Source organism: Lycium barbarum, chromosome 8, assembly GCF_019175385.1.
Source record: "Lycium barbarum isolate Lr01 chromosome 8, ASM1917538v2, whole genome shotgun sequence".
NCBI classification, from domain to species: Eukaryota; Viridiplantae; Streptophyta; class Magnoliopsida; order Solanales; family Solanaceae; genus Lycium; species Lycium barbarum.
Window position 1 is genome coordinate 127,638,961 of NC_083344.1, and position 144,179 is coordinate 127,783,139.

At 34.2% G+C, this 144,179-nt stretch overlaps 14 protein-coding genes and 1 long non-coding RNA gene across 17 annotated transcripts; 4 read left to right on the forward strand and 11 right to left on the reverse strand.

Annotated features, from left to right (window-relative positions):
* Positions 1-25,124: 25,124 nt before the first annotated feature.
* LOC132607280 (probable arabinosyltransferase ARAD1) lies at positions 25,125-29,452 on the forward strand. The gene is made up of 2 exons (XM_060321186.1): positions 25,125-26,753; positions 28,718-29,452. Exons 1-2 carry the CDS (start codon positions 25,875-25,877, stop codon positions 29,267-29,269), a joined length of 1,431 nt encoding a protein of 476 aa, XP_060177169.1. The 5' UTR covers positions 25,125-25,874; the 3' UTR covers positions 29,270-29,452.
* A 5,292-nt stretch (positions 29,453-34,744) lies between these two features.
* Positions 34,745-39,696, forward strand: LOC132607281 (probable inactive leucine-rich repeat receptor-like protein kinase At3g03770). Its single transcript, XM_060321187.1, has 8 exons — positions 34,745-34,900; positions 35,410-36,835; positions 36,961-37,097; positions 37,364-37,604; positions 37,705-37,907; positions 38,021-38,070; positions 38,274-38,385; positions 38,967-39,696. Exons 2-8 carry the CDS (start codon positions 35,509-35,511, stop codon positions 39,261-39,263), a joined length of 2,367 nt encoding a protein of 788 aa, XP_060177170.1. The 5' UTR covers positions 34,745-34,900; positions 35,410-35,508; the 3' UTR covers positions 39,264-39,696.
* Positions 39,697-39,964: 268 nt separating this feature from the next.
* On the reverse strand, positions 39,965-45,674 carry LOC132607282 (protein PLANT CADMIUM RESISTANCE 10). Of its 2 annotated transcripts, none has more exons than XM_060321188.1 (4): positions 45,521-45,674; positions 44,268-44,457; positions 41,842-42,068; positions 39,965-40,440 (listed from the first exon to the last, which is right to left on the reverse strand). In XM_060321188.1, the coding sequence occupies exons 2-4, from the start codon at positions 44,431-44,433 to the stop codon at positions 40,255-40,257; spliced, it is 579 nt and encodes a 192-aa protein (XP_060177171.1). In that variant the 5' UTR covers positions 44,434-44,457; positions 45,521-45,674; the 3' UTR covers positions 39,965-40,254. The 2 variants fall into 2 exon arrangements, with proteins under 2 accessions (XP_060177171.1, XP_060177172.1); XM_060321189.1 differs by lacking the exon at positions 45,521-45,674 and adding an exon at positions 44,541-44,750.
* A 6,478-nt stretch (positions 45,675-52,152) lies between these two features.
* LOC132607285 (uncharacterized) lies at positions 52,153-55,184 on the forward strand. The gene is made up of 3 exons (XM_060321191.1): positions 52,153-52,408; positions 54,348-54,609; positions 54,726-55,184. Exons 1-3 carry the CDS (start codon positions 52,265-52,267, stop codon positions 54,782-54,784), a joined length of 465 nt encoding a protein of 154 aa, XP_060177174.1. The 5' UTR covers positions 52,153-52,264; the 3' UTR covers positions 54,785-55,184.
* A 294-nt stretch (positions 55,185-55,478) lies between these two features.
* LOC132607283 (putative F-box protein At1g32420) lies at positions 55,479-56,786 on the reverse strand. Its single transcript, XM_060321190.1, has one exon. The coding sequence runs from the start codon at positions 56,708-56,710 to the stop codon at positions 55,583-55,585; it is 1,128 nt and encodes a 375-aa protein (XP_060177173.1). The 5' UTR covers positions 56,711-56,786; the 3' UTR covers positions 55,479-55,582.
* A 2,574-nt stretch (positions 56,787-59,360) lies between these two features.
* LOC132605467 (putative F-box protein At1g19160) lies at positions 59,361-60,864 on the reverse strand. The gene has a single exon (XM_060318610.1). The coding sequence runs from the start codon at positions 60,595-60,597 to the stop codon at positions 59,482-59,484; it is 1,116 nt and encodes a 371-aa protein (XP_060174593.1). The 5' UTR covers positions 60,598-60,864; the 3' UTR covers positions 59,361-59,481.
* A 5,598-nt stretch (positions 60,865-66,462) lies between these two features.
* Positions 66,463-68,792, reverse strand: LOC132608324 (nudix hydrolase 20, chloroplastic-like). The gene is made up of 6 exons (XM_060322360.1): positions 68,764-68,792; positions 68,048-68,209; positions 67,875-67,968; positions 67,121-67,246; positions 66,742-66,821; positions 66,463-66,622 (listed from the first exon to the last, which is right to left on the reverse strand). The coding sequence occupies exons 1-6, from the start codon at positions 68,790-68,792 to the stop codon at positions 66,463-66,465; spliced, it is 651 nt and encodes a 216-aa protein (XP_060178343.1).
* Positions 68,793-68,805: 13 nt separating this feature from the next.
* LOC132605468 (uncharacterized) lies at positions 68,806-71,936 on the reverse strand. Its single transcript, XR_009569193.1, has 3 exons — positions 71,731-71,936; positions 70,736-70,786; positions 68,806-69,246 (listed from the first exon to the last, which is right to left on the reverse strand). It is a non-coding gene; the product is annotated as an uncharacterized LOC132605468 (long non-coding RNA).
* Positions 71,937-73,556: 1,620 nt separating this feature from the next.
* On the reverse strand, positions 73,557-74,399 carry LOC132608325 (F-box protein At5g62510-like). Its single transcript, XM_060322361.1, has one exon. The coding sequence runs from the start codon at positions 74,397-74,399 to the stop codon at positions 73,557-73,559; it is 843 nt and encodes a 280-aa protein (XP_060178344.1).
* Positions 74,400-78,452: 4,053 nt separating this feature from the next.
* On the reverse strand, positions 78,453-83,940 carry LOC132607286 (nudix hydrolase 20, chloroplastic-like). The gene is made up of 9 exons (XM_060321192.1): positions 83,580-83,940; positions 83,440-83,504; positions 81,140-81,323; positions 80,953-81,033; positions 80,253-80,378; positions 79,887-79,966; positions 79,646-79,761; positions 79,410-79,530; positions 78,453-78,861 (listed from the first exon to the last, which is right to left on the reverse strand). The coding sequence occupies exons 1-9, from the start codon at positions 83,838-83,840 to the stop codon at positions 78,792-78,794; spliced, it is 1,104 nt and encodes a 367-aa protein (XP_060177175.1). The 5' UTR covers positions 83,841-83,940; the 3' UTR covers positions 78,453-78,791.
* Positions 83,941-94,500: 10,560 nt separating this feature from the next.
* LOC132607287 (probable small nuclear ribonucleoprotein F) lies at positions 94,501-97,980 on the reverse strand. Its single transcript, XM_060321193.1, has 5 exons — positions 97,835-97,980; positions 96,463-96,550; positions 96,304-96,341; positions 95,597-95,661; positions 94,501-94,788 (listed from the first exon to the last, which is right to left on the reverse strand). The coding sequence occupies exons 1-5, from the start codon at positions 97,838-97,840 to the stop codon at positions 94,719-94,721; spliced, it is 267 nt and encodes an 88-aa protein (XP_060177176.1). The 5' UTR covers positions 97,841-97,980; the 3' UTR covers positions 94,501-94,718.
* Positions 97,981-99,189: 1,209 nt separating this feature from the next.
* LOC132607289 (co-chaperone protein p23-2) lies at positions 99,190-104,893 on the forward strand. 2 transcript variants are annotated; one of them, XM_060321197.1, is made up of 6 exons: positions 99,190-99,330; positions 99,430-99,613; positions 102,193-102,349; positions 103,005-103,030; positions 103,125-103,170; positions 104,693-104,893. In XM_060321197.1, the coding sequence occupies exons 1-6, from the start codon at positions 99,326-99,328 to the stop codon at positions 104,725-104,727; spliced, it is 453 nt and encodes a 150-aa protein (XP_060177180.1). In that variant the 5' UTR covers positions 99,190-99,325; the 3' UTR covers positions 104,728-104,893. The 2 variants fall into 2 exon arrangements, with proteins under 2 accessions (XP_060177180.1, XP_060177179.1); XM_060321196.1 differs by having other exon boundaries at positions 99,195-99,330; positions 99,404-99,613.
* A 1,058-nt stretch (positions 104,894-105,951) lies between these two features.
* LOC132607288 (ABSCISIC ACID-INSENSITIVE 5-like protein 2) lies at positions 105,952-112,295 on the reverse strand. Its single transcript, XM_060321195.1, has 3 exons — positions 110,919-112,295; positions 110,758-110,829; positions 105,952-106,402 (listed from the first exon to the last, which is right to left on the reverse strand). The coding sequence occupies exons 1-3, from the start codon at positions 111,771-111,773 to the stop codon at positions 106,322-106,324; spliced, it is 1,008 nt and encodes a 335-aa protein (XP_060177178.1). The 5' UTR covers positions 111,774-112,295; the 3' UTR covers positions 105,952-106,321.
* A 12,950-nt stretch (positions 112,296-125,245) lies between these two features.
* LOC132607290 (protein PHYTOCHROME KINASE SUBSTRATE 4) lies at positions 125,246-127,339 on the reverse strand. Its single transcript, XM_060321198.1, has one exon. It carries the CDS (start codon positions 127,096-127,098, stop codon positions 125,524-125,526), a length of 1,575 nt encoding a protein of 524 aa, XP_060177181.1. The 5' UTR covers positions 127,099-127,339; the 3' UTR covers positions 125,246-125,523.
* Positions 127,340-135,769: 8,430 nt separating this feature from the next.
* On the reverse strand, positions 135,770-136,141 carry LOC132608326 (uncharacterized mitochondrial protein AtMg00810-like). The gene is made up of 2 exons (XM_060322362.1): positions 135,980-136,141; positions 135,770-135,907 (listed from the first exon to the last, which is right to left on the reverse strand). The coding sequence occupies exons 1-2, from the start codon at positions 136,139-136,141 to the stop codon at positions 135,770-135,772; spliced, it is 300 nt and encodes a 99-aa protein (XP_060178345.1).
* Between the last annotated feature and the right edge of the window lie 8,038 nt (positions 136,142-144,179).

The window sequence follows — 144,179 nt, forward strand, 5'->3', positions numbered from 1 at the left end:
TTAATTTCGCTAACTTCACTACGGTTCATCTAATCTAGTAAGACGAAATAAAACGTTAGTCATACAAGGCAAATAAAATACACAACAATAAAAATAAGGAATAGAGTAAAGAGTGAATGGGCTAGGCCCATTTTCTCGGACTGCTGCTGCAGTCTGTTTTGCTATTGGACTTTGACCCATTTATTAAGACCCGAATGCTGCGAACTGTTCATGCTATTGGGCTTCAGCCCAGCAACCTAAACATATTGCTGCAGGTGGCTGATGAGGCTGACTCGAGAAGAGAAATTACGTTGGGCTTTTAGCCCAACATCGAACGTGGAGGAGGACGAGTCCCTTGGACTCGTATGCGAGGTTCATGCAAAAAAAAATGAAAAGAACGGATTAGTAAAGTGAAGATATACCAGAAAATAATACCGGATACAGGCGATATACACTGAAATATATAAACACATGTACATCCACCTATATATAGTTTATTCACAGTAGCTTAACGCAGCCAAGGGGACAGAAAACAGTAATGAACATAATGTACGCCATGTTAAGCATGTATCAAGCTACACATAGATTTTGCTTGATTCCTATTGAATTCATAACATGATGACGTCAACAGATAATCATCATGAATGTGCATTTCATAATTCTGAGTCAAATAAACAATGCTTTGTTCTAAAATAAGAGCAAATAGAGGACACACACAGGGGAATAATTCGGAAAAAAAAAGGACATGAGTAAGTGAAGGGAACCTGGATTTAAGCAAACATATAAACAAGACTAAAAAAATTATATCAAAACCAATGTTTCATCTCACATTGTTTTGGACTAATTCAGACAGATCCCTAAACAGGGAAGTAATATGCTAATACCCAGGGAACTATCAAAAGCGAAGCTTACACATAGTCACAGAATTCGGATTCGTAACCTCACTATCACACTTAGACAGAATAGGTAACTTAAGAGATGACACACAACTATGGAAGACGATAATTAGACAACAATGTCAAAAAAAATGGACAGAGCATGTAGAAACTAGAACAACCAGGGGAAGTACCAGAACAATGGCATTGCATAGGCATAAGGAGAGCAAACTGAGATTATAGGATATGTAGCGAGGCATCACACAACAATATAAAATATGTGTGGTATATAGAGGAAGCCAGCTCGCCTTAGATATGGGCAGAAAACATCTGGACGCGATGTGGTATTTCGAATAAAAAATATAAATGCCATGCTTTGAATTTGAAAACGACATTGAAACCATGACACCAAAAACAGTCCGATACAGCATATGTATTATTGAGATTTCAAGTCACAGTCCGGTTTTCAAAGACATAGTACGGGGATTCCAATTATATAAGAATTAACACAAAGACTGGCCCAAGAAGAAGCTGCCCACACAACGACAGTCTATCACGGAACCCATCTAACAACCAAATAGGTCGCTATGGCCCTCATAGTACATTCAATTTTGCGGAGACACCACACAACATAAGTTCGACTTTCAGGTGGTCAATGAGCTAGTCCTAGCCGGGTTAATATTATGGGATTCCCAAATCATCATGAATAATAACTAAACAACGATAACTGTGTAAATAGCAAACTAACAAGATTAACACTTTATCATATTTAACTAAACAACTCATGATAACTATTCAAATAAGCAGCAAACCAGCAACATTAGCACTCGTCATATTCCAACCCAACAACTTACCACAACTATCTACGAAAGCAGTAAACGAAAAAAAAAGTTGACACTAATCACATTTTAAACAAACAGGTTACCACAGCTATTTGAATAGACGGCAAACTAAACAGGGTTAAGAACAAGATAAGAATTTACCTTTTCTTACACAAATTAAGCTATCAAACTAAAGCACATATTATAACCCAATGAAAGCCACTAATTATTCTAAATATCAACTAAAATAGACTGAATCCTAAATTATTTTCAGATTCTGTTGGTCCTATTTAGACTCATTTTTTACCCTTACTTTATTGGAACTGGAAGCTAACTGATTTTTTTTTTTTTTAACTTGGTTTTGAAATAAGAAGGGGAGGCAAGTAGGCCAGACCGGAACAAATCTTGACAAGAACAAAATCTCTAAATTTGCTAAAGGGGCAGATTCATACAGATTCAGATTTCCAGGAAAACATAAGCTTTTACAACAATGATTGAGAGAAGAGAAAAAGTTAGCTTCCAGTTCTAGTTTCATTTCATTTATTTTTATTCACCTATTCGCTTCAATATTCCTTATCCCATCAAAATATCCTAGTTTCATGGATCATAATTCACAATCACAAAGGCGACAACAATGACTACTTCTTTCAATGCTCTTCCCATATCTCATTTTCCTTCAGCATTGATAACTCAAATGATTACCCAAAACTAATACTAAAGTAGTAATCTTTTGGCTGATGACATTTCGAGACAAGAAAGCATTTCAAACACGACAAAAACAGCTTTATGGTGAGGCTTCAAAATACAAAACACGCACAGCCCTAAGCTCGTTTAATGGTAAGGGTATATATCAAGCAAAAGCAACAGAGCACTAAAATGCTTCAATTTTCAGCACTGGAGAACTCTAATGCTTACCCGAAACTAAAACCAAAGTAGTCGTTTAGCCGCTAACTTTTTAAGGGAAAACACAAGAAACCATTTCAAAACGAAGGAAAAGAACACTATCATGGGCTTCAAAATCCTCAAATAACACACACATATACATACATGCCTGCTTGATTATAGGGATGTAAATATGGTTCAGCAGTGATCATTTTGGAACTTAAATCACCTAGCCCTTGGCTATATTCATATGAACACACTTATCCAAACTAGAGCTTTTACATTCTAATAGCTTTACTAAACCAATACGTAAGCTTAAAACTGTACCTTAATCTCTATCCTTGAGTTACTTGACACTATACCATCTTAAACTAAACTTGTTCAAACTGAACAAACAGCAGCAGACTTGATATATGAGGGTAAAGTAAATTAATTATTTAACTCTAATAAGATTTACAACTAAACATTCCACACAGATTGAGAAAACAGAGTTATAGTGATAAACATAACGTTAAGTCAAGGAAGAGAATCACACACCACAAATCACAAACTTAACATTAAACCTAACTAAATTAATCTAACCAAGTAAAATTAAGACGAAAGGGAAATTACCTTCTTCAGGTGCAGCGAAGTGGGGTGCGGAGGTTTTAGATCTACACTCGAAAACTACTAAATCTGAGCTTGCGATGCTCGGATTCACAGCAACACAAAGCAGATGAAAAGCAGAAAACAAATGTTCTAGTATTTTGACTCGATATTTTGAATTATCACAACCACTGAAAACTAATCTTTTAGGGAATTTTAGGTGGCTCAAGACTTGCATTTTTCAGGGGATTTCGGGTTCAAGATCTATTCCAAGGGATTTCTCATTCCCCGAAAACCTCTCCTTTAACCCGTTTCCCCTCCAACCATTTATAGGTTTTTTTTTTTATGTGTAGAAGAAAGAGAGAGGGGAGCGGGAAAGGAAGAGAGAGAGGAGCGGGGGAAAAGGAAGAGGAGCGGGGGAAAACGGCGGTAATGGTAGAGAGTGAAAGAGATGATGATGAAGAAAGAGGAGGGAGTGGGGGAAAGGGAACGGCGTGGTGGGGAAAAAATGATGAAAAGGGAAAGAAAAGAGGGGGGGAAGATGAGCGGCGGTGGTGGGGGTGAGTGCGGCGTGGTGGGGTGAAGCGAGATGAAGGAGAGGAGAGAAAGAGGAAAGAGAAAGGGGCGGTGAGGGTGAAAATGAAGGAAAAAAAGTGAAGATTAGGTTTTAGGAAAAGGTTTGGGCCAGTCGGGTCGGGTAGTGTATTGGGCTGGACCGGGTATTGGTGTGGGCTGGAGCATTAAAATATGGATTGGATATAAAATGGGCTAGTGAATTAAAATGTGGCCAGGTAAATTAAAACGCGGACTGATTTGTGAATTGGTCCGAAAATAGCATGAGTTGATTGGGCTATTACATTTAAATAAAAGACCTGTTTAAATAACTTGTGTTAAAATATTGCTCAATATGAAATATGCAATTATTAGTGTTTAGATAAAAAAATGGCGTTGTAATAGCCGTGCAATAGTATTTCGAAAATTCACAGTAAATAAACGCTATCATTTAATTATGCAAAGATAAATGCGATGCGTGTGCATAAGCTGGTAAAATGCCGAAAAAATTGTGAATTATAATAATAATAATAATAATAATAATAATAATAATAATAATAATAATAATAATAATAATAATAATAATAATAATAATAGTAATAGTAATAATAATAATAATAATAATAATAATAATAATAGTAACTGTAATAGAATAATGAAACGTGGATATTAATAAGAGGATAATAATTATAGTAAAATATAAATATATATATTTTAATTTTTTTCGAAATATTAGAAGCGTAACTAGGTATTTCGGAGGAGAGGCGGGACAAAATTGGGTGTCAACAATTACCAATGAATCATTGTGCGGTTGAATGATGCCTTCTGCGTCCTCGTTGCTGAAAGAGATGGAACCCTAGGGTATATAATCCCGGCCGCGCTTTTCACGCACAGCAGAAACCTTGGTTCGTTTCATCTCCGGCCCTCATGGGGTATCGGTGCTCCTGATTATTATGTTGATTATATGCTGGGGTTCTACTTGCTCGGCCCTTTTATGAGTCTCCCTTTCCTTGTAGTAACCTTTGGCTCGTTCACTCAGCAATTCTCGGAGATGGCCATTCTTCAGTAACCAGGCTACCTCCTCTCTTAGCTGGTGCCAATCCTCAGTTCTGTGTCCATGGGTTCCATGATATTCACACATCATTTTTGGGTCCCGTTGGCCCGGATCCGACCTTAGAGGTCTCGGCCATCTTACATCCGGGATACGGCCAATAGCCGAGACGAGGTCCGAGGTGTTGACGTTGAAGTTGTACTCCGATATCCTCGGCAAGTCTTTGTTGCCGGCAGAGCTTCCGGCATCGCTCCTGAATGAGAGACCTCGACTGTTCGACGGGTGCTCGACCCGTTTATCACCCCGACCGGAGAAATGGCTCGGGCCAACCCTGGATTTCTCCGACCTGAAGCTTGGTTTTTCTGAATGAGAATATGGCTGATACCTTTCCCTCGATGATCTGGCCTCCGGTTCATAATTTTTCCTTGGTCTCTCAAAACTTTTGTTCATATTTACTGGCCCCAGGGGAAGCTCGAGTTGGTCATCCTCCACCCGAATCTTTGACTCATATCGGTTATGGACATCTGCCTATGTCACAGCCTCGTATTCCAGCAAGATTTCCTTTAATTTGAACGAAGCCGTCGAGCTCCGAACATTGAGTCCCTTTGTGAAAGCTTGTGCAGCCCATTCCTCCGGAACCGGGGGGAGCTCCATTCGGTCCCTTTGGAATCGGTTGACAAATTCACGTAGTAACTCATCGTCTCTTTGGGCTATACGGAAAATATCCGCCTTCCGGGCCTGCACCTTCTTGTCTCCGGCGTGTGCTTTTACGAACGCATCAACGAGCATTTCGAAAGAAGTGATTGAATGCTCGGACAGATGGTCGTACCAAGTCAATGCTCCTTTTGACAGAGTTTCCCCGAACTTTTTCAGCAACACGAATTCGATTTCATCTTCTTCCATATCATTGCCTTTTATAGCGCAGGTGTATGAGGTCACGTGTTCGTGAGGGTCCGTTGTGCCGTCATATTTCTAGATATCCGGTATTTTGAACCTCTTCGGGATCAATTTCGGAGCCACACTCGGAGGAAAAGGCCTTTGGATATACCTCTTCGAATCCGGCTCTTTCAAAATAGGCGGAGCCCCCGGGATTTGATCCACCCGAGAGTTGTATGTTTCCACCCTCTTTTCGGTCGAGTCTACCCGCTTCGCCAATCTTTCGAGCATTCTCAGAACCTCGGTGGATGAACCAGCTCCGGACCCATTGGTTTCAACCATCCGTGCCTCATCTCTTCTGGGTTCAGCAACACCCTTCGCCTTCTCCAGGGTCGTTTTATCTCTTCTGTTTTGCAACTGGGCTATTGCGATTCCTTGTTCGGCAATCGCTGCTCTCTGTTCCTGCAACAATTCAAAAATTAAACGTAAGTCAATATTATCATTCCGGGTATCCAGTTCTTTCCGGCCCTGTGTCCGGGACAAAGTAATTGGATTGTGAGTATTTAAAGGATCGGTGGCCGGCTGGGCGGCATTCTCCTGGTTCACGGTGTTTTGCCGGTTGAGGCCCTCCCTCGAATTAACGGGGTTCGGGTCAGCAGGATTTGGTAATCCTCATGGTCCACTGTCTTCATTTTCGGCCACGATTTCATTGTTGTTGACGTGACCAGATTGTCCACTGTTAGCCATTTGGTTCGTTTTCACAGAGAACGAATTTTTTCGATTCTGACGGGTAAGAGATGAGTAAAGATCAAAGACCACTATTATCCTAGCCCCACGGTGGACGCCAAACTGTTTACCGCAAATTTGGATAATCAATTAAATTTATGAGTGAGGTATAGGATATGTGGTTGAACTTTAATTTATTCTTGATTGAGAGAAAATGGTTTAAGATGAGCTATGAGTAATCTGAATAGTGATTGATGGTCTACGCTAAATGTATATGCTAATATGTTTGATTGAACAAATCTAAGAAGAACACAATAAATCCGTACCAAAATCAGATAATAAGTAGGAGAATGTTGTATATTTTGCTATTACAATATGTTCTAGATCTGAGAAGCCAACCCCTAAAAGTAGGATAATGACCCTTATTTATAGTTTTGCCTCATGGGCTTCATACAACATAAGACCCTAAAGAATAAAGAAAAACCCTAAAATGGATAAGGTTGGTCGTACAGTCTGACACCCGTACGATTAGCAGTACAATGTGGCAGAACGGTATTGACGCGCGGCAATTGTGTAACGGACAACCCGGACCAACGGCCACGATCAAACGGACCAACGACCACAACCAACTCGGCTATGGAGAAGCCGGACCAAATGATGCCCTTCCTTTTCTTCGATTCAAGCACTCCTCCGATCCAGAAAGAAAGTCTTCGTGCACGTGCTTGTCCCTTTCTTCCCTCGGTCTCCGGTATTACCGATTTAACATATATCCGATTTTTACCGTATATAAGTTTCACTGGCAGTTTTGGCAGCAGTGATCAACTTGGCACCGACAGTACCTACCAAGCTGAAAGTGGTGATCTTAATAGCCCTGTTGGTGCAGGTGAAGATTACAGAGATGACAATGGGGAGCCCAATGATTATGCCAACAGAGCCTAAAGGTTGTCTTCAAAACCTTCGCTTCCCGATGCTATTGATAAAGGAGAAGAAATCGATGGAAGATGACCTCTCTTCCTTCGATTGTTTAGCAGTTCATCTCTAGCTATATTTCTGACTTCCGTTTTTGTCATGGACTTGAGAATTTTATTCGCATTTTGCTTTTATTTTACCTCGATTTGGATGGTTCATTTTGACAGTATAAGAGCCAAACATTGTGTTAACTAATTTGAAGTATTCCACGCCTTTAGGTGCTGAAACTAATTTATAAACAAGTAGTAGTTATATGTTTAGATAGAAGTGTTGAAACTAATTAACTATCGGTTGGCGTGTTTCGTCAGAAGTGTTGAAGCACTTTTTTGGGGGTAAAATCATTGAAATGCCCTTAAAAGGGAATGCAATTAACTGGAGTCCGGAGCCTAAAGGGTATAAAAATACACGGTTTTTACCAAAAGGGAATGTTAAAAATTTATTATACCAAAACGGGTATATCGTGGGCTGATCCACGATATACCCCAATTTTTTTTTTTTAAATTGTCAGAAAACGAAAACGAAAAAAAAAAAATTACAAGTATAACGTGGACTGATCCACGTTATACAATATAAATTGTATAACGTGGATCCGTCCACGTTATACAATTATAACTTGTATAACGTGGATCAGTCCACGTTATACTTGTAAATATTTTTTTTTTTCGTTTTCGTTTTAACGTTGTCTAGATTTAAATCATATTCGGTTATGTTATCAATAAAAAAAAATTATTGATTTTTTAAATTTTTAAAGCATGATTAACTCAAATAAATATTTTAACACATGCAAATAATTAAATGTGTTATATATGCGAACAGAAATAAAAAATTAAATATAAGTTAAATAAACGTCACACATTAACTAAATGGTAAATGTTAAATTACATACTAACTATTAAACTGCACAAGACATGTTATATATTCTTGAAAGAGTACATAAAGAAACAACAATTGTGCAAGTTAAGAAAAAACATAAAAACCAACAAGCAACAACAACTACTGATTTCTATCGGGGCAGCGATTCTTGTTATGACCTGTTTGCTTGCACGTACTACACTTTCTAGCCATGCGAGCAGGAGCTATATCCATTTCATTCCTCCTTCTAGTTGTACTCCGCGCTCCTGAAGTTCGCTCGTATTCAGTGTTTGCAATTAAACTGAATGGAGAAGGTGGCCAATATGCCTCATCACCCAACGGTGAAAAATTTCCACTGTACGTTTGCAAAATTTCCACTGTACGTTTGCTTATAAAACCTGCAACTGTAGTACTTGCTAACATAGGTCTTTGGTTGAATTCCGCGAATATCACAAAATTTAATTGCATGTGAAAATGGCATATGGTAGTTTCTCCACTTTCCACACGAACATTTTTTCCCTTCGGCAGAGACTTTATGTATATTTCCGCCCTTACCTTCGTGTGCAAATGTTAGAATCTCAAAGACCCCTTCAGTTGCATTGTATTGCTGCATGTCAGTATGCTTTAGGGACCTCTCCCAGTATTCATCAAACTTCTTTTCAACAGCGCGCGGCCAAAAATTTTTATCCGCAATCAACAAATCAGCAAGGGTGCTTCTCTCAACAAACCGATCAACAAGATTTTTAAACGTATAACGGACCATGGCAGTAACTGGCAATCCACGAGCTTTCTTCAATAAACCGTTATAAGATTCGGAGACATTCGTTGTCATAGCCCCCCACCTATGACCGTTGTCCTTATGCAATGTTCATTTTTCCTCCGGAAGAGCTTTTAACCACAAATACGCTGGAGATGACATTGTTTTGATTTGTTTCATCCTCATTTTATACTTCTTCTTCTGGTGCTCTGTAGCCGCCAACCACATTAGCTTCTCAAGGTCACTACTGAGGAACTTTTTATTTAAGTTGCTTTTCAAATGCCGAACGCAAAACCTATGGTGTGTGGATGGTGGTTGTAACCAATCATGTGTTTGGACACATTGCAAGATTCCTTGATGACGGTCAGAAGTAAGTCCAATTCCTTGTCTCTCACGAACAATATGTCTCCACAACAACACAAGGAACCACGTCCAGGACTCAAAGCTCTCACGTGCAACAATAGCATATGCAAGTGGAAAAATGTTATTGTTTGCATCAATTCCAACAGCAATTAGCAGTTTCATCTCATACTTACCGTACAGATGAGTACCGTCTATTGAGATGACAGGCCTGCAACTTTTGAATCCATCGATGCTTGGTTTATAAGCCCAGAACAGAAACTTGAAGATGTGTTCACCTTGCATTGTAGTTGATTGGTGCTCCCACTCAACAACGGTCCCCGGATTGAAATATTTTAAGGCAGCTCCCACTCAGGGAGTCTGTTGATGATGGCCTCTGAATAAGGCTGCCACACAAACTACGATAGAAAGAACATAAATTACACATAAGCATAACTATTCTATCAAAACGCCATTAACAACCATAATTATGATAAAATACCTGGCCATCTATTAGGTTTTCCAATACATCCCTACATATGGGTAAAACATCACGTGCCTCATTTTCGTGGGATTTACGATGAGTCCACCTTCGTGCAAGAGCCGTGTGTGGCGGAAGAGCCCTGCATGGTGGCTGCATCGGTATAATGCGCTCCCAAGCCCAAACCTATATTAAAAAATAAAAATAAATACATAAAAACCTTATAACTATCAAATAGGACAATCAAATAAAATTATATAATTTTAAAGGTCACGTACCTGCAATAAGGAAATGAATCCACACACATCCTTCGCTTTCCTCAACGAAGCACGGCATAAACAAGTATACAAATATGACAATGCAGCCGCTCCCCAAGCTTGTTCATTCATTGCTCTAAGGTCACGCATGTCAAGCAAATAATCTAAATTCAGTAAGTCACCGGACTTATCCGGAAATATCGTGCCGCCACAAAGCCATAGCAAGTACAACCTAACCCGCTATTGCACATCAATTTCTGGGGTCTGATCTGTAATATCATCTAAGCCTCTAATATATTCAATTAATTTATGTACTTCTAACCTACTAACACCATTAAAACAATCCAGACCGGGTGCCCAACCAGTAAGCTCATGGATCAATTGTTGCCACCCACCAATATCGATATATCTAGCATTAAGATTATTCAAGGGATAACCATCAACAACCAAGCCAAACATGACCTCGATATCTTGTAATGTGATGGTCGCCTCACCTGTACGCAGATGAAAGGTGTGCGTCTCAGGACGCCATCTCTCTATAAGTGCAGTGATGACTGCCCAATCATATGATACACATCCTACCTCTATTACTCCCCTAAATCCACACAGGCCAAAGTAGTCAAGGATGCGAGGATGAAAAGGATTACGCCTCACATGCTTCCAAAATTCAGTATCCGCGCGGCGAGGAAACAGACATCCGGTCGGTCCTCTCAAGGAACCATCCCACACAGCCTCTGATCGATGCTTCTCCTGGAGTGTTAACACATCGTACACTTCTGGCCCCGGATGTACGCATACCCGTGGAAACTCCATACCTTATACAAAAAAAAAATGAAGTCCAGATCAAGTTATTTGGAGTAACTCGCTATTAAAAAAATATATTATATAAAAATCCATAACAAAATATATTGTATAACAATCCATAACAAAATATATTGTATAAAAATCCATAACAAAATATATTGAAGAAATTACAGGTTCTGCAGTCATAAATTACTATGGTAATGCATAAATACATCAAACAAAGCAACATTCACAAAAAGGGAGGAAAAAATTCGATTCTTTGACACATTTCACAATTCCTTTTTCCTGTACCGAAAATGTCATCATCGGTCTATTATTGGCAATATCCAGTTCCACAATGTTTCAACTTGTAAAACGTGGATTGATCCACGTTATACAATATATTTTGTATAACGTGGATCAGTCCACGTTTTACAAACATCCACAACACTAACAAAAATAACAGCAACATAATAATTCCTAACAAAATATATTATTTAGTTATTCAGATCTTTTATATAACAATCCACAAAAATAACAGTAACATAACAACAAATTTCTTCAAAAGTGCTACTAAACAAATCGGACCTTTTATATAATAATGCTTCTAACAATCATATTTTAAGTTCAAATTAAAATAACATAAACGTATTAAATAACACAAATAAAAAATAACAATTAAGATATATAAGACAAACAGATCTATATCTATTATAAATATACAATATTATATGAGTTAGAAAAAATACCTCAATTTAAATAGCAATAATAGATAAAGCTGAAGAAGCTACTTCAAAAATTAGATTGTTTTGCAGGGTTTGAAAAAAAATAGAGGAGAAGGAAAAGTAGAAGAAGATAGAGCTTCTGTAAGTAATGGAGGAGAATGGAAGATTTTAGGGAAGACAACGAAGGGAATGAAGAAGCGGCGGAAGATTTTAGGGAAGGGAACGAAGGTAAATATTTTAGGGCAAAAGGATCAGTCCAAATATACAATATAACTTGTAAACGTGGACTGATCCACGTTATACAATATAAATTGTATAACGTGGATCAGTCCACATTATACAAGTTTTAATTGTATAACGTGGACTGATCCACGTTATACAATTTATATTGTATAACGTGGATCAGTCCACGTTATACTTGTAATTTATTTATTTTTCGTTTTCGTTTTCTGACAATTTAAAAAAAAATAAAATTGGGGTATATCGTGGATCAGCCCACGATATACCCGTTTTGGTATAATAAATTTTTAACGTTCCCTTTTGGTAAAACCCGTGTATTTTTATACCCTTTAGGCTCCGGACCCCAATTAACTGCATGTCATATAGAGACAAGTATTCGATTTTTCTACTGTAGCAAAAAAAAACCAGTCGAGATTCAGAATATCTATTTACTGGTGTTAACCAAGGACACCATTAATGTAGTCAAATGGTCATTTAAGTGAACAAGTCAGATCACAGATGTATTTGTTCAGAATGTTAGTCAGAAAGCGTCTTCTTATTTCATTTGTTATTCTTATTTTATTGTGTTTCACCCTTAATCTTTCCAGGAGAAAGTTCTCAAGTCATCCTTAAATATTACACTTGTCTTACATTTGTCCCATTTTATCGATAATCAGTCCATGAAAGCCCTATCATTATTTTCTGTTTCCATATGCCCTCTCTAAGGGGGGTAGCAGGTAGTCCAGTTGGCTCTAACATTTGTCAATTGCCACGGTAGAACTCTGTAGACAAACAAAAGATTCAATTTATCCCTAAATTATCAAACTGGTTTATAATAATTTGGGGTATGCTCCTGAATAATTTTAAAAGGTTCACATCGACTCTTAAACAATTGAAAAGGTCCAGATGTATCCCTGCATGGCATCAACTATTTTAGACCAATCGGATCAATTCTTCCACGATTAAAAACTGTTAGTAGGAAGGAGTAAGGACATATTTGAGATAAAATATAAGGTGAGGAGGACATATTTGAAATAAAATATAAGGTGAGGACTTTTTATAAACCGACAGGTAAAAGGAGGACAAATGCAAAATAAATCACAGACGTTGGGGGTACATTTGACATTTCTCCATCTTTTTATTATATTCAACTAAACATAGGGTCTAGGGAGAGTCATTATACCTATTAAAAAGTTGATGGTTAATACAACTGCTGATTATAGTGAGTAGAGACTTCGGTTAGGTGTAGCTTTATGATTAATGTTGTAATAATTATGCGCTTGTAAAGCCCATATTAGTATAAAATATAAAATGTTTTAGGCAAGCTGGAAGAGGCAAAATGTGGTGTCTAATATCTTACTATGAAGTCACAATTTCAAAATTTCTATGGCATAGAACCCTCCTTGGATGGAAAATAGCAACGTACTCAAGACTTGTTAGTTTTTCTTCACCAATTAGTCAGATTTACTAATTCTTTTTAGAAGAAAATTATTTCCGACTTAATAGATTTTCTTCACCAATCAGTCACGCTTATTAGTTCTTAAAAAAATTATTTCAGACTTTTTTTGGCATCTTTATTTATTTAAAAAATCTATAGAAATCAAATAAAAGCTTAAAATGTACATGTTTGATAAGATAGAGGCAACATCTTAAGGAACCACCATCGAGATTGTGGTGGGATGGATAAACTCCCTCTGCCCTTAATTTGAGGTCTCGAACTCAAGCCTGAAAATGAAAAAACTCAAGATGACTTCGCCTTTATAAACCCGCAGTGCGAATCTTGATTAGTCGAATCAGTAGTTTCGGATACCATATGATTATACAAAAAAAAAAAATCTTAAGGAACCATCATGAAGTGGTGTGGTCAGATGGATGAGATCGCTTCATCCTTACCCAGTGGTCTCGTGTTCGAACCGAACACTGGAGTGAAAAAACTCTTGTAGAGACAGTTTCGTTTATGTACCCTATGCAACACAAATCTCTATTAATCAGATCAATAAGTTTCGGATACCAAAATAATTATACCAAAGAAACCTACCAATCAACAAAATTAAATTCTATGGGTTTTCATGATGGAAATTTGGTAGATGCTTTATTGACCCTTTGGTCTTGGCCTCCAATTTGGACCAAGAACTAAATAATGTTAGTGTCATACCCCATTTTAACCGGGTTATGGTTTGGGTACAACATATTGGTGATTCCTGTTTGTTTTATTTTAAGGAGTCGCCACCTAATTAATTTAACGGTGAATTAGGACACCTAGAGGTTAACTAAGGCAAAGTTAAAACTAAACCTCAATCAATAGTCTGCTTAACCAGGGTGATTCTAGGTAAGGGCTCTATATTATCCTAAAGGAAAGGGGTTAGGCATCCTTTAGAATCCGTTAACTTACGGTTATCCGGCCAACTTAGGTTAACTAATTAAGAGTAAAATATAATGTTTAAATTTTAAAATGGTTCACAAATGTTGCTAAAATTTTAAAAGGAAAATAATATTAGTGAAAATAAGATTTACAGAAAATATAATATAAAGGAAAACTTAAAATGCCATTTTTTTAAAAAAAAATAGGACTTATAAATATCGCTAAGACTTTAAATGAAAGTAATAATGATGTCGTTTGAAATAATACTTGTAGAAAATATGATGTATTGCATAAAAGAAGATTTTAAAGGCTATTTAAAATAAAACTTGGACATGCTAAAACCTTGAATGAAAATGTAATAATGTTCTTGAAAATAAGACTTGCAAAAGTATAACAACTCGCTATAGCAAAATGTGAACTTCAGACAAAATTTTGTATTATATCAATATGGTGATGTAAAAATACCTAAACTTATTTTCTTTAAAATGTGATGGATAGGGTATGAGTTTTCGTTCTTTTATATTAACTATACTTGGCTAAAAGGAGTATATTATTGGATTAACTTAAAAGATGTTTACAAAATATTCTTTAGTGACGTTTTTAAAATTCCCCAGATCGTAAATAGGATTCCTTTGACTCAAAAAAATATGAATTTACTCTATTGAAAATCAATTATTCTAAAAGTATATATTATAAATACTATATTTAAATTTAACGTAAAAGAAGAAAAATAAAACTTATGGAACTAATTAATAGTTTTCCTTAAATTAGACACCCATTACTAAAACCAAACCCTGCTAATTTACTAGAATTCATCTAGAATAACAAAATGAGATGAGATGTTAGTCACACAAAGCAAAAATACACAACACTCAAATGGATCTGGCCCATTAAGGTCCAACTGCTGCGATACTATTCATGCTATTGGGCTTTGGCCCAAAATTCGTTTCTTTCTTTTGTGTATATGCTGCCATATATTCTGCCATTTGGGCCTCGGCCCAACAGCATTTTTTTTTCTTTTCCTGCAGGCTGCGGATTGGAACTGGACAGAGAGAGGTCATGTTGGGCTTTTAGCCCAACGCCAAATGTGGAAGAAAAACGAGTCCCTCGGACTCGTATGACTCGTATGCGATGGTCATGCATAAAAACGAAAGAAAAAGAATTAGTATATAATAACGGATTGAGACATAAATAAAGAAACTAAGTACGCAAATTGAATTAGCACATAACGCAATAATAAGACAATTAGAGAAAATGTGCAAGCTCAAATAAGACAATGATAAAGAAAAACAACTGAAGCCCATATGATTTGTTTCACATTACTGAATAACTTAAGCCCAGCAAAGTCATATTCCACATTTTGAACAGAGGTCCATCGAATAGAGAAAGGAATTCCAACATCCTCAATACTTAATGGTAGAATTGACTGTCTAGGATGATACTTTCAATATACATTAGACATACTATCATACACATGTCAGGATAGGTGTACAGAGTTGAATATACTTTGTATATGTGAACATATACTCCCTACAAACTATAGCCATTCAGTCATATAAAGAAGAAATAAGAAAGAGCAATCGTGTCAAGTCATTTGACACGTAAAGAATCCTATATAGGCATTGTCAAAGGATAAAAAAAATGAAAACACACCAACTACCAGATCAGTATACAACAAATAAACTATATCAGCATACTCTTTGATATTCTTTTTTAGTCATACCAGTGAGACCTAATGACCTTAACCTTCACAGGACCAAGACAGAGTATCATGCGAGATTACATAACCTTCTAACTCATACAATGTCCTTGAATGCACAAGCAAATTTAGGTTCAACAAGAATGATCATGTGGCATAAAACTTATTATTTTATTAGGCAAAGCATATCAGATAGCTTTCCAGATTTAGCAGAACATCGACGAGAGTTTAAAAATACTGAAACTAGACTTTCTGGGACTTTCTGATCATTTGAACTAACAGTGAACCAGATGGCAGGAGTTTCATACTTAGGAAAACAAGGCATGCAGGGAGCATACAAAATCTCAAACACTTTGAATCAATTAATATGTCTCTTAGTTTCAAACAGGCAGTTTTAGGCTTAATAAAGATAGCGATCTTATCAACAATACCTCTTTTGGAAATAAACAACATTCTGCCGAAACCACACATATCATTTAAAAACTAGTCCAAATTGTTAGACAAGATCCACAATATACATACTGTACATAGTCAATCAGGTGGAAAGGAAAAGAAAGCATTATGAAGTTAATCCTACACAGTTATGACATGATGATCCTTTAACCATTTAAAACAGAAAGTATACTTACTCAGAGATATTACACATCCACAGGGAATTAGACTAGGTTTATTTCTTTATCAACCTCCATTTAGACTTATCTAGGAAACTATTTGAAGATTACTTCACTAAATGGACAAAGGCTGGCGTTTTAAGCATAAATAAATGAGATCCAAAATATGGGTTTATGACCTAGTCCACCATGTTAAACTCATCTCTTAATTTCCAGCTGACCTTAACAAACATGTTCCAATCAAAAATCAGGAGAGTGATTGCCATATTTTAAGTTAGATTACCATGACACAAATGACAAACAAGGCTCAAGTCAAACTGAGACCAACAAACTAAAGAAGCACAAAAAGGCAAATATGCTTATGCTAAGCCAATATGAAAGAGGCATCAAACTGAAACATCATTCACATTTTATTGAACTATTAAACATCTGAGTAAACATGATTATGTCAACAGGATTTCTGCTAAACTAGTATAGGGAATAATAATAAACCCAAACTAAACTGTGTCCAATCATTATTGAGCGTGCAAACTATACTTAAACTGCTATAAGTTGAATACATATGGCTAATCGAAACAAAAACATAGAATGAATCATACGGAACAAACTGAAGGTAAGCACATGCACATCATTAGCAAGCTACAAACTAATATACGGAACCAATCAAATGAAGACCAAATAAGCAATGTGGACCGAATAAACACATGATTAATCCAAATTGGTACCTAACATAGAACTGGACAATTACAGAATTAGGCACAGGATTAAATTAAGCTCAAACATGCATAATACAACTAAAGCGAACACAAATAGGAACATAAATCATAACTGATCCAACGAATCACATAAGTAGTTTAAGCATTCGAACATTTACTAAAGAATAACTAATAGAGGGTGTATTACCTTCTTCGGGTGCAGCGAAATGAGGCTCGAATCTCCGATATACCTCGAATTCGAAAGATACTAGGACCCTTTTTTAGTGCGATTTTCGTCTACAACAGAGTCGAACTTTCGTTTCTAAAGCCTCGACTCACTCAAACAGAACGGAACAGAAAAGAAATTTAAGATCCGCAAAAGACAGACTAGGCTCAATAGAAATTTTATGGCTAAAAACTTCTTGTTTTCGGGGACTCGATGGTTGAGACTTCTCTTATCGAATTTCTAGCTATCCAAAAAAGCTCCCTCAAAATGGAACTTGAAGCGAGTATTTATAGGAAACAGTTAGGGTTTGCTAAGGAGAAAACGAGTGAGGAGAGAGAGAGCAGCGGGGGGACAAGGGGAAATGGAGGACCAGAGGAGTGGGGTGGCAGTGAGCGTGGGGAACAGGGCATGGTGGAGTGGCAGAGGCGGGGGGGGGGGGGGGGGGGGGGAGATGGGAGACGAAGGGAGAGAAAGAGGGAGGCGCGGCGGAAAATAAAAATGAAAGGAAACCCTAGGGTTTCCTTCGTTAAATGAAAAGGGGGGCGGGTCGGATCCGGAAATTCGTGGGCTGGGTCAATTTCTTTTGGACTGGGTATTAAATGAATGGCCTAGATTTTATTTTGAGTGATAATGGGCTAGTCCGAAAAATAATATTGTTGATTGGGCTTTGACTTGGGGCCAAATGAATTAAAATATGGGCTGAGTGAAAGAAATAGTTTGGCTTCTAAATTTAAACAAAAGACCCATTTTAATTATATGCTAAGTGTGCTAAAAATATAAAATATGTAATTATTAGTGCTCAGGTAAAAAATGGCGTTGTAAATAGCCGTGCAATAATATTTCGAAAAATTCACAGTAAATAAACACTATTATTTAATTATGCAAAGATAAATGCGATGCGTGTGCGTGAGCTGGTAAAATGCCGAAATGATAAAATTTGTGAATTATAATAATAATAATAATAATAATAATAATAATAATAATAATAATAATGGCTAGTAACTGTAATAGAATAATGAAACGTCGGTATTGATAAGAGGCTAGTAATTATAGTAAGATATAATATATATATATATATATATATATTAATTTTCCAAAAATATTAGAAGCGTAAATAGGTATTTCGGAGGAGAGGCGGGATAAAATTGGGTGTCAACAGTTAGTACATAGATTGAGAGATTGACGGGTTAATTAATTTGATAGTAAAATACACGTTAAAGAAAATGAGACCATCAATTTGGAAAGAACCACAAAGTATATTTATATCAAACTTGCCTGTCAACCGGTCCGGTTTAATCGGTTCAAACCGGTAACCGGACCGGTAAAATCGGAACCGGAACTGGAACCGGTAGAACAGGTTAACCGGTTCCGGTTAACCGTCTATTTCTTACCGGTCCGGTTTCGATTTTTTTGAAATCGGAACCGGACCGGTTAAACCAGTTAAACCGGTGAAATTAAAAAAAAAAATTAATATAGCCGTTGCTGGGCTCAGCTGTCCGTTACTGGACCGTTGGCAACGGTCCATTTGCAAAAATGGCCGTTGCCAAACGGCCATTTTTTGCCCCCCCCCCCCCCCCCCCCCCCTAACCCCCCAAACTTTTTTTTTAACACTTTAACCCGTTCCCCACCCCTATATAAACCCTTCTTCATTTTCATTTTAATCCACACCAATTCACTCTTCTCTTTCTCTCAAATCTCAATCTCTCAATTATAGTTACTTTGCAATAATTAGCCACTTTAAATTTCTCTCAAATAAATATTATAAAGTCTTATTATAGTTTCAATTATTAATTTTGCAATTATAATATTGTTGGTCGAGTTGGTGATTTTGCAACAATCCGAAGTAGCTTTGGTGGATTTGCAATTCTAGCCGCCTGCACTTTGTTGGAAATTAATCCGGCAATTTGGTACCTTCGTTCCAACTCTATCTTTATTTTTCGCAATTTAATTCTAGCAATTTAATTTGTTGCAATTTATTTGATTGTGATTTAAATTAATTCTATTTAATAATGGCAAAGAGATTTAGACGTGGTGCCGGTAGTAGTAGTGGTATTGTTAGGGGTGACTTAATGAGGAAACATTTGTGGAAGAAACACCTAATTTAGGTATTGATGTTGGTGGAAATAATCCACTTTTAGGTCATGAGGCAATGCAACAACATTTTACCGACACTTTTAATGAAATTGATGATGATGATGATGAAACACAACCCCCCGAAAATCCCATAGGAGATACATGTCCTGCACAATCACATACACAAGACAAACCGCCTAGAACTCGTAAGTCAACCGCTAAAATTTGGAAATTTATGACTAAGGATAGAGAAAACCAATCAGTTACATGTACCCTATGTGAACAAGTATTTGCTTTTAGGCAAGGAACTAGTAAGGATGGTGGAACGGGTACACTAAATGGTCATATGAAAAAAAAAACATATGGATGTTTGGGGAGAGCAAACGGTTTCAAATGTGGGGGGTATTCAAATGACGATAGACCCACGAACCGGTAGAAGTTTTAAGTATGACAAGAAAAAAGAGCGTGTAGAAATAGCTAAAATGGTAGCTATGATTGTTTACCATTTTCCTATCCCTCGGGTTTTGGGTTTGTTACTTACATTCAACGTTATTATAACTCGTTATTTGAGGGTATTTCTAGAAGTACTTGTAGAGCGGATGTTATAGATTTGTATAAAAAATATAGATTTTATTTGCGTCATGTATTTAATTCTTTAAATTATAATGTTTCTCTTACCGCTGATTTGGGTCTTAGTCTTAACAAGTTAGATTTTTTTTTTAATTACATGTCATTGGGTTGATGACAATTGGGTTATGCAAAAAAGAATTATAGCTTTTTTATATGATGAAGGAACAGGTCGTCACGATGGAAATTTTTTAGCGGATTCAATGTCTACTATTATGAGATTTTTTAATATTTATAGAAAAACACTTTGTATTGCTTTAGATAATGCTTCTAATAATACAAAGGCGATTGGTCTTTTAAAAAGAGAAATAAACCCTCCGCTAAGAAATATTTTTCATGTAAGATGTAGTTGTCACATTTTAAATTTAATTGTTAAAGATGGTCTTGTGTGTTTTGACGATTCTATTCAAAAAGTTAGAGATGCGGTTGCGTTTCTTTTTTGTAATGCTAATAGGGGAAGACTTAGAGATTTTAAGAATGCTTGTGTGGAAAATAACCTTAGACCTAGGAAAATTCAAGTAGAAATTGAGACTAGGTGGAACTACACTTACATTATGCTACAACAAGCATATGAGTATAGGATTCCCATACAACAAGTTTACAACAAATATAATATTAATAGTGATGATTGGTTAAATTTTACGTATTGCGAAGATGTTAAAGAATGTGTTGAACTCTTAGAAATTTTTTATAATGCAACTCTTGCTTTTTCTAGACAATTCTATCCCACGATAACCAGAATTTTAGCCTACTTAGCGGAAATAGCTAGAGTTTTTACAAGAGTATAAATATAAACCCGGTTATCAAGCGGCTATTTTTGAAATGATAATCAAATTTAAGAAGTATTTTTTTCTCATCCCTACTTTATTTATTTTGGGTTCTCTTTTAAATCCTTGTTTAAAAGTGTCTTATACTAAAGCATTGGCTGGTCAAATTTATACATTTTTATAAATTGAACAGAGAGTTCAACCATCTTTAGCTGAAGCCGAACTCGCTATTGATGACGAGTTTAGAATTTTTTTTACTCATTATTCTAATTTGGAAGAACGTGCTACACCCGTTGCTCCACGGCCTACTACTTCTCAAAGTAGCAAAAAGGGCTTGTCGGGTTTGTCGCATTTAAAAGTTTTACATTCATAGCCAACTTCTTCTTATAATGCAAACTTTGATGAATATAACTTTTATTTGATGCAGCCAAATGTGGATATCAAGGAACTGGATGAATTAGACGTCTTAGCATGGTGGAAGAAGTACAAGGCAAGTCATCCGATACTCTCAAGAATGGCTCGAGATATCCTTACAGTTCAAGTATCAACCGTGGCTTCGGAGAGCGCATTTAGCCAAGGAAGACAGCAAATTGGAGACCATAGACATTCATTATCCAGCTTTAGCTTGCAAGTGCTAGTGTGCATTCGCGATTGGATTAGATCGGAGTGATGCAACCAAAACTTAGAAGCGGAGGAAGGCGAAGAGGAAGAAATTGAAGATTTGATAGCAAGTGGACCAGACCAAATGGAAGACTTTGAAGATATCTCCATGGCCGAATATGATATGGGGGAAATTAAGGAAATGATTCAGAATTGGTGAATTTATTATTTTACTATTTCTTTACAACTCATGTATTATTTGCAAGTTAAAAAAAATCCTGCAACTTGCAAATAAATATTATCCAAGAATGAATAAAATATATGGCTCATTGAGCTTTCTTCTATTTACTTGTGTTCATATTTTTACTTATATTAAATTAGGAATATACCTAAAATATACTAAGAATATACTTATGATATACATCTACTTAAATTAAAAACTAGAAAGTTATATACTTGAAAAATAACTAAAATATACTTATAATATATAGTATACATATAACTTAAACATATATATATATATATATATATATATATATATATATATATATATATATATATATATTAAGTTATACATGTATATAAGTTATATATAACTTAAACATTTTTATATATATTAAGTTATATAACCTAAGTATATTGATATATATATAAGTATATTCTTACTATATTTTAGGTATATGTACATATACATATACGTATATACAAATTTATAAACTTAGAAAAAAATTAAGCTATAAATAACTTAAGTTATAATATATAAGTATATATATAAGTTATAAGTATATATAGTATACATATAACTTAAACACATATATATTAATATATATATAACTTAAACATATATCTATATATATATATAAATATATTCTTACTATATTTTAGGTATATGTAGTATAACACTATAACTTAAGCATATAACTAACTGATGCTTTCAAATCATAAACAGTAATATAACGTAGTGCTTAGGGTACTTATTCTTTTCCTTTTTGCAAGCACCCAAAATAAAAGTGATGGAATCGTTTTAAATACGTCTGAATAATTTGGTTGAAGTTTGAAAAAATGGTATTCAAGTTAAAATTGATAATTACTATTTAGAAGATGAAAGCGTATTTGACTATATATTTGATATGAAAAAGAGTTGAAGATCTAAGGGGAAAAAGTGACTACATTTTACTTGAAATACTTTTCTAACAGTTTTTTTAATTTACTTGTATTTTGACTTTTAAGATATATAAATAGGAGAACATGTACAAGTAAATAGAGGTAAATTCAAGATTTTTAAGCTATGGTCTCTGTATATAATTTTCTATTTATCAAATTCTGAATTTAATATAAACTTAGGATTTGAGGTGAAATAATTAAGTTCTTGACAAACCAATAACTATATCGGTGAATTATTTGAGCAGTTTATGACATACTGCAATAGTTATCTATATCTATAAATAATATCTTAAAATATAGTAAATTATTTTTCCTTTTTTTTGAAGGGCAGAAGGGCTCTTTAGAAGTTAACTGACGTGACAAAAGCTAATAATTGGTCCTTCTTGGTAACACATAGCAAATTTTGTTTTCACTACGAACCAATTATAGTCATACTCATTTCTTGTACTGACAATCTAATGATCATTTCCTCTTAAATCCATAAAAGAACAGATAATTTTTTTTATAAAGTATTCTTTCTATCCTATTATTAGTTTCAGGTATATGTAAAAGAAAATTCAAACCGTTGAGAAATTCGATTTCTACATTATGCCTTTAATCTTTGCAATATAAATAATATGTCCTTTATAAAATTTATTTAATTTTATGATTTTTTTATAAGAGATTTTCATTTTTTACACATAAGAGATTTGAAAAAGCCATTTTCTTCTATTCAAATTATAAGAGGGCAAGAGATCCTATTTTCACAATATAATATGTCTTTTTAAAGCCTTTGGGAGAAATGAATTTTTGGTCATTTACAAACTTTTTTAGTTTTATGACCTTTTTACAAGAGATCTTCATTGTTTACACATAAGAGATCTGAAAAAAAAAAACACATAAGAGATCTGAAAAATATATTTTCTTCTATTTAAATTGTCAGAGGCCAAGAGATCCTATTTCCTCCTTTTTAAACCATCGAGGTGACATAGTTTTATCCATATTAAGATGAACAAAGTTCAAATGAAGTAAAATTAATTATTAAAATTGTATACATATTCATTTCGTTTAGAATTGAGTCTTGAGTCTTGATTGTATTTTATTTAATTTTCACTTTAAGCATTCTTTGGTCAAGATTCACTGATTCAATTAATTTAAATTTGCATTGATAATGACTATGCTTATTATCGGACATACACTCGAGATTCCTTTAAGTGACGATATGCAATTGTTATTGAAATAATACAACACCTTTTTATTAGGATTAACCATCCGATATTGTTTTATCAGCATCCTAAGAAAAAAAAATAGGTCCACACACGTGCAATGCACGTGCGAGGAAAAAAAAAAGGGCATACTAAGATAATAAATTGCTCTTTATTTACAAATTTTCCAAACTTTTGAAAAATTTCGTCTGTACTTGGATTATATGTCTGTTAAATTGAGTTTCAGGGAATTAAAGCGACTCTAAACCGTGTTTACAAATTTGAATAACATCTCAATCCTTGAGTAGAAATGTCCCCTCTGCTGTTTTTGGTGACTGGTCTTCGCTCATTTCAAAATGCACTATGTAACATTTGAGTTGATTGCAGTGTTGTTTTCCTTTTAAGTTCAACTCATGAGAGAAGTTCAGCTCTTCAGAGTGATGTGTGATAAATGCTGACGGGTGATGGGTGTGTGTTGAGTCCTTCAAAAATAGTACATTTTTTGAGGATTGACAAGTATTTTCAGATAGTCCAAGCAACATAGCACTGACCTCTTAAATTCAGACAACTGATCAATCTGTGCCTAGAGTTACTCCACCCCCCCCCCCACCCCCAAACCCACCCTGTCCTCTGTTAGAATACAAATTATTTTCAATTGATAACGATTGGTCAAATTTTGTGCGAGCGCTGAGTAATTCACGGATATTTGCTTCCTTCACTAGCACAAATATCGGATGACTCTATCCGCTAGGTTTTGACGGATGGGGAGAAAAAATCTCCTGACGTTTTTTTGTCCGGGAATTTGAATCTTAGTTACCTATTGTTAATTCCAACTCCGTTGATCTTTAAACGCTGGCTAGAACATAATAAATCCTTAATGGAATCCATGGAATAATATACAGCAAAACCCAATAAAGAAGATTTGGACCTTCATTAACCTTGGTAAAATATTTTTTTTTTTTTTTTTTTTTTTTGATGAAATGATGCACATTAAGTTGGGTTATAAGAAAATGGTTTGATTTGGACATAGTAACTTTTATTACGTATCTGACATATATGATAAGTTTTTGTTTTAAAATAAAGATTCATTTATGAAGTCCTGATTTATTTTATGGATCTTAAATTAACCAGATCCAGATTTTGAGATCTGCTACATGAGCCTTACATCAACTTTAACCTTATTAACCGTTTAAATTAATTAATACACTCTTATATCCACCAATAAACATTAATAAATGTGACCCTCGAGATATAAAATACCTAAAGCAGATAGTACAAATACTAAACCACATAGTACAAACTCATAAGGCATGCCTGTTGGACTTAGGTTGAAACTATTTTCAAATATAAAAGAGGAAATAGTTGTCAGCAAAAGACTGATTAGCCCGCTTCTTTAGAGATTCCACATTTAGCTATTTCTTCGCTGCTTACACAGTATCTTTTTGTTTTTTATATATATACATTTTTTTTTAACAAAACAAATTGAAATTTGTTCATATGAAATAACCCTTTTTGTATTTGGTGTAACTACTCTATCCTCCATTTTTGTCTTTTTCTTCCATTTTAACACCTTTTCTTTCTTGTTTTTAACCATTTTTTTTTTTCATTTTCATATTTTTTTTCTATATTTGGGGTATCAAATTAATGTTATTCTGATATGGGTTTTCAATTTCTTGATCTGGGGTTGTGATTTCTGGAACTTTTTTTTTTTTTTTTTTTCAGTTCCATAGACAAATTTTCTTGTTGGTATTATAAAAACCCATTTCTTGTTTTGTTTTTTGTTTTCTTGTTTTTTTAACAACCCTGTTCTTTTTTAACAAAAGGGTCTTCAATGCTATCATTTTCTTGAATTATTTTTTGTTTCATAGTGTGATAAATGCTTAGGGAATGATAAAGATATGATTTTTGGTGTGAGCTAATGTTAGGAGTTTTGTGTAGTTTTGTTTAGAATGAAATGATTATATAGTTCTTGGCTATATAATGTGATCTGTTTTATGGTCTAATATTGCAAAACAAAAAAAAACCCACCATTTTGATGGTAGTTAATGGCTTTGATAAATCCTAAGTTTTGGAGCAAAAAAAATGGTAGCTTATAGCACATATTAGTTGTGACTTGTTACTGATTTAGAGAATTGAAATGGCAGAGAGAAATGTACATTCTGTTAGGGGATTTTTCGGTCGAAAATCCTTATTTAGTATGTTTTCAATTACTTCAATCTTGTTCATGTTATCTTTGTTATTTGTCTTGCGTTCAACTGGTCGGCGTAACTTTCTTTACCTCAATATATTACCTAAGTCCAAGATTCTTGCTTTGTCTGATGAAGGTTATTCACATTCCAGTAGTCAAACATTGAAAAAATACAATTTGTTTAACTGTAGTTCTAGTAAAAAAGTCCTTAAAGTTTTTATGTATGACTTGCCCCCACAATTTCATTTTGAACTATTGGGATGGAAAGCTGAGGGAAAGATTGTTTGGCCCGATATAAGAAAAATGGTTCCTAATTATCCCGGTGGACTAAACTTGCAACATAGTATAGAGTATTGGTTGACATTGGATCTTTTGTTGTCTGAATTTGCTGATGATTTGAATGGTCGAAGTGCTATAAGAGTACATAATTCAAGTGAAGCTGATGTTATATTCGTTCCTTTCTTTTCATCGGTTTGCTATAACCGGTTTTCAAAGCTTAAGCCAAATCAGAAGAAAAGCACGAACGTCTTGTTACAGGAAAAATTGGTTGCCTTTTTGACAGCGCAAGAGGAATGGAAAAGATCAGGGGGAAAAGACCATATAATTATCGCGCACCATCCAAATAGTCTTTTGGATGCAAGAACGAAACTGTGGCCTGCGATATTTATACTTTCGGATTTTGGAAGGTATCCTCCGACAGTAGCTAATGTTGAAAAAGATGTGATTGCACCTTACAAGCATGTAATCAGCAACTATGACAATGATACTTCTGATTTTTATAGTCGGCCAATTTTGCTCTACTTCCAGGGAGCTATATACAGAAAAGATGTAAGTTATTTCTGTTCATTAAGTCTTCTATTACTATTTCTCTCTGATTTAAGCGGTTATAGTAAGGTAGTAAAGCAAAAGAAATAAAATTACTTGAGATGCATTTGTGAATTTCAGATAATATGTTTATGTTGTTAGTGCACAATGTCATTTGCTTATAGAAACTGTAGGAATAGCTGTCAATACTCTAGTAATTTCCTCTGCTATATGTTGTGTGCTCCCTCAGTTTTAATTTGTTTGTTTTAGTTTGACTAGGCATGAAGTTTGAGAAAGTAAAGAAGACCTTTGAATCTTGTGGTCTTAAACTGAAGATACGTATAATGTACCAAAATGTCCTTTAATCTTGTGTTCTTAAACATTCCATGTGGGATGTTGAAATTAAAGAATTGTCAAATTAGGAAAGAGGCATTCCTTTTGAGACGGACTAAAAAGGAAAGTAAGACGAACAAATTGAAACAGAGGGAGGAGTTGGATCAATATAGAATGAGAAGGCCTCCGGGTTGGAGTTGGGTGAATTGGATGATGATGTGATGCAAGATAATTTGTGATGGAATGGGGGTAAAATAGGGATGTACTTTAGGAATAGAGCAAGGCGATATGTCACAGTATGGCCATGGCTTTTACATTGTTCTGAACTGCTTGTCCATGTGCCGAGGGTCTACGGGAAACAGCCTCTCTACCTCCCAAGGTAGGGGTAAGGTCTGCGTACATTCTACCCTTCCCAGACCCCATTGTGTGGGATTTCACTGGGTATGTTGTTGTTGTTGTAGATATGTCACAGTATGAGCAGCACAGCGTTTTCAGGTGAGAATTTGAAGAATCATATTGGGACTCAGCTCTCAGCATCTTGAACCCGCCAAAGCTTTATAGGAGGTTCAAGAATAAATATTGTTAATAAAATACAATCAGGAATTACTTTGTCTTTAGCTTTTGTAAATGTACCTTGCTTGCAAAGATGCTTTTAGTTTGTGCATTTCTAAAGATCAGGCACTTCATTTGTTCAGAGCATTTGTGTTAACTGTTAGGATTACAAAAAGAGTCCATGTAGTGCATATTGTTGATTAGTGAAATAACATACTATTACATTGTAGCTATAACTAAACAAATTTAGTGGAATGATTAGGCAGATTACGGTAATTTGGTGTGACATGTTGTTAATGTAGATTATTTTAACAAAGCTATATGGTATCTTTTGGCACGTTTTTTTATGCTACGCGTCAATCTGCACTCATGGATTGAACATTGTGAATCTAGTTAGTTTGACATCTTCATGTTGCAAGTTCAAGAATCTGGATTAGATTACTAGAATGTTACCCCGATTTTCTTTTACTATTTATACAAAGATCTACTAGACTACCTCTCAATTAAAATTGTGGATGCGTATGTGAGATCCTCAAATCCCCATATTCCTTGTGAAAGGAACTTGAATTTTGAACTTAAACAAGATTGTCAAAGTTTTACCTCGTTTTTACTCCCTCCGTCCCAACTTATGTGATTGTTTGATTGGACACAGAGTTTTTTTTTTTTTTTTTTTAAAAAGAAAGATTTTTGAAACTTGTATTCCAAAACAAGTCATTGATATTTGTGTGGCCGTAAATAATCTCATTAAGGGTAAAATGGATATTTTAAAATTAAATTGCTACTGAGGTATCATTCTTTTTCTGACTGGCTACAATGGGAAGAATGTCACATAAATTGAGATGGAAGGAGTAAGTCTTTTCTTTTTCAGTTCTTTTATTTCATCGTCAGTGGCGGAGCCACATGTGGTGACACCCCTAAGTCGGAAAATTACACTGTGTAGCTAGGTAAATTTTTTATTTTTATGTATATATATTACATATTGACACTCCTTGGCTTTTTCGTGAATTTACTTCTTTATATTTTGACACCCCTTAGTGAAAATTCTGGCTCCGTCACTGTTGATCATTCTTCGTTGCTAAGTCTTACGTGCTTTTTATCCTCAGGGCGGGTCTATTCGGCAAGAGTTATTCTATATGCTAAAAGATGAGAAAGATGTTCACTTCTCCTTTGGGAGTATATTAAAGGGTGGAGTAAAACAAGCTACAGAGGGTATGCACTCGTCCAAATTCTGTCTCAACATCGCGGGTGACACTCCCTCATCGAACCGTCTCTTTGATGCTATTGCAAGTCACTGCGTACCGGTCATCATTAGTGATGAAATCGAGCTTCCTTATGAAGATGTTCTCGACTATTCAGAGTTCAGCATATTCGTCCGCACATCAGATGCTCTCAAAGAAAATTTCCTTATAAACTTCATCAGGAGCATCACGGAAGAAGAGTGGACTAGAATGTGGGCAAGGTTAAAAGAGATTGAAAATATGTTTGAGTATCGGTATCCTTCCAAGGACAACGATGCTGTTCAAATGATCTGGCAAGCTATCGCTCGTAAAGTTCCAGTTATCAATTTGAAGCTGCATAAATATTCGAGATATTCTCGAACCCCTGTTTCGAAGGGAGGGATGAAGTCATTTCCCTTGCCAAAGAATATTTTGTAAGCAACTGAACATTCAGTAGGATTTTGAATATTTTGTCAACAGCAGAATTCTTACATAGTTTTGGAACATAACCAATGTTTGCAAACAATAGTTTATAGAAACATAGAAAAAGAAATTTGTAATTTTAAAATCTCTGCTTGTTGAATCAGTTAAAAAGATCATTGAGCAATTTGTTCATTCATTTATTTTTTATCTGCTTAACTTCCTCTATATGAACTTTACAATCCAGTGGTGAAACCAGGACTTTTGCCAAGGATGTCCAAAATTTATATATATGTATATAAAGTAACTTTTGACTTATACACTTGGTATAATTGTCTATATACGCAGTGTAAATTCTCGATGAAGGGTGTTCAATTGACCACCCTTCGTATTATGTACCTATGTCACTGCTTCACATAGCAAATACTACATCTAGATAAAGGAGGGTTGTGGTAGATTAACAATCAACAAAGAGTAGTCTACTTCATACTATTATCATCAGCCTTCTAAACATTAACTGTCGAAACAAATATAGACGCTTCATATGGTCATTACTAATTAGTTTTGAACGTGTGATTTTAACGGTACAATGAATTCAATGTTAAGAATCTTAAAGTTCGAACTCGTCTTAAGTTAAAATCTTGAATTAGCCTCTGCTTGAATAGGAGACAGCATTGCACATCCTGGGTGCATAGCCAATGTTTTTAAACTGGATCAACTTGACCTTGTTGTTTATTTCGTGAGATGATCGGACCAGTGGCGGAACCAGAATTTTCATCCAGGGAGTTCAAAAATTCTAAAAGGTAAATATACGAAGAAGTCAGGGGGTTCAACATCTATTATATATACATAATAAAATAATTTTAACTTTGAAAATACACTGTAATTTTTCGCCGAGGGGGAACCCCCTGGACATACGCTAGCTCCGCCCCTGGATCGGACCACTTTGAAGATAGTACTAAGGTATTATTTCTAAAGTGAAATTTTAATTAAGTAAGCTTTCCTTATTAAGATGCTCTAAATTTGGTTATTCAAGAATTTTATGTTTTCTTTTCTTTAATAAGTAACAATTATAGCGACATAAATAATCAAGGCCCTATGTAAGAGATCTAGGCTTCGCATTGATCATTCACCCGATCCAATGCAAAAACCATTTCCAAGAACATTCAGACTTGAGTCTCATGAAGTGACTTTCACCTTTAATTTTTGGATTTAAAAATCCATCGATTTTCCATGAATTTTTAACTTAGTGGTGTTTACTGTTTTGCCAAGCATCGAGACTGTAGAAATGACTGTGCATTGACTATTTTGCGAAGAAAATTGGACTCGAATGGGATTAGAATTTCAACTTTTTAAGAAGAAAGTTTGTTTAACCAATTGAAAGAAGTAGAATTTAAGTAACTTAAAAGTTTCAACGAGGAAATTGAATTTCTAACTAACATTGTGAGATTGTGTAAGGTTAATAGGTAGTTGAGCGGTGTTCCACTTATTCTTTCATACTGGTAGTTGTAGTAGCGTTCTTGTACTTTCTTGTTATTTGGTTTCTGCTATTATCTGCTGTTGCTTGCACTTCGATATCTTATTTATCTGTGGTAACTACTGTTTTTTTTTTAAACTGCTTTATCATAGCTTATTCGCTTTCGTTATTCTTTTTTCATACTGCTTTGAATTGCTTATATATCCTTATGTCGAGGGTTCATCCGAAGCAACCTCTCTATCTCCCTAGACCCCACCTTGTGAGATCTCACTTGGTATATTGTTGTTGTTTATTGTAAGAGTGTGTAAGGTAACTACTTATTCGCAATAGGCCTAATTAAGCTTTAAAATTATCCATAATTAAGTACAATAAATTTGCGATTGAAAGATACTCTTTCCGGATAAAAAAAAGAGTTCACTTAGCCATTTGCGCACACCTTAAGAAACTACCCATTCCAAGAAAAATATATGTTAATTGACTAAACTAATCCTAATTAAATAGGCATTGGGATTTGATTGCATAACACTTAATAGGGGCAAATCTGGAAAGATAAGGTTAATTGTTTCTTGATTTAATAAGTGGACACTTTTTTTTTTTTTTATCCGGAGGGAGTATTAGTTAAATGTTTAATTCTGAACAGTTGTGTTGTCCCACTTTCTTTTTCATTTGTTGGTACTTGGTTCTATTGGAAGTGAAAGCTGAAAAGGAAAAGGAATGAAAGGTGTATATCGAACACCGACTAACAACCATTATTTTTTGTTGGATAAAAGTGTCTCAAGAATATGCAATGGTCTTTAATACACGATACTAATAATTCAATTTCCTTACCTTAATAATTGGACGTTGAAGGCTAATAAGGTCGATTGGACACTTCTAGGTTGGTGGAGCGCTTTTATGGCCAGTGAAATTTTTGTTCGTATTTAATGTTTGCATCAACTGAAATGAATGCTAGATATATATGCATTTTATATACGAACTTCGAATGCAAATAAATACTTTCTTGTATGGAATTATCTACTTCTTACAATTTATTCAAATTTGATTTGAGTGCATACACCTTGACCTATTTTCGATACAATGTGTTACCTAAGGACGAAAATATACATTTCAAAATATTCAAGTGAATTACTAAATTTGATACCAACTAGGGATCAAGCAATCAAAACTTAGGGAGGAATAATTATAAAGATATTTTTTAAACTTCTGATTGTGATCCTTCTTGTAAAGATATATTAAGCAAACCTAAATTTGCAACTTTGATTAATATCAATTGACTGCTAACTATTGGTTTGTTAATCACACCGACAATGAAATATTTTGGCATTAATTTAATTATTATGGTCCATTCTTAAAGCAACCTTGACAAAGTCTACGTTAATAGCCGCAGTCACCTTTGTAGGAGGAATAATTATATCGAGAAAGTCATTTATTAGTTAGAAGGACGTAAGTGTGATATGAGATGGAAAAAAATGGAAGTTACAGCTAATTAGTATCCCGGTTTTTTCATAAAGGGAGTCAAGATTTTATCTAAGAATAATATTCGAAAACATATGAAACGTAGAGTTATAAACTTAAACTCGAGGGAGGATCCTAGTTAGCTAAAAATAGAAAATATAAAACATCTAACTTATATAAAATGCCATAATTGAGTTTCAAAAGTTTTATACACACAAATATTATGATATATTTAACTTCATAAGTTTTAAAAATCTCATTTCTTTTTCAAATTCTGTGATTTATCAAATTACACCATATAAGTTGAAACGGATGTTAAGTTAAAAAATCTTCATTTTTATTTTCAAACTTTATGTCCAATTAAATTTTGTCATATAAATTGAAATGAAAGGGGGTAATTAAGTTTAGGGCTTGTGGTACAACATCCTAGTAGCCCAAGGAAGACCTAAGCTTTGTGTTGCAACTCCACAATTTCAAAAATTCACAAATTGCTTTCAAAACAAATCAGAAACACATGCAAGAAAAAGAAAAAGAAAAGAGAAAATAGAAAGTGCCAAAGGCAAAGTGGCTATTTAAAGTGGGCCAAAGCTAGATGGGAATATATGTTTAGCCAAAAAAAATCCCATGAGGCCTGACTCATAAAGCGAAAGCTGACAGCCCATTACACCAAATTCACTTGATAAGATTTTACTCATATTTTGATTGATGAAAAAATATCAGACAAATATTGGAGCTTATTATAAAAAGAAGATAAAACAAAGGCAAACATAATAAAAACCTTAGACAAAGTTTTCTATAAAACTGGAGTTCAAATTTAATTTTGCCATAAATTTGAGGTCCTTTGCACAAGTTGATAAGTTGAAGGTTTAAGTTACATGAAGAATAAGCGTGAACATTGTTAAATTGAAGATTATTTTACGTCATTAAAGTACAAAGTGAAAAAAAATGAAAGGAGTGGGGGAAATGGGGTTTAGGGCCCTTACTTTTTGTGGCAAAAGTATAAAAATTGTACATATGGTTCTCTATGCATTGTTTTATGTTGTTCAAACTTGTAAAAATGTCGTCAGATGCGTGTCGATCCTTTAAAAGTAACACATTTTTTGAATATTTGACCGGACTGACAAGCCTTGCTTGGAATTGAAGGAAATGAAAGGGAAATAAGTTGAAGGAAATTGACAGGCTCTTTGGTTGAAGAGGAACTTAATAGTGAAAATTGAAAGTGAGCCTAATTGGAAATACATCTTTCGTAGTATTTCTTTTTAATTCTTTTATGCAAAACAAATACTCCTAAGTCCTAACTGAGGATAATTTCCACTCATCCTTCATTTTCTTTTCCTTTCCATTTCTTTTACAAATTACCAAACAGTAAATATGCCTAGCTTAAAGTCTAATGCTAGAATCTTTCTTTTTCTTTTCTATGCTGACTTGGCAATCTCTTTGGTCTTGAAAAGCCAAAGGTATAATATATAAAAACATGCTTTATTATACCCCAAAGCAAGAGCAACAGCAGAGGACAATTTTTTTGGACCAATTTGAATGTTTTTATTCTATATGCTACACACAAATTTAATTACTTCTACAGAAGCAACTGCATAGGAATTAGTTTGTTTCTTGAAATTAAAATCTAAAGCCATGAAGATTTAATAGAAAATGTTATGAGTTATATAAATTTGTATTTATAGCGGGTATCTACTCCCACCTTCCCATTTTAATTGTCGCTTTAACACTTTTATCGCTCATTAAGAAAATAATAAATACAAGGTGTAATTTACTAAATTAATCTTATTAAATAAAAGTAGATTGATTCTTCCTCTTAAATAAGATGCATACTCTTTAATATTAAAGGAATAGTTGGAATAATTATCCGTTTTAGTCTTGAATTCATACAATGACAATTATTATGGGATCTTTTTTTAAAAAAAAAACACTAAAGTAACTGTTATTTTGGGATGGAGAAAATACTCCTAGAGCTCATTTGGCTTAGCTTACACGTTGCTGAAAATAACTTTTTTTAAGTGTTTGACTGATCAGCTTAAAAATTATTTTATGCTTAAAATAAATTTTAAAAAATAAATTAAAATAATCCAACTTATTTTTTTTAATTTATAAACTGCTATTTTTAAACTAAGTCAAACGGGCCGCAGTAACTTAATTCTACGTGTAGTCAAGTTACTACGCAGAAAAAGAAGTTTCTTCAATCAAATTGAGTGACAAATGTAGTGGGGTCTCTCTGCACACTTATTTATTCTCGTGTTTATGAACTGTCACTTCCTTGCAGCTTTAGTGTGTCAGTCAAGATTCAGATTTCGCTCTCTTCATAAAGATCACAAATATTACACCTAAAAGCAACATTTCACTTTTACTTATCACTTTTAATGTATTAAAAGAAGATAATTTTTTATTTTACTTATAATATTAATTATTCACTTTAAATTATTTTTAAATTTAATAAAAATATGTATCAATTAATATGAGTATAATAATGATATATACTTTATTTGTTATTTTTTAAACAGCATAAAAAATTTTAAGTGGACAATATTTCATATTAATGTACTCTTGAAAAATATTAAAAAATAAAAAATAAACATAATTATTTAAAGTTTGTCTCTGTAAAAACAAAAGAGCATTTGGTGTTTTACTTCATTTGGAGGTCTCCATGTTTTTTTCCTTCCTTCTGTTTACTTGAAGTTCCTCCAACTTCGTTTGCAAAACAGGTACTTTCCAAGACTACAAGATTTTCATGTTTATTATTGCATTCTTTTTTAAATGCAGAGATGTCTGCATTATTACTTCATGAAGCTTTTTTCTAACCAATAACAGCTATGGTGGAGCTGTAAATACTTTTTCAGCTTTAACTAGAGGCTTCGGGTTAGGGAGTGCTTTACCCCTATGTGGGACTTTCTGGCGCAAATCCGTAGCTTTTTTCTGATTATGCTACTAATAGTTTTTTAGTGCTTTTGTTTAAAATTTAGAGGTGATTATCTTATTATGAAGGATAAGGATGGTGATACATTGCACTTATGTGTTCTGTATTTTCTCAAGATTACATCTTTTCTTGGATTGTATTTGGTTTTGGGGGGGGGGGGGGGGGGGGGGGGGGGGAGAGGGGCTCTTGTTGCTTGTATCCAAATATCTGAGCTGAAGACATAAAATTATGAATTTTATCTGATTGAGTTTAAATTTTAGACTTTTCTTTATTTTTATTTAAATTCTATCTATGCAGAGTGCTGACTAAATTTGAGCTGAAATAGGGAGAAGCTTCCTAATTTCTGATGCAAAATACTCAGTTCTTTTAGTGATCAAAGAGTTATAGATTTCAGTGATGGAAAAAGACTTTGGACTTAAAGTTCTTCTAGTTGTGCAATTTGTATTGCTCTCAATCAGCTTATCACATCAACTCCAATCTTCACAAGCAAATACTCTATTGAGGATTCAAGATCTTCTGAACTATCCAAATGCTTTGAGTAGTTGGAAAAATGACACTGATTTCTGTAACACTGAGCCAAGTTCAACTGTTACTGTTATCTGCTATGAGGAAAGCATAACTCAGCTTCATATAATAGGGGAAAATGGGGCTTCAAAGTTACCAAAAAACTTCTCGATCGATTCGTTTGTCACTACTATTGTTAAGCTTCCAAGTTTGAAAGTTCTAAGATTAGTTTCTCTTGGTTTATGGGGGCCATTGCCTAATAAACTTTCTAGACTTTCATCATTGGAGATACTAGACCTTAGTTCAAATTTCTTTCATAGTAAGATACCTCAAGAAATTTCATCGTTAACGAGCCTCCAAACTTTAATCCTAGATGGAAATAAGTTCACTGGAAGACTTCCAAATGGACTTGGTTCACTTGTTGTTTTGGCGGTTTTGAGTGTGAAGAACAATTCTTTACAAGGACATTTACCCGATACGTTGGGAGATTTGCATAATCTTCGCGTACTTGTACTTTCGAGGAATAATTTTACTGGTGATGTGCCGGACTTTAGTAATCTAGAAAACCTTCAAGAACTAGACTTGGAAGATAATTTTCTTGGACCGAAATTTCCACAAGTTAGCAGCAAAATTGGAAGCATTATACTAAGGAAAAATAAGTTCACTGCAGGAATTCCGGAGAAAGCTCAATCCTATCATCACCTTGAACATATGGATATTTCTTCAAACAGATTTATGGGTCCGTTTCCTCCGTATTTGCTGTCCTTGCCATCGATCACTTATCTTAACGTTGCTGAAAACAAGTTAACGGGGATGCTTTTTGAAGATAATCAATGCAATGCCGGATTAGATTTTGTGGATTTATCGACTAATCTATTGAGTGGAAAATTACCTAATTGCCTTTTTTCTGGTTCTAAGCAAAGGATCGTGCGTTTCTCTAACAACTGTTTAGCAACAACTGGAGACAGAACTCAACATCCGTTTTCTTTCTGTCAGAATGAGGCGTTGGCTGTTGGTATCTTACCTCATCATCATAAACATAAAGTGGTTCTTGCTTTGATCATTTGTGGTAGCATTATTGGTGGAATCGTTCTAGTTTGCGTGACTATTATAGTAGTCAGAAAGTTTCTTGCAAAGATAGCTGCACCGAAGAAAACAACAAGATCAATAGTAGAAAATGCATCATCTACCTATACATCAGAATTATTCACAGCTGCAAGTAAGATTCCTCTCTTTCTGTATCCTGTGTCACAATAGGAAAGCGAATAAAGCCTAAATATACGAAGTTTCCTTTGATTCCTAACTGCCAACTAATTTTCGACCTCGGATTTTTTCTCCATGTAGAAGGATATGTTACTCGAGCAACAAAGATGGGATCACTTAGCCTTCCATCTTATCGGACCTTTTCACCGCAAGAGCTTAAGGTGGCAACAAACAACTTTGATGCAGCAACTTTTATAGGCAACAATTCTGACGACCAGGTGAATTTCAAGAATCACCATGTACCTTACTTTTCTTTCTTAATGTCATATTGAGATCCTTAAATGTTTTCTTGGGAATGTTTCATAGTATTATCGTCCTTCATTGTTTTGACACCAACAAATGAGTCAGAATCTTGTAGCCTATCACACAAATCTTGGTTGTTATACTGAAATGTTGTTATAAAGGATGACTGTATATGACTAAATTAATGAAGTATGAAAGGACAAAGGCTCATAAACTTGCTGTTTTTTTTTTTGGGATTCAGATATACAGAGGTCAGCTGAAAGATGGTTCATACATTGCCATTAGATGCCTGAAAACGAAACGAAACACCAGTAGTCAAAATTTTATGCATCATATAGAATTGATGCCAAAACTTAGACATCATCATCTGGTCAGCACTCTTGGACACTGCTTTGAGTGTTATTTGGATGATTCGAGCGTTAGCAGAATATTTCTCGTCTTTGAGTATGTAACAAATGGGACATTAAGGAGCTGGATCTCTGGTAATTATTTAATAAGCATATATACTATATGAAAATAATGTGCTTAGCTGATCAATATAAGGAATTTGATGTTCTCTTTTACGTGCTATCCCTTTTGCAGATAAACATGCTAAACGAAGGCTAACGTGGACACAACGTGTAGCAGCTGCTATAGGAGTAGCAAGGGGAATACAGTTTTTGCATACTGGAATTGTACCTGGTATATTTTCAAATAATTTGAAGATAACAGATATATTGTTGGATCAGGACCTTGTTGCCAAAATTTGCAGCTATAATTTGCCTATTCTGGCTGAGAATGTAAAGGTGGGATAATGTACTTCATAAAGTTGGATATTTCAGTAATCTGTGACTCCGCAAAAAAAAAAAAAGTTTGTCCGGCAAAATTGGCTGACACTGTTATCTGTGCAAATTTGCAGGAAAACTTTCAAAATTTATCTAGTGGTTCTAAGGAGCTGAAGAGTGCAAGGTATGCATAACTAGTCCATAGTAGCTTGTTAAGTTATATCTTCAAAGAGAAGTACTTATCAAATATAAGCTGTTTATGTTGCTCTATATTTTGCTAACATATGATTAACTAACATATTAGCTCTATATTTTTGCTAATCCACTTATCTGTTCCACTTTGAGAATACACATAGCTCAATCTATATCTCTGCTGCTAATTGACAGGGCTAATTATGAAGAGAAGGTGGATGTATTTGACTTTGGAGTGATATTATTGGAGATAATTAGTGGGAGGCAGATAAATACCAAGAATGAAGTGAGAGTTACACAAAATCAGGTATGACTTCCTTTTCACTCTTCTTCATTCAAAAACTTTATCTTGAGCTACGAAAGAATCAAACTAGGAAAGATTCTCTTGATAAATTTTAGAAATTTGCATCTTATTCTTTTCCTTTTTGGTGCCAAACAACCATAACTAGAATGATGTGGCTTGATACCCTTATAATAGGAACCTTCACATAGTTCGTTCACTCTTGCTCCCAAGGTTGTATTTCAGGTCAATGAAATCAGTAACAATACATTAGAAATTCTGCCGCAGACAAAAACCTGATATCTAAGTAGAGAAGGATAGTTGGGTCTGGGCATTATCCACCGAGTTTCAAACTGTGCACCACATGGAGGATTCTTCGGATATAATAAGAATCATCAGAAACCAAGGTTCTAATCCCCAAAATGTTAGGTGATTTCCTCACGTCAACCTAACCAATGCTTGTAAGAAGTAGCAATTACCCAATAGAATAATCAAGGTGCATGCAAGCTCGCTCGGAAAGGCCCGAAGTCCCAACACAACTACGACAGCAACAGTGTATCAACTATATGAATCCTCACTGACTCTTTTACTCTTCTTACCATGTGCAGTTGCAAGAGAGCATAATGGCTAATGTAGTGTCAAGAAAGAATGTGATTGATCCGGCAATTAGAGATTCATGCTCAGACGAATCATTGAAGACAATGATAGAGATTTGCTGCAGGTGTTTGGTACAAGATACAGAAGATAGGCCCTCAGTTGAAGATGTAATATGGTATTTGCAGTTTGCTGCTCAAGTTGAGGATACATGGAGAAGGGACTCCTCAAGTAGTGATGCCTCTCCAATTTCCCATCTCTACAACCTTAAACCCAACTTGTCACGCAATAGCAATAGCCTGCCTGTGTGAGTTTGCTCACATTCCCGGTCCAATGACGCATAAAGGAGGGTTATAGTAGGCCAGCTAGCGTAAAACTTGTCAATTCATGATAATGACGTGAATTGAGCTTAAATGGAGAAGATTCATACAACCGACTTTGTTTGAAGGTGGTGAATTCACCTGCTGCTAAAAGCATACAACGGCCTGTCGCTGCCTGCTCTCGGAGATCTCTAAGCCACGAAAAAGTGAAAAGGAATAATTTTCTGTATAGATAAACTTGACAATACTTTAAGTTTTCATAGAGTTTCAATCAAGTTTTTGAACTAGTTTCGAACTCATATTCGCCATTGAATTATCGAAATGGCTCAACAACCCTTAAATCCGTATACGTTGAACAGGAATGGAAGGCTGTGATACTATTTCCAACATGGATTTAAGTTATATACCGTGTAAAGACTTTTTATATCGTCAGTGTCTAACCTTTGATAGCAAATTGCATACAATATGTGTGTTACTTAAATATTTGCACCGTTACACAATCAGTGCATAAAACTTGAAGAAATCACATTCAAGTCATAACACTTGATTTTCTCAACATGAGTCAATACACATTTGATATTCACCCCTACAAGTATATGAGCATTCACTCACATAACTCACATCCTTTGGTATCACGATTATCACAAAACATTAACCCCACAATTCCTTACTGATACTATTAACACCAAATAGGAAAAGATAATATACGTAATAATTTTCTTTCCAGAAATTTTTACAGAAGTTACTTTTCCTAAAACCTTCTTTCCTACCAAACAGATGACATAGCAATTTCCTTGTGTATATACCAACTCAACAAGAAAGCATACAGAGTCAGCAGTGAACTAGTACCCACCTTCATAACATCAAGATATTACAAGAGAATTAATGCAGAAACCTATATTAGACGTGGACGATAAAAACCAAAAATAAAAGAATGCAAAGATGGACTAAGTACTGGAAAAGGCAGCATTGCGAAATGATTTTAATGGGATATTTTTTCATTTGCAGGAGTTGTTTCCATCTTCTGAACTTGAGGGGCTGTCACTGCCACTAAGCTAAGATCAGACGAGTTTGAGTCTCCAGATCTTTCACGGATCTCTCGGTACTCCTGGCATATGGCACACAAGTGGCAGAAAAAGTGTGTCGCAAAATCTCCACATGGGGCTTCCTGCAGGACATAATATTGTTAAATGCAGAAATACCACTGTAAGCAGTTGGGGATCTTATCAGCTCAGTTCGTTGGCTACCTGAACTTTCACCTTGTTGGTGAGGGCTCGATTCCCCACCTTGTAATCACCCTCCCCATTCCCCCTTCCCCTACTCCCAGTGTAATTAAAAAGAAACCAATTTAAGCAGTTCACATCTTTCTGTTATAAGGTAAAAGTTATCCTCCTTCAGGCATTGAACCATATCATATTATTGTAGAACAGAGGAAGGGGGCAGGTAAGAGAACTAAGGAAAAAAGGAAGGTGAAGAATTCACAGTAAAGAAAGAAAATGCAGTGGGGGTTAACTGGTTTTAAACTAATTCAACTCATTCAGTAACAAACTCAATACTAAAATTTCCAACTTGGACAACTTCTCAATGTAAATCAAACAGAATAGGGAACTACTGTCAGCTCTTTTTCTACATGGAGTCCTTTTTTTTTTTCTTTTTTTTTTTTTGATGACATGGGAACCCCCAGCCGCTACCCTTCGGGTGCGCACAGGGTAAACCCAGCTCCTGTGCAATAGCTCGCAAACCACACGGGAGAGGTAACCCGCACTAGGCAAGCCCGTGCGACGAGCTCGACCCAGAAGGCAAATCCCCAGAGGTTGTAGATGGGGTTTCGAACCTGAGACCTCCATTCTGAAAGCCCCATGCTCAACCAACTGAGCCACCCTTGCGGGTTTTTTTACATGGAGTCCTAATTTTCCTGATTTCAAGTTGTTGATGGTTTATCTAAGTCGAAGCCAACATTACTTGTTCAAATAGTGTGTAATAGATCTTCTCTTCCCTGGAGTTAATTAAAAATTATAATTTTTTGAACTTTTGTAGCTTCTATGGATAACATCCAATCCGAAAGAATGTATGGGGAATTCTAAGACAATTCCGCCTAATTTTTCCTTCTAATGAAACAGTTAACTTCAAACTCCCATCAAAAAGTATTTGTGTAGACATCAATACTAATATAATTTACACCATAATGGGAGTCCAAAATTTTCTTTTCTTGGGAACACAACCTTTTTCTTTCTTTTGGTTAGGGTCATCTTATTATTATAAGTGCATTCCTATGTCCTCTTTGCAACATTAAGAGACTTATGCATCAAGAAACATCCTCAAAAGGTGTGCAAATCAGATTAACCTCCCATGCATATGCACATGCTAGGGTGTAATTTACTTTGCAAAATAGGGGATACAACTATGAAAATATGAAATGTTAGATTGAAGGTAAATTTTCAAGCAATCTAACTTCACTCATTTTTTCCAAATATGTCTTTTCTGTTGAATCAATAGAGCTATTGATGATATGTTAAACCATATTCTCATCCATGAGCACTACAAATAGAAAAACCGCAGAGATGGCTACCTGAAGATTGTACTTTGATCTCAGTGTCTTTCGATAGCCACAGGCATAACATGCAACAAAGCATCCAGGCAAACCGAGAAGAATGCCTTCAGTTAAGAAGCAGCAAATTGAGTTGAAAAGTGCCCACAAAATAAAGTGAGTCGTACATGATCCCATCAAGGTTCCTGATCCCAAGAACTGTGCGTTTTTTCCAAACAGAAAGCAAGGGCAAAGAAGTCCAATAAAACCTGCGCACAGAATTTTGCAATTAGCACCAACTCAAGGTCATCAACCATCTAGTGCAATTCATCAGGCACGACAGAAGCCATTGCTTAGAAACATGTGTTTGAAATTTTATATCCGAAGATTAACCCTCATAAGAGAAGTTTCACAACACACTTCCATCTTATCATATATTCCAAAAGGAACGATTGATTTAGGCCCATTGGCACTGCTGAAAACCAGTTTCTACAAATTCTGGCTGTTGTACTATTACTTCGCGGGAATGAAAAACAGTGAGACCAAAGGGGTCCGGAATAGCAAATAATCTGGAGACACATTTTTTTTCAGTTTCAAAAAGAATAATCTGGAAACAGAATGGAAGCAATGCTGAGAAAAGAAATGCATGAGTGTCGTCCAGAATTCATGAAATATATCAATCAGCTGCTTCTTTTTTTCAATTTTAAGTTTTTGATAAGGAATGTATCAATCAAGTACACCTCAATGTGTAGGACTAGGGCAACTCTAAAGGATGTAGTAATTCATGTCGTACACTAACACACAAGCATAAATGCACATATATCAAGCATAAGACTTCCAATATTTTCTAATGTTGAGTGCAGGCCTCTGGCAGAGTCCAAATGTGCATCTTCAGGTCCATGGTAAACACCTAGCGGGAAATGACTATGGCTATCCGACTGCAGCTTTTGTCTACCCTTCCGATGCTTGCTAGCAAGGTAAAATCTAATTGCTCGGGTGCATCTAGGAGATATAGTGACCATCTCAAAGGACCTCAAGAATGCAGTTAAAAAGAACTAATATGAGCAAAAAAGGTGTTGTTTGTACTTATTGATAGACTACGCTGGATATTACTACGATGCATACAACTTTTATATCTGGTAGTGATCTATTGAATGAAAAGAAATACTCCATAACTACCTTACACGGACTCGGGTATTAGTATTACTAATCTGACAGAGGAAGAAATCAGATTCTTCATCACCTAAATCTTACATTCAAGGATACGGAATGTACAAGTATAATATACATGCCATTTAATGACTTAGGACTGTAAAAATACAATGTCAGTAAAAACGGCGGTTAAAATTCATCGTTATTTGAAATTGATGGACCATGATTATTGAGCATCTGTGATTTGGTTATGTGAGGAAGATTACGAAAACATGTAAGTGTAATTAAAGAACCAAATTAAGGCTAACTTCACAACTGAAAATACTTGAGCTGTTTCATATCGAACAACACTGAAAGTCCAAGAAATTTGTCTGTGTGTGTTTGCTCAACTAGTCGTTCTCAAACCCGAATTAAAGACAAGGGCCGAAGTAGGTTAATGGCCAGAAAAATCTACTCAATAATGCATTCTCAACAAAAAAATCCACTCAATAATGATGAATGCTCATAGTACTGAGTACATTAGGACGTGCTCACCCAGACATGCATCCCAATTATTGATATTGGAATATAATGACTCTAGATGGAGCGAAATGGATAGTCAGTATTCACATAGCCAAACCCAACTAGCTTGGAATTGAGGCGTAATAGTTGCCGTTGTATTTAAGTCCAACGAGTAAACCAAATTAAGGCTGCCTCACCATTGAAAAAGATACAGATTAGGTAAGAACATATATATCCTTTTGGTATACCTTTGTCCCAGCAAAAGAGTGCAGTATATGTACAATATACAACAAGATACCGAGTGAAATCCCACATAGTGGGGTCTGGATATGTACAATATACAAAAACTCAAATTCCCCTTTATAAATGCAGGACACTGAGGAACTCTAGCAAGGCATCTAAGTCATATACACTTAAGCATGTTACACCAAAAATAAAATAAAAAAAGTACAAGCACTTCTAAGTGCTATCTAAGTCTATGAATAGGTTTAGTTTTGCGAATTTGGTAAGAGTATTAATTTCTAAGGCCACACCGATTTCAAGTTAAATTTTCAAGAAAGAAGCATATAAGCAGACTAAATACTTCATTCAACTATAGAGTTTTATCATATTTTCGACCTAATAAGATAAAGAGGATAATTAATCATGAATCTTATTTTACTACTTCATTCAACTATAGAGTTTTATCATATTTTCGACCTAATAAGATAAAGAGGATAATTAATCATGAATCTTATTTTACTACCCAAAAATGCACCTTTCATTCACTTTTTTCCTTCTCATAAAGCAAGATCACAGGGCAGAGAGTAGCGTACAGCTCTGTGGATCATCAAAACAAGCACAGATTCCAGAACTCCACTGAGCATGGTCATCATTTTTGCCCTGTTGGTTTTGTTCTGTAGTAGAAACTTGTAGTGCTTCTGCATCTGACTGATCCAAAGGAATATAAGGTGGAGGTGAATAACTCTTGTTCCCTCCCATTATTCGTCACGTGTAAACGGCAACCTGCAGCACAAATCCAAGAGTAAGCAAAAACATCAATTAGGAACAAGCTACACAGAAATATATCCAATCAGTTCTCTGATTACATCAAGCCATCAAGGACCGTTACTTCCCAATGATGCTATAAATCACATTACTTTCGAATGAAGCTATAAATCATCTGGAGCCGAATTAAAAGAAACACACACACACACACTAGATATTGACAGGAAGGACAAAAATAAGAAATGCTTAAGGGTGTGTTTGGTATGACGGAAAATGTGTTGTGTTCCACAAAATAGGAGAAAATGTTTTCCAGGAGAAATATTTGCCGGATCAATAAAAACACACCAACTCATCCCCAACCCACCCCCACCTGCCTACCCCACACCCTAACCCAGGCCTGCCACCCCGCCTACCCCCCAACCCACTCCCACCACCAAAATTGCACCCTGAATTCAAAAACCTCATAGTGTTTTGCTTTGAATATATACAAATGCTCTTAAAATGATATTTTTCAACTTGCGTACCTAAGCACAAGAAAATGAGTAGGAAAATCACTTATTTTTCGAGAAAACACTTTCCGTCATACCAAACACACCCCAAAGTTATGAAATCAATTCTAATTTTTCAACCAACAAAATCTAGCCCTGTAAAGATTGATCACATTGCAGGCTGGCTCCACTAGGGCTAACAGCTATTTTATCATGTATTAATGTTTTTAAATTGATCACAAATCGAAATGTGTTGTATGGATAATTACAAGGATTTGGTAAATAATTTGAAATTCATGAGAATATGTTTTGGTTTTCCTATTAACCTATTTTTTTCTTCTTAAAATAAATCAATAATAATATTCCACGACAATTATTACTATGATCGCAACTAATCAAACCATGAAAAATAACGATGTGCGTGCTATCAAAATTAAAGCTTTATTCATGCAGTGGAAACGGATATAAAGCATTAAATCCAAATATGAAATTCACTTTCTCTAATTTTTACCATTAAAATTCATTTTGGAAAAGGGATAAAGTTAAAAGGGTAAAATCTGGAGAGAGAGAGAGAGAGAGAAAGAGGAACTTACAGCTCGATAAATTTGCAGATCAACGAGAAATTGGCCCGACAGTTATTCTCGTGCAATGAACAAATCAAAGGAGTAGTTGCCAAATTAAGGACAAAATGTGGCGTTTCTTTCAAAATACAGGGGGTTTAAAAAATATAGTAGTATATTATTTTAAGTTTCTAGAAAAAGTGACAAACTTCGATAAATGTGAAAGATATTTGGTTGAATAAAGTATTTCGAATTTCCTTTTTTTTTTTGGAAAAATGCAGAATTTTTTTTCACCATTTTTACATATTCTACATAATATATTTCATATATACTCAATGAATAATGGTTTTTACATAAATTTTGTCATGTAAGATATTTTTTTAATCTCCTTTTAGAATTTTAATATATCTTCTGTATTGCACTTCCATTTTTAATTTCAATATGTATTTTTTTTTATTGTCCCTCTTTAAATTTACTTAGTGTGAGATAAAAAAAATAAAAAAAATCAAACGCTTAAAAACACTTGTTTATCCTAGTTAAATGAAATACGAGTTTACATTATACACGCCACGGTGTATCCAGTTTTAGTGAGATGAAACCAACCAATCAAGGACAAATGCAAATAAATCTAGTAATTATTACTCCATCCGTCCCAATTTATGTGACATCATTTGACTTGGCACAAAATTTAAGAAATAAATAAATACTTTTGAAATTTATTGTCCAAAACAAGTCTTAGATATTTGTGTAGTTATAAATCATTTCATAAAGTTAAATTGTTTCTAAATATAGAAAGGTGATATTTTTTGGAAAAGACTAAATAGGAAAGTATGTCACATAAATTGGGACAGATTGAATATATGTTGTATTATGATCGGTGTAGTGTAATTCGTTTTTAACTTGTATATGAATCAAGTGATCCCTAAATCGATGGTCGAATATTTCATGCGTTTTCATCTAACTTATTCTTAACTTGTCCAAATCTGATCCCACTCGCCTATTTGTCGGGCTTAATTGTAACCCTTGCTAAAAAGCGAGGAAGGAAGAAGTGAGACCTCTTGCCCTCTTATAATTTAAATAGAAAAAATGAGCCTTTCAGATCTCGTATGTGTTATTTTTCAAATTTGTGAAAATTTCTCGTAAAAAAAGCCGTAAAACTAAAATAATTTATAAGTGACCTACAAAACCACTTCTCCCGAAGTGAACTGACATTAAACCAAATATATAGATGCACTTGCTTAAACAAACAAATAGCTTGATTCATCTGTTTTCTCCAAATGATGAAATAAAAGTTGTTGGCTGTGAACATTTTAAGCATTAAATTGCTTCTTCTTTTTTTTGGTTAAAGTGGTCGTGGATTTCAATTTGCAGGATTCACTCAAATGTTATAGTCACCTACTCACCTGTTTCCTCCAACCTTTACTTCTTTATCTTTATTTTATTGTTTAATGTTTAATTGTATTCAGAATAAAATTAAGAGGCTATTATCCAATTAAAGATTCATGTGATCCATTGTTACTTTTTACCCGCTTTGGCTATTGTGCAACATCACCAATAATTTATATCGCATAACCTTTACTATTATCAATCATCTCCGGCCAACAATCACCATCAGACACCACAACACAACAATTATCGTCGATAACTATCGTGCAATTACCATTAGTCATCACTGTATAACTGTCACCACCCAAAGGTGATTGACTTTATTGATTAAACAGAAAAAAAAAAAAAAAAAAAATTTGAGGGCGACTAGACCAAAACTTCAACTAGAAATGACATTTGCGAAGAAAAATGCATATACTCAAACTCTATATATGCTATACATAAACTTGCAAAACGCGACTCGTTAAAATAATTCGGAAAAATCACATTAAGAGAGTCATAACATGATACAAATTAAAGAAAACTGGACCAACACCTCTATAATTGAAATCTTTATTACATGCAATGAAAGAGAGATAAACAATGAAAAGACAAGAGACAACAAGTAATTAATTTAATTTAATTCAAGGTCTATTTGGATTATGCTGGTTGTTTGCTCCAGGACTACCATAGTCTAACACCAAATCCATCCTCCTTGCTACTGATGCTTCTCCAATAAAGACTTCTGCATCATCCACTGCTATGTCCATTGCATCCTATATACACAAGAGAGAAGAGCACTGATTAAAATATATGAAAAATCTCTTTGAAGCATAGTAATATAATTAATTAAAAAATATTTTCTTTAACAACTTAAGTTTCTAGAAAAGATAGTCTATACCATAAGAAAAAAAAAAAGCATTGGATTTAATTAAATTTCACCACCACGAAAAAAAAACCTTTGCGTTACATTTTTATTAGTGACGTGTTTAGCCTAAGGAAAAAAATAAGGCACATGACACGTGAGGCAAAACTTATCCTCACCGGTGTTTACACCAACCTCACAAATACATGATGTCTTTAAATACGCTTTTATCAATAAATCTTAGTTTGTTAATGTACATTCTCACCTTAACTATAGCTTAACCGTGGTAAATTAGTGCGATATAGTACTGTAAATATCAGACATGGATAAATTTTACTCATGTGTGAAAAAGCATGTTGAGATATAAAATAATTAATTAATCTAAACTGCGTGTGTTAAGACACAATATAATTAAGTAATCAATTATTTTATTACAATTTAAACTTGTAGATGAGATGATAACGCTACAAGAAATCCAAAGTCTCTTTGAAATATATAGAAAATTGGAGCTTCTCTAAAAATCAGGTCCATATATACGATGGGGAGTGGATTATGATTTATTTCCTTAATTTTTCCTTTTCTATCTCGACTCGAAATAATATCCCTCAACAAAATTAATCTTTTTAAAAATAATGCATGGCTAGCACCTACTCTGCTTCAATATTTCTATTTTTTTCATTTTACTGTAATCTTCTTTAATTAAACATAAACATCCCAAGATTAATTTGAGAAAATTAAGATTCAAATTATTTGTTTTTCAAGATAGAGAGAGAGGGGACAAGAACCTGGGCCGGTAAATCGTAGGCAGAGATTTCATCAGTGGACGCCTTGAGAGTTCCTGTCGGTGCATAAAATCAAAAGACATTTTTCAGATTAATTTAGGTGTAAAATGCATAAGAACGTGCGGAAATTCTTGATTGGAAATATGTGAATTCTGGCATTCTTTCTATATATTTGACTCTTTAAACTCAACCATCCTTGCAATGTAGGAGTATAACATTACCAGAAAATAAATAATACTCCTATCTTATGGACGTTGGATCGGAATTTGACTCGTCGATAAAGAAAATCTGTCGAAAATATTTTCGAACGGCTAAGTTCCGTTGGAAGTTCGTTATTTTATGGTAGTGTAACACAGGTACAAACTAGGGAGTCAAGATAAAAATCACTCATCCACCCTTCTTTACATGCATGCAGAGACAAATCTAGAACGACTTGATCTAATTCAACTGAATCCATAAAGTATTTGGCTTGAATTACGTAAACATACATAAAATAAGTAATAAAGATAAATACATGTAATAAGATAACACTTGTTATGAATTTTGACAACTCTAAATCTTAGATCGGTATATGCAAGAATATGTTTAAAACTATTGACAATCATTCAAGTTCAAATTTAGTGCAGACAAACACACTAGGTGATTCTTTTCATTTGTCCAAGTCTTGGTGAACAGAGTTATCCAGTATCCGTGCTGATAGAAGATAGCATGTACCCATATAATTAGTCTAAGATAATTGCAAACCCAAACACCACAATTATCAACAAAAAAACAAGACGTGTTTTTGACAAAAAATATAGCTGCTATATGAATTAACTTGATGAAAACTTACTTGATGATGAGGCTGTTGAAATGATAGTAGCAAAGATGAACAGAAGAAGAAGCTGGAAAGCAACTTTATGCACCATCTTTTGATCAATTAATTTAGCAGAATGAGACAAGTCTTCAGAAGATTTGAGTTGGGTGATTTAACTATATAGAAGTCATAAGCATAATTTAATACAAAAAGTCAACTTCTAGTTCCTTTCATTAGATAAGAAATCACCTCTCAACAACCACAAGATGCTACATAACTAAATTTAAAATTTGAGTAGACTTTTTTCCCACTTGCCTAAATTTAATTTCTGTCTGATAGTTATGACATTTTCGAATTTTCAGGCAGCTTCCTCCACAAACCGGAACCACTAACATGTTGTTAATTATTGATTTATACTCCGCAAGACAAGTAATCCTACAATGAAGGCAAGAAGAATAAAAACGAAAGAATAAAGTTGTTGAAATGTAATGTTATTAAAAAAAAATGTAAGAATTTCTACACAGAAAAAATAGAAGAAAAAAAAAGGAAAAAAAATTGTTCCTTTGATTGAACTACTGAAATTTATGTTGTTACGAATTTGGATTTGTAGACCAGTAGAGAAAAACCAATACCAAGAATTTTGGTAGAAATAGCGAGTACTGGCCATTTTTAGGCTTGTAATTGAAAAATAGTCACTTCAAATTTTACGTGTGAAGATCCATGACAATATTCTAGAGTGTCACTTATTGTGAAATTATAAACGCTATAACAAAATTTATTTTTCAATTACAAAAGCTGAAAAGTGCTTTGTAAATTTTGCGTAGAAAAATGTCTACTGTAGCGAGGGAAAGCAAATAAATTGCAGGAAAGTTATATTTAAACAATATTTGAATTCAATAAATTGACAATATAAATTTTTTGTTCACCGTTATATGGGATTTTTTTTTTATATAACTTCGTGCATACAACTTAAATTAAAATTGTGGAATCATTGGGATGCAGGAGTACTTGAAGGCACATCCCAATTAAACATAAAAAATAACCTTGTTCCTTTTGACATTCTTTTTTTCTTTTTAGAATATTGTTGCTGGGAAGAACAAAAACGCCATTTATAATACATTTTTTTTAAAGAACAATTTCATCAGATTTATTTTTATTTGAAAATGACCGGATTGTCTTTTTCAACTTGATTATCCTTTCTAAAATTTTCATCAGTTTAATTAACTATCGTATCTCTTTGTACTCTATTTGCTCCAACCTTATCTTTATCCCAAACAAGTTGTCGTAATCTAACTTTTGTACCTTTTTGTGGTGTTAGACTTAGACCAAGTACATTCTTCAAATTTTTACATTTTTTTTTCAAGAGAACTGGAAATTAAATTGAGATTATAATCTCACTTTATCCCAAAATTATCTTATTAGTATTTTTTTAATAACTAATTCAAGTCAACGCCAAACACAAAAGAACTACAAATGCAAGATACATACTTCACTATATCAAGTTCAGCTTCAAATAATTTTGATCAAATAAATCTTTATTAAATTCGGTCCATTATTTCAACTTTAAACTTTAAATAGAGAATTTAAAAGACAAATTTGAGGAGTATTTTATAAGTTAAACAATAAGTTTCACTCATAAAACTTTAATTTTCTATTTAAGTGAAATTCATTTTCAAACACGATTTTAAATATCATTTTTTAACTTTAACTTCGGATAGTCATTTTTCCCCCTAACCTCAATCAAACATTGTCTAAACGCCTACTAAAACTTGGGCCTATTTCAGAAGCTTGTTTCATCTACAAAATTATCTCTGTCCCTTTGAAGAGGCGAGTTCACCGATAGCATATGCAAGATTTTGTGAAACAGTATTGGCCTGTTACCTTTCTTCCTGACTAAACTTTTATTATTATTATTTTTAAGTAATGTTGCCACGTGATCAGGAAGTCACGGGTGTGAGCCATGACAACATTGTCTTGCAGAATGCAGGGTTGCGTACAATAGACCCTTGTGGTTCAGTCTTTTCTCGGGCTTCACGCATAGCGGTAGCTTAGTACACTGAGTTGCCTTTTCCTCCCAATTGTGTATTACTGTTTGTTGTTTCATTTGCTCTATCTTATAATTATCTTGCCATGTTTTTCTTGATATCATGCTTTAAATTCTTTTTTTCTTTTCTTTCGGGCAATCTAATTTGAACGGCTCGCTGCCTATTTAGTTACATTTTTTGTTTTGATTCCAGTATAGAAGTATAGAACTAGAGATCCTGGCTCGAAAACAATATCTCTACTTCATAAAAGTAGGAGTAAGATCTGCATACACCCAATCCTCCCAGACTCTACTTGTGAGACTACATTGGGTATGTTATTGTATATTATTTTTTTAAAAATAACTTTATTTTTGTTTATATTTAATTAAATTCTTTTGGCAGCAATATCTATGCTGACACCCTCAATTCAATAGTAATAGCTCAAATTAGCCACTTTTCAGCCTTGTAAATAAAGAATAGTTATTGTTCTGGAATTTCAACTTCTACAAGTCACGCTCAAGACACTTTTGTAGAAATTGATATTCCAGAACAACGAAACTTTTCAATTACAATGGTTAAAAAGTGGCTATTGGTAAATGGTATTCCCTAAATTTTTGGGAAGAAATCACTTATGTCTAGCGGGACCTAAATTCTTTAAAAGCGCGGGACATAACTCATCGGATATTATGATGCAAAAATATATATTTACGTACGGCCGAAAGTGTAAATGACCCTGGTCCATACTCTCAGTGGGCCAATCGAGTTGGATCAGTCCACTTGCCAAAATTATCCATAGCGGGCCAATTCTCTCTCGACTTTGAGTTCGTTAAGTACAAGATGGGAGACGAAAACTACATGAATATCATCGAAAAAGTGAAGATGAAAATAGAAATACTACCAAAGCTTTAAACTTATTATCAGGGTCTAAAGTTTCTTTGTGAAAAAATGGATTGTACACTAAAGATATCATCTTTGTCAGTTAGTTTCCCCAAATTTTCACCAATATATCGCACAGGCTTGTTTTCTGCAAAACCCAATTTGACAAATTTCCAGAAAAATGCCATTTTTGGATCTCCCTCACCACCACGAGTAAGTCTTTATTTAATTTGCTTACAACTTTATATTATATGTTTGATGTTTTTTTTTTTTTTTTTAAATCTTGAATTTACTTGTTGTTTATTCACTCCAATCCCATTAGAATTTCGAAGTTAAGCGTGCTTGATTTCAAGCTTCAAGATTGAATAATTGAGGAAAATAATACCTAAATAGAGGGGAGTTAGGATTATGAGTTCTGAATTCTAGAAAAGATAAATTACTGGGTTCTGGATAAACATTTATATATATTAAGTGAATTTTATAACATGTGGGGGGGTGCGGTAGGATTTTGACTTTTCTAGAAAATGCAACTTCTTGGGCTGTGGATAATTTATTTATACGTGAATTTTTTTTTAACACAAATAGGGTCTGTGCCAAAGCTACTAGGTTCTAGCAGAACTGTAGCTCCGTCCCCCGAGGAGGACATAAGGATAAATAGAGGTGGTCACGTGCTTATAAGTGCTTAGTGTTGAATTTAAAGGACAAATATACAATGGTGAGCAGGCGGAGCTAGGAATTTATACAAGGGATTCAAAAGTAGCACTTTTAGAACCTCATTTGACACTACTAGAATTTTCTCTTATGTGAAGGGGAGTCAAATTACTTTTATATAGTCATAAAAAATGGCTTTAGCCCTATGTGTATACTGTATAGTATAATTTTTCAACCAAGGGGATTCTATTCTTTAACCTATCTCCGCCATTGTGGAATAGAGACTGGTGCTAGGTAGCAGATTAATCCAAGGGCAAATATTCTATGGTTATAGTTTGTGTCTACAAAAAGAGCCAATTGAATGAGCAGTTCTAACTTCTAATCAAGCAATATCAGCTTGTGTACACCTCTATATAAGTATATATAAGAGCTTCAAGATTAGAATGGGTTGGAAATAGCTTCTTGAAACAGTGGACAGATTGTGTAAAGAGTTTCAAAGGAAAAATAAGCCATCACGAGTTCTTTACTTAAGAGCAGGGGCGAATTTTTGTAGTAAAAATAGGTCACGCGAACCCATGGTCACCCGACTAAACTCGGTATATTATGTATATAATTCTTAAAATATATCTAATATTATCTGAAAGAACACATGGTCAAACGAGACAGAGTGGAGCACTGGTTAAGTGCTGGGTTTAATTCCTTAAGGTCGCGGGATCGAACCCTACTAAATGCATGTTTGTGTCTTTTTTTTTTCTTTTCTACTAAATGCAAGTTTGTGTCTTTTTTTTTTAATTTCTAAAATAGTGAACTCATCCTCTTGAAATCCTGGATTCGCCTCTGCTTAGGAGTAACCCGAGTGACCCTTTAATCACTACGTACCATGCCCGTCTCATGCAGGGGAAACTTTGTCTAGTAGTAGATAACATGCGTTACATAGTTAGACTTGTCTACAGATGTAACATACTAGTATATGTATTAGTGTCCCTAACTAAAAAGTATTACATTTGTCTTCGCATATGCTTCCAACTTCATTTCACACATAGAGGCAAATCATAGGCATTGCAGCATACAGAACATTGACAAAGCATTAAGCTCCAAAAACTAAAGGGAAGAATTGCAAGGCCACCAGTTTCAAAATGTTTTATTTTAGGACCTCGTCGTTGATGCTCCTACATTCATAGCATGAGTAGCTATAGCAAGTGAATGATTTGAAATTCGAGTTATAACACTCGTATTTATTGAACTTGTAATGGTATCCTCAATTCAAAAGTCTCTCTATGGCTGAAGAATGAGCGTGTTCTTGGGCCATCATAGAAACATACATAGGAGCTCAATATATACGAGCTCATTCTTCAGCCATAGAGAGACTTTTGAAACTGGAGCCATCATAGAAACTTTTGTGGTCATAGCTACAACAACCTCAGATTATGCGACCTACAAATTTTGTGGCTCCCATATGGCTGAAGAGTAAGACCTACGAGTATGTGCCTCTACTTTGCAGGCAATGCCAAATGCTTTAGGCGATGCTCACAGAAAAATAAGCAGTCTTGAATCTCTGTTTTGCTATGATAAATCTGTACCCGAGGAAAGAATTGAGAAGCCAACTGGATTGTCCTTGGCCAAGAAGAATACTGGAGATAATCCTCATTGTCCCGAGTGTGAAGCAAAAGGTGCTGTCCTTTGTGCTACCTGCTCGGGTTCGGGCCTATATGTTGATTCTATAATGGAAAGCCAGGGGATAATTGTCAAAGTTAGATGCTTAGGTAAGTTCTTTTCTTCTCTCTTTCCCTTCCATTTGGATTTCCTTCAATCTTTGTCAATGTGTGCTGACAAAGATCTGGAAACGGCAAGATATTTTACTTTGACTTTGACCTTGCAGGTTGTGGAGGTTCTGGTAACATAATGTGCTTAGAATGTGGAGGACGAGGTCATCTCTGACTTTCTTGATCCTACTGGTTTGATCTTGTGCCTGTTTGTCATGATATAGGCTTTGGCTTTGTCAGGTAGCGTGAAAACGCAGAGTTAGTTGCACACATTTAAGAACAGCTGATTCAAAGTTAGCTTTGTGTATCATTTAATTGCTTTTTCTGTCCTTGGAAAAATAATGTTATCATTTAAATACAACTAGATTTCCTTTTTAGCATATCAGTTTTAGTTCTTGATTCTTATCAAGTAGACCACTGAGGCATGTAGGATATCTGAATGGAGTTTTCAAGGGAATAGTTTGCCCCGAATGAAACATATTTATATCCATGCAGTTTCTTTTTCAGTTTAGGAATGATATTATGTCTCAGGCTTTACAGCTATATATCTTACTTTTCGTGTGGTTTCTGTGACATTTGGCGATTCGATATTACTGGATTGACAATTCTGAGCATTTTGTTGGGTAGAGGTACTTTGCCATTATAGTTAATTTATAGAACAATGAAAAAACTTTCAGGTTCATTGTTTTCCAGATCAGATGAATATTATGAATGTCCTCTCTGCATAGTGATGTATGTTATTGGCGATCGCTATATCCCATAGCTCTGTAGCTGTTGAATGTAAACTACGATAATGGTATCGAAAGGCTTTTTGGACTTTCTAGTTCTACATAAGCAACACTGCTTTCTGTAAAATGGAATTAGAATGAAAGATGATTTCTAGAAGGAGAACTAGAACTTTCAAACCTGAAAATGCACTTCTCTATATACTGAAAAAACAAGAAAAGAATAATGAAAAGGAGCACCACACCTATTACCTTGCATTCACTAAACATTTTTCCAATGGGTAGAGGTTTTCTACACATCTATAAATGCCTTTAATCGAATATTCTCTTTGAGATCCTTGGACTTCGCATTTTCTCCAACTTTTTGTTGTGATATCATAAGAGAAGTAAGTGAATTTATCGCCCTCCACTTCAGCGACGAATATAATCTCCCCATCATATGTATGGGAACAAAAATTCATTCTAGGTAACCCTGGAGAACTAGTAATGGTATCCCTCTCCCATATTTGAAGTTGACCATTTCCTAAAATCCACAAATTAAAATTTTCATCCGTCATATTTTCAAGGACGGATAATTTCCCTTTCACTTCTATTAGGTGACAAGAATCCACCCCATGAGGGTGATAAGAATCCACCCCATCAGGTAAAGCACAAGGTAATGTAATAGTTCTGAAACTTTCGGCTTTCACATCGAAAGCAACTATTCTTTTTCTCTGATAAAAAGAATCAAGCATATAGATAACTCCATTAATGCAAACTCCCTCGTTCAATCGAGGAAACAGGAAAAAGCTTTCAATCTCCCTCCAAGATTTGTCCATGCCTAAAGTGAAAATCCAGTTTCTTGCGTGTGACTCGAAAGCTTCGAATCTCGTATAAAGAACTTTATAAATCTTTTCTTCTGGTTCATAACCTAATGAACAGTAACAATAGCGATTCACATCTATTTTAGGAAGAAATCGTATTTCTCTTGTACTGGGATTGATAATTATAGCAGGTTGGTGCCACGTCGAGAAGCAAAATAGACCATTAACACACTCGAAAAGGTTTCTCGAACCAATATAGTCGTCGAGTACATCAAGATACTCAATATGAAGAAGGGAGGCTTCACCATCTTCGTTTTGTTCTATAGTGTAAAAACCTTCTCTTTCGCGCGCAAGCAATTTGATTCCCCCAATACGAGTCATAGAGCGGGATTGATGAATAGACACGAAATCTGTCTCAGACACAAGAGAGTTGTAAACTTTTGAAATGCACCTGAAACGCATTAAAGACTTGACGGGAAGCAATGAAAATATTTCAAAGATTATTTCTTGGGGAATTGATGTTACTTTTCTGGATGACTTCATATTCATCTTGTAGAAGGCGGCTGTAGTCATAGCCGTGCTTTACTAATGCTTGGCAAACCCTTTTTCCAGTTTAAATAGAGCAATTTGTTTGCCTTTCGACTTTTCCTTTTCCTACTAAAACTCGTACAATAATTTGTTTGGTTCAATTCTTTTCTTAAAAATCCAACCAACCGATTATATATATATATATATATATATATTTATATATTAGTATTTTGTAGTTTATAATTTTTATTTTATTTTAATAGAGATCATTTATACGTCATGTACGTTTTGCCACAAAAAAGTTGTATAAACATATTAATGTTCGCTTGGTTGAGTTTTTTGCTCTTCTAAGAAGTTACTTAGAGGTGATTTATTTATATTTTAGTCATTAAGTTAAGTAATCTTTTATGCACCCTTAGAATTTTAATGAAAAAAAATGACACTATAAAAACCTCTTCTATTTCATTCATGAACTGGAAAAAAAAAATCAGGGAAAAGGTGCAAATATATCCCTCAACTTTACAATTTAGAGTAGATACACTTCTCGTTAAAAGATGGTGCATATATATCCCTCCCGTTAAACAAATATTGTAAATATATCATTTTCGCTGCAGAATTGTTTTAATTAAAATAAAAGCTAGTAAGAGTATATTTGCACCTTTTCGCAAAGTTCAAGGATATATTTGCACCTTCTCACACATGATTTATTTTTTGGGAAAAAGGGTCAAAAATATCCCTCTACCTTGTTTTAATGGTTCAAAATATCTTCTGTTACGATTTTGGGTCATTTATGCCTCTGCGGTTATAAAAGTTAACAAACATACCCTTCATTTGACGGAAATCCCCAAATTGATTTAAATAACCCGATTTCATAAAAAATAACTCACTTTCATATTTTACCCGCCCAACCCGCCTCCTAAAATAACCCAAGTCTTCTTCCTCTCTCATATTTTCTCATCCAGCAACTTGTCTCTCAAGCCCACCGCTCCGGCGAACTCCGTCTCCAACCAATCACTTCTCTCATTCCCTTTCCCACCACCGAGAGCTGCCACAACATCTCCACTATCCGTTATCGCTACTACAAATTAAAGCAAAACCAAAACACCATTAATTTCCCACCACTACCCGACTAAGATCAATGGTGTTTTTATTTTGCTTTGTTGTAGCTATAACGGGTAGTGGAGATGTGGTGGGAAAGAGAATGAGAGAAGTGGCTGGTTGGAGTTGGAGTTCGTGGGGCGGTGACTTGAGAGCCAAGTTGCTGGAGGAGAAAATATGAGAGAGGAGGAAGATTTGGGTTATTTTAAGAGGCGGGTCGGGGCGGATAAAATATGGGAGTGAGTTATGTTTTATGAAATTGGATTATTTGAATTAATTTGGGGATTTCCGTCAAATAAAGGGTATATTTGTTAATTTTCATAGCGGCAGGGGCATAGATGGCCCAAAATTGTAATAGAGGATATTTTTAGCCATTAAAACAAAGTAGAGGGATATTTTTTTACCCTTTTCTCTCTTTTGTTTTTGCCTTCTTTAATTCAACGATTAATTGAATTTATTGTTTTGATGATCAAATTTCTTTTTGTGCTCGTCTAGAATACAACAGGTTGTTACTGTGACGAATAATGGAGGAAGCTACATTAACACCAACACCATCCACATTAAGTGGACTCCAACTTAATACTTCAAAGTAACAGCGCCAGAGGCACAACCCGGCCAATTTAAGGCCAGGAGTGCATTGCCCGCATAAGGGATGACCGGTGCACACTTAATTAGGCGGATCATCCCAAAGTCAACCTACAAGCTTTTTAACTGCAACTTAAATATACGCTATTGGAACTAGAATTACCGCAGCTGTTGACACTACACTTGCCTCCAGTGAATCCTCGATAAGAGATTTAGATTGTACTCATTTCAATAATTTTGACCGCTTTTACAATATTCATGAATGCAATCTCCATATTTTTTCCATGACAGAAATTCTAGGTGCAGTTTGTAACTAAACCATGAAATATTCTAACAAGCCTAGACATTTCAAAAGTTAAATTACACTAACAAAGTTTGAAATCAAGCTTGTTGTTGTTAGATTTTCATACAAATAAAAATTTATCTCTGTCATATAAGTAAAGATATATCTATGTCTAATCAACTTAATATGATAAGGTTTGAAGCTTGTGATTAACAAAAATAAACTCAACATGGAGATCACATAGCTTTCTAGTCATAGCTGGTTCATTTTGATCCAGTAAATCATTAAGGTCACCAACCTCTTCCTCAAACTATCCATGTAAAACGACTTTTTCTTTTTTTATATAAAACCGAAACAAAAACATACTCTATCTGATTTGGTTTGATTTGTATATTTATCAATCCAACATAATTAATTTGGTTTCAATTTGGATAAAAATCTAACCATCATGCATCAGTTGGTTTACCTAATTTTTCTCTGCATTCCAATCTAGCTCAGATCAAATATGTGAGGGTTGAAACGTGTTTGACAAAGCAAATAAAATATCTGACTGCCTGTATTTGATATGGAGATAAAAATGAATTGAAAGACGGGTAATATGACTACACATAATCGTTACAAGATTGAAAAGCAATACATAACAAGCACATCACCACATCAGACTGTAACCCTAAATACTTAGCATAATAAAAAAGAGTGCATTACTCTTTGCTAGTACAATTATTCTCTTATTATGACATCAAGTGAAAAGTATTCAATTTTATTTAGGTATTATAAAGCAACAAACTCTATATATTATAATAAAAAGAAAAACAAGGAAGAAAAAAACAAATGCGTCGCATTCAACACCTCAAACTTGATTGCAAAATGTTTTTAATGGGAAGAGGCTTTCTACGCATCTATAAATGCCTTCAATAGAATATTTTTCAAGCAATCCCTTTACTTGACGTTTTCTCCAAGTTTTTCTTGTAATATCATAAGATAAGTAAGAGAACTTCTTGCAACTCACTTTATCAACGAATATAATTTCACCATCGTATGTCGGAGGACAAAAATGCATACTATGGAATTTCATCTCCTTATAAACCAAGGGAAAGCCAATAATGATATGCCTCTCCCATTCTTCATGTTGATCCTTTTCTAAAATCCACAAATTAAATTCTCCATTCTTCTTATTTTCAAGGATGGCTAATTTTCCTTTCACTTCCATTAAGTTATACTGAAGTTTGGTGTGGTGTAAAGCTTCCCACAATGTAATAGCTCTGGAACTTTCGGTTTTCAAATCGAATGCAACTATATTTTTCTTGCGATGAAAACCATTCAATAGACAAATAACTCCATTGATGCAAACTCCCCCCGTAAAACAATAAAATTGGGGAATGTTTTCGATCTCCTTCCACGAAATGTTTGTGCCACCCAAAGTGAAAACCCAATTTCTTGTGTATATATCTGAATACCCGTTCGTGAAGGATTCAATGCACGTGAATAGAACTTTATAAACCTTTTCTTCTGGTTCAAAGCCAAATGAATAGTGACACATAACATGATTCACATCTATGCTGGGAAGAAATCTTACTTTTCTTGTACTGGGATTGCAAATTAAAATAGGTTGTTGTCCTGTCCTCCAGCAACAAAACAAACCATTAACACATTCCAAGTTGGTAGCAGTCGAACCGAAAGAGGTGCAGAGTTCATCAAAATCATCAATATGAAGAAAGGAGGCTTTTCCAACTCCGTCTTGTTCTATAATGTACAAAGCGTTTTTTTCGCGCGCAAGCAGTTTGGTTCCGCCAGGGCGAGTCACAGAGCGACATTGATGAATATTCACGAAATCCAATTCGGATACAAGGGAGTTACAAATTTTTGAAACGCACCTGAAACGCGTTAAAGACTTGACGGGAAGCCATGAAAATACTTCAAAGATTATCTCTCGAGGAATTGCTGGTACTTTCCTCAAAAACTTCATGTATCTGCCGCAAAATTATGATATTCTTGGAATCTCGCCTGTATAAAAAAAGGGGAAAAGAAGGCCCTTTACTAATGTTAGCAAGCTTTTTTTCCCAAGTTTAAATAGGGCAAAAATTTTACCTTTCAACTTTTCCTTTTCCTACTAAACTCGTACACTTTCCAGCGAAGCTTTATGAGTTTGAATTGGTTTCGTTTTAGAATTTAAATACCTTTGACAAAAAATGAAAAGATATTGTTTGCTTCAATTTTTTGTCAAAATTCAACCAAACCGATTACACATATTTATTCATTAACTAGTCTTTATGTTCGTGCTGTGCACGAAGCTATTTTGCGACAAATACTATGAAATGTGTACTTACCTTATATATATTCTAAAATTGGTAATTATCAAGCATTCCAAATTTATCCAATACGGAATAATTTCATTACAACTATAATATAATTTTGAAGGGCACAAAAATAGATCAATATTATCGAATCAACATGTCACACATTTTTTACATGTGCAATGCCTTTAAACGTGAAATGAAAAATGGTAAAAAAAAAAATGCCTTTAACATATAAAAAAATAGAATAAGATATTAGACATTGTTTAGCCTGATATAAAAAAATACTAATTCGAAACCATGACATTAATTCGAAACCAGACTTCTAGACTAAATAGGTTTTTATGCCCCCAACGTGCAACAAATGGGGACCTCTTTGAGTAACCAACCAGGATTAGAAGTCACAATTCAATTTACAAGAGACTTGGACTCAATAACGATTGAAATACTTTTACATTTTTGGAAATTCATATAAAAGAGATAATTTAAATTTGAAGGGCATAAAAGTCGTTTAATATTTGAAGGATATTTTGGTCAACCAATATTGATATTCATGTTTTTATAATAACTAGTCTCTATGAGCATACCTTGCATGTTATTCCCAGTCAATTATAACAAATGTTAGATAATGTTATTTGAAATTATATATTATTTATTTTGTGAGTGCAGAAATAATATTCGATCGTATCCACATAATACTTCCAATTAAGATATTGTCTTCTGATATATATCCTTTATATTTTTATCTATGTGGAAAAATATATTTTTTTTTAAAAAAAGGACAGCCGGTGCACAAACATTCCGCACTCTAGCAGGGTCCGGAGAAAATGTTAGGACTAAAATAATCCAACATTAGGAATTGAGCTAGCTTATGGCCATATATTGTATTTATTTTCATTATATTGAAAATCATTACTAAGAAAAATAATTTTTTAAATTAACTCCACTAACACATTTCTATATCATTCATTTTATTTGTTGTAATTCTAAAGATTGTATGAGACCACCATACCCAGTAAGAAGATAGGATGGGAAAGTAATACTAATAAATGAAGAATAATGCCAAGAAATTTCACTGTTTTCTTGATTTTAGTTATATATTTAAGTTTTTATTGAAACAAAACTCGAAGAAATAGTTGTTTTGGTTGAAATCAGTGACATGATAATGAGTAAGATAGGAGTCCTTGTCTCTTAATAACTCAATTTAAAAAAAAAAAAAAAAAAACAAGGGAGTACGTTGGTATAGGATTCTTGGGATTTCAATTGAATTTGAAGTCCTAGTATATTACAACAAAGATTAATATTACAATATTATCCTATATGAAATTATCTTTTATATATCAACTTAAAAGGGTATAAAGACCGTTCAATATGTGAAGGATATTTTAATCAACTAATATTTATATTCATGCTTTTAAAATAATATAGATAGATGTAGATTTATAATTTATTTAGGACAATTATCTCTTATACTTTATATCCTTTTAGCCATAAAAAAGTTGTACTATAAAGTTTTCTGGTCTTCGAAGAAGCTACTTAGGATTGTTGTAGTACCATTATGCTAATGTAAAGAATTTACCTAACAAGATCAGATGAATATCATGCAGTAATCGGTATGCATTATAAAACTTTTTATCGTTAGCTGTGATTACCGGTATTTATAAGAAAATATTGAAATCCTGAATACCGTACTGAAAAGTATGTGACAAATATAAAGTATTCACAGTAAACCGTGTATAAATAAAAGGGTAAAAATCATTTTCATCTCCCAACTTTGCTTTAAAAATCAAATTCCTCCCTCAACTTTGAACAGTATTCATTCTCCCCCCTTTATTCTAATTAACTTTTTAAAATTTCTATTTTACCCTTACATTATCAACTTGTCTTTTTTCCTTTTATTTCTTTAAAACGATGATATTTTTTTATCTTCTTAATCTATGTAACAAATTTCCTATAAGAAAATAAATATTATTTTCGAGACGGAAAAGGAAAAGTAAGAAATTCTAATTGAGTATCTAACTTAATATCGTTCTATAATGAAATAAATGAGAAGAATAAGATTTTTTAAAATAATTATCAAAACTCTAATATTTGTATTTATACAAGTAAAAATAGTAGGTAATAATAACTTTATAAATATATTTCAATGCAGGTATACAAACTAGTTAATAAAAATAGAGGTATATTTTATAACAAATTCCTATAAGATTATATACTTATATTGTTAATGAATTTTAAATTATTATTTAAAAAATACTTCATTAATGACAACCAAAACTTGTTATATATTGACAATAGAGAATAAGAGAGAAGTAAAACAGAAATATACATATACATATATATGTAATATAACAGGTAATATGTATGTCTGTGTCAATATATTCATATATATGTTTGTGTGTGAGTGTGTGTACATACACAATATATACGTAATGCATATAATATTAAAAAATATCAATCATAAAAAGTAATATTAGATTTTATGATAAATTCATAAAAAGATTAATCTACTTATAATATGAACTTAAATAAAAATTTATAAATACCTAGGTTAAAAAAGTATATTTTATATAATATACACAGTATTACATAGATGGAGGATTGAAAATGTCAAGAGTAAAATAGACATTGCCTAGGATAAAGGGGGGGGGGGGGGGGGGGGAATCACTATTGTTCAAAGTTGAGGAGGAGATTGATTTTTAAAGCAAAGTTGGATATAAATCTTATTCTTATATATATATATATATATATATAAAAGCAGGACATAGGCCCGGTGACGTGACGCAACACAAATGCAGGTTTTCATTTATCTTTTTTCTCATACTTTTGGCCTTTTAATCCATTTTAACTCCTATTAGTTAATTAGTCCAAAAAAAAAAATTGACGTTTTCTTTCGGCATATTTTTTGTGAAGTTTTCATACGCTGCCTTTTTAAAGCAGTAGCGTCAAAATTTTGCCTCTGTCTCTCACTTCATTATTACTAAATAAAGCCACAAGCTATACCTCTTCCTTATCGCCGTTCCTTTCTCCAATTAATATCATTGGTACTGCTTACTTCTATAATGATATGTTTTAATATACGTACAGTTACTTGGTATTTATGGTTTTACACTGACATTTCTTTTTGCATTACAGAGATATTAATATGGAGTTTTTTCCCCTTTATTTATCCTTATTATTAATTTACTTTTTGAATTTTTTTTTTGGTAAGTAAAGGATTTTATTTACCAAAGTGAACATTGGATACAGCTTAATATCTTGAGTTGGACAGAGTCCCAACCTCAAGTCACGCTACAATCTGCATACTGCCTACTTCACCTCTATGCTACCAAAATTATCAAGGATAAAAATACTTTTTGAATTTTAATAGTACTCTGGCTTCTATTTTTGGATATGCTTCTGTGTCTTTTAAAATTTTCTTTGTTGTTCATATATGATGTCTTCTAGGCGATTATATATAGCTTGCGTCCAATTAAGTAACTCGCCCTTAATTGGCCTTTTTTGGTGCTACTTAGGAGTTCAATACTGATTTGGCTCAACTCTTTGATCATGTAAAAGTTTGGGATGCCAAACTCAAAGTTGTACTTTTTGCACAAATCAATGATCAAAGGAGGAATTCAACCAATATATATATATATATATATATATATATATATATATATATATATATATATATATATATATATATATATATATATATGATGTCACTCAATTATTGTTTGCCTCATTTATTTTTTTTTAATTATTATTATAGGAATGATACGGGAAGTTAACCGAGGATAAAAAGGGCATTTTTCAGAAGAATGACAATTTTGCATATGAGATTCGAAACTAAGAATTTAACTGGTGTGGAGAGGAAAGTAAGTGTTCTATTAATATGTTTTCTCCTTTATTTTTAAAGAAATTTTTAAATGTAAAAACATAAATATTTATTATCTTTTACCTCAATGTTTTTGCTTTTTATTCCTTTTATTTGAACCCACTAATTCCCTATAATCAACATTAACTTCCCCATAATTAGCATTGTTGATGATGATACATACCTTCACATAATTTCCCAAAAAATCACCCATTAGTTCAATTTTTCATGCATATTATAATTGTATTATGCATTTTCTTTATTGAAAAAATTATTTAAGCTAAATGTAGGATTAATTTAAAAAATTTAACAAGTCGCGCGGATCGATTTACTAGTAAAATATATAGAAGCATGAAACTTTTAAGTCACCAACTCACCATTCCCATACACACTTCCTCCGTATTTTAGTTCGCACATCTCCAAGATTAGTACATGCCTAAACAGTAACTGCTTATTTACAAAAATATTTTCTTTCAGCAGTATAAGCAATGATATTTTTTATCGTCCCTAACCTTTATATTAGGGAAAAGGGTAAAAAATACTCCTCTAAAAAGGCTAAAAATATCCTCCGTTGCAAATTTGGGTCAAAAATATCCCTTCCGTCATTCAAGTTTTCAAATATACCCATGTCTTAACAAAAATCTCAAAATAACCGATTTTATTTTTGAACCCGCTCTATTTAAACCCGACCCAACTAAAAAACGCATATATCTTACCTGCTCCTGTGCCTAGTGGCTACAGATGTAGGACTCTAGAACAAGTTGGTCGCATATGTGTTTTTTTATGTAGTTGGGTCGGGTTTAAAAATGAAATCACGTTATTTTGGGGGATTTGGGAATTTCTTTTAAGATAAGGGTATATTTGAAAGCTATAATGACGGGGGAGTATTTTTTACCCAAATTTATAACGAAGTATATTTTTAGCCCTTTTTCCCAAAGCAGAGAGACATTTTTGGCCCTTTTCCCTTTATATTAATAAGCAAGTCTAAGAACATAAGTTTAAGGAAGCAAATTATTTAACACTGCTTGGACAAGAAGGCAATTAACCAGGGAAGTGGACCACCAGAACAAGGCTGCAAGTCCACAGAAGGAACAAAAGGGTTTATACTTTTAAAATATTCAAGAATCAACAATGGCTGTATGACTGAATTTGGCACAACATAGGACATTGATATGCCTTTTTTCTCTCTTTTTCTTTCTTCTTTTCAACAAAGCTCATTGTCACCTCACAAAAGTAAATCTGCTCATCGGCAAAACAATGAGAAAGATTACAAGAAGGCTATGTAAAATAAGGTGTTGGTTCAAAATTAAAGACTGGACGCCAATTGTTTCAATGTGTAAATTTCTTCGGAGATTTCAGTCAATAACCACTAGATAGTCATGATATCAAAATTTTGAACCCTAAACCTTGCACTTTGCAAGTAACTATAGACACCACACGTCATAAGGTTTGGTGGTTCAGTCAATTCTGCAAGATAAACCAATTTTGTGCACTTTTACAACAAGAACCTTACTTTAAACTCATAATGTTTAATGTGACAGGATGGAAATAAAAAGAATGACCGGCTGATAAGTTGGATGGGAAATATTAAAGTAAATGGTATGATATTCCTACCCATGCCGGAAAAGGAAATCAATAATGATAACATTGCGGAAAACTAAAAAAGCTATCTAATGCTTCAATTTAGTGCTTGCATGCAACTTGAAAATTTAGTAGGTTTACCCTCATTATGAGGAATGAAGCCGTCAGGAAGCTTAAGATCATAACAAAAGAGGACGTCTCTCTTCATCCTATATCCTTCTATGTCAATGTAGGACACAGCTCCAACTGGCATAGCTCTGATCATGACAAGAAAATTCACAAGCATAATATAAAGAACATACTATAAAACAGCAAGCAGATAGTTGAGTGCCTAAGATTGATGGTTATTATTTCAAAATAGAGAATTGATCCTTACTTATGGGATATAGATCTTGGTATCCCTGCCTCCTCTTTACATTCCTTAATAAGATTTTCTCCACAAGAAATACCATGTGGCTGCAGCCATACGATAATGAACATTATCAACCAAGATATCATCATGTTTACACAACCATATTGACTACTATACTACAGTATGTTCCGCACCGAAGAACTGCTCCACAAAAAACAGCTGATGAGGTATTGATAGGTTTCTTTGATAAGTAATGAACAAAATACTGTTTATGAAGTGGCAAAAGAATTATCAACTGAAGCATGTTTACATCCAACTAAATCCAGGATATCAGTAAGGCTACAGGTACATATATAACGATAATCAGTTAAACCATTAACCTTGAAGGTTGTCTGTCACATACCAATCCCCCAGCAACTAAATTATCCAGCATTCCAGGATAGGTGGATTTTTGTTCACTTCTCTTCCCTATCGATAGAAATTTCTGCTCATCTTTCTCAAGATAGCCATTCATTTGAACTCCATAAGCCTGCAGAGTCATCAAAATTGAAATACAAGGCATTAGTGAGAAATTCAAAAGAAGTATCACATTCCCAACCTGCTGCTAGCGGATGGACTCTAGAAAGAAATGTTTGAATGGCTTCTGGAAAGAAATGTTAGGGCTTATAATAGGTGGGTCTCAATTGTCTCTAACTTTCATAAACATAGATCAAATGGTAGGGAAAATGTGCATGTAATAACTGTAAAAACCATCCAAGACACCAACTCAGGAAGTTCAAAGGCTTTCAAGAATTGGAAAATTCAAAGTGATGTATAGTTGATTAATGACCTTATCTTGACGATCCAGACAAAATAAAAAAGAAAACTGCCAGAAACCTCCCTCAATTACTACCATGATTATCTGATAGAGAGATAGCCAAAAGACACATGGTAAGAATTGTTAACGGGTTCGGGACCTCATTAGAAAAGAAAAAGGGCTGCCACTAAGTAGTTGGTATATGAGTATCCATCATATATAAGCTGAAAAAACAAGCCTATAATGACATTCATAGAAATGGTCACATCAAAACAAAGACTAAAATCTATTTAGAATGATTTAACGATATTCAAAGCCACATTATTAAGAGATGGTGATGTAATTAGTTTAAGTGGAAAACTGAATAGCACAACTTTATCCCAAAGTATGGTGCAGCAGCTCGTTCCAGTGAGAAAAATATTGGTTCCCCGAAAGCTGAAGCAACCGGATATATCAGTGGCAAAGATGCAATCATGGAGGAAGCAATCTTTACTCTTAACACTACTTATAGCTAGGCAAAAGGTATCAAGTACCTCATTTCTTATGCCGGGGATCAGTTCGCCCAAAGACTTAGTTCGATCATTGGATGTCCTCAGGTTTGGATGCAAAGTGCAATGACATCCAAAATTGCTATCATAGGTATTATCTTGTGGGAAAATGAATACATTGTGATATGGCTTCAGAAAATCTGCAAACCTAAATAACAAATATGTTTACCTTCTCATCAAACAACGACAACAAAATTTTAATCACTAAGACTAGCTACCTAATTTTAATCCCGATACAAAGATAAACCAAATTCGACCTTGAATTTAGATAAACTGTATTGTGATGTTAGTTGATAATGTTTGTTTTGATTGTTACTTGAATTTAATTGTATCATATCATAAATCCATCATTATGTAATGACAAAAAGTCCTATTTTGTCTAACGACCAATTTGGTGTAATCGTGTCGTTACTTTATTTCTTTATCTCATTTTGTCTTTACTTATTATCTAATAATCCTATTTTACCCTTCACCCTACCTTTTTATAGTAGTTATACCCCGTACCGTGCTTTTCTTGTAGGTTTATACTTCGAATTGCTGATGTGTAACATTATGTAGCCACGAAAAAGGATACAATCTATCCAACTGTTGTATTCATCAAAATAATAGAAAACAATATAATACGATAAAATACAACACAATATAATATAATACATAATCATACATTATGGAACAATATGTAGCAACCACCCAAACCCTAACAGAGTGTTAGATAAACTTGAACTTGACATAGTGAATACTGGAGATAATCCTCATTGTCCCAAGTGTGAAGCTAAATGTCACGACCCAACTAGGGGCCGCGACGGGTACCCGATACTTGTACCGAGCACCCCTTATCTCGTATCGTACTTTTACTACTAGGTGGGCCGTATAGACTATACCGTATCTTTTTTTTTATGTTGCTTAACGCTAACATTAATGGCATAATTGTAGACATGGACTTATAAACTTTGCTAGCACATTATACAACGACGAGGACCACAAAAGTACAAAACATCTGACTGTACATATCTGTCTACGAGCCTCTAAACAAAGTACATCTACATATACAAGAAGGACCGGTTCTACCGTGCCCGAATATGTACACAAAAGTAGTACCAAGAAACTGAGGCTCCGGAACAACTGGAGCGCTGCCACAGTACTGCTGATGGAGCTTCTAAGAGTCAAATTTGTCTACCTGTTGACCTGCGCGGCATGAAACGCAGCGTCCACAAGAAGGGACGTCAGTACGAATAGTGTACCGAGTATGTAAGGCATGGAAGACAATGCAAGCAATAACATAGAGTGCGATTAATAATATCATGGAGTCACAGGACATATAACGAGGCAAGAAAGTAACCTGTACATAGGAAGGCCCATTTTTGGGCGGCTATCATGCATGGCTTGTCTTTCCCTTTTAAAAACGTTTCCCCTCCATGAACGTAGAAAATAGAACTTATATTATGTCGTATCTTGTCGTATCGTGTCCTATCGTGCCCTATCGTATCCTATCGTGGCATATCGGGTCGTATCCTATCGTGGCATATCAGGTCGTATCCTATCGTGTTTTATCATGGCATATTATATCGTGTAATGTCATGTCTTACTACAGCATGTCGTGTCGTGTTATATCATGTCAATGTCATAGTATAGTGTGTCATAGTGTATCATGCCATAGCGTAACTTGTCATATCATAGCATAACTTATCATATCATAGCATAGCTTGTCGTAGCGTATCATATCATGGCATAGCGTATCATAGCGTATCATATCATAGCTTAGCTTTCCGTTGAAAATCTTTTCTTGTTCATATATATATAAAAATAGAACATGTCATATTGCCGAGGCGTCGGCAGCCGATCCATTTAGCCATAAATACACATCCCGCGTCCGGGCATCCCGCGTCCGGGACGATATCATGTCATGTAATGCCAACTGATCAGGTGGATATGCGTGTATAACGCTCTGCCCTTATTCCCATCTTCCCCGTATACATATGCATACATCATGTACATATATCAGCGTCTATAGCGCTCTGAATCTTTTATCATATACATATACTGGTATCATGTACGTATATCAACGACTATAGCGCTCTGGATCTTTTATCATATACATATACGTGTATCATATACATATATAAGCGTCTATAGCGCTCTGGATCTTTCATCGTATACATATACGTATATCATGTACATATTTTATAAACATATATATATCTTATATACATATACATGTCTTATATACTTTTACATATCTTATATACATATACATATTTTATATACATATACATATTTCCATTAGAATGGTACAGTACTTATCGTTTGATAATCGGAACGAGGATCAAAAGTTTCCTTTGGATTCTACTCCCAAAATAAGTCAAACGGAGCAATAGGGAAAATCCGGGAACAATGGGCCCACCTCGGATCAAATGAGGCGGCGTACCAAATTTACGTACATTATATTTCATGACGTCACTTGTGAGGGTTTTAAGGTAGTCGGGTCATATTTATGCCAGTTCTAGATGTTTAGGAAGTTTCTCCAATATTTTACACAATTTCTAATTCAATTCTACTGAATGAAAAAGGGGAAACTTTAAGTGCGGATTCCGGGAAATAGAGTTGTCCCCGAGGCTCGTACCCAACTTATTACGTTTAAGACATGCCATAGAAGGAAAGGTGAAGCCTTACATACCTTTTCCGCTTCATACACGTCTCCAAAATCAAGTTTCAAGTTCGCCAAAATCTACAATTTGGTCACAATTACCAAATGTTAATTGTAAGGCTTTAAGATTTCAATCTTAACCAATACTTGTCTACAAAAATTTGGGCAGCATCTCCCCTATAAATACACCATCCCCAAAATTCAACTTAGCCAATTTTTAATCAACAACAATCCGGGAATTCAACCCGGCCAAACTATCAACACAATGACAACAACCATGACTACAAAACACAATATAACACAACTAGTCTTCTTTCCAACATAATGCAATAGCTTTCATTCCAACTTCACATTTCCAAACCAATCTCAATGTTTTTACATTCATTACTAATCAAGATCATTACAATATAATTCGGAAGCATTTCATATCATTTCTACCAGATATTCACAAGATATACAAAATATACAAACTTTCCACCAAAACCATAATCCATCCAAAACTTCTAATCTTCAATCTACATATTCCTAACATATTTTCATCTTCCAATTTCATCAACCATAATCATAATTTGCACCTTAATAATTTCATTTTCATAATTACATAAATCTACCATAATATCACAAAACTTCTCATAACCACTTAACAACCAATCTTTCATGCCAATATGGACTATTATCCTTCCAAATTCACCAACTAACATAATAATTCACATTTAAAACTCCACTTCTATAATTACATAAAAACTTCATTAAAATCACATAATTTCCTATAACTATTTCCAATAATTTTCCATGCCAACTTGAACCATTTTCTTCCATTTCCAATATAAATTTCACCATAACCACAACTAGAATACAACATAAAATTCAACTCATACTATTTATACAACAATATACATATATGTCCACTTACATATATGCACACCCACTTTGTAAACTTCCATATTTCCATAAATTCTACTCATTTCTACATACTACAACATAAACCAACCTTCATAACATAATAAAAAGGGATTAATTCTTACCTTTTTCTACAATCTTTTTCACTTGACCAAGTTGTCAACTTGAAGAAACAAGTGCTCTTTCTTCCAAAATAATTACACCAAGTTGTAAAGGACCCTTGAATTAGTAGAAATACCACAAGAAAATAATTTTTGGAGAAAGATTTCAAAGGGTCAATTTTTCAAGAGCTTGGCCGTATGGCCCTTTTAATTTGCTCTTCTTTGCTTTGTTTTTCATCTTCTAAATTTCTCTTGAAAGTTCCATGACTAAGACTCCCTTTATATTTAATTTGTCACATGGAAAATAATTAAAACCCATGGACTTGGGTCCTCTTTTATGGGCCATGGCCGGATGGCCCCTATTGGGCCTGATTTTTCTCTTCATTTTTTTTTTTGGGCCAACTCGGTTGGTCCCGAGTTGGGCCTAGCCCACTGACCTTTCGACCTTAAAACGTCCATATCTCCTTGCACCGACGTCACCTGAGAACCCACGACCTATGGTTGGAAAGCTAATTCAACTATCTACAACTTCTATTTCTTGGTATTTTTCCAAATTCCAAACTTATAATACCGTTTTTGCCCCTAGAAGTCAGATCACCCGAAAACGTTTTCTTAAAAATATTCGTTTGGAGGACTTCCACTTTGATTTGGCCCAAGGGTCCTTCTTGAGTTGTGTTTAACTTCACATATGTGATTCATATGACTTTTCAGATGTCCAAAAAAAAATCTCGATGTGTGGGCCCCACCTCAGCTTACAAATAATCCGACGTAAAAAAAATACGGGATATAACACTAAAGGTGCAGTCCTTTGTGCTACCTGCTCCAGTTCAGGCCTATATGTTGATTCTATAATGGAAAGCCAGGGAATAATTGTCAAAATTAGATGCTTAGGTAATTTCTTTCTTCTCTCTTTCCCTTCCATTTGGACCTTCATTCTTTGTCAATGTGTGCTGACAAAGATCTGGAAACGGCAAGATATTTTACTTTGACTTGGACCTTGCAGGTTGTGGAGGTTCTGGTAACATAATGTGCTTAGTGTGTGGAGGACGAGGTCATCTTTGACTTTGTTGATCCTACCGGTTTGATCTTGTGCCTGTTTGTCATGATATAGGCTTTGGCTTTGTCAGGTAGCGTGAAAAGGCAGAGTTAGTTGCACACATTTAAGAACAGCTGATTCAAAGTTGGCTTTGTGTGTTTTTTCTGTCCTTCGAAAAATAATGTGATCATTTAAATACAACTAGATTTCCTTTTTAGCATATCAGTTTTAGTTCTTGATTCTTATCAAGTTGACCACTGAGGCATGTAGGAAATGTGAATGGAGTTTTCAAGGGAATAATTTGCCCCGAATGAAACATATATATATCCATGCAGTTTCTTTATTAGTTTAGGAATGATATTATGTCTCAGGCTTTACAGCTATATATCTTACTTTTCGTGTGGTTTCTGTGACATTTACCAATTCGATATTACTGGATTGACAATTCTGAGCATTTTGTTGGGTAGAGGTACTTTGCCATTATAGTTAATTTACAGAACAATGAAAAACTTTCAGGTTCAGTGTTTTCCAGATCAGATGAATATTATGAATGTCCTGTCTGCATAGTGAGTATGTTATCGGCGATCGCTATATTCCATATCTCTGTAGCTGCTGAATGTAAACTACGATAATGGTATCGAAAGGCTTTTTGGACTTTCTAGTTCTACATAAGCAACACTGTTTTCTATAAAATGGAATTAGAATCGAAGATGTTTGCTTCAGAAGGAGAACTAGAACTTTCAAACCTGAAAATGCACTTCTCTATATACTAAAAAAAACAAGAAAAGAATAATAAAAAAGAGCACCACACCTATTAGCTTGCATTCACTAAACATTTTTCCAATGGGTAGAGGCTTTCTACACATCTATAAATGCCTTTAATCGAATATTCTCTTTGAGATCCTTGGAATTCGCATTTTCTCCAATTTTTTCTTGTGATATCATAAGAGAAGTAAGTGAAGTTATCGTCAATGAATATAATCTCCCCATCATATGTTTGGGAACAAAAATTCGTACTACGAAACCCTGTTGAGCTAGTAATGCTATCCCTCTCCCATATTTGAAGTTGACCGTTTCCTAAAATCCACAAATTAAATTTTCCATCCGTCACATTTTGAAGGATGGCTAATTTTCCTTTCACTTCTATTAGGTGACAAGAATCCACTGCATGATGTAAAGCACAAGGAAATGTAATAGTTCTGAAACTTTCTGCTTTCACATCGAAAGCAACTATTCTTTTTTCCCAACAAAAACCATCAAACATATAGATAACTCCATTAATGCAAACTCCCTCCTTCAATCGATCAAACCGGGGAATGCTTTCGATCTCCCTCCATGATTTGTCTATGCCTAAAGTGAAAACCCAGTTTCTTGCATACGACTTTGAAATTTCTAATCTCGTAAAAAGAACTTTATAAATCTTTTCTTCTGGTTCATAACCTAATGAACAGTAACAATAGCGATTCACACCTATTATAGGAAGAAATCTTATTTCTCTTGTACTGGGATTGATAATTATAGCAGGTTGGTGCCACGTCGAGAAGCAAAATAGACCATTAACACACTCGAAAAGGTTTCTCGAACCAATATAGCCGTCGAGTACATCAAGATACTCCATATGAAGAAGGGAGGCTTCACCATCTTCGTTTTGTTCCATACTGTAAAACCCTTCTCTTTCGCACACAAGCAATTTGATTCCCCCAGTACGAGTCATAGAGCGGGATTGATGAATAGACACGAAATCTGTCTCGGACACAAGAGAGTTGTACACTTTTGAAATGCACCTAAAACGCATTAAAGACTTGACGGGAAGCAATGAAAATATTTCAAAGATTATTTCTTGGGGAATTGATGTTACTTTTCTGGATGACTTCATATTCATATAAAGCTTTACTAATGTTTGGCAAACCCTTTTTCCAGTTTAAATAGAGCAATTTGTTTGCCTTTTGACTTTTCCTTTTCCTACTAAAACTCGTACAATAATTTGTTTGGTTCAATTTTTTTCTTAAAAATCCAACCAACCGATTATACATATTTATATATTAGTAGTTTATAATTTTTGTTTTATTTTAATAGAGATCATTTATACGTTATGTACGTTTTGCCACAAAAAAATTGTATAACCATATTAATGTTCGCTTGGTTGGAAAAAAATTGTATAAACATATTAATGTTCTCTTGGTTGAGTTTTCAGCTCTTCTAAGAAGATACTTACAGGTGATTTTATATTTTAGTCATTAAGTTAAGTAATATTTTATGCACCCTTAGAATTTTAATGAAAGAAAAATGACACTATAAAATTAAACCTCTTCTATTTCATTCATGAACTAGAAAAAAATTAGGCAAACGGTGCAAATATATCCCTCAACTTTATGATTTAGAGTAGATACACACTTTGTTAAAAAAAATGGTGCATATATATCCCTCCCGTTACACAAATTTTGCAAATATATATCCTTTTCGCTGACGGAATTATTTTAATTAATATAAAAGCCGGTAAGGGTATATTTGCACCTTTTCGCAAAGTTCAAGTATATATTTGCACCTTCTCACACATGATTTATTTTTTGGGAAAAGGGTCAAAAATATCTCTCTACTTTGTTTTAATGGCTTAAAATATCTTCTATTACAATTTTGGGTCATTTTTGCCCCTGCAGTTATGAAAGTTAACAAATATACCCTTCATTTGACGGAAATCCCCAAATTGATTCAAATAACCTTATTTCATACAAAATAACCCGCTCTCATATTTTACCCGCCTCCTAAAATAACCCAAGTCTTCTTCATCTCTCATATTTTCTCCTCCAGCAACTTGTCTCTCAAGCCCACGACTACGACGAACTCTGTGTCCAACCAATCCCTTTTGTCATTCCCTTTTCCACCACCAACGGCTGCCACCACATCTCCGTTACCCGTGTCACTACTACAAATTAAAGCAAAACAAAAACACCATTGATTTCCCATCACTATCTGACTAAGGTCAATGGTGTTTTTATTTTGCTTTGTAGCGGATATAACGGGTAGTGGAGATGTGGTGGGAAAGAGAATGAGAGGGGTGGTTGGTTGGAGTTGGAGTTCACTGGAGCGGTGGACTCGAGAGTCAAGTTGCTGGAGGCGAACATATGAGAGAGGGGGAAGACTTGGGTTATTTTAGGAGGCGGGTCGGGGTGGATAAAATATGGGAGTGAGTTATGTTTTATGAAATCAGATTATTTGAATCAATTTGGTGATTTCTGTCAAATGAAGGGTGTATTTGTTAACTTTCATAGCGGCAGGGGCATAATGATCCAAAATTGTAACAGAGGATATTTTTAGCCATTAAAACAAAGTAGAAGGATATTTTTGGTCCATTTCCCTTCTTTTTTTTTTTTTTTGCCTTCGTTAATTCAACGATTACTTCTTTTTGTGCTCGTCTGGAATAGAACAGGTTGTTACTGTGACGAATAATGGTGGAAGCTATATTAACAGCAACACCATCCACATTAAGTGGACTCCAAAGATTATCTCTTGAGGAATTAATGGTACTTTCCTCAAAAACTTCATATATCTGCCGCAAAATTATGATATTCTTGGAATTTCTCGACTATATAAAAAAGGGGAAAAGAAGACCCTTTAGTAATGTTTGGCAAGCTTTTTTCCCAAGTTTAAGAGCCCGTTTGGATTGACTTATAAGTTGCTTATAAGCTGTTTTCAGCCTTTTTGAGTGTTTGGCTAGTCAGCTTAAAGTCATTTTGTGCTTAAAATAAGCTCAAAAAAATAATTGGTCCCATTTGACTTAGCTTATCTAAAGCAGCTTATAAGCTGAAAACAGCTTATAAGCCAAAAAAAATAAGTTAGACTACCCAAACTTATTTTTTTTTAGCTTATAACAGCTTATAGGCATAAGCCCATCGAAACAGGCTCTAAATAGGGCAAAAATTTTACCTTTCAACTTTTCCTTTTCCTAATAAACTCGGACACTTTCCAGCGAAGCTTTTTGAGTTTGAATTGGTTTCGTTTTAGAATTTAAATACCTTTGACAAAAAATGAAAAGGTATCGTTTGCTTCAAATGTTTTTCAAAATTCAAACAAACCGATTACACATATTTATTTATTTATTAATTTATAAATTTTTTAGGACAATAATTCTTTTAATTTTAATGAGATCTCTTATACTTTATATACTTTTAGCTAGGCCTGTTCACGGTTTTGGTTAAAACCAAAATCAAATCGAAAATTTTACCAAATCGAATTAAAAAAATGACATCTGATTTGATTTGGTTTTAAATTTTAAAAACCGATAATATTTGGTTAAAATAACCGAATAAATAACCGAACCAAACCGATAAATTATATACATAAATTTTATAATTATTTATATGTATAATATTAGTTTTTCATAATAATTATAAATATTTTATACCTTTTAATCATTAATTTGATTTTTGGTCTACTTATTTTACATAATTGTTTAAGGACCCTGGTTTTTAAAAATATGTTCAAACCAATGTCTTTAAGTCTTTTAACTCTTTAAGCGTTAAGTATAAACCCACTAACAAAAGCTCACGTTAGAGTCTAATGTCTTTAACTTAAATTTTTAGCCTTTCTTTGTCAGTCATTTAATTTTAGGTTGTTTTTTTTTTCTTTCGAATTTATACCTTTCTTTTTTCTTGTTTGAATGGGTCCTAAACTTCTAATGTTTTTCATATGAAAAGGACAGAGGTTGTAGATTTGAAGGTTCCTATAAAAGATACTTCAATAACATCAGCATTTACTGCAACTCAAGCACCTGGTAATGCCCTAATACTTCTTTCATGGGTAATCCTCCTAAAAAGCATAAAAGAACAACTCTTTGTAGTCAAGACTCTAGCCTTGGGGATAATGATAGAAAAACATTTGAAGTTTGGGATGTTACACAAAGTTTTTTTTAATAAAATGAAAGAATTTAGGGCAAAATGCAAGTACTGCCCCAAAGTGTGGGATCATTACACGAAGTTTTTTGATTTCATATATTTTCATTTTAATTTTAGGTATTGTTTATGTTTAATTAATATGTATGTTTGTAACAACAATCAAAAGCTCCTATGCACTACTTTATTTCCAGGTATGTGCATTAAGATGACAAAAATGGTGCAGCCACTACTAAGTTAGTTTTTAGCTCTATATGTAATAGTTTAGCAACTTTGGGTAACTTGAGTACTACACTATCACTAATAGTGAAAATATTTCTTTGATGTATGTTCCACCTTAAACTATAAAAAACAAAAAAAAAAAGACGTCTTTTTCAACTTTTTAGTGTTTTACTGATAAGTCTCATGGCTACTAATTATAAACCGAAAAATCGAACCAAACTGACAATAACCAAACCGATGTTTATTATTTTATTTGATTTAATTATGGTTTTAGACATTTAAAAACCGACTAAACTAGTTCAGTTATGGTTTTAATCAATAACCGACCCAAATCGAACTATGAACGCCTCGACTTTTAGCCATAAAAGTTGCACTATAAAGTTTTCTGGTCTTCGAAGAAGTTACTTAGGATTGTTGTAGTACCATTATGCTAATGTAAAGAATTTACCTAGCAAGATCAGACGAATATCATGCAGTAATCGGTATGCATTATAAAACTTCTTGTTGTTCAGTGTGATATCTGGTATTTATAAGAAAATATTGAAATCCTGAATACCGTACCGAAAAGTATGGGACAAATATAAAGTACTCACTGTAAAAGTCACCAACTCACCATTCCCATACACACTTTGTCCGTAATTTATTTCTCACATCTCCAAGATTAGTACATGCCTAAACACTATTTCAATCCAGAACAAGGCTGCAAGTAGAGAAGGACCAAAAGGGTATATACTTTTAACATATTCAAGAATCAAGAATGGATGATCTAGATCAATTAAAGAGCTTGGCCGTCAGTGTATTACTGAATTTGGCACAACACTGGACATTGATATGCCTTTTTTTCCTCCTTTTCATGGTTCTCGATACAAAGACAAAAGTAAATCTGCTCATCCGCAAAGTGGCAAAACAAGGAATGAACCCCCTAAAGCTGGTTATAGTTAGGAGCAATACCCACTTCTCAAACTCTGCAGTAGCCTCAGGTACCCAAACTCTTCCGGTCTGATGTTCCTGGTATTATTTCAAGTGGAAAATGTGGGGATTAGAGTGGATCACAAAATTATGCATATAGAGGGAGAACAACAAGAAGGAATCATAATAGGTAAATTAATTTGGAGGCTGCATATACTGATGAGACTACAGATATTTCAAGCTACCTTCGGATGCAGTTAAAATCTATCAGAATACCAGATTTTGATTTTTGAAGGCAAACGGGGAAAGAGTTGGTTCAAAATTAAAGACTGAATGCCAATTGTTTGAATTTCTTCGGAGATTTCAGTCAATAACCACAAGATAGTCATGAGGGATTTAAACCCTAAACCTTGCACTTAGCAAGTAACTATAGAGTACATCATAAGGCTTGGTGGTTCAGCCAAATTCTGCAAGATAAAAGTTAATTCTGCAAGATAAACCAACTTTATGCGCTTCCACAAAAAGAACGTTCTTTGAACTTCATAACTGAATTGGTGTTTAATGTGACAGGATAGAAATTAAAAAGAATGAACGGCAGGCTCAGAAGTTGGATGGAAATATTAAAGTAAATGGTAAGATATTCCTACCCATGCCTGAAAAGGAAATCAATAATGACAAGATTGCAGTTTGCTTTAAAGAATGGCGTTTTTCGGATGATATTTGCTACTTGTGTGACTGGGATCAGTCGAAAGCTTTCTACCTCCCCATCTGTCACAAAACAGACAAGAGCAGAGATTGAGTAGAAGTCTGTGAGCATCTGAAATAAGTAGAAAGCAGCATTGATTTAGTGCTTGCATACGAATTTAAAATTCAGTGGGCTTACCCTCATTATGAGGAATGAAGCCATCAGGAAGTTTAAGATCATAACAAAAGAGGATGTCTCTCTTCATCCTATATCCTTCTAGGTCAATGTAAGACACAGCTCCAACGGGCACAGCTCTGATCGATCATAAGAAAATTCACAAGCATAATATAAAGAAACATTTATAGCATATAAAACATCAACAGGTAGCAGAGTGCCTAAGATTGATGGTTATTATTGCAAATTGGAGAATTGATCTTACTTATGGGAAATAGATCTTGGTATCCCTGCCTCCTCTTCACATTCCTTAATAAGATTTTCTCCACAAGAAATACCATGTGGCTGCAGCCATAACCGCATTAATCAACCAAGAAATAATCATGTTTACACAATATTGACTACTGTATGTTCCGCACCAAAGAACTGCTCCACAAAAAAACAGCTGATGAGAATTGTTGGTGGGTTTCTTGATAAGGAATGAACAAAATACTGTTTATGAAGTGGCAAAAGAATTTTCAACCGAAGCATGTTTAGGTCCAACTAAATCTGAGTATATCAGTAAGGCTACAGGTACATATATAATGATAATCTATGATAAAACCATTAAACTTGGAAGGGTGTCACATACCAATCCCCCCGCGACTAAATGATCCAGCATTCCAGGATAGGTGGATTTTTGTTCACTTCTCTTCCCTAGCCATAGAAATTTCTGCTCATCTTTCTCAAGATAGCCATTCATATGAACTCCATAAGCCTGCAGAGTCGTCAAAATTGAAATATAAGGCATGAGTGAGAAAATCAATATGCCCAACCTGCTAGCGGATGGCTTCTAGAAAGAAATGTTTGGATGGCCTCTAGTAAGAAATGCTAGGGCTTATAAGAAGTGGGTCGATCAAATGACGGAAAAATGTTTTGGTAAGTGTAATAACCATCATAGACAACAACTCAGGAGGTTCAAAGGCTTTCAAGAATTGGAAAATTCAAACTGATAGTTGATTAATGACCTTATCCCGACAATATAAAAATGAAAACTGCCAGTCCCTCATTTACCACCATAAACATCTGATAGAGAGATAGCCATGAGTCACATGGTAAAAATTGTTAATGGGGTGGGGACCTCATTAGAAAAGAAAAAGGCTGCCACTACGTAGTTGGTATGAATATCCATCATATATAAGCTGAAAAAACAAGCCTATAATGACATTCATAGAAATGGTCATATCAAAACAAAGACTAAAAACTATTTAGTAACATTTAACGATATTTATAGCCACATTATTAAGAGATGATGTAATTAGTTTAAGTGGAAAACTGAATAGCGCACACACCTTTATCCCAAAGTATGGCGCAGCAGCTCGTTCCAATGAGAAAAATATTGGTTCCCCGAAAGCTGAAGCAACTGGATATAACTATCAGTGACAAAAATGTAATCATGGAGGAAGCAATCTTTACTCTTAAGACTTATATATAGCTAAAAGATTTTAGAAAATTAATAGACAAAAGTTATCAAAGTACCTCATTTCTTATGCCCGGGATGAGTTCGCCCAAAGACTTAATGACATTGGCTACAGCTTTAGTTCGATCCGTGGGTGTCCTCACGTTTGGATGCAAAGTGCAATGACATCCGAAATTGCTATCGTAGGTATTATCTTGTGGGAAAATGAATACATTGTGATATGGCTTCAGAAAATCAGCAAACCTAAATTACAAATATATTTACCTTCTCATCAAACAACAACAACAACATACCCAGTGAAATCCCACAATGTGGGATCTGGGGAGGGTAAAGTGTACGCAGACCTTACCCCTACCTCGGCAGGTAGGGAGGCCGTTTCCAAAAGACCCTCGGCTCAAGAGAAAACATGGAAAAGGGTCAGGTAAGGACAAACAATTCAAAGTAGTATGGAACTGAAATAACGAAAGCGAAAAACAATGATAAAACAGTCTGGAAAAAAAAAAAGGAGCAGTAGCTACCACAGATAAATAAAATAATCGAAGTACAAGAAACAACGGATAGTAGCATAAAACAAAGGGCAAGAAACTACGGAGCAAAACTGTGACTACTAGTACAAAAGGGTAAGCAGGACTACCTACTAGCCTTCTACCCTAATTTGCGTCCTCCATAACCTCCTATCTAAGGTCATGTCCTCGGTAAGCTGGAATTGCGCCATGTCCTGCCTAATCACCTCTCCCCAATACTTCTTCGGCCTACCTCTACCTCTCCTGAAACCGTCTATAGCCCACCTCTAACACCTCCGCACGAGGGCATCAGTGTCTCTCTTCTTTACATGCCCAAATCATCTCAGCCTCACTTCCCGTATCTTGTCCTCCACCAAGGTCACTCTCACCTTATCCCGGATATCTTTATTCTTAATCCTATCTCTCCTAGTGTGCCCACACATCCATACTACCATCTCATCAAACAACAACAAAATTTAAATCACTAAGAATAGCTATCTGATTTTAATCCCGATAACAAGATAAACCAAGTCCGGGCGACGGCAGTCATTAATTATTTTATTCTACTTCAAAAACAAAGATAAACCAAAGTCGCTCTTGAATGGGCAATGTTGTTTACATGAACTTGACATAGTGGTAACAGCTTGTTTGGATGGTTGTTACCTATTGTTTTGTAATGTGCTGTTAGCATAACAACAATGTTTGTTTTGATTATTACTTTAAAATTATTGTATCATATCGTTAAATCCACCGTTATGTAAAGACGAAAAGTCCCATTTTGTATAACGACCGATTTGTTATGATCACGTTGTTACGTTATTTCTTCGTCTCATTTTGTCTTTACTTATTATCTAATAATCTTATTTTATTTTTTACCCCACCTTTTTATAATAGCTCTACCTCATACCTACTTTTCTCATAGGTCTATCCTTCAAATTGTTGGTGTGTGACATTATGTAACGAGGAAAAATGACACTCCCTCCGTTTCAATTTGTTTGTCTGGTTTTGACCTGACACGAAGTTTAAGAAAATAAAGATTGATACCAACTGTCACGGGCCGCCTCCTTCATAGTGTCAGTGGTACACTAATGGCTCGTGCGGCGCCCGTAGTCCAGGCAGATTACGAGCCAGCCTAATGATAGTCCCAGGACTCATGACACGACCTGGTGTCCAAGGCCTTGACATCGACCCAGCGGCACCGCTGAAGCTAAGCCTCCAAAGCCATGGACACCAGGTCGTGCCATGAGTCCTGAGACTATCATTAGGCTGGCTCGTAGTCCGCCTGGACTACGGGCGCCGCACGGGCCATTAGTGTACCGCTGACACTATGAAGGAGGCGGCCCGTGACAGTACGACTTTTGAATCTTATGATCTTAAATTACAGATATGTAGAATGTACCAAAATGCCCTTTAATCTTGTGGCTAAAAAAGAAAAAAGGTATTCTTTTTTAGACAAACAAAAAAGGGAAAGTAAGACAAACAAATTGAAACGGAGGAAGTACAATCTATCCACATATGACATATATGCATCAAAGCAATACAGTGCGATAAAATACAACACAATACAATATACTCCTTTTGTCTCAAGTTACGTGGCACCATTTGACTAGGCATGAAGTTTAAGAAAGAAAAGAAACTTTTAAAATTTGTGATCCAAGACAAAACTTAGATAAAGGTGTGGCTTAAAATCATCAAATAAAGATATTATTTCTTTTCAAGACAGACTAAAAAGAAAAATATGTCGCATAAATTGAGACAGAAGAAGTAATACAATACATTACGAAACAATACGTAACAACCAGCCAAATAGAGCGTATTAGCTAAAATATAAGAGAGAGAGAGAGAGAACAAAGTACCGATGGTGAACATAGCCAATTATTTGTTGGTCAATCACAAAAGGCATGAACTCACATTGCTTCTCCTGCACACCGATTTTCAAACTTGTTATTATTTAATTTCCATAAAGCAAAAGGCTAATTATTGTTTAAGTTAATACCGAATTGCGATTACAAAGCTTGATTTTATCGAAAAAATCTGTGAGGGTAGAATCGTCATTTGGAGGAGATTCAGATACTTGAAGAACGTCATTCCACGTGAAGCTATTATTTCCGGCTAAAATGGCAAATGAACGTAATTTCTGCCGTCGGGAAGGGTAAAATGGGGATTTAACACTCAGAATGGTAGGGATAATTTGGGTATAAGAAATAAAGTGAGGGAGCCTCAGGGAAATGGAACGATATAAGTTGTAGCAACCCATTTGGCACCGCTCCGAATGCTAATGCCGCTAGGCGCTATCTTATATTCTTTAACTACAAGGTATGTCCTTTTATTTTGGGAAAAAGCCATAATTACTGCTAAACTATTCGAAATATGTTAAATTTACTCTCCGTTATATTTTTGGCTTCAAAATACCCTCCAATCAGTTAAATAGCTCAAAAATAACCCTCCCTGCTAACAATTGCTCCGAAACCCTTGAATTATTCAAAATAGGGCAATTTTACCCTTGTTCTTTTAAATCCTTTTTTGGAAGAACGAGAGGCAGGGGCGGAGCCACCATACCATTTACGGGTTCGGCCGAACCCAGTAACTTTAATTCAAACCCTGTATTTGTCTTGAAAAATTCATTGAATATTTATTGATTGTTACTTTAGAACCCAGTAACTTAAACAACTTACAATTCCGAACTCACAAACTTCAAATCTTGGCTTCGCCTCTGAGAAGAGGGGGAGTTGAATTTGTGAGACACATATAATAGCAACATAAGAAACGAAGTAGTGTGAACACCTACTATTTCAACAAATGAAAAACAATGACAAGAAGAAGAAAAATATAAGCATATGCTTCAGGTGAACATATATCTATTTCAGGTGAACATATATCTATGTCTGCTGACAAAGCACGAAGAATAATTGATTAAATTCGCGAACATTCCAATGAGGAAACGCTTATGATACTAGAACTCGCGCCTTATCGAGCATATTTTTCCATTTTGAAATTGATTTATTCTGCAGCAGTAAATGCTAGTTATAATATGAGTTCCAGCAAAATCAATACCATTAGTGAAGCCGAAGTCAAACATATAGCATTTTTTTCTTTTGGTTCCTTACGCATTAGGTATGAGTTATTATTTCTGAACATATGTCATGTATTTTTCTTACATAACAATTTAAAAGTTTATTTCTTTACATTAATAATAATAGATTTATTTTACTAACTCTAAGAATGATGTGATCAAAAAAATCAAGTTCAATTATACTTTGATACGATACATTTTTTTGCGCGAATTGCCCTTCTTTTGGGGTGGTCTTTAAATTTTATCCCTCATATTTGTACTCTTTAAATTATGCCCCTCATATTGCTGGTCTTTAATTTTTGCCCTTCGCGTTGCAACCCTGAGCGTTCACGCAGAAATCATGAGGTTCTGGGTTCGAATCCCCGCTCAAGCATAAATTAAAAAAAAAATTGCATGGCAAGGTTTGGGTCGCGTGTATGCCGGACTCGGCATACACTTGTTAAGAAATTACCAAAGTTATGTCGGACCCGGCATACTCATGCCTTATGGGCAGACTTGGCATAAGTATGCCGGGTCCGGCATAACTTTAGTAAATCCTTAACAATTTTATGCCGGATCCGGCATACTTATGGGCAAATTTTTAGTTAAGCCTTAACTAAAAGTCTTTTTCTAGTTTTACCTTATGGAGCAAACTTTTAGTTAAGGAACAACTAAAAGTATGCCCCATAAGGCGGAACTTTTCTTTAAGGTATAACTAAAAAAATTTCTTATAAGACAAAGTTGCCCCATAAGGCATAACTAAAGCATGCCCCATAAGGCGGAACTTTTCTTTAAGGTATAACTAAAAAAATTTCTTATAAGACAAAGTCTATGTCTTAAGGAAAAATTATGCCTTATTGGGCATACTTTTAGTTATGCCTTAACTAAAAGTCTACTCCATAAGGCATAACTAGAAAAAGACTTTTAGTTAAGGCTTAACTAAAAGTTTGCCCATTAAAAGTTTGCCCGTAAGTATGCCGGACCCGGCATAAACTTGTGAAGGAATTACCAAAGTTATGCCGGACCCGGCATACTTATGCCAAGTCTGCCCATAAGGCATAAATATGTCGGGTCCGGCATAACTTTGGTAATTCCTTACCAAGTGTATGCCGGTGGGAGCATAGCGAAATTTAAACTCTGTCTTGCGAATTTTTTATAAATTTTTGACTGAGTGGGCGTTCAAACCTGAAATCCATAGGTTTTAGGCGAAAGGCAAAATTTAAAGATTTCAAATATGAGGGGCAAAATTTAAAGACCACCCAAAAGAAGAGAAATTCGCACGATATATTACTTATTGTTCTTTAAGTTATCCCAAATTTCAGTCGATGACTGATATAATAATTTTGAAAGGAAAAGGCAGATTAAATATTTAGTTGCAAAACCAGATCGTACCGTGAGCACTCCTAACCACAAAAGTGGTATCTAAAGGCTTGTGGACACTGTTAAATGGAATTAGAACCAAAGATGATTTCCTCAAAAGGAGAACTAGAACTTTCAAACCTGAGAATGCACTTCTATATAGTACCGGTAAATGGGCGGGTCGGATTGAATATAGGTGGGTTGAAAGTTTGAAACGTGTTTGACAAAATATATAAAAAAAAAAAGTGGGGGGTTTCATACTAAATACCAATCAATATTATTAAAAAAAAAAAGTGAAACACACTATCTCCAAACTCACGGAAAAAAAAAGTGGACCCATATTAACAAAATCAAACAATATAAAAAAATAAAAAATAAAAAATAAAAAGTGAATCTCATATTAAAAAAACAAACAATGTAAAAAAAAAAAGTGCATCCCATATTAAAAAATCAAATAATATTCATGTAATTTGCCAAAGTATCTCATTAAATCAATAATGATGGATTTATTGTCACATGCGCATCAACTCATTAGTGGAGCAAATGAAATTATTGTACAACAAAAAACATGGACCCCATATTATTGCTTTTCTTCAAAAGTTTAAGTAGCCAAACCATACAATTTTCTTTATTTTTTTATATTAGCCTGAGATGTAATCTAGATATTGAACTGTTGTATTTGCTATTCCGTCATGTTATTTATTTGTTATGTTTACTAAAATAAATATACTTAAAATACTTATATTTTAAAATAAGATAGAATTTAATTACTTTTTCATTTTTTCCCTAACTCTAATAAATATGAAAAGAGATTAATGTCATAAAATAAAAAATAATATTAAATGGAGATCAAATAATTAATAAGGTAAATTAGTGAAATTATAATTCTAATTGACGTTTCCTTAAAAAACCGTGCAAAAGACAACATGACAAGTAAAATGAGTTAAACCAAAAATATTTACCAAAAATAAAAAAATAGTAATTCTTCATTTAAATAGAAAATCAAATTTCTACTTTGTTTCATTTTAAACATGTAAAATTAATATAATAATTTGAATTAGAATTATCCAAATCAAAATTTGGTAAAAAATAATAGGTATTGGTTAGGCCCAATCTACATACATTAACAATATAATATTTTACACCTTTAAATTAATCGAATTAAAATTCAAAGTATCAACTGATGCTTAAATATTGTTATTGTTTTATCTCAAAGAGAGGAAAATAGTTTCCTTTTAAATAAATCTTCTCTTTTAAAAAGTATTAATAAATTTTTGCCAACTTTGTATTCATAACAAACACTAATATAATAAAGTTTTGGATACGGAGCACAAACTACAATGTTATATTAATCATGTTTTGAACATAATATATATTACTTTACTACTACATAGAAGAGCCGGTTTATAAGCAAGATCGTCGTCCGTCCTTTGGCCCCCCTTCTTTATTTAAGGGCAAAAAAATCCTTTGTGGTCCCACCCACTTTTTTTATTTAAGGGCAAAAAAATGATATTTTATACTTTATATTACCAACTCTTCTAAAAAGTAGATAGAAATACTTTATTATATTTCTATTTTTCTACTATATAGAAGCATCGGTTTACCCATGGTTTGTCGTCAGTCACTCTTTTAAAAAAAAAAAAAGGTGGACCCCATACTAAAAACGCCAAGCAATATTTAAAAATAAAAATAAAAAAGGTGGACCCCACCATCTCCAAACTCATTAAAAAAAAGTGGACCCCATATTAAAAAAACAAGCAATGTCAAAAAAAAAAGTGCACCCCATATATTAAAAAATCAAATAATATTCATGTAATTCCCAAAGTATCCCCATCAAGTCAATAATAGTGGATTCATTGCCACATGCGTATTAACACGTTAGTGGGAGCAAATGAAATTACTGCACAGCAAAAAAATGGACCCCATATTGTTGCTTTTCTTCAAAAGGTTAAGTAGGCAAATACATACAATTTCCTTTCTTTTCTTATATTAGCCTGAGATTTAATCTAGATATTTAATTGTTATATTTGCTATTCCACCATGTCATTTATTTGTTATATTTACTAAAAAAATATACTTAAAATATTTATATTTTAAAATAAGATGGAATTTAATTACTTTTTTATTTTTATTCTTACTCTAATAAATGTAAAAAGAGATTAATATCAAATGGAGATCAAATAATGAATAAAGTAAATTAGTCAAATTATAATTCTAATTCACGTTTCCTTAAAAAAATCATGCAAAAGACAACATGACAAGTAAAATGAGCTAAACCGAGAATATTTATCAAAAATTAAAAAATAGTATTTCTTCGTTTAAATAGAAAATTAATTTTTACTTCGTTTCGGTTTAAACATGTAAAATTAATTTAATAATTTGAATTAGAACTATCCAAATCAAAATTTGATAAAAAATAATAAGTATTTTACACCTTTAAATTAATCGAATTAAAATTGAAAGTATCGACTGATGCTTAAATATTGCTATTGTTTTATGTCAAAGAGAGGAAAATAGTTTTTTTTTAAACAAGTCTTCTCTTTTAAAAAGTATTAATAAATCTTTGGTGACTTTGTATTCGTAGAAAACACGAATATAATAAAGTTTTAGATATGGAGCACAAATTATACTGTTATATTAACCGTGTTTTGAACATAATATATATATATATATATATATATATATATATATATATATATATATATATATAAAATACCTTCCCGCTCGTATTTGATAGGGGAATAAAAAATGAGTTGTATGACGAATAATATGAGTACGCAGAATTATTACAAAATTGAAAAACCAATATTTGACAAGCACGTCAGACTGTAACTATCAAAGAGAGTGCAATGCTAGCACAATTACTCTCTGCTTATAATCTCAAGTCAACAAATACAATATATCGAGGTAATTGTAAGGAAACGAACTCTATATACTAATTACTATATAAAAAAGAAAAACAAGCAAGAAAAGAAAAATAAAAAGGAGCAGAACACCAAATGTCTTGCATTCAACATTTTAAACTTGAGTAGTGTTGCCAATTTTTATTTTTTTTCAATGGGAAGAGGCTTTCTACTTATCTATAAATGCCTTCAATTGAATACTCTCGACGAGACCCCTCGACTTTATATTCTCTCCAGCTTTTTCTCGTAATATCATAGCAGAAGTACGAGAATTTATTGCGCTTCACCTTAGCAATGAATATAATTTTCCCATCGTACTTCGCAAGACAAAAATGCATACCGGGAATAGAGGTGTACAAAGCAAACCGACAAACTGCACCAAATCGATAAATCGAGTCAAATCGAGAAAAAAAATCGACTAGTGGTTTGGTTTGACTTGGTTTGGTGTTGAAAAAAAACTGACTATAATTGGTTTGGTTTGGTTTTAGCTAAAAAAAAAAGTCAAACCAAACCAAACCGACCCAACGTTACGTGTATTCAATAAAAATAATAATTTATAAATAAAAAGATTTATTTGTAATGTAATTTATAAATATTTTTTAAATTTTTTAATTGTTTTTTGTCTTTTATCGTATTATTTTAAGCCTGAACTTAGAATTTCGAAAGCCAATAAATTTATATCCCATGCATGTTAGTAATTCAAATAAAGTCCAAATCAAAACCAACTTAACACTAATGCTAACAAAAGAAATTCAATTCTAACACTAGGAATGACAGTAATGTTGGATATCTATTCTTTAGTTTTGCATAATTGGTTTAGAGCATAAAAATACATAGCTTAATTTTTTTCTTTGTCGTGTAATTAATACTTATTAGCCATACTTATTTTAGCATAACTTAGTATTTAGATTAAAGGCATTTTGTTTATGGCTTATTAATTAGCAATACTTATTTTAACCGATTCTATTATCTTTTTTGTTGAATATTTTTATACGATGTCATTACCCATCTCACATTTTGTGTTATTTGCTTAAGAAACACCTTAGTTATATAGTTGTATTTTACTAGGACTAAAGAAATATTTGAAGGAAAAGTCATATGTTTTGTATGAAGGAAAAAACCCCTAAAAATCCGAAGAAACCGAATAACCCGAAGTTGAAAAACCTGAATTTTATTGGTTTTGTTTGGTTTATAAATTTAAAAACCCGAGGCAATTGACTTAGTTTGGTATTTGAAAAATCCAAACCAACCCGATCCATGTACACCCCTACTGGGGAATATTGTCCTCTTATAAACCTGAGGGAAAGGGAATAATGATATGCCTCTCCCATTGTTCATGTTGTCCCTTTTCTAAAATCCACAAATTAAATTCTCCATTTATCATACTTTCAAGGACCGCTAGTTTTCCTTTCACTTCTATTAGGTTATAATGATATACTGTGATGTAAAGCTTCCCACAAAGTAATAATTTTGAAACTTTCCGCTTTCAAATCGAATGCTATTATATTTTTCTTCCGATGGAAATTATTCTTACAGATAGATAACTCCAATGATGCAAACTCCCCACCTCAAACAATGAAATTGAGGAATGCTCTCGATCTCCTTCCACGAGACGTCCATGCTGCCTAAAGTGAAAAACCCAATTTCTTGTGTATATAGAATTATATTCCCTGAATTTAAGGTTCGTGAATAAAGTTTTATAAATCTTTTCTTCTGGTTCAAAACCAAGAAAATAGTGACACATATATTGATCCATGTCTATTTGGGGAAGAAATCTTACTTCTCTTGTACTGGAATTGCAAATTACGACAGGTTGTTCTGTCATCTTCGGGAAGCAAAACAAACTATTAACACATTCCACCTTGTTAAACGAACCTACATAGTCGTAGAGTTTATCAAGATACATAATATGGAAAAGGGAGGCTTTCCCATCTTTGTTTTGTTCTATAGTGTAAAAAACTTCTTTTTTTTGCGCGCAAGCAAGTTGGTTCCGCCAGGGCGAGTCATAGAGCGGCATTGATGGATATTCACGAAATCTAATTCGAATACGAGAGTGTTACAAAATTTTAAAACCCACCTGAAACGCATTAAAGACTTGACGGCAAGTCATGAAAATACTTCAAAGATTATTTCTTCAAGAATTGATTGTCCTTCTCTCGAGGACTTCCATGTGTATCTCCTTGTAGAGACCGTGGCGACCCGAGGCACAACAGAGACAAGTCCACATCACGGGTTAGAAACAAAAAATATGATATTTAAGTGATAAAAGTAGATTCACCGAGTTCCAAACTGTGAGCCATTGACTCGAAATTTCTCAATCACTATATATGAAGAAGAAAAAAAAGGAAAAGAAATAAGGCGTTGTAGTCAAGGGGCCATGCTTCACTAATGTTTGGCAAACCTTTTTCTAAGTTTAAATAGGGCAAAACTTTTGTCTTTCAACTTTTCCTTTTCCTACTAAAACTCGTAGACTTTCCAGGAAAGCTTTATGACTTGAATTAGTTTGGTTTTAGAATTTAAATGTCTTTAACAAACAAATGACAATGTTTTGTTTGGTCCCTTTTTTCACATTAAAAATGCAACCAACCGATTATACTTATCTATATTGATTTTTTATTTTAGTAGAGATCATTTATACCATGGGGAGCATGGGAGCAACAATAAAGTTATTTTAGTGTGACCTATAAGTTATCAGTTCGAGCAGTGAAAGCAACCACTGATAATTACATTAGTTGTAGGCTTGGATGAGAATAGTACTAGGATGAGTGACCCGAAGTCCTCGTGTTACATCCCTCCTTTTTTAAAAAAAAAAAAAAGGTAGGCTGCACATCACACCCTTAGGATGTTTTCCTTCAGATCCTGCTAATGCAAGATGTTTTGTGCACCGGGTTAGCTTGGAGATCATTTATACTTTAAGCCACAAAAAAGTTGTACTGCATAATATGTTACCTGGTTGAGTTTTCTGTTCCTCTAAGAAGCTACTTAGGAATGATTTATGTATTATTACTTTACTACTACTTAGAAGAGGGAGTTTGGTCGTCCCTCTTCGTCGTCCGTTGATGGACCCCATTAAAAAAAAAAACTTTTGAGCCCTATATTAAACATGCTCTAAAAAAAAATTGTAAAAATAAATAAATTGTGGATCCCATATATATTAAACAACAACTAATATTTTTTAAAAAAATGTGGGCCCCATATTAAATATCAACTAGTATTATAAAAAAAAAGTGAATCCCATATTTAAAAAACAAACAATGTTAAAAAAAAAAAGTGGGCCCCATATTAAACACCATGCGTATTCGTAGCAAACACTAATATAATAAAGTTTTAAATACGGAGCATAAACTACAATGTTATATTAGTTGTATTTTGAACATAGTATCTCATATTGACAAAATCAAGCAACATATAAAAAAAAAAAAAAAAGGTGCAGACTTTGTATTCTTAGCAAACACTAATATAATAAAGTTTTAGATACGGAGCACAAATTACAATGTTATATCAATCGTGCTTTGAACATAGTACATATAAAAAAAATAAAAAAATTGGGCCCCATATTAAACAGGCCCATAAAAAAAATTGTGGGCCCCATATATATTAAACAACAACTAATATTTAAAAAACTATGGGCCCCATATTAAACACCATCCAGTATTAAAACAAAGGTGGAACCCACCACATCCAAACTCACGGGAAAAAAAAAGTGAACCCCATATTAACAAAATCGAGTAATATTAAAAAAAAAAAAAAAGTGAATCCCATATTAAAAAAATAAACAATGTTAAAAAAAATTATGGGCCCCATATTAAATACCGTGCGTATTCGTAGCAAACACTAATATAATAAAGTTTTAAATACGGAGCACAAACTACAATGTTATATTAATCGTGTTTTGAACATAGTATCCCATATTGACAAAATCAAGCAATATATATATATAAAAAAAAAAAAATGAATCCCATATTAAAAAAATAAACAATGTCAAAAAAAAAAAGTGCAGACTTTGTATTCTTAGCAAACACTAATATAATAAAGTTTTAGATACGGAGCACAAATTACAATGTTATATCAATCGTGTTTTGAACATAATATATATAAAAAAAAAAAAAAAAAAAAATGGGTCCCATATTAAACAGGCCCATTAAAAAAAATTGTAAAAAAAAATTGTGGGCCCTATATATATTAAACAACAACTAATATTAAAAAAAAATATGAGCCCCCATATTAAACACCATCCAGTATTAAAAAAAAAAAAGTGGAACCCACCACATCCAAACTCACGAGAAAAAAAAAGTGAATCCCATATTAACAAAATCAAGCAATATTAAAAAAAAAAATGTGGGCCCCATATTAAACACCGTGCGTATTCGCAGCAAACACTAATATAATAAAGTTTTAAATACAGAGCACAAATTACAATATTATATTAATCGTGTTTTGAACATAGTATCCACATTGACAAAATCAAGCAATATATTAAAAAAAATGAATCCCACATTGTGGGCCCTATATTAAACACCATCCCGTATTAAAAAAAAGAAAGTGGAACCCACCACATTCAAACTTACTTAAAAAAAAAAGTGGACCCATATTAACAAAATCAAGCAATATTGAAAAAAAAAGTGAATCCAATATTTAAAAAACAAACAATGTTAAAAAAATGTGGGCCCCATATTAAACACCATGCGTATTCGTAGCAAACACTAATATAATAAAGTTTTAAATACGGAGCACAAACTACAATGTTATATTAATCGTGTTTTGAACATAGTATCCCATATTGACAAAATCAAGTTATTATGTTCACTAAATATACTTAAAATATTTATATTTTAAAATAAGATAGAATTTAATGCAAAAGACAACATGACAAGTAAAATGAGCTAAACCGAGAATATTTACCAACAATTAAAAAATAGTATTTCTTCATTTAGATAGAAAATCAATTTCTACAGCAAGTCTTCTCTTTTAAAAAATATTAATAAATTTACCGATTTTGTATTCGTAGCAAACATTAATATAATAAAATTTTAGATACGGAGCACAAACTACAATGTTATATTAATCATGTTTTAAACATAATATATATATATATATATATAATCACTATTCAAAGACAACTACATACACATAGATGCACTATAATCAAAAGTGCGCACGGGCATAAGCCGTCTAGTTTAAATCAATTGGGTAATCGCTTATGGACACTTACAATTTGAATAATAATAAAGAACACTACAAAAATATCTTATATATTATCGCGAACTAGAAAAACGTTATCATTCTAGGAATCCCTTTATGACAATAACTAGGAGCACATCGAAGAAGAAATTATTTCGACAATTTTCATAATATTCACCAACAGCAATATCCATATTTTTTGCCATCACAATTATTTTAGTTGCACTTTAAAATTAAACCATGTGATATTCTAATAAACCTAGACATTCACAAGTTTAATTACACAAACGAAGTTTGAAGTCAAGCTTATTGTTGTCAGATTGCCATTTAGTAAAGATTTATTTACATCTAACCAACTTTTGTCTAAATGATACGGGTAGAAGCTTGTAGTTAACAAAAATAAACTCAACCTAGAGATCATATAGCTTTCTAGTCATAGCTAGTCCATTTTGCTCCGGTAAATCATTAAGGTAGGTAACCCATAACATCCCCAATTATCCATCAGAATATATATTCAATAGCAGCAACACATAATCGATACTACATTCAAGGAGACGACTATGTCATTCCAATCATGATCCATGTACCATAAATTTGATTGCAATGGCAGAACCATGACGCTAATAATACAACACAGTTTCTAGTCGCGGTCAGCATCTTCTAGTTCTTCATCCTCAGGTACACCACGGAGATACAGGACATTATTACATCTGCAAATGCAAAACCACCAACGTTAACAAAGAGAGGTTACATGGTTTTTCCGTTAGGGAACAGCTATATCAACCGCAGAGGCTTTTACAGACAAATATATAAGTACATGAAAAGACCACCAAGAAGTGAATTAGTGATTTTCCATGATACAATTGATTAAAAACAATGTAACAAGTAAATTTGTAAAAGAGCTAAAAAATGACTATCTTGGAAAATAGTACTCCTTAAAAACCAAGAAATATTTAAGGCACTCTTTTTTACAAGAATTGAAAATCTCAAACAAAAAAATGAAAACAAGGAGGCAACTCTTCTATGGTCCAAGTTAGTTATCCTAGTCATCCGCTAAAAGGAAAAGATGCAAGTGATCCAATTAGAGAATGGTATTACGAGGAAGATGGAACATGCAAACCAAGTCAGAGGGTAAGGATTGTATTAGTTAGCAACAAGAGACTCTTTCGAAATGCTATGAATGTCCAAGTACTCACACATATCACTAGGACAGCAGAGAAAATAGAGTACAGTAAACATTTAAGTCATGCTGGTTGAATATTAACAATTCATGGTTTCCAACACGAGACATGCAACTCGTAGAAAGATGCAAGACAAAGAGAAGTGTGCATATTTCCACATCCGAAAATAAATGTGCATATTTCCACATCCGAAAATAAACCAAGTGTGGGTAAAACATTAACAGAAACTGTCATCCAGGGAAGAATATGATGACAGTATGAATATTATGTTCAGCTGTTGCATGAATTTCAAATACAGTTCAAACATCAAGATCAGAAGATGAAGCCATGAAGGTACCTAATCAGGATCTCTCCGAGAGAGCCGGAGCTTACTCCATCAATGTATTCTTCTGCATTTGCAAGCTGCAAAAAGAATAACACGATTCCATTAAACTACACGTATAAACATGCACGGACACAGAAATTTTTAGAAAACGCAGGTTACTGGGAGCTCACAATAACTTCTTCGGACAATGAATGCAAAATGCTTTGTCTTTCTGCTCGTTATATTTCTGATTTTAGCTGTAAAGCCATTTATAAAACACAACTCTAAATTTGATAACTATTCCATTGTTAGTACTGTATTTTTCCTTTTGTCTTCTGCGTTATCTCTGATCAATCTACATAATTGCAAGAAAACTTAATGCTACTTTTTAGTGAAAACAGCTGTGATGTACTGAATACAGTCCCTACCCACCCCCAACCACAAACAGACAAAAGAAAAGAAAAAAAATGTCCCAAACTATTGAAAAGTTGACAAGAATTGGACTAACAGAGTTTGATTTTTGGAAAAATTCTTTTCAACCTGTTTACAAAAGGAGAATCTAAATACAGCATAATAAATGTTGTGATCTAGTTAACTATTCAAACCCTGATGGATCACAGTAAATGGTTCATAATAAAGAGTTAAGCATATCACAAGGACATACATGCACATACATCCACTTAATCATAATATTCTTAGAGACAATTTGAGATGGAAAAAACTCAAATAATCAATAGTACCTGCAAGTTCATGTATGAATCCACAGAGACCAGATACCCTTGAAAAAGAAAAGACAGAAAAAAGGAGCTTAGTTATACAATATCTGCACAAATCTTATTCTGAAAAACCTTAATGAAGAACATAATATTAAAAATCAGCGAATCCGAGAAGCAGACTACCTTTGTACTCCATTCCCCACTTTAGCTTTACCATCACAGGCTTTCCAGTCAAATTGTTCAGAAAAGGCTTTGGATTAACTGGTACGGTCTGAAATAACACATATTAAAAGCTCTTCAGAATCAGATCCCAAAGTTTCTAAATACAGTATGATACTCTACTTTTATTCCCATTCACACATAATGAGTAAATAGTACACCACAGTGATGATTAATAAAGCCAAGATACAAACTTTAGTAATAGACTTTGTACAGTCACAGCAAAAAGAAAAAAGGATGAAAATGCCTGAATGTTCTTCAGATGATTCTCAATACCACCAAACCTATGAAATATGCTGAAACAATTTGTTTGGTAGATCTGCTAGTCAATTTGACAAACTCTTTAAGCCAACCTCGGATTAGATTAATTCATTTATTCCAAAATTAGAATTTAGATATTTAGAAACAAACCCAAAATACTAACCTCATATCAAATTGATGAAAAAGAGTACCTTCAGCAGTGTTGGTTAAGTTAGTTCAATTTGAATCCCAGTAGGAAAATATTACTCCATCAGTCCCATTTTAACTGTTGCTTTAGCTCAACATATCGTCCCAAAATAATTGTCACAGGAATTCTAGACTAAAGTTGGCGATTGTTTATACCCTTACCATTACAGTGGTAGTTCTTTTAAGACTACTCAATTCTCCAAAAACATCTAATAAGTAGGGGTAACATAGTAAAATATACCTTGTATTCATTGTTTTTTCTTAATAGGCGTGAAAAGAGCTAAAGCCGATTAAAATGGGACGGAGGGAGTAAGCATTTTGGAACAATAGAGTGTACGATTTTCCGGACATAAAATATCCAAGAGTCGTAACACATATCGCACGCTTATCATCCAGAGCAACAGTAAGAAGTACTCCCTCCATCCCAAAATAAGTGTCATCTCAGCAAAAATCACGCCCCCATTAATGTAGAGTTTACTAAACTAGCCATATTTATTAGATGTTTTTTTAGAATTGAACAATATTAAAGAGCACTACTTCTTTAATGCTAAGGACATAGTTGGAACACTTGCCAATTTTTGTCTTGAATTCCTAAGGTGACACTTATTTTGAGACGGAGTGACTAATAATGCAATTATTGAGCAGCAAAAATATTTTTTTTATAGTAAGGTACCTGAAATCGCTCTGGAATACACAACAGATATATTATTTACTTCTGATTTTTAATTTACATTAACTATATTTACTGTGAGCACAATTGAAAGGCTATTGCAATTTTTTATTTTTTTTTGGTTTAGCATACAAAGCGTTGGTAGAAGAACAAAGCAACAGCATAATATGATAAATGCGAGAGTAGCTATTTGAAGAATGAGTTCAGTCGAGTACTTACCGCCATTGAAGCTTTTTGAAGGTTTTAGGGTTTCTCAAGAATGCGAGAGAACAAAAAAGCAACTAAAATTTGGCCTTTGTTTGTTCTAATTGCTGCTACGACATCACTAAGGAGGCAATTGGGCTTATGAGATTTAATGGGCCTGGCCCATGTAAGGTCCAATGTTTTCACATAATAACCGATTTTGGAGCTACTATTTAAGCCATGTACTAAGTTTATAAAATTTTGCAATTTCGAAATAATTTCAGATATGAGGAATTGAAGTTGTAAAAGTTCATATTTTTTAAAAAAAAATTGTCTCAAGTTGGAAGGTCACACATGTGATTGAATTTCAGTCATAAAGATATTTTTGCATGCACTTCAATCATACATGAGACATGACTGAACCCAATTTTTAACGGAGGGAAAAGTTAAAAAATTTCAAAGTATAAGGACAAATTAAAACCTTTTACCTAGTACAAATAACAATCATTTTTAAAATTTGCTTTATCTAATATAGAACAACAACAACAACACAACTAATGCGTGGGATATGAGGAATGTGTGGTGTAGGCAGACCTTCTTCTTACCTTCGTGGGGTATAGAGACTATTTTCGATAAACTCTCGGCTCAGGAAAAACGTTTTACAAAACAGGAAATGTTTACACCTATTAATAATATTTATGACTTATTTTAGCTTAGCAATTTCACAAATCTTTTTTTAAAAAAAGATTCATATCTAATCAAAATGCATCACATAAATCGGGAATGAGTAATACAATTTTTTATTTTTAATATAGCTTTTAAACATAATAATGAATTAACATTTGGCTATTTAGTACAGACTATAAAAAGGAATTATTTAGGCATTTGGCCATGAAAAATATTTTTCACTTTATTTGAAATTTTAAAGTTGGAGTTGGAGTTGGACTTATGTTTGGTCATAGTTTTTGCAACAAATATTTGGCTGTTTAAGGTGCCGTTTGGCCATAAAAATTATTCACTTTTTTCCGGATTTTTTTTTTCACTTTTTTCACTTTTGAGCGTTTGGCCATAAATATTCCGAATACGATTTGAAATTGTATTCCGGAATACCAAAAACTAAAAAAAAATTGTTTTTTTAAAAAAAATCACTTTTTGCAACTACATTTCACCAAAAACTACAATTTCAAAAATTATGATCAAACACAACTCCAACTTCAAAAATTCCAAAAAAAGTGAATTTGTTTTTGATATCTATGGCCAATCGCCTACTAAATGTACTGAAAATGAAAACAAGATTTTAGATGTTTTTCAAATTTCAAATACAGCTTGTCAAACATTGATTTTCAAACAAACTACAATAATTTTCCGAAAAAACTCCTGGCCAAACGGGTCCTTAGACTTGCCACACGACCCCGAGGAAACTAGTCAAAAGGAGTAAAGCGACAACTATGAACTGCTACTTGGGCTCTAAACTCGAAAAACAGCAGTGGAAACTGATACAGTGGACGACACAAACCTTGTCCAAAAATGAGGTACCCATCTGAACAAAATTTATTATCTGCAAACAATTTTCTTGTTTCTGATTTCTCAGTTGTATTACTTAAGGTGAAAATTTTGAAAAAAATGTGCAGTCGTCATCCAGAAGTTCTTTGGGCTCAACGATCGGAGAAAGTTTACTTGACCATATCATTGCCTGATGCTAAAGAAGTATCGTTGAAATGTGAGCCAGATGGTGTTTTTAATTTCTCTGCTGTTGGTGTTCATGGCGATCCCTTCTCCGTTACTCTCCAACTCTATGGGAATATTTCCCCTGAGGTAACCCTTTGTATTTTCTGCAATGTCTTTTTTCTTTTTGGGTTTTCGTTTGTTTGTTGATCTGTGGCAAATTTGTTGAGTTTGATGGGAAGGTGTTTATGTTAAGTTCGGTGTTTGCTAGGAGTAGTTTGTTTAGGGATTTGTATTTAAGTGGAAAATATGGAGATGTTAGAGAAACCCTAAATTATTGACAAGGGTACAAAGTATAGCCATGGCGCACATGCAGCTTACCGAAGACGTGACCTTAGATAGAAGGATTTGGAGGTCGAGATTAGGGTAGAAGGTTAGTAGGTAGTCGAGTGTTGTCTAGTTTCGCTTATTAGTACTATTGTTATTACTCTCGTACTATCTTATTTTTTTCGATTTTTTAGTACCACCTGGTGTTTGCTTTGTTTCAGTTATCGGTTCATTATAGTTGCTATTGTTCTTTTTTACAATATTTTCTTCATGGCTTCCTCACTATATATTTCCTTTTTGTACTGTTTTTTTATATGCGTTACCTGAGTCGAGAGTCTATCGGAAACAACTTCTCTACCCTCACATGGTCGGGGTAAGGCTGTGTACACACCGCCCTCCCAAGACCCCACTTGTGGGATTACACTGGGTATGTTGTTGTATATTGGTTGATGAAAAGGTTTGTTGGTGTACGTATACGTCAAGTTCGGTGTTTCGAAGGAGTAGTTTGTTTAGGGGTTTGTATGTGAGTGAAAATTGTAGAGATATTAGAAAAACCCTAAATTATTGAAAAGGGTATAAAATGTCGCAATTATGTTGAGTTTGATGAACAGTGTTGTTGGTACGTTCACATTAGGTCCAGTATTTGCTAGATGTTTCTAATAAAAAATTTAAGTGTGTTTAGGAATTTGTATGTTATTAAAACTTGTGGAAAACTTCAAATGTTAGGAGAACCCCAAATTATTGAGTAAAGGGCAGTCCGGTGCACTAAGCTCTCACCATGGGTGGGGTCCGGGAAAGGGCTGGACAAGATTGGATCTTTATGTATGTAGCCTTACTTTGCATTTTTACAAGAGGTTGTTTTTGCAGCTTGAACCTGATGACTACTTTTATTGTTGCACTGGCGATCTCTTCTTTGATCCTTCAGTATGGGAAAAGGAAGAAAAAACAGTCAACCACTGGGAAGGAAGGAAGTATAGCTCAACTTTCTTGCCTCTCCTCAATCCAGTAGCGAGGTTTCAACGAGTTCTTTGTACTCGTGTAACGACAAGTATATATTTTTTTTATGCCGAATCCCCTATTACTCTCTGTCATTGTTCTTGGTCTGTGTGAAAGATCCAGTCAATGGGAATGTTATTGAGTATTGAAATAAGATGATACAAATAGATTGGGACATATATTGAGGATTCATATAGCACTATAGCAGACGATAACTAGTTTGGGATTGAGGTGTTGTTTTGATGAAAAGGGTTATAGCAGTTTTGAATCAGGATGCATAGTTTATTGCTGTGATTTCTAATGGGTTTCACAAATCACAGCTGTTGTAACACCTTTTTTGCGATGGTTCATGACTAGAGGTGGATCTACCCTCTGCCTTGGGTTTGAACTATATAAATGGATATAAAAAATTGTCATACTTTTACGAAGTGTGTGTATAAGATTGTGCACCCACTGGCCTACGTTTGTGACTTTGAATTGTCTTTGCTTGTATACTTTATTCTAGAGTTTGGTATCATGTAGGTAGTTATGTTTTGCATTTAATTGTTATATGCTTTTGGAAGTGAATTTATACAATTAAGCTAGAACAGTGCTTAGTATACATATGCTCTACCCATTTTATCTATTAAATAGCGCGATTTTTTTTTTTTTTTTAAATTTTACTGTGTCTTGATGATAGATTAGAATGCAGCATATGTAAGCACGCCGCTCGTGATTATTAATCTGTTCCTTTATACTTGGTGATTCTAGCAGTTATCAAGTTGAAAGGGATATGCAACCTAGTGTATGTACCTTATGGCCAACTTGCACAGTATCTTTTATTTTTCTAAAATTGGTTCCTGACCTATTTTGCGTAAACCATCACAATACTAGTTTGCTCACGCTTATGAATGTCAAGTGGCTATTAAGTGAGTGCAAAATGGGAACAATACCAACTATCAGATTAGTCAAGTTTAAGCAAGATATTGTATGGTAAAGTTGGACATTGGGATATTAGAGCAGTGGGACGGGCTAAAGTGTTGTATGGAACATGATCAGAAAATATTGTGAGGAATTTCAAAACAAGGTAAGATTGAAAGTAGGGAATGGCAAGAGAATTAGCTTTTGTCGGATATATGGAGAGGTCTTATTCTTGGTTTCTTTTCTCTATGATAGTTGGATATTGCACTTCCTAGTTGAGATATGTCATTGAGGCTGTTTATGTCTGGCTTGTCATGGCTTAAAGAATCTTTCTGTTACTTTTTGCTTGAATAATAGGATAGTGCCTTGCTCCCTTTATATGAGATGTGAAAAGTTTATTCTATTAAAGCAATGTTACATTTGAACTGTACATTTCTTCATTTAGATTTTGGTTGAAGGTTTTAAAATTCTCATGGTTGATATCATAGAATGCTTTCTTGATGCAGCGCTGTAAAACTAATATTGGGCTGAGAAATATCATCTGCTCAATCCAAAAGGAGCAAAAAGGCTGGTGGCCAAGATTATTGAAGACTGAAGAGAAGCCCGCTCCATACCTCAAGGTCGATTGGAACAAATGGTGTGATGAAGATGACGAAGAATATTGTGAGTTGCCTGCATATCACTTGCATCCTTAAATTTAAATTAATTTATCAAAAAATTAGAGGATTTAAGTATTTTAGGAATCCTAATGCTGGTAAGTGGTAAGCCTCCTTCCTGTTCAGCAAATCTTACTATTGTTTTTCTCTTGAATCTCGCCTTAATTTGTAACTCAACTCCATCTCCATCCTTCCCTCTTTTATTTTTTATGCTTTGGAGTAGGAGCTAAGTCACAAATGAAATATTATCAATACTTTTGTTTTCTTTTTCTTTCTACTTCCTCTGCAATATGTTTCATTTGATTGATCAAAGGAAACTTTTGGTAATCGGACTGCAGGTTGAGTGTATTAAAAGTCTGTCCATCTCTAATCAAACTTTTCATGCCTGACTAAAGGAGTAGAAGGTCTGAAACTCGATGGATAATGAACCCACCCCTCTACCCTTCTCCACTTAAATACCATATTTTTACCTACATCAATATTCAAACATGTGACGTGCGCCTAACCCGCACATTGCACATTGTGGTCTTACCACTAGACCAAAACCTGGGGGTCTAGTTTGTTTAAAATTTTAAAACAATTGACATAGTTGCTTCATGTTGTAGTTATGTGTTGTATCCTAATATACTCATAGAGCTAATCCAGATTTCTGTTCCATGCAGCGGACTCTGATGATGATGGTGTTGTGGTAAGGCCTACCCTAATCTAGTTAAATATATTATATGCGAATAATGTTAACAACTTTGATCATAGTTATTTGACTTGAATATATCTTTTTTTAGTACACCGGAGAAGATGAGGAGAGCAGCGATGATGGAGGAATGCTCTGTGAGTTTTTTCCTGTCTGATTGCAGTAGACACTAGTTCACATATGGCTTTAATTTGTTGTACACATCAGATGCAATGTTAAGTTTTTTCGGTCAACTCTTCTTACAATTCATCAGTATGAACAACTTTTTATACTCGAATGACGGTGAAGAGACAAGGAAGTTAGAGAGATTGGAAGAAAGGAAAGGAATGAGTATAGGGGGATAAGGTTCGTAGTTTGGATAAATTTTAAAGGAGAGAAACAGAGGAGGAGAAAATGAGAAAATGGGAGGGACAAGGACAAGTTACTAAACAAAGACAACTTTCGTTTATTCCTACAGGGAAACCTCACTTACCCTCTGTTTGGATGGTTGTTTCCCGTAGTTCATTAATGTACAGTATGGTATGGTACAGTATGGTGTTGTATTGTATTGTACTGTATTAATGAACACAATATTTAGATAGACTGTATCGTTTGTTGTGGTTTAATAACATCTGTATTGTTTAGTTTGACTATATGGTACTGTAAAATAACTTGTAAGTTTATTAAAATACCCTTAACTCTTAATTAGAAATTAGTTTATATATATTAATAAAACTCAGGTAAAGAATAAAATAGGAACTTTAAAAAATAAGTAGGTATTGGGTGGGGGTGGTAGAGGGGTGGGTGGTTGTGGGATGAGGGTGGGGGTGAGCGGTTATGGGGGTGGGGTTGGGTGGTGGTGAGGGGTAGTGGGTGGGGGTGGTGGAGGGGTGGGTGGTTATGGGATGAGAGTGGGGGTGAGTTGTTGTAGGGTAGGGTTGGGCAGTAGTGAGGGGTAGTGGGGGGAGGGGGGTAGTTGGGGTGGGGGTGGGTGGTAGGGTGGGGGTGAGTGGCAGGGGTAGGTGGGGTGGAGAACGGGGCAGGGGTGGGGTGGGATGGGTATAATGAATAAATGAATTTATGTAACCACGGAAAAACCACCAAATTCGTGGTTACAAAAATTGGGACTTTTCATGGTTATATAACCATGGGATGAACCACAGGTTTACAACACCATACCACATAATTTTAAGGACAATGGAAACAAACATGATTTCGTAGAAAACCGTACCTTAATGAACCGCGGGAAACCACCATCCAAACAGGGGGTTAGTGAAATGCTAAAAGACACCTTAGAAGCAAAATAAAACGTACATCCTATAACTATATCGAAATCACATAACACCCGTTAGCTTTCATCTTGGTCTCTCCCCGTGCGTAAGTTTAGTGGCCCTCTATATCTCTTTTCTCCTCTGCCATAGTGTCTTTTTTCCTTTTTCTTGATCACTAGTATCTGCCTGACGGTTTTTTTTTTTTTTAAAAAAAAATCTCTTCCAAGTTAACAAAACGACATTTATATAGCTGTTGATTTTCGCGTGTATTCTGGTTATTTACTTCGCAAAAAGCGGATAAAAGTTCCATGTTTGCTTGTATGTTTGTACGCAGCTAGATAGTAGCAAGTTATTTGATAGGAGATGGTGCTTTCCGAGTTTTGACATTAATTTTGTCTCTTAATTGCAGATCTTCCAGACCTGGAAAAGGCTAGAGGAAATTAAAACCGGCTGCTGAAAACTTTGAAAAGAGGCTGATAATCAGAGGTGTTTAGGATTTAGTAGTATTTTAGGAAACTAAATATAATGACTTTCTTGCTGAAGTATTCTGATGTATAGAGGTTGTTGGAAGACTGATTTTAAGCCACGTGTTTGATCTATTTTCACCTTATGAGGCTGGGTACTGAGTCGCTTTTGTTAAGGAGTGTTTTACCCCTATTGTAGGACTTCCTGGCGTGAATCGGGATTTAGTCAGGCCCCAATGCGAGTACCGGGCACCGGGTGGGAAACCTCAAAAAAAGCAAGACAGTTTGCTTTGCTTGTCTAATTCTTTGTTTTATTTTCCTTTCATGGGTATGCGTTTGGTTACTATGGCTTTGGGAGGGAGATTGTTAACCAAGAATATTTACATCACTTCAAAGTAATTTTAGTACATAATATAATTTAAGGAGATGTTCTGAAACTACCTCTCATTTTACTTTCAGGTCATTGATATCCTTGTTGTAAACTGATTCTATTGTATTTGCCTCGCGAGTATTTACATCAAATCAATGAATAGAGACACATCTATTACATAAAATTCTATCACTTAATTATGATTAACTAATATGTATTCTCGCCTCTATAGCATGAGTCAGCCATAGCGAATTAACGTAGTTTGGTATAAAAATTAGGTGTGGGTATATTTTTCCTGCCGAGATGAATAAGAAACGTCACGTTATGGGTATCTACAGATTTCCTAGCTCATTTCTTATATTAAAAAAAAAAAAAAAACTGCTGATGCAAAAAAGCCTCATATATAAATTTTCAAGGTTCTGCTCAACATTTAGAAGGCTAATATTATTCGGAAAAATCTAACACTATAAAACAGCGCGCGCGCACACAGGAATTGTAAGAACTTTTTCATGCACCAAACCATGTTTGTACATAGACCTTTACCACTTAACCATGGTTAATTAACATGCATTCTCACCTCAAATTATGTATCTAACCCATTTTATTAATAAAAAGTGCTTCTTGTTCCAACATAAAGGTAAACAAAAGATGTTGATCTAAATGGAACATATACACCTCACAATTGAACTTAAAAAACAACTCATCGAAGCTTCAGGTTAGTCTATATATGAAAACAGTGAAGTTGAAATCAATTTCTACAAGTGAGATAATTGAAATTGTGAGCCAAGTATGGAAGCCATACGCTCGAGCAGTTGAGGATTTCAAGTCTAGAAGGAACCATGAAGAAGATTACCGCTCTCCTGGTCGTTTTAATACAACTGGAAACATACAATAACTTTGTTTTCACTTGTCTAGGAAGCATTCATACTGGAAATGCTTACGGTAACTGAAAAGGAAACTACCAAAATTACGTCCTCCGCATAATTCCAAGGTTAAAACTATAAAAATGTACATAAAAGGAAAAAAACTTATCTAGCAAATTAGAGACAACCAAGGCAAACACAAGGGCAGCCAACAAGAGCTGCCATAGGATGTTAACGAAGAACAAGGAGATGAACAGAGAATGACTAGCTAACATAAATTTCAATCACATAACGAACACTGTGCATCTACATATTCATCATTTCATACATGAAACTGGATGTTAGAAGGGAGCGGAGCTTGTTCTGCGCAGCTGATACTTGGGCTCTGGAGGTGGAACACTTGGTAACACCTTCTCTATCGCCTGCAAGTAAAACGATATTAACGTCATATGATTTATGAAATTCACAGCTAATAAACACGAGAAATGGAGGCAACTAGGTGGTCTCAAATACTCTCCAATTATGAAAAGACAACATATCATCAAGAACTAAGCAACAACTATCCTGCTATTTGAATGATAAAGATGATATATAAGCAGTATAGGTGACTTCAGTTGCTTCTCTTCTTTGCCAGATTGAAATGAAATTTGAACGTTATTAACAACATTCTTACAGTCAAACCAAAAGGATAAACACGTGTGGAAACAGATACAGAATTATTCTGTCATTGGTGAATAGGTATCAGAAAGAAGCAGTTTACAGGAAGAAAAGAGTTTCATGCCATGAATGAGCCTACACAGAAGTTACTCTAGCAAATAATGCTCATATTTTACCCATTACTTAAAATAGGAAGTCTTAATCTTTTCTCAACGACAAATCATGATGGCCACAAAATGTAACAAGATTGCATGAACATAGACAAAATTGAGATGATTGTCAAGTTTCCCCTCCTCTTTCTTGAAAGAAACAAAGGATAAATTCACAGAGTTGATACCTTCCCACCCTTCAATTTGACTTAAGGTGCTGTCTGGATTTGATTGGGTTTAATTATTGGAAACTAGTATATATAAAAGTTTTTTCGAAAATAACATTGGGCACAACTGTGTTCAATTAGTTTGACGACAAGTCTTTGAAAAACCATTTGTGTTAGTTTAGTGAAAACCTATTATTTTGGTGTTTTTGATTTTTTAATTGTCGACACCAAAACCTGATTTTAAACCAAATAGTTTTTTTTTTTTTTTAAGACACCCTAAAACCCATCTTTGATTTTTTTATAACCGAGCAATCTGTGATGACCAATGGCACACAGTTTGAAACTCGGTGGATAATGGGCCTGTCCCTCTCAATTCCCCACTTAAATGCCAGACTTTTGTCTGCGACAAAGTTTGAATTTGTGACGAGCGCCTAACCAACACATCATGCGCTGCGTGCTTACCATTAGACTAAGGCTCTGGGGCAAGCCATTTTTTATTTTATTTTTACAAATATTTTTATAGAAGACTATCCAAACCCGATGTCCCTGAATTTTTCCTTCAATATTGTTTAAAGGTGCAAATTTTATGATAATTATACACCACTTAAGTTTGCAGAAAGCTTAGTATTGGTTCAAGACTACTGCCAATGAAAAGGAAGAGAGACTTCCTCCATTCGTCACCAAATTCCATCATTGTCATGATGAAGTCAATAATTTCTTAATTCATGTGATCACAAGCCTTCTTAAGGTACAACCTACGTAAGATCCTTGACTCTTCATTCTTCCTTCTAGAATCCACCACTTCATTTGCCAGTAAAACTGCATCCCATATATGTCTTCTTTCTACAGTCAACCACTTCATTTGCCACCAAAACCTCATCCAATAACCGTCTTTCTTCCAGGAATGGATTTGAAAGTAGAGACTGTCTCGTCTAACACATATCTCATAGATGCTTCCGACCATACTAATAGCCTGTAATCCTTGATGCTCATTACTCCCTCTTTGAGTGTGAAGGATACGTTTAGGCTTGCTTTCAAACTCTACAATTTCTTGAATTCAACAATGATCTCCAACAACTCTCTTTCCAACAATGCTGGAACAAGCAATGTGAATACATTCGATTCCACGACCTTACCTCCCCATGGCCTCCCTCGTCTCCTCTTCTCCGATAGGCCTCTCCAATCACTCCCTTGTTTCCCCTACTTTTTGAATATTCCAATCCCCTCAACTTCTCCTCTATGTATAAATGATTGTAAAATCTCGCAACTGTCTTGTCTAGCACATATCTCATAGATGCTTCCCACCATACTAATAGCCTGCAATCCTTGATGATCATTACTCCCTCTTTGAGTATGAAGGATACGTTTAGGCTTGCTTTCAAACTTTACAATTTCTTGAATTCCGCAATGATCTCCAACAACTCTCTTTCCAACAATGCTGGAAAAAGCAATGTGAATACATTCGATTCCACGACCTTACCTCCTCCTGGCCTCCCTCGTCTCCTCTTCTCCCATAGGCCTCTCCAACCACTCCCTTGTTTCCCCTCCTATTTGAATATTCCAATCCCCTCAACTTCTCCTCTATGTATAAATGATTGCAAAATCACGCAACAGCCCCTCTCACTTCCTCCTTACCCTTCATCACCGCCTCATTGACTTCTATACTTTAGGGTTGGGCATCTATCAGTTCGATTCGGTTTTGCAGAAGTTCGTTTCGGTTTTCAGTTTTCGGTTTGTCAACTTTGGTAATCCAAATTAAACCGTAGTAAATTCGGTTCGATTCGGCTCGGGTTCTTCATGTTTGTTTCTGTTTAATTGGTTTGATTTTTTTGGTTTTGGGTTCATGTAAAAATAAATTTACTTGGATACTAATGCATCAGTTACAAGAGTTGTTCAATAAAATTTAGCTTAAGTTTGCTACTTCCAAAACCAAATAGACAAAAAAAAGAAAAGCTAAAGTACAAATAAACTCAACGACTTAGTCTTACTTCTGTTTCTAAGCTAGCTCTCTCATGTTCAGCTGTGCAGTGTAGAAGTTGCTTCAGAGCTCATTTATATATCAAAAAGGAAATTGATCTAGAGCTCTTATGCTCTTAACATGGCAAGCATTGAATGATGGCAGCAGGTGAACGGCAAGGACGACAGGTGGGCCAGCGGCAGAGGCGTAAAGCAGTTGCAACAATAATGAACTTTAGTGAAAGCTAAAGACAGTGTAAAAACACATGGAAAGGGATTTGGGAGACAAAGAGTGAAAAAAATGGGAAGGGATTTGGGTTTCTTCAATCTCCCGACCGTTACCATGTGAAAAACTTAGTAATACCATTTCCCTCATTTAGCCACAATAAGCTCCACTTCTGCTCCAACTAATCTCTTGCACAATCGCCAACATCGAAATCTCTCGCTTGACCTCCTCTTTGCACTCCTTTTCCTCTAGCTTCCTTACTCCTGCCAATCCTCTATCTCTCTGAACTCATTCATCAACTCTCTCTATCTTCATCTCTATCCTTCCACAGACGACTCCATAACTGTTCCACTAAACTTTGACTCTACCTCCAAAGCCTGAAACCTTAAGCCAGCCTGATAGTACATTTGCCGACAAAATTTGGAATAATATTTGGCTTACCAATTTTTTTAACTGACCAAATAAAAAAAACAACATTTGGTTTGTTGATAACTATGATGTCTTAGAATCTAGATTCATAAAGCTTGTTTTTTCAATTTGGAATCCGAAGAGAGAACAAGAATTCTAGCTCAAGCTATAGCATGGTACGAGATAACTCCTTTGTTCATGGTACAAGATCACGATCACTCCCTTGTTTTCAGCACTTAATCTGAAATAACCTGGTCAAGATTTTAAGATACCTACAAAGAAAGAAGACGCATACTACTTTGATTCATTAGATGGAGACTTGACACTATCTGCCTTTATTTCAATGCGAATGAACATCCCTTTTTAAATACAAAGGAAAATGATCCTCTCGTAAATCATAACATTCATTCCTCTTTCCTAACAGTTAGGTAATCCATAAACTCTTAGAACATTAAGAATTAGTGTTAGAGTGGAGTTCAGAATATCTTTCTTGATAAGGTAAGTAATTTTATTAATGTTGGGAAAACCCTCGTATACAAGTAGTTTACCAAAAAGTAGAGAACATACACTAAAGGTAGATTTTAGAATATTATAAGAGTTAACTTCTTAAGCTGAATACTATCCCACATTGGGACAAATATCATTTGGACTGTGTTTGACGCCTAATATGTGTGTCATGTATTGGTTAGATGATTTCTGTGAAGTGGATAAAACTAATGGTGAAAGACATGAACTAATGGTGAAAGACATGACATGATAAGCAGCGATCTTTAATCATAAGACAGCCACTCCACTGCACCTTTATGCAACTCAACCCAGCAAAATGGTAACAAAATAGTCTAAAGGTTTTACAAAATGAAACGCAATGATACAAGGAAGAAAGTTATAAAGCTAAAAGTATTTCAGTACTGTACTCTTAAAATTCATTTTCTTTTAGTATGAGTAGGTGAGATAAAACAAGACCAAAAATGAGAAAGAGAGAATGTTTCTTCTCATTTGCATAAATGATCAAAAATCATTTTATTTTCATGTGTTATATTATATGTTCTCTATAACAGCATTTCGCTATAGCAGCCAAAAAATATCGGAACAAATAATGTTGTTATAAAGAGATTTGACTGTACCTGATAACCACACACTCCAAAGAACCATAGAAGGATATGCAAATGAATACCATATTCACCGATGAGAAAGTTTGCGATTGCAAAACATACCTTCTGTCTCTTGAGCCTTTCATTTTCCTCTTCGAGCCGTGAAACCTTGTTCTCCAGTTCATGTGTGTAAGCCTGTTGATGGGAAGATAATATTTCAATAGCCATAGAGACAATACATACTAGTATATTTTAAGACTCTGCAAAAAATATTTCAAAGTCACCTGCTTCCTTGCTCGTGACCTCGCTGCAGATTCCCTATTCTTAATCATCCTCTTCTGCCTCCTTTCAACAGTCTTCTCAACCACATCGCCCGGTGCAACTCTTTTTCTTCCAGGTGTTTGTGTGTCCGATAATGTGCCCATTAGAGCAGTTGGGGACATCGCCATCTGAGATTCGGGATAAGTTGCATCTATCGTTGGGTTCGGAACAATAGTCAAAGGTTGTGGAACCGGATGGCCAGGCATAAAAACCGGTGGTAGCTGATGCATTGGCTGGATCTGATATTGTGACCATTGAGCTTGTTGTTGAACATTCTGTTGTGGCATTGCCATTGTATCAACCCCTAAAACTGAGCCCGAACCCGAACTTTTCTTCCCCGGAGTTGACTCAGCAACCACTCCGGCCTTAACCAAAAAATCCTCAAGTGTCATTTCACCAAGAGTAATCTGCCTCTCCCCGTGAGCTTTCCTATTATCGATATTATTATTATTATTATTATCCTTTTTACGCCCCTGTTGAATATCCTGCCACACCTGATCAACAGTCTTCTTGCTCAGATCACCTGGCAGAAGAGAACTACCCGAAGCAACCTGACCGTGCGCCTCGTAATCCGTTCCCCCTCCCATTCCTTGACTAGCCTCAACAGTCCATACAGTCTTAAGAAGCTCATCAAGATTCATACTACTTAATGGTTTCCCTAAATCCCCTAATTGATTTTGAACCTCATCAAGAGTTAAACTATATAATGATCCTTGCCTAGCCAAAGCATTTGTATTTGGTTCTTGTGCTTGAGTTGCACCATCACCATTACCACCCCCACCCCCACCCCCACCCCCACCACCCCCTTGAGATCCCATCACACTACACAAAATCAATCTTATTTAACACACAAAGAAACTAAAGTTCTAATCTTTCCCAATGATTCACATCAAAACACATTTGTTCCTTAAGAACCCTATACAACAAAATCAACCCCATTTTACCACTACCAGTAATAATCACAAAAAACCCATCAACAGATTCAAACAATAAAAAATCAAGAAACAGAATACCTAGATCAAATTCAAGAAAATGCTAGGGATTAAGGTTGTCAAATGAGGTAAAAAAAAACAGTGTTACCAAGAAAGGGGAAATCAATTTAACTTGCATGCAGCAACATCATATGTGGAACAAAAAACCCAGAAAGCATGTTGTGCTGCAAAAACCTGAGGCTCAATCTAAGTTCAGGAGAGAATAGAAGCAAAGACCCACATTCTATTCTCTCTAGAAAAATATATGTGCATTCCCTAATATAAAATTAGGAATCCAAGACAACTTTTTTTCAAATAGGAAATTAAATAATAGTACTTACTACTTAATTAAAGAAATCTTAGCCCTTTATTTTATATCCTAAGTATATGCTAAGTACTATTTATAATTGTGGCATTTTCACCTCCATCTGGCCTAACTCATTTTGTACATGCATCTAAAAGATTAGGGGTAAGAGCACTTTTAGTCATTCATTTATTGATAATTTTTTGTTTTAATCTTGTGATATTTAACTAAGCACTTGAAGTGTGCATGTCTCTTATCTCTTTGGTTGTGAATATTCAATAAATTTTCAGAACTAGTAATTGCATCGTTTAATTACACATGTTATGTTAAACTTATATTGTTGCTTGATTTCTAGCATAATCGAAATATTACATATTTCCTATATAAAAGGATCAAGTGTATAACAACAACAAGACAACGTACCTACTGTAATCCCACAAGTGAAGTGTGGGGAGGAGTACTTTTGTGGGGGTAGAGAGGTTGTTTCTGATAGACCCTCGGCACGACATGCAATATCAAAAACAGATTAAGGTTAAAAAGAATCAAGCGTATATGTTTTAATTAATTGAAAGTGAAATATATTAATTTTTATTCCTTCCGTCCCATAATAAGTGTCACTTAGCCAAAAAAGTTTATCCCACAATGAGTGTCATCTTAGGAAACTAAGACATAAGTTGACTAATTTTTCTGATTCTACCCTCAAATAAAAACTGACAAGTTAAAGTAACATTTAAATGATAATTGTAAAAGTCACATAGTAACTTAGTATTGTTGGATTCCAATGTCAAAAGTATTACTACTTGTGCATGTTCCAGTCAAGAGGAATTTTTTTTATTATTATATAGGAATAATTTAATAAACTCCACATTACATTATTGATTTCTTAATATGTGTGTTTTTGGCTATAAGGACTAAGATTAGAATTTAGATAACTGAGGGACCAAAGTGTTATTAAGTAAATAGCATGGGTACAAGTTACAACAAAAAGTAGTGACTTTTCAATACACTGTATTACTTTCTCAAAATTATAAATTCTCTTTTAATAAATAGTGTATAGCTAAGTGATTAAAGTACTGTTCTTTTTTCTTTTAAGCTTTCACAAAAAAGTCTGAATCATTTTAACAAAAAGAAAGCAGGGTAAATAAGAAAAAAGGAACTCAAAAAAGTCAAGAGACAGATAATGATCAAATTATTAATTTAATTAAAGACACAGAAGTAAATCAATTTAATTTACTTAGTGGAGAAGCCAACCTAGGACAAATAAAAAGGTTTTAAAAATACCCACTTTCTTATGTTTATTAGTTAAAAAAATATAAAGACATGGGATGAGACTGTTTAAGAATGAAGGGGCCCATAGAATTCCCACATTTGGCACTTGATTCTCTACTTTCTTAAAACTTTACAAAACCTAGGCCCCAGAGACCTGGTCTATCGTGCTTTACTCATCTTTTTAGGCAAAATTGTTATTTTATTGTGAGAAAATATGTAACATGCTAGTGTGACTTGACAGTGACCACAGGTGGTTGAGATGTGTATTTTTTAAAAAACATAACCGCATCTAATATTATGTAAGTCTGATTAATTTAGATTTGTGTCGTTAAGTGTCCATTATAAAAAGAGTGTTCCGTAATCCCTACTCCCTACCAACAAAAGTGAATCTATCCTTGTATTTATGGACTTACGTCAACCCAATAAATTTTGCCTATACCTTATATACATATTAAATATTACTACATATTTATAAATATTTGACTGTATACTCAATTATCATTCTTCAGCGCTCAAGTAATATACACCAACAATGTAAGAAGTTTCTTCACTTTTAGGTCACTTTTAGTTGTTGTAGCGGGTAATTTATCTTGTTTTTAAAATTAAAATTTTACATTATCAGGTAACCTTTAACTTGAAGTTGTTGTAAGAATAACTAAACTTCAAATTTGTATCTCCTCTACCTATTAAGAGTTTTTCCATTTCAAAGCTAGAAACTTTTAAATAAACATGGAGGGCTCTCATTCATCTCATTGCACCATAATGATATTGAGATATATAATTCTCACACAACCATAGTGAAATTGGTTATTTGCATATGGATCCTTTTGCAGTTTCACTTTTCTGCTTGCTAGTAGGCATTTTAATAATTCATAGTTTGGATATCATTTTGGTGGTCCACTACAAATTGTTTGTAAAAAGGTTAGTTGCTTCTTGTATCATTACCTAATATGGAAAGGATTTCAACTTGTTCACACATTTGTAACTAGTGAGTTTTGACAATATTAAAATAGTACAATCCACCATCCATATATTATCGAAACTTGAGATTTTAGAATCGTTTATATTTGAACATCTCTACAAATTGGCACAAAGATTTTTTATTTAACTATATATGTTGGTATTAAACATGGTTTTAAATTTAAATTAAAAAGATCGCCAACTAAAGACTCATTCTGACATATATGATCTTTATCTTACTTTACGAAAAAAGAGGAGGTGTGAAGTGTGTGACAGAATGCAACAAACGTATAATTCAGCAAATAATGTTAAAGAGTGACGTCAATTCTCTTGATTGATCAACGCGTGTTGCCCTTAAATGTTTCAATAACAAGAGTTGTTTAGACTGCTATCAGAAAGAGGAGGCGTGAAGTGTGTGACATAATGCAAGAAATGTATGATACAACAATTAACGTTAAAGAGTGACGTCAATTCTCTTGATTGATCGGCACGTGCTGCCCTTAAATGTTTAATTAACAGGAGTGGTTTAGACTACTATCATTAACTGAGCTAAATTTTTTATTAAGGAAATTCAAAATAATAAAGAAGTAAATACATGAGAAAGTCAATGAAATTTAATATCTACTATATAGATAGAAAATAATTTTAACCTTATAACATAATCTTCTTACATATGAATGAACCCCTTGCAAGTTGCACCTAATGCCATAGTGCAATCGGTTTTTTGCAAATGGATCCTCCGATATATCCATAGCTTGGAATTCATTCTCGTGGTCCACTACAAATTGCTTGGAAAAAGGTTATTTTCTTCTTTTATCGTTACCTAATATAGAAAGGGGTTTCTACTTGTTCACACATTTTCCACTTTTAAGTTTTGACAATACTAAAATAGTACAATCCACCATGTATATATTATGGCAAGTTTTGATTATAGAATCGTTTATAGTTGGACATTTCTACAAATTGACACAAAGATGCTCGTATTTATATATGCTGATATATTAAACATGCACTTTCAATTTTAATTTAAGAGATTGCCGACTTGATGCTCATATATACCCGCATAGCTCTTTATTTTACTCAGCTTTAAGAAGAAAGATAAAGCGCGAAGTGTGTGTGACCGAATACAAGAAACGTATGACACAACAAATAACGTTAAAGAGTGACGTCGGCTCTGTTGATTGATCAACGCGAGTGAGTTGTCTTTCAATGTTTCATTAACGAGAATATATGGTTTAGATTGCTATCAGTAACTAATTAAGCCAAAAATTTTATGGGATTCAAAATATAAAGAAGTAAATAGACGAGACAGTTAATTAATAGGATTTAATATCTATTATATATATATATATATATATATATATATATATATATATATATATATATATATATATATATTAACTATATAGAAGCACGGGTTTAGACCCATGCTTCGTCGTCCGTTGTCCCTTAAAAAAAAAGGTGGGCCCCATACTAAACAACACCAAGCAATATAAAAAAAAAAAGTGGAACCCACCATCTCCAAACTCACGGAAAAAAAAAGTGGACCCCATATTAACAAAATCAAGCAATATAAAAAAAAAAAAAAAAAAAGTGAACCCCATATTAAAAAAAAAATAATGTCAAAAAAAAAAAGTGCAGACTTTGTATTCGTAGCAAACACTAATTTAATAAAGTTTTAGATATGGAGCACAAACTACAATGTTATATTAATCCTGTTTTGAACATAGTATATATATATATATATATATATATATATATATATATATATATATAATGCAAACTAATAATGCAAAAAATAATGCAAACTAATAATGTCAAAAAAAAAGTGCACCCCATATTAAAAAATCAAACAATATTCACGTAATTTCCAAAGTATCTCATTAAGTCAATAATGATGGATTCATTGCCACTTGCATATCAATCCATTAGTGGGAGCAAATGAAATTGTTTTTCTTCAAAAGGTTAAGTAGTCAAATCATACAATTTTTTGTTTTATATTAGCCTGAGATCTAATCTAGATATTAAACTGTTGTATTTGCTATTCCGCCATGTCATTTATTTGTTATGTTTACTAAAATAAATATACTTAAAATATTTATATTTTAAAATGAGATAGAATTTAATTACTTTTTATTTTTATTCTTACTCTAATAAATATGAAAAGAGATTAATGTCATAAAAAAATATATCAAATGGAGATCAAATAATGAATAAGGTAAATTAGTCAAATTATAATTCTAATCGACGTTTTCTTAAAAAACCATACAAAAGACAACATGACAAGTAAAATAAGCTAAACCGAGAATATTTACCAAAAATTAAAAAATAGTATTCTTCGTTTAAATAGAAAATCAATTTCTAATTTGTTTCGTTTTAAACATGTAAAATTAATTTAATAATTTGAATTAGAATTATCCAAATCAAAATTTGATAAAAAAAATAATAAGTATTTTACACCTTTAAATTAATCGAATTAAAATTGAAAGTATCAATTGATGCTTAAATATTGCTATTGTTTTATCTCAAAGAGAGGAAAATAGTTTCCTTTTAAACAAGTTTTCTCTTTTAAAAAATATTAATAAATTTGTCGATTTTGTATTCATAGCAAACACTAATATAATAAAATTTTAGATACGGAGCACAAACTACAATGTTATATTAATCGTGTTTTGAACATAGTGTGTATATATATAGACACACACACACACACACACTAGTTGCACGAGGCCAGTGCTAAGCCCGGACTCAAACTCAATATATAAAAATAACAATTTTATTAATTAAGCTAGTATAATTTACGTTATATTTTTGTACTACATAATTAATTTAATTGCAGTTAATCATGTTTTTTTTTTTTTTGATAAATTTCATAATTAATAAACTTTATTAGTCAAATAATTGGATAAGTTTCAAAAATAATTTTAAGTAAACAAGTTTAGCCAGAAAATTTGCAAATACCAAAGGGATAAGTGATTCGATACTGTATAAGCTAACAAGATAAATTATGATAATTGCAACTCAACCTTTTTTATGAACCTGTGAGCACACGATTTTTAGTTATAGATAGAGAAATTTTCTTTTGATATTTACAAATTTTTGATAAATTATTTTATGTTTCATGAGTTATGCTAGTTAAATGTGTTGATTTAAACTTAAGTTTAGAAAAAATTCAAGAAAAAACTTAAATTGATTAAAATGAACCTCAGAATATTTTTTAGTTCTTACCAAACAAGAGATTTCAAAGACAATTCGATATTGGCCGATAATGCTACCTTCATTTTCAAACACTATATGACACCATTTAATAATTTCGACTTTTAATATTTGAAATGCAACATAAATAATATATAACCTCATACAATATACAATTATCAAAATATAGGATAGTTTTAACCTCTTCTTCATTCCCCAATGTAACAATTTTTTAAAAAAGTCCCTTTTTCCCCAAAAAGATGCCAATTATTGATTTTTGAAAACATTTTATGCGAAGTTAATCTACTAAAATTCATTGCACTAACCTTTCTTAATACAAATTTTACAAAAGAACAAAAAAAAAAATGGCTTGTGCATACAAAGGAATTAAAGTTCAAGCCAAAACCATAATTGAAATATATTTTTCTTGAAAAAAATATTATTCATGATAAAATATTTTAATTTAGTAATTTCAAATATTTTTTACCAACTATTTTTTTTTTATTAAAGCCATTAAAGAATGGGTTTAGATTTTCTTTAAAGAAAAACATAAAGTATGGTGCATCGAGAAATTAGTTGTGGATGAAATAAATACTTAAAAAACACTTAAACTAACAATCTTATATAATAATTACAATTTCAAATAAGTATGTTTAAAAAACTTTTACTGATGATGGAATTTTCTAATTCAAACTTATGCTTATCTTGAGCTCATTTTAAGATTTTAATATTATATTTTATTTAGATAAATGAATTTTTATATACAAAAAATTATATTAATTGGAGATAATTTGAATACTTTTTAATTTCGAGAGGCGAGTGATTTCTTAAAGATTGTGCCAAGCTAAAGTTACTGCGCCCCCTATTTCAATTTGTGTGATACTTTTCGCTTTTTGAGAGTCAATTTAGCTAAATTTTGAAGCTAAATTGGATTAGATTAACTCAGTATTTTAAGATTAAAATTTATATATTTGAAAACTAAATGAAATACTATAAGTTGCAACTTTTCTCATGTCAATTTAGTGAAAAATGCATCTTAAAATAATAATCAAAATTTATGTAATTTGAATCTCGAAAAGCGAATAGCAACATATAAATTGAGATAGAGGAAATATATAATATGAACTTAATTATAGTCCAATTATAAAGGCCCAGAGATTTCAAGAAAATTCATAAGGACAAAAATGGGCAATACACAGGGAAAAGCCTAGTACAAGAGCCACGTGCCACAGATAAGCATCAAAGAGAGGAAATTTCGATATTATCCCTGTGAAGGCTGTGAGGTCGACAAATCTTTTGGTGTTTTCGTTTATATACAGTACTAATATAAAAAGCTAATGTTAATCTTATAATTATAGTGTCATTTTCACATAAAAGTGGTCTGAATGAATCCATTGCGCCCCTAGCTTGCCGGTATGGAAGACCATGAGCCTGTTTGGATGGACTTATGTCTATAAGTTGCAAATAGCTTATAAGTTAAAAAAAATAAGTTCGGTTAGTCTAACTTTTTTTTTTTTTGACTTATAAGTTGTTTTCAGCTTATAAGCTGCTTTAGATAAACTAAGTCAAATGAATCCAATTATTTTTTTTAGCTTATTTTAACCACAAAATGATTTTAAGCTGGTCAACCAAATACTCAAAAAAACTAAAAACAGCTTATAAGCAACTTATAAGCCAATCCAAACGGGCTCCATGTGTGCTCCTGGTACCTCTCTTGATTATATATTCCCATTTAACAGGGGTATGAGCTCACATGCAATGCACATATATGTATCATACTATAATTTGGAAAATTTAGATTATTTTCATTACGCCCACATCATTTATTTGGTCATAGTTTAGAACGAATCAAGCATGGGATTTGACTGTGACTAGGATCACGCATGATATGATTTGTGTTAGAGAAATAAGAAAACATAATCGAAAAAGAAATGACCTTCATGTGTGAAGAAATCGACTTTTCTTAAAGCGATATTATCTGTATACAAATTGGGAAAAATACAAGCAATTTCCTTTGGAATACAACAAAGCCCTTATTTATACCTGCATATTTTTATTATTTTACTTCAAGAGTGTCCTTATATTTATTGAACTTAACCCTTATTTATACCTGCAGATTTTTATTATTTTATTTCTAGAGTGTCCTTATATTTATTGAACTTAAGAGATGACTTTTTAAAATAGTCATGCTCTTTCACTAACGGATGTGTCTGTTCAATTTAAGACATCTGTATGTGTCTGTTCAATTTAAGACCTCTATATATTACAAACTATCTAACAATTTCAAGTTGCCTGTATCGACTTGATTATATATATAGTTGTATTATCAGTTAATCAGTTACAAAATTGTATAATAATTCACTTATGTGTTACTTATGTCATATTGATTTCATAGTAGAATTCAACTCATATTCTACCATTTTTACGGGACGTTCTTTTTTTGCGGTGAGGCCTCGGATAATTCACGAGGGCGAGTTATCAATATATGAGCATAGTTTATTAGGTCATTCGCACAAACACCCTTATAGCGGGGTTTGGGGGGGGGGGGGGAAGGGGGGTGGTCTTTAATTTTTTCCCCTCACATTGCTGGTCTAATTTGAAGTACCGAAAATACCCCTGAGATTCAGGGTTTGAACTCAACATTGTAATAAAAAGAAAAAACCGCAAGGCAGAATTTCATAGCAAATTAGGCTTATTCGGGCAAAAAAAAAAAAAAAAAAATCTGCCTTGTAAAATTTCACAAGGCAAACTTTTGCCTTAATGCATAACTAAATTATGCCTTATAAGACGGAATTTTTACGAAGCCTTGCCTTGCGAATTTTTTATTTTTTATTTACTGAGTGGGGATTGGAACCCAAAATCTCAGAATATTTTCGGTCATTTTTTGAAGCGAGAGGTAAAAATTAAAGACCAGCGCCTTTGAAGAACAATCCGCGCAAAAAAATGTAGTTTATTTTGAAACATGTTGCTAGTGAGTAAAGAGGAGTGTTTAGTGCCAATAGTATATAATCCTAAGTATTATAGGAAAATTTGCACAGGCAGCCAATTTGCACAACAACATTTAAGAGGTAGGTAGTTTTTTACAAACTTTGCATCCGTAGTTTGTTAAAGATTTTTTCAGCATTAAGATCACCATTTAGAAGAAGTGAATTTTGAATTTCGAATATAAAAATTGAGTTTAAATCAACTGGTGGTTTTGAAATGGAAACATCGGCAGGATTGAAAGCCTACTTTCAGTTTTGGACATCCATGTCTGAAACTTCATATATACATGTTTGAAGTTAGGCCTTGCCAAGACATATTTTAGACAGGATTATTTGAAGTTTGGCTTGTTGTTGAAACTTCAGACATGAATTTTTGCAACTTCGGTAGTGTATGTCTCAAAGTGATTCCGAGGTGGCTAAACTTATAAATTTTATATAGTGGGACTATGACTTAAATGATGGTCCCGGAATCGGTTATTTATGCACTTGCCCCATGTTATATTGGCATGGAAAACTAGTTCAGGAAACACGATCCATATCATTTATTAACTTAGTCCATTTTGACATTCCCAAATTCATCCATAACACTTCGATTTGACACGCCTAATTTTATACAAAATTTACTATTTTATATTATATTATATTTTAAAAGGAATCTTTAAGTAGCCAATGGAATTCAACTTTTTACTTAATTGAATACTAATTATACATTATATATATAATAAGGGAGAATCCAACTGTTTTGTCGTCCTCGGTTACTTTGCAACTAAGAGCCCGTTTGGATTGGCTTACATCTTAAAGCTGTTTGCAGCTTATAAGCTGAAAAAAATAAGTTGGGGTAGTCCAACTTATTTTTTTTGGCTTATAAGCTGTTTTCAGCTTATAAGCTGCTTTAGATAAACTAAGTCAAATGGGTCCAATTATTTTTTTGAGCTTATTTTAAGCATAAAATGACTTTAAGCTGGCCAGCCAAACACTCAAAAAAGCTGAAAACAGCTTATAAGCCAACTTATAAGCCAATCCAAACGGGCTCTAAGCCTTCTCAACTAAAAGGCTACCTCTTCAAAATTTGCCCCCATATTTGTCTTTTATTGCTTTCATCTGAGGAATCTTTGATCATCCTCACGCGGTCATATTTGACATTTCCTAAAGTAAAGTTGCTCTCTATTGGATAATCAACGACGTCTTTGAATAGCAATGAAAAGGACAGTCATTTATTGTCTCCAAAGAATGCAGATCAACTATCTAAAATGTGGGGCCCATTAATTTTTTCATTCTACGCCTCACTCCTAATTTTCAGGCACATTTATATATTATATTATTTTACAATATATAATAAGGGAGAATGAAAGGAGTTTTGTCGTCCTTGCATTTTAACTAGACTTGCCAATCACAAAGTTGGACACATGTTGTAGCTCAAATTTGCCAAGGATTTTGCTGGTTTTGGAAAAGTAAAATATATGGGTCCCACTATCATATCTTATCTTAAGTTGTCAAGTTTCACATTTACGCATGTAAACTTTTTTTATTCATCTAATTCAATTTTGGTAAGATTATTTTTTACTATACAATATAAGAGCAAATATGAGGACTTTTGTAGTCCTCCGTCCCACTATCATATCTTATCTTAAGTTGTCAATTTTCACATTTACGCATGTAAACTTTTTCTATTCATCTAATTCAATTTTGGTAAGATTATTTTTTACTATACAATATAAGAGCAAATGTGAGGACTTTTGTAGTCCTCACAATAATTTTTTAATTTTTTAAAAACTTTTTAGTTAATTATTTTTAGGTCCTAATCTTATTTATTTAAGTCAATTTTTTAGTTTTTTATTTTTAAGGTCTACTTTTCAAAAGCTATCGAACCTAGGGACTTGATTGGGGGTAAGCTAATAGGTCTTTGCTTTTGTGTCTTGATTGCAGAAGAAGATTCACGAGACTTTTAGCAATAATTTGATATGAAAAGCGTTACACCATCAAATAACAAGATTGTTCTCAAAAATTTTAGAAACTGGAAAAGGTATAGTTCCTTTGTCCTAATTTATCTGATATTTTTCGCTTCTTAAGAATTAAATTATGTAAACTTTGACCAGTATTTTAATTTAAAACTACAGTTTATCATATTGACACAAGAAGATATCTACATTTAATTTCATGATACTCAGTTGATTCCATTCGATACATAAGCCAAATTAGTCACATAATCTGGGACAAAAGGATTATATTTTTTCCTTTTAACTCAAGGTGTTAAATTGTCCAATTGTTGCTTTTCTTTTTAGAAATTGGTTTTAACTCTTAACTGGGATGAGCTTTTGTTTTATTTGGTGACATGTGTTTATGGTCGGATTGTTTTTTTTTTTTGACAGTTTTATAGGTTGGTGTTTGTGTATCTGTTATTACAGGCTCTACCAAATCAACAAATTATAAATTTTATACAAGATTCAAAAAGAGATTTTTTTTAAAAAAAGGAATGACGAAACAAAAGCTACCACAACTCTTAAAAAACTCCCATGTCATTTCTATTCAAAAGCTATCGAACCTTCTAGAGTTTTAAATTTTGATGTCTAAAATATTTGTATGACTACAAATTATTTTATTAAGGGCAAAAGAATTTTTTTATAACAAATTAAAGTTAAATTTGAGTCCGGGCTTAGCACGGGCTTAGAGGCACTAGTATATTATATATCCACATACTATTTTTTAGTCCAAGCGATTGGTGATTGATGAACAACTATTTAAGTTAACTATTCTCTTTAAAAGTACGTCAAAACCTAAAGAAGAATGTTCTTTAGGATAGAGCTTCTGTTAACGAGTGTGACCAATTATAACTTGTTCTATAGATTGTTGATACACGTTCAGATTGCAAATCGATTCTTTTCACAAACAAACATATAGCCCACAATATAGTGCAGCAGGTTTCCGTGCTAGAGAAAAAAACATTATAGGGGACAAATTCTAAAATGTGTCTTAACACACTAACATGGTGTTATTAGGTGACCTATTGTTTTCGTAGATAGAAATTAGATTCAAGCAGAAGCAAACAATAAAAAGAAACCACACGATAGACTATCCGTCGGTATTGAAAATTCAATTTTTAGAACTCAAATCCAAGTTTGAGTAAATTGAAACTTGTTTACTATGGGGAGGGTGTGGTGAAATAATTTAGTTTTTTTTTTATTTTTTAATTCTTAATTAGAGATCTCTAGTTTGAACTTTAGGACTGGAATCTCATTTGATAAGGAGCACGAAAATCCCCCATATTAGACTTTCTAGGCTGAGAATTCAGATTAATCTAACTAGTAAGTTTCAACACTGATAGTAAAACAAAAAAAGAAAGAACCCTGAACCTTGTTCTAATCAATCAAACAAATTTCCAAGATGAACTCTATAAATACTCCAACACTTTTGCTTAGTCTTAAAAAAAACAATTACATATTATCAAGCAAAGACACGTAATTTAGCAAGGATATGTGAGTATTTATCATTTAACAATTTAACTTCGGAGATGATTTGTAGACATATAAATTTTTAAAATTTGTTTTGGATCAAAAATTTTAAAATTTTTTTTTTATTTGTTAAATTTCGTGCCTAATCAAATGGTATCATATAAATTGAGACTAATAACCCTAGAACAATCACATACTAGGAATTTGGTGAAAAGTTAACGAACCGAGAAAATATCATTGGTTCTTCCATCTTGGACAAGTGCATGAACTAGAACTAAAAAACGTCTCACATTTCGGCCTACCTACTGTTTAGGTGACCCCAATGGCCCAATTAGACCCTGTTCAGGCATTTATTCCATTTTGCTAGCAAAGTCAGAGCTGCTTGCTGATGATTGATGGACACATAAAAATGTACTTGGTGCAGGGGACTCAAGATTAAGAGCCTGTTTGGATGGGCTTACGTCTATAAGCTGTAATGAGCTTATAAACTAAAAAAAATAAATTGAAGTAGTCTAATTTATTTATTTTGACTTATAAGGTGCTTTAGATAAGCTAAATTAAATGGGTCTAATTATTTTTTTGAGCTTATTTTAAGCATAAAATAACTTTAAACTGGCCAGCCAAACACTCAAAAAAGCTGAAAACAGCTTATAAGCCAATCCAAACGGGCTCTAAGTAGCTACTCTCTCTGTTCATTTCATGTGGAGTAAATTCAAACATAAATTTTTAAAGGAAATTTACATACTCTTGTCGTTTCAATTTATATATCAGTAAAAGTTTGAATAGACATGAAATTTAAGAGAGAAAATAAAACTTTGAAATTTGTGATCAAAAATATCGTGTAACATTTGTATGAGTATAAGACATTTGAAATTTATGGCCTTAGGCATGCAATTGCATGACATTTTGTGTGACTATAATTTTTTTTTGTGAAAAATAAAATGAAAAGTTTAACCACCATAGATTATGGTGGGATGGGCGGATGGAGATGATCCCTCCATCATTTATCAAAGTTATCGGATTTGAGCCTTGGTATGAAAAAAATCTTAGTAATAAGTGATTCCCCGTTTAATGTTGATATGTGGTGCGAATCCAGATTAGTCGGGATTCCAAATTCCAATGCAGTACTAGATACCAGATAAGAAACTAAACAAAATGTGAGAGAAGATCAAGTTTAATTATTTCCTAATTGAAAAAGTTGTCATTCTTTCTCGAACATGCTAAAAGAAAAATATTGCTACATAAACTAGAACAAAGAAAATATTAAAAAAAAAAACTATAAATTACAATAATAAATATTTTAAAATATTCAAAAAAATCACGATCAAAGAAAGTTACTTTCAACTCTCCAAATAATAACAAGTGTCACGTGAAATAAACAGAAGGAGCAATAAAACACATAAACATGGCAGTGTCAATGGCACTTGTTTGTCATGCTACAAATGCGACAATCGTGCAGAATGAGAGCTAGCAAGTGGTGGCTTATTAGCTCTGGCAGGCATTGGCCTACTACTCACATGCCCTGGCGTAGTACTTAATGTCAGTTGTGGTGGCCCCTCAGGCGACCCGAATTTAACCGGCTGAGGCCCCACATTTACTGCCTTTTCGTGCCGACAACTCAGCAATCCACTCCCCTTCCACTTTCCACCTTCTCCGCCACTGGAGGCGGCCGTGGTACTTCCACTGCCGCCGCCAAAAAGTCTCATGTTCGACACATTGTCCAACTCAGAGATGGCGGAGAAGTTTGTTACACTAGCACGGTCGAAACCTTCGGCTGTTGCAACACTCCAATCTATACTCACTTCACTTGGTGCATAACACTCTGTAGCTGCAATGCTCGGCGTACCGGGCTCGTCTAGTGAATTACGCTGACGATATAACGGACACGACGTCGCGATTGATGTCGAGAAGCTCTCGATTTCGAAGAGATCTGAACTCGCATCGCTCGCGACGTCGTCGTCCGTTGCGGTAACTCGCGAAATCGGGCTACCGGGGAAGGGGAAGTTGAGTCCATTCTGATCTGTTTGTGTTGATTTTCTAGAAGATGGTTGAAAAACTTCCAGTGAATCTCGGGCCGGATCTTCCAATATTGGGGAAATAGAAATTGACCTTGTTGGTGGAGGTTTGATTCCTAATTTCGCTTGTGTTGAATTGTTCAGTATTGGAAATGAAAATCCTCCACCTGGAGTCTCAGTAAATGGCCTTACTGATGCCAACACGCGTTGTTGACAGGCAATTGTACTTTCTGACTCTGATGATCTTCTTTGTATCGTTTCAATTTTATTTATGGCAGTTTCTGATGACGGCCTCTGAGGATGTATATTTGAGTTCAGAATTGCTGCTCTTTGTTGTACTTCAGTCTGATTTTTCTGAGACATGTTGGTAGCTTTCTCAAGTACTACCTTCTGATTGTGTTTGACAGCAAAGCTTTCAGAGCCAGTTTCTGTTCTTGGATCCGAGTTAGTTTCCTCGACTTGCACCGATTTTTCCCCAGTGCAAGGGCATTTTCTGCAGAAAAACCATTTACGAGTACTAAATGAACCTCTTTTTTTCTCGTTAGGATTAATACTCCTTAATGAAACTTTAATAGCACCTGGTGGATTTGATAATAGACCAGTTTGGCTATTCCAACTAGCTTCAGATGAAGCTGTTGGCGTAGCACGAAAAGAATTGGCACGAAAGTTTCTTCCGTAGCCATTATCTACGGAAGAAACTGATGAATGTCGATGAACAGAAGCTAATTCGCATTGATCAACGACTAAGTTTTTTTGAGCTTCTGGAGAGGAATCATTGCTTTCACTGAAATATTTTTTCGCATCGAACACGTTAATTTCGGAGTCATCAGGGCTATTTTCTTCAGGTTTGAGATAAGAGGAAAAAGATGCATCTTTTAGTACTACATGGTTTTGGACAAAGGCTCTGTACTGAAGAGGATTTTCTGTTACACTAAGAATAGCAGGATTCTGAGAGGATTTGTACTTTAAGGTTTTAGCTGTTGTTGGCGAATCCATTTTTTCCCCTTTTTCTGGCTTTATTGTTGTACAGCTACACAAAAGAGCAAGCTAGTACTACTTGAGAGAATATTGCTGATGAGAATTCTCTTGACCATCTGGCATTGCATTTGGAGTTATAAAAGAACTTCCTTTTTATTTTTCAATTTTCTGATGTCAATGATTGGAAATTTGGAATAATGAAAAACTATGAGAAAACCACATTACAATTTCCCAACTCCGTTTCAGGTTATGTAATATGTTCAATCGGTGGCTACCAATTTAATTAGACTATCAATGTGTTTGTTACATATGAATATTTAATTTTCTTATGTTTGGTTCGTCAAAATTTAAAAAGATAAGTTTCGTAAATTTTACAAAAATGATTTTTCAAATGAAAATAAAAATAACAAATACTACATCGTGTAAGTGGCATTTCATGCTGATTGTCTCTCCCACCCAACACTTCACCCACCGCCACCTCTCACACTCCATGCCCCCCCCCCCCTCCAACCCCCACAACACCCCAAAGCGCCCGCCCTCAACCCCCTGCCCCCGTCCCACCCCTTGCCTCTCTTCCCCAACCCGACCCCCGCTTCCAACCCCCCAAGCACCCACACTCCTACCTCCACCCCCCCCGACACCTAATCCCCCCCCCCCCCCCCCCACACCCACACTTCCACCTCCGCCCTTTTATGTAGTATGTTTTATTTATTTATCAAGTACCAGAAAAACCACCTATTTTTTAGAAAATATTTTCCGTACCAACACACCCGGCCCTATATATTTGCATTGAATCTATATCTAATATAAAGCTAGGCATATACAAAGTAATGTAACACCTCTCTATGGCCACCATTTCTATTTGTCTTTGTTCTCCTTTTTTTGCCTTTTTTTTCATTTTTTTCATTCAACATATTTTTAAAACTCAATTACTCATCAATAAAATTCTTCAAATTACTTACTGAAAGTGCACCAACTATTCCAACCATAAATTCTGTATTAATCTTATCTTAAACGTAAGAACAGATGTTTCAATCTTAATTACTCCCATCTTTCCAACTCTTCATTGCGGAAAGCTGAACAGCCTCAATTGTTATTACTTTGTCTTTTGCTATTCCCTTCCATTATTTTTATATAGCAATTCCGATAGGCATTATCCGTCTAACTATTTTGGGTGTAGATGATGTTCACGAAACTCAGTTGCACATGGCAAAAGTGGAGCTTTTTATGTATATCAAATTAAATTAGATCTTCAAAAGGTATATTATCTTTAATTTATTTATAAATATATCTACCATTTATTTTGCTTTAGTATGCATGTTCATCTTTATAACGTTGTTTTACCTAAATCCTATTGTGAATCACTTAATTCTTTATGTCTTAAATTTTTGTCCCTCGAATTATCTTAAGGAGATTGTCCTTAAAGGGACCTCCATGTTCATTTCATGTTTGATGCTGCTACATCCCTCTTTTGGTACAAGCAAAATTATCCTACTCGGATATAGAAAACAACCCCCCAGAACATATAGTCAAAAGACAAAACAATTAAAGGACAACAGGTAAAGGGAAAGATTATTAGTTAGAATAGTCACAAATTCTGTCAGTAGGATTTTTCTCTCATCTTGATAAATATTAGTTATTACTAGAACAACAAAATCTCAAACTCAAATTAATTAAATCGGCTACTAATTTAAACTTGATATATGAGGTAGTACTATTTTTGACATATTAGTTATTTATTCATGAGTATATTTTTTCTGTGGTTTTCATTATATATGTAATGCCTATTTATTTATTTTTCTCAGTTTTTTCCCTTTTCACTTTTGTTTCAGTTTATATTGTTTATAATAAATTTATTTAGTATTGAACATCTTTTATTACCTACTTTTATTATACCTTTGAGTCTCTTATGTTACATCTTCTTTATGGCATCTGAGTCTCTTTGATTTTCTATCTTTGTCATTGGTAAGTTAGAGAAGCAGAAAGTGACATTTGATTGTGGAAAATGAACGGGTATGAAGTATGAGAGAAAAATTAAAAAGAAAAAGGACAAAGCAAGAGAAAAACTTGAAAGAAAGGCGCTTATATTTTAATTTTTTTTTTCAGAGGAAAATTTATGTCTTAATACACATACGCACATAAAGAGCTCCAACTTTTTTTTTTAAACGAAATTCTTCCGTTTCGTTATAGGAATAAAAGTAGTAGTTTCGACGATGCAAAACGCATCTTCAGAAGACCAAAAATTCTTACCGATTAATAAAAACTAAAAGGAATTTTTAGAATATTTTTACCACTTGAATATATAAACACTGCTTAATAAGTTTAACCATATAATCACGCGAAGTGCGGATAAATTCACTAGTTATTTTACATCTTTGAGAAATTAGGTAAAATGTTCTATATACACCCATGTTAACTAGCAGTAGATATCATTTTCAAGCCCCATGTTCTCATTAATTAGCCAACAACAGTGGTTGGATAATGGAATTAAATTATTGATTATCACTGTTTAAGAAGTCAAGAATTCTTTAGTGGAAATTTGGTCCTTTAAATGTAGACCTGAAAAATATTGTTGTACGGCCATGAGATGTAACGGTAATCTTGAGGAGGACCTGATTGTTTTGTTAAACGGAGCTACTCGACATCTATGTTGGTGAGAGGTAATAAGTATCTCGTGAAATTAGTTAAAATTTGCTTAAGCTGGCCGGACAATGCAGTTATTAAAAACCACTGGCTGTTGTACTATATTAGATCAAAGTATGATACTCCTATCAGGTAAATGGATGTAGTACCATACAACTAATGTGGACTTGCATTTTAACTAAAAAAAATATGGGGAAATTTCATAAATATATGATTGGGTCACTCACATTGCAAAAAAAAAAAAAAAAAATAGCCCAAAACTTACATTACAAAGCTCTAACCCAAAACTCCCCTCTCTCTCCACTGCCTCCTCCTTTTTCCTTTTTTTTTTTTTTTTTTTTTTGTTGGAGTTCGCCATTGCCTCCTTTTTTCAAAAATATTTTTTTAATAGAGTATTATAATCCATATACCCATATACTCTCATATACAATATTATACAACATTATAATCCATATACTCATATACAATATTATATAAAAATTATAATTCATATACCCATATACGAATATACACCTATATACAAATATTAGACACCCATATACAATATTATAACCCTTATATCCATATACACCCGTATGCAATATTATACACCCATATACATTCATATACAATATTATACACTCATATACAATATAATACAATATAATACACCCATATATAATATTATAACCCATATATCCATATAACCCATATACAATATTATACACCCATATACACTCATATACACCCATATATAGTCATAGCCGGAGTTCCGTTCTCCGGCGTATACACCGACATACAATATTATACACTCATATATACCCATATACAGTCATCGCTGGAGTTCCGTTCTCCGGCGAACTCCAACACCACCACCAGAACCAACTGTTTAAACATCAAAGATCCGGCGTGACAGAGGGAGAGGGAAAATAAAACAAAATTTAAAAAAAAATTAAAGATCCGGCGTGACTGAGGGAGATGGGAAATTAAAAAAAAAAAAATTAAAATTAAAAAAAAGGAGGCAGTGGCGAACTCCAAAAAAAATTAAAAAAAATAATAAAAAAAATTAAAATAATAATAATAAAAAATTAAAAAAAAAAAGGAGGTAGGTGGGGAACTCCAAAAAAAAAATAATTAAAAATTAAAAAAAAAAAATGAAAATGAAGGAGGCAGTGGAGAGAGAGGGGGAGGAAGAGGGGAATGAGTCATTTTTTGACAAGTAATTTTTGTTTAAACTGAAGATGGGCTACTGTGGGCATGAAACTCAAATATAGGTTAAATTTGGTAGCATTGATATCCCAATTAATACTGAGTGTAATTATCTCAAAAAATATTATAAGAAATGTACTCATCCTATCACCCACACAACACACTCACATATTATATGTGATTATCCAGAGAAATCTTTCGCCAACATGATTACACGAGATATTCATAGAAGACACAAAGATTTCGAAGATGATGTTATAATTAACTAACCTAGTAGTTTCAGTTGTGACAACATCAAAAACTCTAAATCTTGCTTTAGATCTAGCAGGAATAGATTGGACCCTGCTAATCTTAGAAAATCCTGCTATCTTGAGACTAATGTCCTACCACGCACGTTAAGTAGCAACAATCTAAAATCACTAATAAGCTGTCGGCCGGGGCCAGCCTGTTCTACTTGCGCACGTCTCCACTAATTTTATAGGTTACCTGTTATACAAATGGGAAAAAATCATACATATAGTGTTTTTATGTTCTGAAATTTGAACTTGAGACCCTTATGATTTCCAGCCCACTTCATTGACCATTAGACCACACCCTTGGATGCTGAAAGAAGATAGTTTTTAGCAAGAATTGTAATAAAACAAAGATTTTTTTATAAAACCATGTGGTATTCCAATATCTGACTAATTCAAGTTTGCGTTGCATAAGATCTATTAAAGCGAGAATGCCTCGTTACCAAGAATTTCTTCAAGGCTCAAAACTTTTAAACGTGAAGGGATTCCATCCGTTCCATGACCACATCTGATATATTTTCCACTTTAAAAGTGTTGTATTGAGCACACCCCAAAGTAACCCCACCAACCCCAATCTTGCTCGCACATCAACCCCCCTAAAAGAGTAATGGGGAAAACAATAAAGAATGGAACACCCATACAATTACTAACTGATAAAAGGGTATCTTATTAATAAACTAAAATCCTGAAATATTTTAGTTGATCTGATTTTGATACTTTATTCGTGACGAAATTCAGGTCCAAACTAAAAAAAGACGATAACTTGATTTTTTTTGTTTAAATAACCTACATTTAATTCTCAATTTAATAAACTTCACAATTCAAGATACATGTATATAAATTTAAAATTCTGGGAATCGGATTTCTTTCTCCAATTGTCTTCTTTATTGAGCATTATTAACTTCCTCTCTATCAATCATTGAGTTCAGAATCATACATGGAGCTCTTGCGCAAAGACACTAATAGAAAAATGATGTTTTTCCCACCTATTCGATGTGAAATTTGTGCTATAAAATATGATTTTTCCCACCTCATTCCCACCGAACTAGCTCACTGGAAAAACGCATAGTCGGAAATAGGTTCCCACTGAAGAGCTGAGAAACTTCATACTTTATCCGTGTGAAAACGCTACTACTATTTAAGTTTTTCCCGCCGACATTCAATGAGAAATAGCTATCGAACATTTTTCGGTGGGAAATCAATTAGACAACAACAACATACTCAATATAATCCACTAATGGGGTTTGGAGATGGTGGTGTGTACGCAACCTTAGTATCCAGTATCCCTACCTTGTGCAGATAGAGAGGATTGCACAAAGAAAAAAAAATGAAATACATGTAGAGAAAGAGTTTCTGGAAGAAGCTAAGACAAAAAATATAGTCATATAAATTGAAATAAAAAACTCTATATAAATTGAAATCTCACCTGCCTTTTCTCTAGCCAAAATAACCAAAAGAAAAATAGGTACATAATATTGTAACGGTCGAGCTTTTATCGTTTGTTACGTTTTCTTCATAAACAAATCATTCACCATGTATGAACAGCCAGGGGAAAAAATAAAATACGATCTATGAATTCGGCGAGCACAATTGTTTGCCTCAAACTTTGTATATGGGTTCAGTACGCGTCACAGTTTAAGGGGTGCGGTCACTTGAACTCGAAGCGTCAAAATGAAAGAAGAAAGTTAATTGTCAAACTATAATTAGAACGGGTTCAGAAATTTAGTTGAGACGTCTTTTGGATTAAACTCTAATCAGAAGACAAATCTATGAGGCCCATAAGCCTTGAGGTGGCCCAGAAGAGGATCAGACCAAGCATCAATGGTGGTTTTTTATAAGGTTTTGATAAAATACGGAAATATAAATTCTAATCTAGAAAGCAAGTAAATTGATCAATGGCAACAAGAATGGAAGGAGGGAAACTACTTCTCAAGTAACGATCCAATCTATTTCACGAATTGTAAATAATAGCAAGTTTATGTTATTTAGCCTCGGATAATGACTCTAAATTAACTTCTTCCGAAGATTAACTAGACTACCCAATTGAAGATCCCTCAAGCAATTAGGAGCATTAAGAACACCCGAATATGGCTACAAGTGGTATTGCCTATTCCTAGGTCAACTTCCATTAGATGAGGGTTAACGCCCCAAATTCATGTTAATTATCCTATCCCAACTCCGTTTTTCCTCTTCCGAGTTTCAAACAAAGTAAATGGGCGAGTTCAAAGGTTAGCTAATCCCTTGAAAACATTCATGAACAAGAATAATTAAAATAGCAAAAACTTACTTGATTAAGAACAATGCAAATGAATAAATAAGCACAACAAGAGTGTCAATCTTAATTGTCTTGACAGTTGAACCTGAATTGTCACATCTACGAAATATGTACAAATGTTAAATTTCAGCGCAACTACTAAATTGGTCAAGTAAGTTTAGTATAGTACCACGAACCCATAAACTTTAAATCTTTGTTTACGGCTCCATATGCTTAAGACTATACATTGAAGATTCAACATGCAGCGGCATGAAGCGGATCACATCCAATCAATCTGCATGATTTCCAAATTAAACCGGGTCCCATATTAATAGTACATATAATATGCACACTTTCTGTCTCAATTCATTGACATGAGAACAAAAGGCAAGCTATTTAAAGGATAATGATATCATCTATGATTAGATTTTTCATTATCTTCTTGTTGTCTTAGCCACTACGTTTTTTTAGCAATTTTTTGTCACGTTTATTAAATTATTTCATGTACTTAGCTTCATGTCTCTTGGTTATGAAACAGATCTACTTTTTAGCTTAAAAACCTAAGCATAATGTGTGGATGTGAACTGGGGGAGGGTCCCTTTGCTTAAACAATAGAGAAGAATTGTGTGAGCATTTAAAGTCTATATTCAAAGAGGAAAGAAAACAAAACAATTTGGACCACAAAATGTTGTTTGATAAAAATTGGGAACTGTTTGTAGGGTAAGGATTATCTCAAAGCTAACATGAAGTGCTTCGCTTTGGGGTGTGTGAAGGAGAGGGCTATATAATTTGATGGGCTGGAAACTTGTCTTCAAAGGAAATTTGATATTTTTTTTCTTCTTGTTTTTCTAATTTAAATTTTGAGTAGGAGAGAATATGTTTATTTTATGTCGTGTTTAATTAGCATCATGTGACACATATTTCATGAATTTTACAATGGAATCCCATTTTTGGATGCCACTTTCTAAGCTTTTACTATTGGACATATAAAGATCAATGAATATAATTGAGCATTTGGAAAATATTTGATTAAAATTGATTAAATGAGTATTTGAAATTGAAGTTAAAATAAGTACTCCATTAGGAAGTTGATATGACTTTCAGTTGCAAAAAAGCTAAAGTTTTTGAGTGAAACAATTATTTCACTTGGAATACTTCTTAATCACTTCCTTCTTTGACAAATTTCAACTTGCAAATAAATGATAGCTCAGTTTTTAAGGGGGTTGATATGAGAATTGAATAGTTTCAAGGCTTTACTTCATGTCCAAATTAATACCAGTATTTACTTTGTATACATTTCAAGCAGTATTCAAATATTGTATATATACATGTCTATTTAAAAAAGAATTATCAGTTACATATATAAAATGATTTTTTTGTAAAGCAGCATGACATTTATTGCTAAAAGGTGTCTCCCCACTGGGACACTGGAGAGTTGTAATAAAGCATATTTTGTGCGTCTGTCATTAAATCATATTTGGGTTAAAGTATTTTTTTATTTGGTTTAAAATAATTAAATTAGATACAACAACACTACATGTCATAGCAAAAGGAACATCGACGGGGAAAATCAAATAAATTACTGTACATCCTTATAGGCCTGAATATCAAAATAGTAAGTATCCAATTTGACCTCATGAAAAAAAAAGAAAAAAAAAGTATAAACGAAATAATCATATTTTTTCCTACTGACCAAATCAAAAGAAGGATCCTGAAGGCCTGAACAAACGGTACAAACCGGTTCCAAATTGTAAGAAATATTTTCCTTGAGTCCTTTCATTACTTGAATTGGTTTATATACAAAATAGGAGAATAATATTCTAACCTAAAATAGGAGATTACACAATATACAAAATATGCTAACCTAAAATAGTAGACTACAAAATATTCTAATTAATATTTACATAATCTATCACACCCCCACAGTCGAAACGGGAGGTTTACGAACGCTGAGACTGTCCCGAAAATCTTCAAATAACACCTGTGGTAGTCCCTTGGTGAAAATATCGGCAATCTGATAGAGGGAAGGAACATGAAGGACACGAACCTGTCCGCGCGCAACCTTCTCATGAACAAAGTGAATGTCCATTTCGATGTGTTTGGTGCGCTGATGTTGCACCGGATTTCCCGAAAGATAAATGACACTCACATTGTCACAGTATACCAGAGTAGCCTTATGAATAGGACAATGTAATTCCAATAGAAGATTGCGAAGCCAGCAGGACTCGGAGACAACATTAGCAACCCCCCTATACTCCGCCTCAGCACTCGAACGAGAGAGGGTAGGTTGGCGTTTCGAAGACCACGATATCTAGTTATCCCCAAGAAAGACACAGTAACCAGACGTTGACCGACGTGTGTCAGGGCAGCCCCCCCAATCCGCATCAGTGTAGGAAAGAAGGTCCGCAACTGATGACGGATAAAGATGCAAATCATAGTCAAGTGTACCCTGAATGTAACAGATGATACGCTTAAGTGCATGCATATGAACCTGTCGCGGTGCATGCATGTGTAAGCATACCTGTTGAACAGCATAAGAGATATCCGGCCTCGTGAAAGTAAGATACTGAAGGGCACCTGCGAGACTGCGATAGTGAGTCGGGTCATCATAAGGATCACCCGATGTGTCGCTCACCTTCGGTTTAGTATCAACCGGAGTAGAAGTAGCCTTACAAAAAGACATCCCCGCTCGATCAATGATTTCTTCGGCATACTTACGTTGCGAAAGAAACATGCCATCCTTATGTCGAGTGACATGAATGCCAAGGAAATAATTCAAAGGACCCAGATCCTTCATAGCAAATTCCGAGGCAAGGAGAGCCATAATGGAGCATCGGAGAGAATTTGAGGAAGCAGTAAGAATAATATCATCAACATAAAGTAGCATGTATGCCATATCAGACCCTTTTTTGTAGATGAACAAAGAATTGTCAGATCTGCTGTTTGAAAAACCAAGAGAAGAGACATAATCTGCAAAACGCTTGTACCATGCTCTCGGGGCCTCCTTAAGCTCATATAAGGACTTACGGAGTAAACATACATAATCCGGATAAGTGGGATCTCTGAAACCCAGAGGTTGATGCATATACACTGTTTCCTTGAGCTCACCGTGTAAGAAAGCATTCTTGACATCTAGCTGATGAATAGGCCACTTCTTTGATAGGGAAAGACTGAGAACGGTACGGATCGTAGCCGGCTTGACCACTGGACTGAAGGTCTCACCACAATCAATGCCAACCTGTTGAGTCTTACCATCACCTACAAGACGGGATTTATGCCTCTCAAAGTCACTATTAGATTTTTCTTTATGAGTGAAAATTCACATAGAACGAATAACATTCACATTAGGTGGACGGGGCACCAACTCCCACGTCTTATTTTTAATAAGAGCATCAAATTCATCATCCATAGCCATTTTCCAATTCGGGTCGCGAAGGGCGGTCACAGGGTTACGAGGGAGAGGGAATTTCGTAACCATGGTATTCAAGTTAAACGCGCGTTTTGGCTTAAAAATACCATGCTGATTCCGGGTCACCATTCGGGACGGATTAGTAGAAGGGGGAGGTTGGGGGTGACGGTGAGAGGGGACTGGGCCGCGGGCTGCTGGGTCACGGTGGGAGGGGACTGGGCAGCGGGCTGGGTCACGGTGGGAGGGGAGGTAGTAGAAGCCAAGTGATGCAACCACAATGGGGAAATGCCATCGTCCAAAAACTCATAAGTAATAGAAGTGGGAGAATGTAAATTGGAAAAGGGGAAGACATTCTCATCAAAAATCACGTGACGAGAAATAATGATTTTATGGGACGATAAATCATAACACTTATACCCTCTATGATTCGTAGGATACCCCAAAAAGACACACGGTGTAGACCGGGCTTGCAATTTATGGATAGTCGGAGAAGGAAAAAGGGGATAGCATAAACACCCAAAAATCCAAAGATGAGAGTAAGATGACTTTCTTTGGTATAGCACTTGAAGAGGAGAAACGTGACCTAATAATTTACTTGGTAAAATATTAAGAAGATATGTTGCCATTTGTAAGGCGTGATGCCAGAACGAAGGAGGGAGAGAAGCATGAGCAAGAAGAGTCCGAGTGATATTATTGATAGAACGGATTTTTCTTTCGGCATTCCCATTTTGTGAAGATGTATGTGGACAAGAAAGACGAAATGACATCCCATTAGACTCACAAAATTTCCCGAATTGACCATTATCATATTCCCTCCCATTATCACATTGGACATTTTTAATATGACGTTCAAATTGAGTATGAATGTGGGTTTTTAAAGCTAAGAATTTCGGATAAACATCAGATTTCTTAGCCAAAGGAAAAGTCCATAAAAACTTCAAAAAATCATCCATAAAAAGAACATAATATCGATGACCCAATGAACTTAACACGGGAGAGGTCCACAAATCACTATGAATAATATCAAATGGCATCAAAGTTTCGGAAATAGAAGAATCAAACGACAACTTAATGTGTTTACCAAGAACGCAAGAACGACAAATACTAGAAAGACTAGATTTATTACATTCAATGCTTTTATTAACCCTAAGACAATCTAAGATAGAATTTCCCGGATGACCCAAGCGAGCATGCCAAAAAGGAGAAGACAACGCCGCAAAGGTTAATGGAGTGGTGGTTGGATATTTGATGGTGGTGACCGGATAAAGATCTCCCCGACTATCACACTGCATTAGTGGCATCCCCCTCTGAAAATCCTTCACAGAAAACCCATATGGATCAAAATCAACAGACACAGAATTATCAGTAGTAAACTTCCGTACTGAGATTAAATTTTTAATGAGTTTAGGAGCATGTAAGACATTGCGTAAGGATAAAAGGGGGTTTGGGGGAGGCAAACTAGTATGACCACAACCACGAATTGGAATCGAATGACCATTTCCCACAACAATACTATTATTTTGATTGCTCAAATTAAAATAAGACGAGAGATTACCGTCCGAGGATGTCATATGAGAAGTGGCCCCAGTGTCCATGTACCAATTTTGATCGGGCGGGTTCAAGGTCATGGTGTGCATTGCGGACTCAATGTCGGTTGGAACATACGACCCGGGAGGGGCCACTGCCGCCGTGTAGAGCTGTTGAGCTGGAGGAGGGCCCAAAATACCCTGCTGCCGTGGCGGGACTGGTGGCGGACGAGCTCAAGAAGCTGTCGGGTACGGGCAGGGGGGAGGAGCATCCCAGCGGGGCTGGGGGACCCACTGCCAGTGGCCAGTCCACTGCTGCTGACCGCCACTGCTTCGGGCAGAATTACCGCGGCCACCGGTGATTTTGCCGCTGCCTGAGCCGCGACCCGAGCCCCCCTTGCGGCCAGTTCTAGAATTTTGGCCGCGGGAATTTTTTGATTTCCCTCAGCGTAAGCTTGTGTTGTCCGAGGGGAGTGGCGCGTCGTCGACCGAGGCCACCATAGCCGAAACCAAACCCGTGAGACACCATAACCGCAAGTTCACGTTCTTCCAAAACTAGGAAAGACCGAGCCTCAGTGAATGGGGGGAGCGGCTTTGCATGGCGAATTTGTGTCCCAACCCCTTTGTACGCTTCGGTGAGAGCCGAGACCAGTTGAAGGACAAGGCAGCTATTCGTCACGGGAGCCCCGACGTTTTTCAGTTGATCGGCAAGGCTCTTGAGACGTTGACAATAGGCGGAGGCATTGAGAAAATCCTCTATACGAGTCGTCGTGAATTCTTGTTCGAGAGTCACCGCACGAGAAGTTTGATGATCTTGGAAGATATCACGCAAGCGATCCCAAGCGTCCATGGCAGTAGTATCTGGTTCGATGATAGTGTTTAACAGATCATTCGAAATTGTCGAATAAATCCATTGAAGCACAGTGGCGTCAATTGTGGTCTATAATTCAACTTCCTCGTTAGTTTTGGGAGCCGGCTTCTCCTTACCTTTAGGTGGAGGAATGATGTGATGAAGGACCTTGTGAGAACGAGCATGAATTTTGAAAAGCTCGGCCCATGTACCGTATTGTGAGTTTTCCATCTCAAGAGTAATAGAGATGTGATTCTTGATACTGGAGACCGCGAGGGCCGGGTGGAACGTGGGCTTAGCCGGGGTGGTAGGTGCGTCGGCCATGGGAAAAAAAAAGAGAAGGGGGCGACGGATTAGGGAGGAAAAAAAAGTAGGGATTTAGGGCGTAGCGGAAGGAGGAAGAAGAAAGAAACCCTAATCTGATACCATGTAAGAAATATTTTTCTTGAGTCCTTTCATTACTTGAATTGGTTTATATACAAAATAGGAGAATAATATTCTAACCTAAAATAGGAGATTACACAATATACAAAATATGCTAACCTAAAATAGTAGACTACAAAATATTCTAATTAATATTTACATAATCTATCACAAATATCTTCATACACTGTAGCAATTTCCTACAAAACAGTTAATATATCTTCTATCACCATTTGTGCATAAGATGTACTATTTTTTTGCCAACTTGTGTGTAGCTGTCGGATTTGTCAACATATACACCAGCCAACCTGAACTCATTCTGCTCGAAGCCAAGTTGTTCAAAGATGGTCTAATTAGAGTCATGTGCCAAGAAAATATTGATTTGACGACTTTGACATGTAGCTTAATTTGCTATTGGGTTAATATCTCATTTAGTCATTGAATTTTATTCACTATAACAATAATGAAATCACTATATATGATCAGTTTAAAGTAATCGAACTAGTAGCGTCAGCACTAAACCATAATGACAGTTATAGGACACTAAACTTTGTAACAATAAAGTTATAAACTTTTTCCGGTATAAGGATAAAATAAACGGAAAAGGCTCAAATATGCCATTGAATTATCGGAAATGACTTATTTATGCCATTCGTCAATAGTTTGGCTCATTTATGCCATTGAACTACTGAAAATGACTCATTTATGCTACTTATCAATAGTTTGGCTCATTCATGCCATCGGTGTTACCAAAATGATTCATCCATGCCAATTTTTCATTAATGCCAGTTTTACAATATCAAATATGACACGTGACCTGCAACTAGATTATGATTGTGGGTGAGTCGTTGTATGGCTAGTATTTTTTATTAATTTGGGATTTAAAATTGGGCTGTTACCTCTAATTGGAGGTCACGTGTCTTATCTATTATTACAAAACTGAAGTTAATGAAAAATGACATGGATGAGTCATTTTAGTAATGATGATGGCATAAATGAGCCAAACTATTGATGAGTGGCATAAATGAGCCATCTCCAATAGTTCGATGGCATAATGAGCCAAACTGTTGACGAGTGGCATAAATGAACCATTTCTGATAGTTTGATGGCATATTTGAGCCTTTTCCGTAAAATAATCAAGGTGACTTCACTATTATCGTAGATAATATTTGGTGACTTCACTAGTTCACAGTTTTTATTGAATAAAGTTAAGTTATCTTAATGTGAAAAAGAATATTTAGCGATTTCACTACATATTATATTGGATACAACTATGTACTGCGGAAGAATATTGTGTGAAATAATGTGAATATTTCAACTTCAGGCACATATTATAGTGGATAAAGCTCTATTGTTGGTGCCCTTAGTGTCGCCTAGTGGTTAATGAGGTAGAATGAGAACCATGAGGTTTCAGATTCAAATTTCAGCGGAGGTAAATATATTCAGTGATTTTTGCTTATTTGTCCAGTGCTAATGACACACATCCGGTTGGTTAGTAACTCTCGAATAGTCTAACCAATCGTTGGCTGAATTGGCATTGACCAATTCAATGGTTGATGGTCGTCCTTTCTATGCTTGCCACGTGTTTCGTCAAATGGTTTTTGCTGCCATCAAATTTTTACCAATACATGTCGGAGGTTGCAGATATATATCCTGATCAAGCCTTGATGGACAAAGCTATATTGACAGGGGGTTACAACTGCCCATAAATTTAATCGAGATGTATGCAATTTGACCCGATTACCCGAACACTAGAATTATCAAGAAGCACTATCGTGGGATACACAGTTTTAATCTCGAGGAAAAAATTCAATGTATCTGCTAGTTTTCATTCGTTACATGCAGTGTTCTAGCTATATATATAAAATGGAGGATCTCCACCAACCAAATCTTCACATGTTGTTAGATTTGCAGTCATTGAACATGCAAGAAAACATTTCCAGTGTGTTTGGTAAGGCGGAGAACATTCTTTCACAAATGTTTTTCAGGTGAGTGCAAAATATTTAGTTTTTCGAAGAAAAAATATTTTTTTCTTCGCCACACTTTGGATTTGAGAGTCAAAGTTCTGTATTTTGACCGTGAATTTGGACATATAATTGTTAAGTTTTCTGAACAAAATAATTTGGATATTTAGAAACTATATAAGAGGTATTATAAGTGACATTAACAATTTAAAATGTTTTAAAGGACATACAAATAAATCACAAGAAAATATTTTTTTAGTTTGACTCCCAAAAAGCAAAAGTATCACATAAATTGGGACAGATGGAGTATTAGAAATTGATAATAGTGCTAGCGTATTGTATAGTTTTTTGATGAAAATTTTGATCACAAAAGTAGAAAGATATTCTCGTCTCGATCTTCTTTCAAATCGCACCTCTCCAGCCTAACCTAAATTAAGGATAAAGAGATTGATAATAATGTCATAAGTATTAGTTAGAGCAGTGATCTGAAACTAATTGTAGAAATTAGGCTTAGAAGTGGAGAAATCATTTTCAATTATTTTGGTGAAACGTATTTTCTTTGGAGTATTAGTAATAACCAAGTACCAGAAGATGACTAATTACTTTCCAAAAAGTATTTTACGGAATATATTTTTCAACTTCTAATCTTATTATCATTTTTAACTTGTTTTTTCATTTTTATTTTTATTTAGTATTGCGATGATATGAGTTCAACTTAAATGAGAAGTGATCAGGATTTATATACTTGACCTCACTTTCGATTTAGTCATTTAAGTATTTAAATACTCTTTTATTTATTGGGGTCTACCTCGTACCTTTTTAACACCTTCAGTCAGCCTAATTTCACACTAGACACTGATGCATTAGTAGGACTATGCATGACGTGTCCATACCATCTCAAGCAATTTTCTTTTATTTTTGAGTATTCATAATGAATTGGAAAAATTTACGTTGGTAATTGGCACTGCAACCCTCCTTCTTTTAACCGTGCTTGGTGCAATGTTACCAATCAAGTTCACACAGGCAAAATTATAGATAGCAACAAAGGTAAATAAAATTTTGGCAAAAGGTAGCTACTAGATACGTCGTCAGAGACATGGCCAATTTGTGCCCATACGAAATAATGGATATTCTTAATATACTAGCCAACGGGAAAATATGTTGTTTACTTTATAGACAAATGAGCTCGATAGAGAAAGTCTGTCATGCTTGATTCAGGCGAATTTATAATATCCAGTGTTTTAAAAGGCGGGGCGTTTTACATACGCCTTGACGAGGCGTCAGAGGCGGATCCAGGATTTAAATTTTATGGGTTCAATCTATAGAATTTTAGCATTGAACCCATTATATTTTTAAAATTAGGGGTTCATATCTACTATTTATTGCAATTTTAATAATTTTTTACACATAAATTTAGGCTCCGCGTCCAAAGTTTGGGGTTCAGTTGAACCCCAACCTTATAGGCTACATACGCCTCTGCGAGGCGTAAGCCCCATGGGTGTATATATATATATATATATATATATATGTATGTATGTATGTGTGTGTGAGCGCGCGCGCGCGCTTGATCCTCACAAAAAAAATGATCAAAGCCCATTATACACCGTTTATAATTTGTAATTATATATAACATCATTTTACAAGTATAAACAATACAATGAAATAAAATCTATTATGAAATGCAAAACAATTCTAACATTTTAACTTTCAAACACGGAAAAAAACACAGTTTCTTAAAACACTATTACTATCATACTATTCATTTTATCTCCCTATAAGCAAATAATCAATAAAATTTATCAATATTACAATTAAAACATAACTTCTTCATGAACAAAAAATAAAATTATATGATAATTCTGATACATAGGACTTATAACCAATGACAAGTGAAAATGTACAATTCCGCTATGTGTTTTTTTTTTTTTAAAATAAGTGATATTCACCCTCACGACGTTCTCAAATAGTAAATATCCAATACTACGACTTGTTATATGAGTTACACCCAATCTTCTATTTCTATAGATGAAAAAAATATTAAGTATCATTATTTTGTTAAACAATTATGAGGGTGAATGATTCTAATTAAGGAATTTAAAATATAATTTGTGTAAGAACTATTAGGCGAGCCCTGGGCGTTGGACGCTAGGCGTGTTTAGGGTGTACGGTTGGGCGCTTAGGGTGTAAGCCTCATAGGAACTAAGTCCCGCACGTTAGCCCCAGGGCGTTTTGCCACTGCCCTGCCCCGAGGTGAGCCCCGAGGTAAGTCCTGACACTGCTTTTTAAAACAATGATAATATCTAATTAGCTTCGTGCACATTATTTCTTGAGAATAATAGCTGTACTGTGAGTTGCCAATACGTACAAAAGAGTCATGGTGAAATAAAGAGGGCAGCTATGCCATTCTAGTAGAATGATTCTACTGTATCAGCTGATGAGAACAGAAAATCCCAAGTTATTAAGATATTGCAGCTTTATCTGAAAATTAATGAATTTGCATATTTGTTATCGTCAACTGTAATGTATATGACTACAGTCAAATCTCTCAT

What these genes read in the sequence shown, in the direction of transcription:
- LOC132607280 (XM_060321186.1), top strand. Translation starts at nt 25,875, where the DNA reads ATGGCAGAGAGAAATGTACATTCTGTTAGGGGATTTTTCGGTCGAAAA. An exon ending in GAGCTATATACAGAAAAGAT is followed by an intron (nt 26,754 to 28,717) that starts GTAAGTTATTTC and finishes TTTTATCCTCAG; the next exon opens with GGCGGGTCTATTCGGCAAGA.
- LOC132607281 (XM_060321187.1), top strand. Translation starts at nt 35,509, where the DNA reads ATGGAAAAAGACTTTGGACTTAAAGTTCTTCTAGTTGTGCAATTTGTA. An exon ending in ATTAAGGAGCTGGATCTCTG is followed by an intron (nt 37,605 to 37,704) that starts GTAATTATTTAA and finishes TCCCTTTTGCAG; the next exon opens with ATAAACATGCTAAACGAAGG. An exon ending in AAGGAGCTGAAGAGTGCAAG is followed by an intron (nt 38,071 to 38,273) that starts GTATGCATAACT and finishes GCTAATTGACAG; the next exon opens with GGCTAATTATGAAGAGAAGG.
- LOC132607282 (XM_060321188.1), bottom strand. Translation starts at nt 44,433, where the DNA reads ATGGGAGGGAACAAGAGTTATTCACCTCCACCTTATATTCCTTTGGAT. An exon ending in TTTTGATGATCCACAGAGCT is followed by an intron (nt 42,069 to 44,267) that starts GTACGCTACTCT and finishes TTCTGTGCGCAG; the next exon opens with GTTTTATTGGACTTCTTTGC. An exon ending in GATCAAAGTACAATCTTCAG is followed by an intron (nt 40,441 to 41,841) that starts GTAGCCATCTCT and finishes TATGTCCTGCAG; the next exon opens with GAAGCCCCATGTGGAGATTT.
- LOC132607285 (XM_060321191.1), top strand. Translation starts at nt 52,265, where the DNA reads ATGGATTGTACACTAAAGATATCATCTTTGTCAGTTAGTTTCCCCAAA. An exon ending in GATCTCCCTCACCACCACGA is followed by an intron (nt 52,409 to 54,347) that starts GTAAGTCTTTAT and finishes TCTACTTTGCAG; the next exon opens with GCAATGCCAAATGCTTTAGG. An exon ending in TGTCAAAGTTAGATGCTTAG is followed by an intron (nt 54,610 to 54,725) that starts GTAAGTTCTTTT and finishes TTGACCTTGCAG; the next exon opens with GTTGTGGAGGTTCTGGTAAC.
- LOC132607283 (XM_060321190.1), bottom strand. Translation starts at nt 56,710, where the DNA reads ATGACTACAGCCGCCTTCTACAAGATGAATATGAAGTCATCCAGAAAA.
- LOC132605467 (XM_060318610.1), bottom strand. Translation starts at nt 60,597, where the DNA reads ATGAAGTTTTTGAGGAAAGTACCAGCAATTCCTCGAGAGATAATCTTT.
- LOC132608324 (XM_060322360.1), bottom strand. Translation starts at nt 68,792, where the DNA reads ATGTCAAGTTCAAGTTTATCTAACACTCT. An exon ending in TCAAGTTTATCTAACACTCT is followed by an intron (nt 68,210 to 68,763) that starts GTTAGGGTTTGG and finishes TTTGTTATTTAG; the next exon opens with GTTTGCAGATTTTCTGAAGC. An exon ending in ATCCCCGGCATAAGAAATGA is followed by an intron (nt 67,969 to 68,047) that starts GGTACTTGATAC and finishes ATCTTTGCCACT; the next exon opens with GATATATCCGGTTGCTTCAG.
- LOC132608325 (XM_060322361.1), bottom strand. Translation starts at nt 74,399, where the DNA reads ATGGAACAAAACGAAGATGGTGAAGCCTCCCTTCTTCATATGGAGTAT.
- LOC132607286 (XM_060321192.1), bottom strand. Translation starts at nt 83,840, where the DNA reads ATGGGTTGCTACAACTTATATCGTTCCATTTCCCTGAGGCTCCCTCAC. An exon ending in CCAAGATCTATTTCCCATAA is followed by an intron (nt 79,762 to 79,886) that starts GTAAGATCAATT and finishes ATGATCGATCAG; the next exon opens with AGCTGTGCCCGTTGGAGCTG. An exon ending in GATTTCCTTTTCAGGCATGG is followed by an intron (nt 78,862 to 79,409) that starts GTAGGAATATCT and finishes AAATAATACCAG; the next exon opens with GAACATCAGACCGGAAGAGT.
- LOC132607287 (XM_060321193.1), bottom strand. An exon ending in GTGGGGAATGGAGTACAAAG is followed by an intron (nt 96,342 to 96,462) that starts GTAGTCTGCTTC and finishes TTCTTTTTCAAG; the next exon opens with GGTATCTGGTCTCTGTGGAT. An exon ending in CTCGGAGAGATCCTGATTAG is followed by an intron (nt 94,789 to 95,596) that starts GTACCTTCATGG and finishes TTGCATTTGCAG; the next exon opens with ATGTAATAATGTCCTGTATC.
- LOC132607289 (XM_060321196.1), top strand. Translation starts at nt 99,247, where the DNA reads ATGAACTGCTACTTGGGCTCTAAACTCGAAAAACAGCAGTGGAAACTG. An exon ending in ATGGGAATATTTCCCCTGAG is followed by an intron (nt 99,614 to 102,192) that starts GTAACCCTTTGT and finishes TTCTTGATGCAG; the next exon opens with CGCTGTAAAACTAATATTGG. An exon ending in CTGATGATGATGGTGTTGTG is followed by an intron (nt 103,031 to 103,124) that starts GTAAGGCCTACC and finishes ATCTTTTTTTAG; the next exon opens with TACACCGGAGAAGATGAGGA.
- LOC132607288 (XM_060321195.1), bottom strand. Translation starts at nt 111,773, where the DNA reads ATGGGATCTCAAGGGGGTGGTGGGGGTGGGGGTGGGGGTGGGGGTGGT. An exon ending in GGTCACGAGCAAGGAAGCAG is followed by an intron (nt 110,830 to 110,918) that starts GTGACTTTGAAA and finishes TCCCATCAACAG; the next exon opens with GCTTACACACATGAACTGGA. An exon ending in AAAGGCTCAAGAGACAGAAG is followed by an intron (nt 106,403 to 110,757) that starts GTATGTTTTGCA and finishes TTTTACTTGCAG; the next exon opens with GCGATAGAGAAGGTGTTACC.
- LOC132607290 (XM_060321198.1), bottom strand. Translation starts at nt 127,098, where the DNA reads ATGGATTCGCCAACAACAGCTAAAACCTTAAAGTACAAATCCTCTCAG.
- LOC132608326 (XM_060322362.1), bottom strand. Translation starts at nt 136,141, where the DNA reads ATGTCTTTTTGTAAGGCTACTTCTACTCCGGTTGATACTAAACCGAAG. An exon ending in TCTCTTATGCTGTTCAACAG is followed by an intron (nt 135,908 to 135,979) that starts GTATGCTTACAC and finishes TGTTACATTCAG; the next exon opens with GGTACACTTGACTATGATTT.